At 41.7% G+C, this 144,179-nt stretch overlaps 1 protein-coding gene, 1 long non-coding RNA gene and 1 pseudogene across 4 annotated transcripts; 1 reads left to right on the top strand and 2 right to left on the bottom strand.

Moving 5' to 3' along the window:
- The first annotated feature begins 10,191 nt into the window (after positions 1-10,191).
- Positions 10,192-101,692, top strand: LOC308510837. Of its 2 annotated transcripts, XR_013995441.1 has the most exons (4): positions 10,242-10,385; positions 65,968-66,136; positions 99,125-99,368; positions 99,465-101,692. It is a non-coding gene; the product is annotated as an uncharacterized lncRNA (long non-coding RNA). The 2 variants fall into 2 exon arrangements; XR_013995440.1 differs by lacking the exon at positions 65,968-66,136 and having other exon boundaries at positions 10,192-10,385.
- Positions 15,576-16,519, bottom strand: LOC308510965 (small ribosomal subunit protein uS2-like; annotated as a pseudogene). The gene has a single exon. The product of its transcript is annotated as a small ribosomal subunit protein uS2-like (transcript).
- Positions 101,693-134,438: 32,746 nt separating the features above from the next.
- Positions 134,439-137,112, bottom strand: LOC308511380 (putative bromodomain-containing protein 10; the record flags this gene model as incomplete). Its single annotated transcript, XM_081081403.1, is given in 6 exon segments — positions 134,439-134,879; positions 134,881-135,063; positions 135,288-136,085; positions 136,089-136,132; positions 136,135-136,798; positions 136,801-137,112. Coding segments are annotated over 6 exon segments (2,442 nt in total).
- Positions 137,113-144,179: the final 7,067 nt, after the last annotated feature.

The raw sequence follows: 144,179 nt of genomic DNA on the forward strand, positions 1-144,179 counted from the left end.
CTGTCCTCATCCATAAGTGCACGATTTTTGTCCAGTCTCTTCCCGCACCTCCCACACCCCTTTCCCCCCCCAAGAATAGTCAGTCCATTCCCTTTCTATGTCCCTGATTCTATTATAATCACCAATTCATCCTGTTCATCAGATTATTTATTCACTTGATTCTTAGATTCACTTGTTGATAGATGCATACTTGTTGTTCATAATTTGTATCTTTACCTTTTTCTTCCTCTTCCTCTTCTTAAAGGATACCTTTCAGCATTTCATATAATCCTGGTTTGGTGGTGATGAACTCCTTTAGCTTTTCCTTATCTGTGAAGCTCTTTATCTGACCTTCAATTCTGAATGATAGCTTTGCTGGATAAAGTAATCTTGGTTGTAGGTTCTTGGTATTCATCACTTTGAATATTTCTTGCCACTCCCTTCTGGCCTGCAAAGTTTCTGTTGAGAAATCAGCTGACAGTCGTATGGGTACTCCCTTGTAGGTAACTGAGTTTCTTTCTCTTGCTGTTTTTAAGATTCTCTCTTTATCTTTTGCTCTTGGCATTTTAATTATGATGTGTCTTGGTGTGGTCCTCTTTGGATTCCTTTTCTTTGGGGTTCTCCGCGCTTCTTGGACCTGTGAGTCCATTTCTTTCACCAGGTGGGGGAAGTTTTCCGTCATTATTTCTTCAAATAGGTTTTCAATATCTTGCTCTCTCTCATCTTCTGGCACCCCTATAATTCTGATGTTGGTACGCTTGAAGCTGTCCCAGAGGCTCCTTACACTATCCTCGCATTTTTGGATTCTTTTTTCATTTTGCTTTTCCGGTTGGGTGTTTTTTGCTTCCTCGCATTTCAAATCATTGACTTGATTCTTGCGCTCCTCTGGTCTGCTGTCGGGAGTCTGTATAATATTCATTATTTCAGTCCGTGTATGCTTAATTTTTAGTTGGTTCCCCAATATAACATCGAGGGTCTCATTAGTTTTCTTGTAGATCTCATTAAGTTTATCGGCGGCTTCTAAACAGTTCTTGAGAGACCTTAAAAGTGTGGTTCTGAACTCTATATCTTCCATTGACAATTTTGTCCTGTTTCTTTGTCTCCGCATTTTGTTATGCTTCTTTGGTGCACCCCCTAGTGGTCTTTGTGCACAGTCTTATAGTTAAACCTTGTTTGTTGTAGCTAATACCAGGGAGGGTTTGACCTCCAGGCCAAGTGGCTATGAGAATCAGCTGTGTCTGCAGTGAGAGAACTTCTGTCCTCTAGGGAGGTGCTAATCTAGCCTTTGCCTGAGGCTATCCGGCAAATGCCTCTGTGCAGGGCTTGGGCGGGGCGGGTTGCACAGGATCAACAGGGTGGGCCTGAGAGAGTAGTTATGGCGGCTCTCAGTCCTGTCCCCAGGGGCTCTGACCCTCCGAGTCCCAGCACCCGCTGCAAATCTCGGAGAGAAAGCTGCATTCGCTCTGACCGAAGCCAGACAGTCCCGCTTCTCCCGTTTGAGTCTGGGTCCCTAAAGACTCGCTCGGATCTGGAGCTCAGAGTCTGCGACTCCCTCCCGATTGAAAACGCCAACCGCGCCCTCCGCCGCCAGCCCGTTCCGTGCACTCCACACCTCAGAACTTGACTTCAGCACTGCGCCTCCTCTGAGTGTCCGTATGCATTTCTCTTTCCTCCTAGTTGTAGGACTTCTACTCAGCCAGCGTTCCTGTGGTTCTGGGTGATGACCGTTCCGTTTTTTAGTTTGACTTTTGAAGTAGTTTTTCAAGGCAGCAAACTCCTGCGTTACCCTATGCCGCCATCTTGGTTCTCCTCTTCTGCCAGAAGTGTATTCACTTGATTTTTAGATTCACTTGTTGATAGATGTGTATTTGTTGTTCATAATTTGTATCTTTACCTTTTTCTTCTTCCTCCTCTTCTTAAAGGATACCTTTCAGCATTTCATATAAAACTGGTTTGGTGGTGATGAACTCCTTTAGCTTTTCCTTATCTGTGAAGCTCTTTATCTGACCTTCAATTCTGAATGATAGCTTTGCTGGATAAAGTAATCTTGGTTGTAGGTTCTTGGTATTCATCACTTTGAATATTTCTTGCCACTCCCTTCTGGCCTGCATAGTTTCTGTTGAGAAATCAGCTGACAGTCTTTTGGGTACTCCCCTGTAGGAAACTGACTGTCTTTCTCTTGCTGCTTTTAAGATTCTCTCTTTGTCTTTTGCTCTTGGCATTTTAATTATGATGTGTCTTGGTGTGGTCCTCTTTGGATTCCTTTTGTTTGGGGTTCTCTGTGCTTCCTGGGCTTGTAAGTCTCTTTCTTTCACCAGGTAGGGGAAGTTTTCTGTCATTATTTCTTCAAATAGATTTTCAATATCTTGCTCTCTCTCTTCTTCTGGCACCCCTATAATTCTGATGTTGGTACGCTTGAACCTGTCCCAGAGGATCCTTACACTATCTTCATATTTTTGGATTCTTTTTTCATTTTGCTCTTCCGGTTGGATGTTTCTTGCTTCTTCGTATTTCAAATCTTTGACTTGATTCTTGCAATCCTCTAGTCTGCTGTTGGAACTCTGCATAATATTCTTTATTTCTGTCAGTGCGTACTTAATTTCTAGTTTGTTCTTTTTCATAACCTTGAGGGTCTCACTAGATTTCTTGAGGGTCTCACTACATTTATCGGCAGTCTCACCAGTCTTTCTGAGGGTCTTACTAAATTTATCGGCAGTTTCTACAAAGTTCTTGAAAAACCTTAAAAGTGTGGTTTTGAACTCTATATCCAGTCATTTGCTTTCCTCCCTTTCTTTCATTTGTGACCTGTTTCTTTGTCTCCTCATTTTTTATTATTCCCTGTGTTGGAAGAGTGGCTTTGTGTGCTAGGTGTCCTATAGGGCCCAGTGGCTCAGCCTCCCCAATTACATGAGGTGGACACTCTTGGTGCACCCCTTTGTGAGCTTTGTGTACAGTCTTGTTGTAGTTAAGCCTTGATTGTTGTAGGTATCACTGGGAGGAATTGACCTCCAGGGCAACTGGCTGTGAGAGTCAGCTGTGTCTATGGTGAAAGAAGTTCTGTGCTGAAGACACTCTTAAGAGGCAAGACTTGCTTCAGTGGGGCTTTGGTACTCACTGAGTCTGCCCCCTGAGTGTATCCCTTATGGATCTGAGGAATTGTAATTGGATGGTCCCACTCTGACCACTGGGTACACTGGCTCTTGGATCTAAGGAGGTGCTAATTTAGCCTCTGCCTGAGGCTACTCAGCAGAAGCTACGAAGAGATCTGCAGATTCCCCTTCATTGTTTGGGGTTTGGAGGTGCCCAAATGAGGCCCAGCTGTGAAGCAATTCAAGCTGCTGTGGGGCCTTGGGCCTTGTTTTGGAAGTTCTGGGTCTGTGTGACCCAGCTGCAGTTTGTTAGGTAATTTTCAGATTGTAAAGGGCCAGGCCATTCATATGCAAAAGCCTCTGCTGCAGCTTGGTTGGGGCAGGGTCTCAGGGAATCAACATGGTGGAACAAGCAGCTATGGCTGATCCTCAGCCCTGCCCTAAGGGGCCCCGAGTCTCAGTGTCCCCGTAATGGGTAATCACTGCAAGCACCTTTGAGAGAAAGCCGCCCTCGAGTTCCGAGTTCTGCCTGCTGCCAGACAGTCCAGTTTCTCCCTGTATGAGTCTGGGTCCCCAGAGACTCTCCCAGAACTGGAGTTCAGAGCATTTGGGGGCTTGTGACTCCCTCCCAATTCAAAATGACAGCCGCATCCCCAGTTGTCAGCCCTTGCCGCATGGGCCTCCATACCTCCGCACTTCCCCACCTCCTCTGAGTCTCAGCGTGTCTCTCTCTCTCTTTCCAGTTGCAGAACTTCCACTCAGCCATCCTTCCTGTGGCTCTGCATGATGTCTGTTTTGTCCTTTAGTTGTATTTTTGAATTTGTTGTGGGAGGCAGCAATTTCCGTTGTTTACCTATGCCGCCATCTTGGTTTCTCCCACTTACCATTTATTCAAAGTATTTTGAAGTATGAGAAGAAACAAATCCCTAGGCAGTCGGTATATTCTACAAGCCAAGCGCACTTAAAATCACAAAGGAATTGATTTGACTAAGAAAAATAGTTAATAATTAATTCCACAATTATTTTTTATGTACATTAAAACAAAAACAGTATTTGGAGCCCATAATATTGCATATAAATTACTGCTCATAATGAAATGTACCTAGATTTTTTGATTAGTCTGAATCACTGTTTTTTAGAAAACAAAACAACCATCCAAGTAAATACCTATTATAATTTGAAAATGTAAATTACAGACCTGACTTCAAAGAAATTAAGAAAATAATATTTATCTCAAGTACTGTGTCTATCCATAAAGTGCAAACTAATATTTTCCTTTAATAACTAATAGCCATTACTTTATGTGTGATGTGTTAGATAACCTTAAAAGAATCACGGTTGAAAAAAAGTTTAAAATACTACCTAGTTTAATATTCAACACTACCATTCAGTTTTCTTTTTCTTTTTTTTTAAATTTATTGATTAAGGTTTTACATATGTGTCCTTATCCCCTCATTACCCCCCCCCCCATGACCTCACCACTCATGCCCTCACCCCCTTGGTGTCTGTGTCCATTGGTTAGGCTTATATGCATGCATACAAATCATTTGGTTGATCTCTCCCCCTTACCCTCACCCTCCCCTACCTTACCTCTGAAGTTTGACGGTCTGACCGATGCTTCTCTGTCTCTGGATCTGATTTTGTTCATCAGTTGATGTTGTTCATTATATTCCATAAATGAGTGAGATCATGTGATACTTATCTTTCTCTGACTGGCTTATTTTACTTAGCATAATGCTCTTCAGTTCCATCCATGCTGTTGCAAATGGTAAGAATTCCTTCTTTTTTTTACATCAGCGTAGTATTCCATTGTGTTGATGTACCACAGTTTTCTAATCCACTCATCTGCTGATGGGCACTTAGGATGTTTCCAAATCTTAGCTATTGTAAATTGTGCTGCTATGAACATAGGGGTACATATATCCTTTCTGATTGGTGTTTCTAGTTTCTTGGGATATATTCCTAGAAATGGGGATCACTGGGTCAAATGGAAGTTCCACTTTTAGTTTTTTGAGGAAACTGCATACTGTTCCCCACAGTGGCTGCACCAGTCTACATTCCCACCAGCAGTGCAAGAGGGTTCCTTTTTCTCCACATCCTTGCCAGCACTTGTCATTTGTTGATTTGTTGATGATAGCCATTCTGACAGGTGGGAGATGGTACTGCGTTGTTGTTTTGATTTCCATCTCTCGGATTATTTGTGACTTTGAGCATGTTTTCATATGTTTCTTGGCCTTCCTTCTGTCTTCTTTCAAAAAATATCTATTTAGGTCTGTTGCCCATTTTTTGATTGGGTTGTTTATCTTCCTTTGTGAAGTTGTATGAGTTCCCTGTAAATGTTAGAGATTAAACCCTTATCAGTGATAACATTAGCAAATATGTTCTCTCATGCAGTGAGTGGGCTTTCTTGTTTTGTTGATGGTTTCGTTTGCTGTGCAGCTTTTTATTTTGATGTAGTCCCATTTGTTTATTTTCTCTTTAGTTTCCAATGCCCTAGGAGCTGTATCGGTGAAGAAATTGCTTTGGCATATGTCTGAGATTTTGCTGCCTGTGATTCCTCTAGTATTTTTATGGTTTCCCATCTTATGTTTAGGTCCTTTATCCATTTTGAGTTTATTTTTGTGTATGGTGTAAGTTGGTGATCTAGTTTCATTTTTTTGCATGTATCAGTTCAATAAAATCTTTATTGAGAATATTATAGATGTCACCCTTTTTTCTCCCCATTACCGCCCCCCCCCCACCTGGTTCCTACCCTGCCCCAGGCCTTCACCACCCTATTGTCTGTGTTATAGGTAATGCATAAATGCATATGAGTTCTTTGGTTCATTGCTTCCCACCCCTCACCCCCTTCCCTCTGAGATTCTTCAGTATGTTCCATATTTCCATACCTCTCGTTCTATTTTATTCATCAGTTTACTTTGTTCATTAGATTCCTTGCTTGTTTATTTTGATTTTTAGATTCAATTGTTGAGAGATATGTATTTATTGCCATTTTATTATTCATATTTTTTATCTTTTTTTTTTCTTCTTCTTCATCTTCTTGAAGAATACCCTTCAACATTTCCTGTAATACTGGTTTGGTGGTAATGAACTCCTTTAGCTTTTACTTGCCTGTGAAGCTCTTTATCTGACCTTCAATTCTAAATGACAGCTTTCCTGGGTAGAGTAACCTTGGTCGTAGGTCCTTGCTATTCATCACCTTGAATATTTTTTGCCACTCTTTTCTGGCCTGCAAAGTTTCTGTTGAGAAATCAGCTGACAGTCATATGGGTGCTCCCTTGTAGGTATCTAACTGCTTTTCTCCTATTGTTTTTAATATTCTCTCTTTGGGCCCGGCTGGTGTTGCTCAGTGGTTGAGTGTTGACCCAGGAACCAAGAGGTCACCGGTTTGATTCCCACTGGGGGCACATGCCTGGGTTGTGGGCTTGTGGGTTTGATCCCTCCCCCTCCAGTAGGGGGTGTGCAGGAGGCAGCTGATTTATGATGTTTCTCATCAGTGTTTTTTATCTCTATCCCTCTCCCTCTCTCTAAAAATCAATAAAGACATATTTTTTAAAAAGCCCTAGTCAGTTTGGCTCAGTGGTTGGAGTGCCGGCCCATGGACAGAAGGGTCCCAGGTTTGATTCTGATCAATGGCACATAACTTGGTTGCAGGCTTGAGGGAGGCAACCAATGGATGTGTTTCTCTCACAATGATGTTTCTCTCAGTCTCTCAGTCCCTTCCACTCTAAAAATCAATGGGAAAAAATGTCCTCGGGTGAGGATTAAAAAAAAAAAGATTCTCTCTTTGTCTTTAACCTTTGTCATTTGAATTACGATGTGTCTTGGTGTGGGCCTCTTTGGGTTCATTTCGTTTGTGACTCTCTGCCCTTCCTGGATTTGTAAGTCTATTTTTTTTTCACCAGGTAGGGAAGTTTTCTGTCATTATTTTAAAAAGTATATTTTTATTGATTTCAGAGAGGAAGGGAGAGGCAGAGATAGAAACATTAATGATGAGAGAGAATCATTGATTGGCTGCCTCCTGCACACCCCCTACTAGGGATTGAGCCTGCAACCCAGGCATATGCCCTTGACTGGAATCGAACCCAGGACCCTTCAGTCTGTAGGCTGACAGGAGACAGTTTTCTTATTTTTGGAACAATTACTTATGAATGAGGAAAACTGGGCTATCATAGAGAATGAAATAAGTACTGACTGGACCAGTAGTCCAGGAAGCCAACAGGATCAGCCTTGAGGAGCAAATATTTTAGCCTGGCCACCAACCTCTGTCTCTGGTGTTTCTGCAGGCATTTTTCTTGGTTGGAATGAAAGCAGGCAAACTGGGGAAAATGTGAATGGGTAGAGGCAGGGATATAACTTTTTCACCTTGACTGTAAATTAATATAGAGAGCTTTTCTAAACTTATGTCTCTGGATCTAGCATTTTAAAATTTGAAACATCACTAAATAAAACCAGTGCATTAGGTTTCTTGTCCCCTGAAATTGACTAGGAGCTTCACACATCTATTGTTCTACTATTGCTTCCTGCCAGTCACTTATTTATATCATTTCCTTAAAATCCAAATGGTCATTTGTTCCAGAAAAAGTCCTGAGAGTAACCAGAAATAATACTACAATAGGGTTCACTAATTTCCCCCCACCTTTTCTATTTACCATTAAATTACTGCAGAGTTGTTATGTGCCTAGATCAAAGTAAATACATTTGTCATTCAACCAAGAGATATGCTACTGGATGGGAAAAGATGTTTGAAGCCATGATCCCCTGCAGTACTCGGAACTGATCCTTCATTTACCCTAGGTTGTCTGCTTGAATACCTCCTCTCTTAGGATGAGTTCTTCCTCAAAAGTTCTCAGTAGACTTCTGGTGTCTGCCCTACCAATTTCCAAGATGTGCACAGACAAGTCTAAACGCTAGGAAATGACACAATTTAAGCTAAGACTTCTTCATTTTACTACACACATTACTGATAAAACAGGTGGGTTCCATGTAGTGTTTTATACAAGAATGGCCATACATGAAGGCCCAACTGTCTACACAATTCTCTATCATTACATTATATTTGAGGATGAAAATGAAAAATAAGGAAAAAGTAATGATGTAAATGAATAGCATAAGAGGCATTTTATGCTGGGTTCTTGTAGAAAGTTAGAGATAACTTTAGAATGTAGAAACTGTATTTTTTTCTAAAGCGATTAGAAACTCTCAACTGTCTTTTCCCTAGCTATGCAGCACAAACTTCCCCTCACTAACTTTTTATACCATTTATACATAATAATTTACAAACAAATTTCAGCCTTTTTAAAAAAATATGTTTTTACTAATTTTAGAGAGAGGAAGACAGGGAGAGAAAGAGAGAGAGAGAGAGAAAAAAATCTATCAGTTGCCTCCTGCACACATCCCCAAAACCTGTGCCCTACCCCTCATTGAATCAGCAACCCTTCCATGCACAGGACAATGCTCAACCGACTGAGCCACACTAACCATGGTTCTTCTTCTTTTTTAAAAAATGTTTTTGGGGCTGGAAATGGAACTCCCATTTGACCCCGTGATCCCACTTCTAGGAATATATCCCAAGAAATCAGAAACACCAGTCAGAAAAAATATATGCACCCCTATGTTCATAGCAGCACAATTCACCATAGCTAAGATCTGGAAGCAGCCTAAGTGCCCATCAGTAGATGAATGGATTAGAAAACTGTGGTACATCTACACGATGGAATACTATGCTACTCTAAAAAGGAAGGAACTCTTACCATTTGCAACGGCATGGATGGAACTAGAGAGCATTATGCTAAGTGAAATAAGCCAATGAAGGAAAAATACCACATGATCTCACTCATTCATGGATAATAGAGACCATTATAAACTTTTGAACAATAATAGATACAGAGGCAGAGCTGCCTCAGATTGTCAAACTGAAGCGGGAAGACCGGGGAGGGTTGGGGGGCAGGAGGGAGGGGGGTAAGAGATCAACCTAAGGACTTGTATGCAAGCATATAAGCATAACCAATGGACATAAGACACTGGGGGATAGGGGAGGCTAGGGGACTGTCAAGGGCGGGGGGGAAAAAAAGGACACATATGTAATACCCTTTGTAATACTTTAAGCAATAAAAATAAAATAAAATAAAATAAAATGTTTAAAAAAAAAGAAATAAAGTGCTCAGCCAGTGCCTGGCACATAGTCAGACTGGCTCACGCTGTTAAAAAAAAAAAATGTTTTTGGGGCTGGCATCCAGATAGTGTATTTCCCTCATGGAGAGAGACCAAAAAAGATAAACGTCTTGTTAAATATAGATGGTTCTTAGAAGAGTCAGGACTTGAACTGAGTCTAAAAGAACAGGAAGGGATTTTATGCTGGAGAACAATATTCTAACACCTTTACAAAACCGCTTTCTATTGCAGAATCAAAAAAGGAACCAGCTTGTTTTGAATAAATTTTTGTCATTGACTTACAGTATGAAGTTAGACTCAAACCTTCCCTATTTCTGTCTTCAGTTTTCCCATCTTTTTAATTAGTTGGTTGAAGTAGACGGAAGTGAAAATAATTAGGTTCTTGGTGTTTTTTTTTCTCTCAAAAAAAATATGGTCCGCTTCTCGAATTTGCGTGTCATCCTTGCGCAGGGGCCATGCTAATCTTCTCTGTATTGTTCCAATTTTAGTGTATGTGCTGTCGAGGTGAGCACATGAGGTTCTTGTTTACTACAACGCTAGCTGTTGCAGTTTTTGGGAAATTGCTTCATTTCTCTGGACCTTAGTTTCAGTAGTAGACTTTTCTCATCTATAAAACAGAGAAAATCAGTCCTCAGCTTACCTTATAATGTTGAAATACTTTGGTGAAATAACAGAAATGCAGGTTTGTTATAAGATGCCGCACCCTTTCAGGTAAATGAAAGTTGAGAACAAGAGATAGCTAGAAATGTAGAAAGAAGAAAGGACTCAGGGCGAAGGTGAAAATATATTGGGGTTGTTAAAAGAAACGAAGGGAAAAGAAAATACGGAAGAACGAAGGAATTTCAAGGGAGATAAAGGCTGCGAGAGGAACTGCAAGCAGTCAGGAAAACTGGGGAAGGGGCCGCAGGGCTGCTGGGTCACGTTGCCGGCGGAGCCTTTTGGGTAGTGCACGGCGGTTGCGCGCGGGCGTATTTGGCTGTAACGCCCACCATAGGCTTTGTGGTTGTACCGCTCACGGCTTAAGACCCAAGATGGCGGCGTCCGCTCCGTGCAAAAATACGGCCTGCGTATCAGGTGTGGAAAGGCGGCCAAAGGACGAATTTACTGAGGAAAGTGGTGAAACTGGACAGTTTTTGTGTTGTGGTGAGTGCCGAACCTCAAATCGGTAGAAAAGCGGTCGTTAGCAAGGCTACACACTTCCGGATCATGTGGCCTATCTGAATGCGGGGGTGGGGGGGTGGGTGAGGAGGCGGCCTGTATTTCATTTTTCTTGCTAGTCTCTCTTCAGAATATCAGACAATAATTTCTCTCTCCTTAATCACCTTACCACCACTAACGAGGCTAGGTGGTTGCGGACACTAGCTTTTAGGAGGGATTTGGGGATGTTTTCCTCTTATCTTGCCTTGTTTAGATGGTTTTTGTTGATACCATGCCGCCCCCAAATGAAAGATTCTATCTCCCCACAGAGCGCTTTCAGGAGTAACCTAACCTGTTGGGCTTACCCGTCTTATTTCGTGTTCTTTATTGTGTGCAATCATAGTTTTGATAAACTAAACAGTTTGTAACATTCGTTATGTGCTAGATTACATTTTTTTTCCCTATGCCCTTTATAGATACTCCAGATGGGGACTTTTAAGCATATTAATACTTATCATTTGTTCTGGAAGCATCTCAGAGGTAGGGTGTGTGTGTGTGTGTGTGTGTGTGTGTGTGTGTGTGTGTGTATAAAGGTAATCTTTGGGGGGGAATTGCTATATTATTTTGTGGATTGTTGATTACTCAGTTTCCTGCGTTCAGATTTCTTGGTGAAAATAAACTTATGTTACACATAATATGTTTACTGTATGGAGAAGACAGTGAAAGATTACATCTAATCTGATGTTAAATGTTATGTGATTAAAATAAATTCCCGTTAAGAAGTGCCCTTATCTCACTTTTGTTGCTGGAGAGAGTATGACTTGCCTACAACCTTTTGAAAAAGTAACCTGGAAATGTGAAAGAGCCTGTCTGCACTTCATAAGCCAGATGAATGGGTTTGCTTGCTTTACTTCTTTCATAAAGATGTATACTCTAATAAATTGGCTTTACACAAGACAATCAAGGTCTCTCATATATATTCATTTATATGAAAAGACAAGGATTGAGGTTGGGGACAGCCCTTTCCCACTGACTCAGGGGGCTGTCCAGTAACACCTCTCTGGTGTCCCTAAGAGGTGCCTCTAACATGGTGATGGCGAACCTTTTGAGCTCGGTGTGTCAGCATTTTGAAAACCCTAACTTAACTCTGGTGCCATGTCACATATAGAAATTTTTTGATATTTGCAACCATAGTAAAACAAAGATTTATATTTTTGATATTTATTTTATATATTTAAATGCCATTTAACAAAGAAAAATCAACCAAAAAAATGAGTTTGCATGTCACCTCTGACACGTGTGTCAGAGGTTCGCCATCACTGCATTCTAATGCAATATTTAGGGAAATAAAAAACCGGAACCTAATAGTCTGACTTTTAATAATCTGTTCTACTAGGCCCTGGCCAAGCACTCAGTAAATTAGAATGTTGTTCTGCTATGCCAAGATATGCCATGGTTTTGGGTTTGATCTCCAGTCAGGGCACACACAAAAAACAATCAATGAATGCATAAATAAGTGGAACAGCAAATGGATGTGTATCTCCCTATTCCCCCCCCCCCTTCTCAAATCAATAAATAAAAATTTAAAAAGAAAAGGAAAAAAAAGAATCTATCCTGTGGGGATAGAAGTACCAATAAATTATTTATTATTATCCTATATAATAATACAGAAACATGGTAATTAGCCGTGCCTCCGCTACCCTTCCCATTGGCTAATCAGGGCAATAAGCAAATTAACTGCCAAACAAGATGGCGGCCAGCAGCCAGGCAGCTTGAAGCAAACAGGAGGCTTGCTTGCTTCAGTGACAGAGGAAGCTAACGTTCCCCGCCTGCCTTGCCGGCCTCTGAGCTTGCAGTTTAAGAAACATTGTTACAAATATAGAAGCTAAACAAAACCCCAGAAACCTGCTTTCAGCCAGCCGGGCTTCAGCCAGCAGGACCACAACATTGTTTCAATTATAGAACAAACGCAGATCCCTGCTTTCAGCCAGCCGGGATCTCAGAGCTGGAGTGAGCAGGACCGCAACAGTGTTACAATTATAGAACCCAAAATAACCAGATACCTGCTTTCAGCAGCCGAGGCCTCAGAGCTGGAGCCAAGCCTCAGAGCTAAAGCTGGCCCAGAATAAAAAAAAAAGAAAAAAAGGACAGGTTGGGAGCTTTAGTCACCCGCCAGCCTGAAAACAGCCCTCAGCCCCTCACCCAGACTGGCCAGGCACCCCAGTGGGGACCCCCACCCTGAAGGGTGTGTCACCAGCTGCAAACAGCCATCATCCCCTCATCCAGGCTGGCCAGGCACCCCTGTGGGGACCCCCACCCTGAAGGGGGTGTGACCAGCTGCAAACAGCCATCATCCTCTCATCCAGGCTGGCCAGGCACCCCAGTGGGGACCCCCACCCTGATCCAGGACACCCTTCAGGGCAAACCAGCCGGCCCCCACCCGTGCACCAGGTCTCTATCCTATATAGTAAAAGGGTAATATGCCTCCCAGCACTGGAATCAGCGGAGCAGCGAGGCCTCCCGGCACCGGGATCAGTGTGACAGGGGGCAGCGACCAAACCCCCTGATTGCCCTGCGGCTCTGTGTGTGACAGGGGGCGGGGCCACAACCTCCCTATCAGCCCTGCTCTGTTCGTGACAGGGGAAGATGCCCCAACCCCCTGATCAGCCCTGCTCTGTGCCTGATAGGGGTGGCATCACAACCTCCCTATCCGCTCTGCTCTGTGTGTGACAGGGTGCAGCGCCCCAACCACCCCCCCGCCCCACGGGCCCTGCTCTGTGTGTGATGGGGTAGAGCATAACCTCCCCATCAGCCCTGCCCTGAGTGTGACAGTGGCGGCGCCCCAACCCCCTGATTGGCCCTGCTCTGTGGGTCATAGAGGGCGGCGCCCCAACCCCCTGATCCGCCCTTCTCTGTGCGTGACAGGGGACAGTGCCCCAACTCCCCTATCGCCCGACTCTGTGAGTGACAGGCAGAGCTCCTCAACCCCCTGATCGGCCTTGCTCTGTGGGTGACAGGGGGGAGCTCCCCAACCCCCTGCTCTGTGCGTGACAGGGGGGAGCTCCCCAACCCCCTGATGGGCCCTGCTCTGTGTGTGACGGGGGGAACTCCTCAACCCCCTGATCGGCCCTGCTCTGTGCGTGACAGGGTACGGAGCCCCAACCCCCCTGATGGGCCCTGCTCTGTGCGTAACAGGGGGCAGTGCCCCAACCCCCTGATCGGCCCTGCTCTGTGCATGACGGGGTGGCGCCGCAACCTCCCTATCGACCCTGCCTTGAGTGTGACAGGGGACGGTGCCCCAACTCCCCAATCGGCCCTACCCTGAGCGTGACTGAGGGTGGCATCGCAACCTCCTGATCCGCCCTGCTCTGTGCATGACAGGGGGCAGTGCCCCAACTCCCCAATTGGCCCTGCTCTGAGCCCGACCAGGGGCTGCACCTAGGGATTGGGCCTGCCCTCTGCCACCCGGGAGCATGCCTAAGCCAGCAGGTCATTATCTCCCGAGGGCTCCCAGACTGCGAGAGGGCACAGGCCGGGCTGAGGGACCCCCTCTCCCCCCCCCCCCCCCCCGAGTGCACGTATTTTTGTGCACCGGGCCTCTAGTTTTTATAATAATAATAGAGAGAAACATCATTGATGAGAGAGAATCATCTGTTGGCTGCCTCCTGCATGCCTCACATTGGTGATCAAGCCTGAAACCCCTGCATGTGTCCCGACTGAGAATTGAACCTTGACCTCCCTGGTTCATAGGTTGACGTTCAGTCACTGAGCCATGCCGGTCTAGCAAAAGTACTAGTATATTAGAACATGAACAGGATGCCTTTGCAGCTTTGTTTTTGTGACAAGTAACTGTAAACAACCCATGTATTCATCAGTAGGAGAATGTTTTTTGTTTTTTTTTAATTTAAAATTTTTATTGTTTAAAGCAGTGGTCGCCAACCTGTGGTCTGTGAGGTCTGAAAGGTTGGTGACCGATGGTTTAAAGTATTACATGTGTCTCCTTTTTCCCAGATTGACCTCTCCCAAGCTCCCCAGCACATGCCCCAGCACATGCCCTCACCCCCTTACTGTCTGTGTCCATTGGTTATGCTTATATGCATGCATACAAGTCCTTTGGTTGATCTCTTACCCCCACTCCCCTGCCTTCCCTCTGAGGTTTAATGGCCTGTTTGATGCTTCTATGTCTCTGGATCTGTTTTTGTTCATCAGTTTATGTTTATTATATTCCACAAATGAGTGAGATCATGTGATATTTATCTTTCTCCAACTGCCTTATTTCACTCAGCATAATGCTCTCCAGTTCCATCCATGCTGTTGCAAATGGTAAGAATTCCTTCTTTTTTTACAGCAGGGTAGTATTCCATTGTGTAGATGTACCACAGTTTTTTAATCCACTCATCTGCTGATGGGCACTTAGCCTGATTCCAAATCTTAGCTATTGCAAATTGTGCTGCTATGAACATAGGGTTGCATATATCCTTTCTGATTGGTGTTTCTGATTTCTTGGGATATATTCCTAGAAGTGGGATCACTGGGTCAAATGGAAGTTCCATTTTTAATTTTTTTGAGGAAACTCCATACTGTTTTCCACAGTGGCTGCAGTAGGAAAATGTTTTAATAAATTGTCGGACATTTGTATTAGGACATTTTTCAACCGTGGAAACATTTACCTCTTTATACTCTTGAGCTGGCTAATGCTATAATGGATTGTCATGTGAGAAAAGCAAGTTGAGTAATAATTCATCTAGTGTGATCTTGTGCTTTTGGTTGTGGTAGTGGAGGTGAAACAATGTAAAATTAGCCATAACCGGTTTGGCTCAGTGGATAGAGTGTCGGCCTGCGGACTGAAAGGTCCCAGGTTCAATTCCGGTCAAGGGCATGTACCTTGGTTACAGGCACGTCCCCAGTAGGAAGTGTGCAGGAGGCAGCTGATCGATGTTTCTAACTCTCTATCTCTCTCCCTTCCTCTCTGTAAAAACTCAATAAAATATATTTAAAAAAAATAAAAAAATATAAAATTAGCTTTCTTTTCTTTGTCTTTTTTTGGGGGGCTTTCTTTATGTGTTATGAAATATTTAAGGAATATACAGACACCAACCAAACATCAAAAATAAAACATTACCATTATAGTTGAAGTTCTCTGTGTACCCATCCCTGATTGCATCTCTTCTCTCATCCCTAGAGGTAACAATTGTTTTAAACAGTGATTATTTTTCCTATGCATTTCTTTTTTTCCACTTTTAGAAACAATTTCTTTTCCATCAACCTTATTTCCATTCTGTTAAAAGTTTGTGGAAGAACAGTTTGAGACCACTCAGTGGTTGTTCCTACCCATTCAGTGGCCTGAGCAGTGGGGGCTGCAGACCAGTCTTCAGTGGCAGGCTGAGGGCTCCAGTCTTCAGTAGGAAACTGCTAAATAGGCAAGGAAGACACCTGCACCTTCAGACCAGTCTGCGATCTCAGGCTGAGCAGCAGTGAACTCTGAAGCTGGAGCAGTCCTTTCACCCTAAAATTCTTCCTTGGTCAAAAGCCTTTTCAGCAGCAGTCTGCTCTTTTCAATCTCTTCAGGGTCTCTGTAGAAGTTAAGATGAGACATGACCTCCCATGGGTGTTCATGGGAGATGGTGCCACGCATGTGCAGTACTTTCGGGCAAGCATTCACCACATCAGACCCACTGAGTAAGCCCTCGTGTTGCTAGGGATGGCAATGTCCTGTAACAGAGGAGAGTCTCTGTTACAAAGAGCAATGGTAGGCAGGTTAATATAAGATGCCTCTGTGAGAGGCTGGTGGTCAGCCCTGGGATCAGTAACCACCAGAAGTCTCAGTTCCTGAAAAGCTGCCTGGATCTGGTTAGTGAAGGTTCTAGGAGTAAGGTGGCCAGCAATAGGAGTAGCTCCAGTGGCAGCAGCAAACTTCAGCACAGCAGGGTTTTCAATGTCAACAGTGTCATGAGCTGCCAGCAGAAGCTTCTAGATTCTCTTCAGATTTATGATGCAGATGCCATCACTTTTACATTTGTAGATTTATACTACTCTTCCATTTGGAAGTCAAGGTTGGTGCCAACTAAATGGGTTCCTGTTGCGAGGAATTTGAGGACATCCTCCTCGTCCATTTGCTGGACATCAGGGGCTTCAGACATTGAAAGTTTCCCTTTACTAGTAAGTTATGTGGGAACCCAGAGCAACATTGTATGGGCCCTTCTCTGGGTAGCTCCTATGCATTTCTTAAATTTTTGTGACATGTGGACTTTTTCTAGCAGATGTTTTTTGTTTGTTTAGAATTTTTATTTATTGCTTTTTTGCAGGAGAGGGAAATACCGATTTGTTGTTCCACTTATTTATGCATTCACTGATTGATTCTTGTATGTGCCCCGACTGGTGATCTGACCTGCAACCCTGGTATATCGGGATGATATTCCAACCAACTGAGCTACCTGGCCAGGGCCTAGCACAGGGGTGGGCAATCTTTTTGACTCGAGGGCCACAATGGGTTCTTAAACTGGACCGGAGGGCCAGAGCAAAAGCATGGATGGAGTGTTAACACTGCTGCTGGTGAAGGAGCTGAGGGGAGAGCAAGAGAACCCTCCACTCTTTCGGCTCCGCGGGCCGGATAGAACAGCCGAATGGGCCGGATCCGGCCCGTGGGCCATAGTTTGCCCACGGCTGGCCTAGCATGTGTTATTTTTATATATATTTTTGAAGAGAAATTTTTAAAAAGTCAATTATAAAAGGTTATTTTTACCTAAATTACAGTAACAGGTCAATTGAAGTTTCTTGTTAATTGAGGGTAGAATCTATTTTTTTTAAAAGAAGGAAGTAAATCTTGGAAAGAAGTAGAGAAATTGGACCCTTTGTACATTGATGCTGAGATACATAATAGTACAGCAACTGTGGAAAATAGTTTAATGTTTTCTCTTTAAGTGAAGCTTAGAATTACCATACTTCCTTGCCAACACTTGTTATTTCCTGTTTTTGGTTTTTAGAACAATTACAACCATCCTAGTATGATTTAAGCATTATGTCATTGTGGTTTAGATTTGCATTTTCTGAATGACTGATTATTTTGGGTATCTTTTCAAGTACTTATTGGCCATTTGTGTATTTTCTTTCCAGAAATGTCTATTCAAGTACTTTGCCCATTTTTAAAATTGGGCAGCTCATTTTTTAAAAATGGGTTCTTTTTGTTGTTTTTGAGTTGTAAGAAGTCTTTATATATATATTTTGGATATAGACTTATCATATATATGTGATTTGCAATTTCCCCCCCATTCTGTAGGATTTTTTAATACTTTTTGATAATGTCCTTTGGTGTACAAATTTGAAGCCTAATGTATCTATTTTTTTCTTTTGTGGCTTGTGCTTTTGGTGTCATATATAAGAATTTCCTTTCCAAATCCAAGGTCTTGAAGATTTATCCCCAAGTATTCCTCTTAAGTGTCCTATGATCTTAGCTCTTACATTTATGTCATTGATCTGTTTTGAGTTAATTTCCTATATAATGCGAGGTCCAACTTCATTATTTTACATGTGCATAGACAGTTGTCCCAGCACCATTTTAAAAAAATATGTTTATATTGATTTATTTTAGTGAGAGGGATAGAGAGACAGAAACATCAATGAAAGAGAAACATCAAAGATCAGCTGCCTCCTGCATGTTCCCTATTGGGGGGATCAAGCCCTTACCTGGGGTATATGTTCTGACTGGGAATCGAACTGATGACCTCCTGGTTCATGGGTCCACACTCAACCACTGAGCCAAAACAGTCAGGCACCATTTTTTGAAGAGGCTTTATTTCTTTTTTTTTTTTAATTAAATCTTTATTGTTCAGATAATTACATTTGTTCCTCTTTTTCCCCCCCATAACTCCCCTCCTCCCAGTTCCCGCCCCACCCTCCGCCCTCACTCCCCACCCACTGTCCTCATCCATAGGTGCACGATTTTTGTCCAGTCTCTTCCCGCATCTCCCACACCCCTTTACCCCCCAAGAATAATCGGTCCATTCCCTTTCTATGTCCCTGATTCTATTATAATCACCAGTTCATTCTGTTCATCAGATTATTTATTCACTTGATTCTTAGATTCACTTGTTGATAGATGCATATTTGTTGTTCATAATTTGTATCTTTACCTTTTTCTTCTTCCTCCTCTTCTTAAAGGATACCTTTCAGCATTTCATATAATCCTGGTTTGGTGGTGATGAACTCCTTTAGCTTTTCCTTATCTGTGAAGTTCTTTATCTGACCTTCAATTCTGAATGATAGCTTTGCTGGATAAAGTAATCTTGGTTGTAGGTTCTTGGTATTCATCACTTTGAATATTTCTTGCCACTCCCTTCTGGCCTGCAAAGTTTCTGTTGAGAAATCAGCTGACAGTTGTATGGGTATTCCCTTGTAGGTAACTGAGTTTCTTTCTCTTGCTGTTTTTAAGATTCTCTCTTTATCTTTTGCTCTTGGCATTTTAATTATGATGTGCCTTGGTGTGGTCCTCTTTGGATTCCTTTTGTTTGGGGTTCTCCGCGCTTCTTGGACCTGTAAGTCCATTTCTTTCACCAGGTGAGGGAAGTTTTCTGTCATTATTTCTTCAAATAGGTTTTCAATATCTTGCTCTCTCTCATCTTCTGGCACCCCTATAATTCTGATGTTGGTACGCTTGAAGCTGTCCCAGAGGCTCCATACACTATGCTCGCATTTTTGAATTCTTTTTTCATTTTGCTTTTCCGGTTGGGTGTTTTTTGCTTCCTCGCATTTCAAATCATTGACTTGATTCTTGCGCTCCTCTGGTCTGCTGTCGGGAGTCTGTGTAATATTCGTTATTTCAGTCCGTGTATGCTTAATTTCTAGTTTGTTCCCCAATATAACATCGAGGGTCTCATTAGTTTTCTTGTAGATCTCATTAAGTTTATCGGCGGCTTCTAAACAGTTCTTGAGAGACCTTAAAAGTGTGGTTCTGAACTCTATATCTTCCATTGACAATTTTGTCCTGTTTCTTTGTCTCCGCATTTTGTTATGCTTCCTTGGTACACCCCCTAGTGGTCTTTGTGCGCAGTCTTATAGTTAAACCTTGATTGTTGTAGCTAATACCAGGGAGGGTTTGACCTCCAGGCCAAGTGGCTATGAGAATCAGCTGTGTCTGCAGTGAGAGAACTTCTGTCCTCTAGGGAGGTGCTAGTCTGCCGTTTGCCTGAGGCTATCTAGCAAATGCCTCTGTGCAGGGCTTGGGCGGGGCGGGGTCGCACAGGGTCAACAGGGTGGGCCTGAGAGAGCAGTTATGGCGGCTCTCAGTCCTGTCCCCAGGGGCTCTGAAGAGGCTTTATTTCTTATTGAATGGTCTTGGCACCCTTTTTGAAATCAATTGGCCAGAGATATATGAATTTATTTCTGGTCTTTCAGATTCACTTTATTTGTCTCTGTGTCTATCCTTATGCCAGTACCATACTGTTTTGATTACTATAGATTGTATGTCATAAGTTTTAAAACTGGGCAAAGTCAGTCCTCCAACTTTGTTCTTTTTCAAAATTGTTTTGGCTATATGGGGCCCCTTGCCATTACATATGAATTTTAGGTTCATCCTGTCCATTGCTTTTTATGTCATATAGAAAAGAAAGAAAAAGAGGAGTTATAAACCAAAAATATGATACTGGCTTTTTACATTTAGCTACGTAGTTACCTTTAACCATATTCTTTATTTCTTTTATGCTTTGAGTTACTGTCTGTTATCCTTCCATTTTAGCCTGAAGAACTCCCTTTGATAATCCTTTTTTAAAAAATGTATTTATTGATTGAGAGAAAGACATCAATTTGTTCCTCTGATTTGTGTATTGATTGATTGATTGATTGATTGTTGTATGTGCCCTAACCTGGGGTTGAACCCACAGCCTTGGTGTATTGGGATGACACTCTAACCAAGTGAGCTACCCGGCCAGGGCTATCTGAGAATGCCTTAATTTCTCCTTTCAGTTCTCTTTTGACATTTATTGAAATATAATTCACATACCATGCAATTTACCCATTTAAAGTGTACAATTCAGTGGTTTTTAGTATATGTGTAGGCATCACCACAGTCAATTTTCATCACCTCAAGATGTCCGTATTCGTTAGCTATAACCCCATACCTCCTTGAACCCCATCTACCCAGCTCTAAGCAACCACTAATTTACTTTTTTTTGTCTATAGATTTCCCAGTTATGAATATTTCATATGAATGGAATAATATAATAAAATGTGTTGTCTTTTGTGATTTTTTTTTAAAAAAATTAAATTCTTTCTTGTTTAAAGTATTACATATGTCTCCTTTTTCCCCCATTGACCTCTTCCTGGCTGTTCCCACCCCCCTGTCTTTTGTGATTGGCTTCTTTCACTTAGCACAATGCTTCAAGTTTCATCCTTGTTGTAGTATGGATATTTGAGATTTTGTTTATTTGTTCATCCATTAATGGACATTGGGATTGTTTCCATCTTGAGGTGATTAAGAATAATTCTGGGTGGGTGAAATAGTTGAATGTGATCAAGAGTTACAAACTTCCACTTAAAAGATAAATATGAGGATGTGGTGTACAGCATAGTGACTGTGGTCAACAATATTGTATTGCAAATTTGAAATTTGCTGAGGAAGTAAATCTTAAAATGTTTTCATCGAAGGAAAAAATGTGTTAACTTTGTATGGTGACAGATGGTAAATAGCCTTAGTGTGGTGATCACTTTGCAGTGTATGCAAATGTCCATTATGTTGTATACCTGAAACTAATATAATGTTGTATGTCAGTTATATTTCAATAAGAATGGTGGAGTATTACCACCCAGTCCACTCACCAGATAATGACATGAATTAGTCTATATAGTTTAGTTCCAATTAAAAAGGAGAATTCTGCTAAAACATTCATTACAATTTCTGTGTAGACATATTTTCATTTTTCTAGGTGTATACTTACGAGTGTTATTGATGGGTCATATGATAACGCTATGGTTAATTGTTTGAGAAACGCCAGACTCTTTCCCAAAGTGGCTGCACTATTTTGCACACACACCGGCAGTATGTGAGGGCTCAGATTGCCTACATTCTCACCAACATTTGTCATTATCTGACTATCCAATTCTAGCCATCCTAGTGGTGTAAAGTGCTATTTCATTGTGATCTCCTTTCCTACCAGGTTAGTGCCTGATGTTGCTCCATAGGGAGGTGCAATTTGAATATGCCTACAATCACCCTGGGGTGGAAGTGGTTTTGTTAGGGCTGTCTTTCTCTGATCACACCCAGCAGCCAAACTCCACTAACTGGAATTATTGTTTAATTGTTTTCCACAATACCCTGGGGTACTGAAAACTAATCCAGTCAAACTGCAGGTCCTTTGTGGATAAAGTTTATGAAATTAGTGATTGATGTTTTGACCCCAGAACTCCCAGTTGCCTTACTCCCTAGTTCTCTGCAAACTAATTGTCCTACAGTTTATGGTGTATTTTGAATCTTTTCCTAATTGCCTTTTCACTGAAAACTCATTCTCTTTTTCAGGGTTCTTTCACCATGCTCTTGCAAATGAAGTGAGTTCCTTTGGAAAGAGATTAGGAGCTCTTGATTTTAGTACAGCAGTGGGCAAACTACGGCCCGAAGCCGGCCCTTTGAAATGAATAAAACTAAAAAAAAAAAAGACCATACCCTTTTATGTAATTATGTTTACTTTGAATTTATATTAGTTCACACAAACACTCCATCCATGCTTTTGTTCCGGCCCTCAGGTCCAGTTTAAGAACCCATTGTGGCCCTCGAGTCAAAAAGTTTGCCCACCCCTGTTTTAGTATCTGCTTTCTTCCTGGTACAAAAGCTCTCAGCCTGGTCTCTGGTGGTAGGGATAGGAACAATGGCAAGTTTCTCTCTGAGTGACAGTTCTGCTCTCTTAGCTGAGTGTTTGGTGGAAGGGAAGGCATAGCCAACGATCTTTTCAGTTTGCCTTTCCTCACAACCCAGGAGCCCAGTCTTTTCCATTCACCACACTCAGTTAAAGTCTACATTCAATCAGTGGTGCTAGGTGGCAGAAGAGAACCTCTGCCTCTCAACCACAGTTGTCAAGGACTCAGCCCTAGCAAGAAGCAGCTGGGGGCTGGATGGGAAACTCTAATGCTCTGTTCCTCCTTGGAAGAAAGCTTTCTGAATAGGATCTGAGGGGGAGAGGGTGCCCTGTGTTCTTGGCTGCAGGAGTCTTTGAGTGGAATCTCCCCTTCCTTGAGTTAAGATGGGAGCTGGAGGGAGGGAGTAGACTTGGTTCAAATACTACTGACACACCTTTCTTACGAATTTTTGAAGCTGTTCTTGAATAGGTGTCTCTTCATTTGCTGCTTGTCCTTAGAACTGTTTCCAAAGGCTTTATAAAAGGTTGTTGTTAAAAATAATTTTTATCAGTTTCAGTAGGGAGCAGGTTACTTGAGCTTCTCACACTGTCATGCTGTAAGAGTTGATATCTTTATTTTGGAAAGATAGTTTTGTCACATACAGATTTGTTGGTTGACAGCTTTTTCCCTCTAGCACTTTTAATATGCTATTTCATTGCTTCTCCATTTTTTGGCTAAGATCAAATGTAAATATGTAATTTCACTACCTTCTAGCTTCTGTGGTTTCTCACAATGAGTTACTTTTGTTGCTTTTAAGATTCTCTTGTTTTCTTGGGTTTCAGGAATTTGATTATACTTCATCTCAGTGTGACTCTTGAATTTATTCTCTTTGGGGTTCATTGAATTTCTTAAGATATGTAGACTGGCCATTGTTTCTTCAATTATTCTTTATGGCCCGTTTTCTCCCTCCTTTTCTTCTGGACCTCTCATTTTGTATGTATTGGTACCCTTGATGCTTTCTACAGGTCTCTTAGGCTGTTTTCATTTGTCTTTATTTATTTTCTCTTTCCTTTTTTAAAAAAATACTTTTATTGTTTTTAAATATTTTTATTGATTTCAGAGAGGAAGGGAGAGGGAGAGATAGAAACATTAGTGATGAAAGAGAATTATTTATCGGCTATCTCCTACACACCCCACACTGGGGATTGAGCCCTCAACCAGGCATACGCCCTGACCAGGAATCAAACTGTGACCTCCTGGTTCATAGGTTGACACTCAACCACTGAGCAAAGCCGGTCAGGCTAGTTGTTTTCTCTTTCTACTCAGACTAAATAATTTTACCTATCTTCATGGTCATTTATTCTTTTACCTATTGAAGTTTTATGTTAACCCCTCTAAAATTCAGTGAAGTTTTTAGTTATTGTACTTTTCAGCTTTAGAAATTACATTTGACTAGAGGCCCCGTGCACGGTACACGGGTAGGGTCTCTAGGGATGGCCGGGGATCAGGGATGATCAGGTTCCCCACCTCCCCGCTTCCTCCTTCCCTCACCACCCACGCGACACCCACCACCCTGTGGTTTCCCCCACCTCCCCCTTTGCTCACTCCCTCAGCACCCTGGTGTGTGTCTCCCCCCGCCCCCCCCCCCCCCCCCCCCCGTCCCGGTGGTCAGTGCATGTCATAGTGATTGATCAAACTCCCGTTCTCCCAATTGAACTCCCGAGGGGACACTGCATATTAGCTTTTATATGTATAGATCCTATTTTTGTGATTTCTGTCTATTTAATTGATATTTGATATATATTGATACACTTTTCTACTTGTTTTCTTTAGATTTGCCTATGGTTTCTGTTAGCTCTTTGGCATATTTCTGACAGCTGAATTTTCTAATTAGTGTAATGTTTGGCTTCCTCAGGAACTCTGTTTATGTTTTTTTTTTTTTTCTTTCTGTGAATGAGCCATACATGTTTCTTTACATGCCTAATAATTTTTTTGTTAAAAAGTAACCATTTTGAATTTTTAATATGGTGGCTCTGGAAATCAGAATATTCCTCCTCCCCAAGGTTTGCTGTTGTTGCTTTCAGTGGCTGCAATCATTCACTTATTTAATGACTTCTAAACTATTTTTGCAAGGACTGTACTCCTTGTCATAGGTGGTTCCTAAAGTTTCCATTCCATTATTTCAGTTGTTGGTGAGTGACCTGGTAAGATTTCTTTAAGTGACAAAATGTACAGCCCCCTTTTTCACTAAGCACTGTCCTGATTGTAGTACATTTCTGATTAGATTCTAGAGTTGTGAAAAAGTTGATTCTTACAGTTTTTGCCAGCTTCATCATTTCTGTGGAGGGATGGATCCTAGGCACTTCCTAATCTACACCTTTTTTTTTAAAAGAAATTATTTTTTTTTTAAATTAAATCTTTATTGTTCAGATTATTACAGTTGTTCCTCTTTTTTCCCCCCATAGCTTCCCTCCACTCGGTTCCCACACCACCCTCTGCCCTTACCTCCCCCCCCCCCACTGTCCTCATCCATAGGTGTATGATTTTTGTCCAGTTTCTTCCCGCACCCCCACACCCCTTTCCCCCTCGAGAATAGTCAGTCCACTCCCTTTCTATGCCCCTGATTCTATTATGTTCACCAGTTTATTCTGTTCATTGGATTATTTATTCACTTGATTTTTAGATTCACTTGTTGATAGATGTTTATTTCTTGTTCATAATTTGTATCTTTACCTTTTTCTTCTTCTTCCTCTTCTTCTTTTTTTAAAAAAATATATTTTATTGACTTTTTACAGAGAGGAAGGGAGAGGGATAGAGAGTTAGAAGCATCGATGAGAAAGAAGCATTGATCATCTGCCTCATGCACATCCCCTACTGGGGATGTGCCCGCAACCAAGGTACATGCCCTTGACTGGAATCGAACCTGGGACCCTTCAGTTCCCAGGCCGACGCTCTATCCAGTGAGCCAAACCAGCCAGGCTTCTTCCTCTTCTTAAAGGATACCTTTCAGCATTTCATATAATACTGGTTTGGTGGTGATGAACTCCTTTAGCTTTTTCTTATCTGTGAAGCTCTTTATCTGACCTTCAATTCTGAATGATAGGTTTGTTGGATAAAGTAATCTTGGTTGTAGGCTCTTGCTATTCATCACTTTGAATATTTCTTTTTTTTTTTTATTATTAGTTAAGGTATTACAAATGTGTCCTCATCCCCCCGTTTAACCCCCAACCTCCCCCCGCTACACAAACTCATGTTCCCATCCCCCCGTTGTCCATGTCCATTGGTTTGGCTTATATACATGTATACAAGTCCTTCTGTTGATCTCTTCCCCTTACCCCCGCCCTCCCCTGCTTTCCTTCTGGGGATTGATAGCCTGATCGCTGTTTCTCAGTCTTTGGGTCTGTCCTTTTTCATCAGTCTATGTTGTTCTCTATAATCCACAAATGAGTGAGATCATGTGGTATTTATCTTTCTCTGACTGGCTTATTTCACTTAGCATAATGCTCTCCAGTCCATCCATGCTGTTGCAAAAGGCAAGAGTTCCTTTTTTTTTTTTTTACCGCAGCATAGTATTCCATTGTGTATATGTATCACAGTTTTCTAATCCACTCATCTGCTGATGGGCACTTAGGCTGTTTCCAAATCTTAGCTATGGTGAATTATGCTGCTATGAACATAGGGGTGCATATATCCTTTCTAATTGGCGTTTCTGGTTTCTTGGGATATATTCCTAGGAGTGGGATCACAGGGTCAAATGGGAGTTCCATTTTTAGTCTTCTGAGGTAGCTCCATACTGTTCTCCACAGTGGCTGCACCAGTCTGCATTCCCACCAGCAGTGCAGAAGGGTTCCTTTTTCTCCACATCCTCTCCAACACTTGTTGTTTGTTGATTTGTTGATGATAGCCATTCTGACAGGTGTGAGATGATACCGCATTGTCGTTTTGATTTGCATCTCTCGTATAATTAGTGACTTTGAGCAGGTTTTCATATGTCTTTCTGCCTTCTGTATGTCCTCTTTCGAAAAGTGTCTATCTAGGTCCGTTGCCCATTTTTTTATTGGATTGTTTATCTTCCTTTTGTTAAGTTTCATGAGATCCCTGTATATGTTGGAAATTAAACCCTTATCGGTGGTATCATTGGTAAATATGTTCTCCCATGTAGTGGGTCTTCTTGTTGTTTTTTTGATGGTTTCCTTTGCTATGCAAAAGCTTTTTATTTTGATGTAGTCCCATTTGTTTATTTTCTCTTTAGTTTCCATTGCCCTAGGAGCATTATCAGAGAAGAAATTTCTTCGGCATATGTTTGCGATTTCGCTGCCTGTGGATTCCTCTAGTATTTTTATGGTTTCCCGTCTTACGTTTAAGTCTTTTATCCATTTTGAGTTTATTTTTGTGTATGGTGTGAGTTGGTGGTCTAGTTTCATCCTTTTGCATGTATCTGTCCAATTTTCCCAACACCATTTATTGAAAAGACTGTCTTGACTCCATTGTGTGCTCTTGCCTCCTTTGTCGAATATTAATTGGGCATAGTGGTTTGGGTCGATTTCTGGGGTCTCTATTCTATTCCATTGATCTATATGTCTGTTCTTGTGCCAGTACCAAGCTGTTTTAAGAACAGTGGCTTTGTAATACAGTTTGATATCTGGTATTGAGATCCCACCTACTTTGTGTTTTCTCAGGATTGCTGCAGCTATTCGGGGTCTTTTTTTATTCCAGATGAATTTTTGGAACGTTCGTTCTAGATTTGTGAAATATGCCGTTGGTAATTTAATGGGGATTGCATTGAATCTATAAATTGCTTTGGGTAGTATGGACATTTTGATGATGTTGATTCTACCAATCCATGAACACGGTATATTCTTCGATCTGTTTATGTCTTCCTCTATCTCTTTTTTCAGTGTCCTGTAGTTTTCAGCATATAAGTCTTTTACCTCCTTAGTTAAGTTTATTCCTAGGTATTTTAATTTTTTTGGTGCAATGGTAAATGGGATTGCTTCTGTAGTTTCACTTTCTGTAAGTTCACTATTGGCGTAAAGAAATGCCATGGATTTCTTAGCATTAATTTTGTATCCTGCTACATTGCCGAATTCATTTATTAAGTCTAATAATTTTTTGATGGAGTCTTTAGGGTTCTGTATGTACAGTATCATGTCATCAGCAAATAAGGACAGTTTTACTTCTTCTTTTCCAATCTGGATGCCTTTTATTTCTTCTTCGTGTCTGATCGCAATGGCTAGTACTTCCAGTACTATGTTGAACAAGAGTGGTGAGAGGGGGCATCCCTGTCTTGTTCCTGTTTTTAGGGGGAATGGTTTTAGTTTTTGCCCATTGAGTATGATGTTGGCTGTGGGTTTGTCATATATGGCTTTTATTATGTTGAGGTATGATCCCTCAATTCCTATCTTGCTGAGAGTTTTTATCAAGAAAGGGTGTTGGATTTTGTCAAATGCTTTTTCCGCATCAATTGATATGACTATGTGGTTTTTCTCTCTCAATTTGTTTATGTGATGTATCACGTTTATTGATTTGCGGATATTGTACCATCCTTGCATCCCTGGGATAAATCCTACTTGGTCATGGTGTATGATCTTTTTGATGTACTGCTGGATCCGATTTGCTAGGATTTTGTTGAGGATTTTGGCATCTATGTTCATGAGGGATATTGGCCTATAATTCTCTTTCATTGTATTGTCTTTATCTGTTTTTGGGATTAGGGTGATGTTGGCTTCATAGAATGAGCTGGGAAGTATTCCTTCCTCTTGGATCTTTCGACATAGTCTGAGGAGGATAGGTTTTAGGTCTTCCTTGAATGTTTGGTAAAACTCCCCTGTGAAGCCATCTGGCCCCGGGCTTTTGTTTGCCGGAAGCTTTTTGATTACTCCTTCGATTTCCTCCATAGTTATTGGCCTATTGAGATTTTTAGATTCTTCCTGGTTAAGTTTTGGAAGGTTGTATTTATCTAGGAATATGTCCATTTCTTCCAGGTTGTCTAGTGTGTTGGAGTAGAGTTGTTCATAGTATTTTCTAACAATCCTTTGTATTTCTATGAGGTCTGTTATTTCTCCTCTTTCATTTCTGATTTTGTTTATTTGGGTCCTCTCTCTTTGTTTCTTGGTGAGCCTGGCTAGAGGTGTATCAATCTTGTTTATCCTTTGAAAGAACCAGCTCTTGGTTTTGTTGATCTTTTGTATTGTTTTTTTGGTCTCTATGTCGTTTATCTCCGCTCTGATCTTTGTTATTTCCTTCCTTCTGCTTACAGTGGGCTTTTTTAGTTGCTCTCTTTCTAATTCTTCGAGTTGTAGAGTTAGGTCATTTATTCTCATTGTTTCTTGTTTCTTGCAGTAGGCTTGTAGAGCTATGAACTTCCCTCTCAAGACTGCTTTTGCTGTGTCCCATAGGTTTTGGATTGTTGTGTTTTCATTGTCATTCATTGCCATGATGTTTTTTATTTCTTCTTTGATCTCACTGGTGACCCAGTCGTTTAATAGCATGCTATTTAGTCTCCATGTGTTTGATTTTTTTGGATTGTTTTTGTTGTAGTTGATTTCCAGTTTTATGCCTTTGTGGTCTGAGAAGATGCTTGATATGATTTCAATTTTCTTGAATTTGAAGAGACTTTGTCTGTGACCCAATATATGGTCTATCTTTGAAGATGACAAATGTGCACCTGAGGAGAATGTATATTCTGTGGCTTTGGGGTGAAATGTTCTGAAGATGTCAATTAATTCCATCTGATCTAGTGAGTCATTTAGGATTGATGTTTCTTTGCTGAGTTTCTGTTTAGAGGATTTGTCCAGTGGAGATAATGGGGTGTTAAGGTCCCCTACTATGATTGTATTGCTGTCAATCTCTCCCTTGATCTTCTCCAGAAGATTTCTTACGTATTTGGGTGCTCCTATATTGGGTGCATATATATTTACCAGAGTTATTTCTTCTTGTTGGACTGCTCCCTTTAGTATTATGAAGTGGCCTTCTTGATCTCTTTTTATGTCCTTCACTTTGAGATCTAATTTGTCAGATATAAGTATTGCTACCCCGGCTTTTTTTTTCACTTCCATTGGCCTGAAAAACCTTTTTCCATCCCTTCACCATCAGTCTGTGTGCATCTTTTTTTCTGAGGTGGGTTTCCTGTAGACAGCAGATATATGGGTCATGTTTTCTTATCCACTCATTTACCCTATGCCTTTTGACTGGGGAATTTAATCCATTTACATTTAAAGTTATTATTGATAGAAACTTGTTAGTCGCCATTTTTGTTCTTTACCGCTGCATTCCTTCTTTGTTTCCTGTTTTTTCTATTTACAGCAGACCCTTTAGCATTTCTTGCATTGCTGGTTTGGTTGTAATAAACTCCCGTAGACCATTTTTGTCTGTGAAGCTCCTGATTTGACCCTCAATTTTGATTGATAGCCTCGCTGGGTATAGTATTCTTGGATTCAGACCCTTCCTTTGCATGACTTTGTATATTTCATTCCATTCCCTTCTTGCCTGATGTGTTTCTGTTGAGAAATCGGTCGCTAGTCTGATGGGGGATCCTTTGTAGGTAACTTTCTGTCTCTCTCTGGCTGCTTTTAAGATTCTTGCTTTGTCGTTGGTGTTTGCCAATTTAATTATTATGTGCCTTGGTGCCGGTCTTTTCGGGTTCGTTTTGTTTGGGACTCTGTTAGCTTCTTGGATTTGTGTGAGTTTTTTCCTCCCTATATCAGGGAAATTTTCTGTTACTATTTTTTCAAACAGGTTTTCTATTCCTTGCTCAGTTTCCTCTCCTTCTGGCACCCCTATTATTCGGATGTTGTTTCGTTTAGCATTGTCCCAGAGTTCTCTTAGGCTCTCTTCCTGCTTCTTAATTTTTTTTTCTAGAAGCTGTTCTGTTTGGGTATTTTTTTCTACCTTGTCTTCTAGCTCGCTGATACGGTCCTCTGCTTCTTCTAGTCTACTGTTGATGCTTTCTATTGAGTTCTTTATGGCAGTGAAGTCGTTTTTCATTTCTTCTTGGTTTCTCTTCATTTCCTCTTGGTTCTTCTTCATTTCCTCTTGGTTCCCACACATATTGTTGAATTGGTCTTCCATTCTTTTCATCCACCTTATGGCCATTACTCTGAATTCTTTCTCTGACAGGTTGCTTGCCTCCATTGCCTCTATTTCGTTTACTTCCTTTTCTGATGATGCCTGTTTTTCTTTCATGTTTGGGTTGGTTCTTTGTTTCACCATGATTTCTCTTCTCAAGGTGTTTGGTTATGTAGATCTCTCTCTGTTGCACTGATTCAAAGGCACAAAATACAACACAACAAGGCACAACGTACAAGGCACTGAACTAAATGCATTCACGATATTAATAACCCCACATAAAGGTGACCCCCCCGAGCGAAGAGAATTAGGGGATAAAGAAGAAAAAAGAGAAAAATATTAGAGAGAAAAATAAAAAACAAAAAGGAGTGCCGAAATGAGATTGGGAAAAGGGAGAGAAAAAAAACACACAAAAAGACCAAAAAAAAAAACAACAAAAAACAACAACAACAAAAACAAAAAAAAAATTAAGAGAATGAAATAGAGGTGGGGAAGAGGCTATTTGTATGGGGAGAGCGAGGGATTGGAAATTAGATATATAAGTAGGGTGAAATTTAGACAGTGGGTAGAAAGAAGGAATAGGTAAAATCCAAAGCAGGAATAGGGTAAGAGAAACAGGACAACAAAAGGGGAAAAGTGAGGAAGAGAGTTTTGGCTTAAGGGTAAATGTGAGATAGAGAGAAATGATGCTAAAGGAACGATGAAAATAGAGTGTAGAACACTAATCCCAAAATAAAATAAAGAAAAATAAAAAAGAATAATAAAAAATAAAATGACCCTTGAAAAAATGGTAAAAGGATAGCAATAATACTGGTTAGAAAATGTAGTAATTAAAAAGGTAAAATCAGGTGATGAAAAAAAATAAAAAATAAATAAATAAATAAAATAGGTTCTTAATGAAATGGTGAAAAAAGAATTAAAAAAATATGTATATAAAAATATTCGGAAGTGAAGGTGCTTCAGATTTTCCACTCTTCTTTTTGGCACGCCTCAGTCCTGCCAGGCATTCAGGGGAGTGTTGAACTTCCCTGCGATACACTGTCCCTCCGTGCAGTAAACCACAGACTTGAATTTAAGGCAGGTTGTATTTTTTTACCAGACTGCCTTTATTTGTGATCGCAAAAGAGACAGTTCGTGGCTCTGCCTCTGGGTGGCAGTGTGTCTGGATTGACCTCCGAGGCTCTAAGACCTCTCTATCAGTAGGGTTTTGTCCTCTTTGGTATTTGGAACTGATTCGGGAAAGTCCACTGCCCAGAGCTGGTTCCTTGCCACTGTCCGCTGTTTCCCAGGCTCCCCAAAAAGAACTTTCCCCTACAGGCTCTGCGAATGACCCCAACTGGGGAATCCCATGCGCTGGGTTTAATAATCAAATGCACGGATCTAAAGGGAACTGTAACAAGAGCCTGATAGTTGTGCGAATTCGCAAGCCTCTACCTTCCAGGTCTGCGCACAGTCTCCGCGCGCAGTCTCCGCGCGCTCACTCGCCCCTGGCACCAAGCAGCCAGCAGATTGGCAAAGTCCAAGGCTGCTCCTTTACATCCAGTCCAGCTATGGGCTCATTTTTCACGTTCCCTTCTGCCAGCAGCCCTGTGGGGCCCCTTCCCCACTCGCGGGTCACGCTGGTCCCAAAGGCTGCGGACTCTGTGGGGCGCAGATTCCGCCCCGCGCGAGCGAGCTCGGTCCTCCCTCCAACCCGAACTGCAAACCGCACCTTTAGGGGATGTCCAACCTTTCCGTGAGAAGAAGCAGTGCTCGTCTGAGTTCACGCAGTCACGCTGCTTGAGATCCCTTGTTTCCAGGTTAGTAGCTGGTCTCTGGATGCTGGCAACAACCACCCAAGATGGCGCAGTCTCCGCTGCTTAGCTGGCGCACCAGGAGAGGCTTCAGCCGCAGTCTCCAACCGTCCTTTTTTTTCCCTGGGGGGTTCTCGGTCTTTCCTAGCTGCAGACAATCTCTCAGCTGAAAATCCTCTACCTATTCGGGCTGAATGTTACCCGTTTCAGCTGCTCACCCTTATCTGCTCCAGGACAAGGCACAGGACACGTCCGCTTATACCTCCGCCATTTTCCCAATGTCTCCACTTTGAATATTTCTTGCCACTCCCTTCTGCCCTGCATAGTTTCTGTTGAGAAATCAGCTGACAGTCGTATGGCTACTCCCCTGTAGGAAACTGACTGTCTTTCTCTTGCTGCTTTTAAGATTCTCTCTTTGTCTTTTGCTCTTGGCATTTTAATTATGATGTGTCTTGGTGTGGTCCTCTTTGGATTCCTTTTGTTTGGGGTTCTCTGCGCTTCCTGGACTTGTAAGTCTCTTTCTTTCACCACGTAGGGGAAGTTTTCTGTCATTATTTCTTCAAATAGGTTTTCAATATCTTTCTCTCTTCTCCTGGCACCCCTATAATTGGGATGTTGGTATGCTTGAAGTTGTCCCAGAGGCTCCTTACACTATCTTCATATTTTTGGATTCTTTTTTCTTTTTGTTTATCAGCTTGGGTGTTTTTTGCTTCCTATTTCAAATCTTTGACTTGATTCTTGCGATCCTGTAGTCTGCTGTTGGAACTCTGTATAGTATTCTTTATTTCAGTCAGTGTATGCTTAATTTCTAGTTGGTCCTTTTTCATAACCTCGAGGGTCTCACTAGATTTCTTGAGGGTCTCACTACATTTATTGGCGGTTTCTAGAAAATACTTGAAAAACCTTATAACCGTGGTTTTGAACTCTATATCCAGTCGTTTGCTTTCCTCCATTTCTGTCATTTGTGACCTGTTTCTTCGTCTCCGCATTTTTTATGCTTCCCTATGTTTAATTTTGTAAGTTGCCAAACTGTTTTTCAAAGTGGCTGTACCATTTTGCATTTTGACCAGCAATGAATGAGAGTTCCTGTTTCTCCTCATCAGCATTTGATGTTGTTAGTATTCTGGATTTAGGCTATTCTAATAGGTATAGGATGGAGGGATTTTTTATTAAGACATCAAAACATTTTTATTTTTATTAAAAAAATTTTTTTCAATTACAATTTATATTCAGTTCTATTTTTTACCAGTTTCAGGTATACAGCTTAGTAGTCAATCTACAAAGTGCTCCCCCTCATATCCCAAGAAGCTGGGCGGCACTATACATATTCATCGCAATGCCATTGATTGTATTCCCCATACTGTACTTTACAACCTCATGTCTATTATGCAATTACCCATGTGTACTTGCCCCCCCAACTCTGATTGATTGAGAGAGCAAAATCACTTACTAGTATGTGAGAGAAACATCGATTGGCTGCCTCTTGCCTGGGTCCTGACTGGGGATCTAAACCACTAATTGGCTATATGCTCTAACTGGGAATCGAACCTTCCACCTTTTGGTGTGTGGGACGACACTCCAACAAACTGAGCCTCACTGGCCAGGGTATGCATATGCACTTTTTATTTTTTTCAGAGAGAGGAAGGGAGAGAGGGATAGAAATGTCAATAATGAGAGAGAATCATTGATCAGCTGCCTCCTGCACGCCCTACACTGGGGATCGAACCCTGACTTCCTGGATTATAGGTCAGCACTCAACCACATCCACGCCAGTTAGGCCCATTTGTACTTTTTAATTCCTTCAACTTTTTCGTCCAGTCCCTCAAACCCCTCCCCTCGGTATATATGAGTTGTTTCAGTTTTGTTTGCTGGTTTATCCTGTGCTTTTGAAAAAAATATATTTTTATTGATTTTAGAGAGAAAGGGAGAGGGAGAAAGAGATAGAAATATCAATAGAATCGTTGGTCAGCTGCCTCCTGCACACCCTGCACTGAGGATTGAGCCTGCAACCCGGGCATGTGCCCTGACTGGGAATCCAACCCTGATCTTCTGGTTCATAGGTTGATGCTCAACCACTGAGCACACTGGCTGGGGCCCTGTGTCATCTGCGAATAATGACAGTTTTACTTCCTCCTTTTCAATTTGGGTGCCTTTTATCTCTTCTCTGATTGCTGTAGCTAGGACTTCCAGTAGTATGTTGAATAAGAGTGGTGAAAGCAGACATCCTTGCCTTATTCCTGTTCTTGAGGGAAATGCTTTTAGTTTTTGCCCATTGAGTTGTAAGTTTGTCATATATGGCCTTCATTATGTTGAGGTATGATCCCTTTATTCCCAGTGTACTGAGAGCTTTTGTCAAAAAAGGGTGCCTCCTGCACATGCCTTGACCAGAGCCTGGGCCAAGGAGGAGCCTGCAACTGAGGTACCTGTCCTTGACAGGAATCGAACCCAGGACCCTTTGGTCCACAGGCCGATGCTCTATCCACTGAGGCACTGGCTAGGGCCATGGCATATGATTTTTTTAATATATTGCTGGATCTGATTTGCTAATATTTTGTTGAGGATTTTAGCATCAGCTTTCATCAGGGATATGGGCCTGTAATTTTCTTTCTTTGTAGTGTCTTTCTCTGGTTTTGGAATTAGGATAATGCTGCCTTGATAAAAAGCTTGGAGGTGTTCCTTCCTCTTGAGCTTTTTGGAATAGTTTGAGTAGTATAGGTGTTAGTGCTTCTTTGAATGCTTGGTAAAACTCCCCTGTGAAGCCATTGGGACAGGGCTTTTGTTTGCTGGGAGTTTTTTGATCACTGCTTCAATTTCATCAGTTGTTATTGACCTACTCAGGTTTTCTGATTCTTCCTGATTGAGTGAAGATTGTATGTTTCTAGAAATTTGTCCATTTTGCCCAGGTTGTCCAGTTTGTTGGCATATAGTTGTTCATAGTATTTGCTTACAGTTATTTTTTTTTTATTTTTTGAATTTTTTTTTTAATTTTTAAATTTTTATTGATTTCAGAGAGGAAGGGAGAGGGGAGAGAGATGTAAAACATCAATGATGAGAGAAAATCATTGATTGACTGCCTCCTGTATATCCCCTACTGGGGATCGATTAAGCAACCCGGGCATGTGTTCTTGACCAGGAATCAAACCGTGACCTCCTGGTTTATGGGATGAGGTTCAAACACTGTGCCACGTTGGCTGGGCCATTTCATTCTTTTCTAAAGCTTAGTCATATTCTATTGTATATATGTACCACATATTTGTTATCCATTAATCTATTGATGGGCACATAGGTTGCTTCCATATCTTGGCTATTGTACAAAACGCTGCAGTGAATATAGGGGTGCATGTATTCTTTTGAATCAGTGTTTTGGATTTCTTCAGATAAATACCTAGAGGTGGAAATGCTGGGACATATGGTAGCTTTATTTTTTGAGGAACCGGCATACTGTTTTCCATAGTATCTTTTTTTTTTAATTGCTTAAAATATTACAAAGAATAGTACATATGTCCCCCCCTTCCCCCACTCCTTGACCTTCCCCCGGCCTCCCCTACCCCCCAGTGTCTTGTGTCCATTGGTTATGCTTATATGGATGCATACAAGTCCTTTGGTTGATCTCTTATCCTGCTCCCCCACTCCCACCCCAACCCTCCCCGGCCGTCCCGCTGTAGTTTGACAGTCTGTTCGATGCTGCTCTGCCTCTGTATCTATTTTTGTTCACCTGTTAATAATGGCCTTTATTATCCATAAATGAAGGAGATCATGTGGTATTTTTCTTTCATTGACTGGCTTATTTCACTCAGCATAATGTTCTTCAGTTCTATCCATGCTGTTGCAAATGGTAACAATTCCTTCTTTTTTACCGCAGCATAGTATTCCATTGTGTAGATGTACCACAGTTTTCTAATCCATTCATCCGTTGATGGGCACTTAGGCTGTTTCCAAATCTTAGCTATGGTAAATTGTGCTGCTATGAACATAGGAGTGCATATATCCTTTCTGATTGGTGTTTCTGGTTTCTTGGGATATATTCCTAGAAGTGGGATCACTGGGTCAAATGGGAGTTGCATTTTTAACTTTTTGAGGAAACTCCATACTGTCTTCCATAGTGGCTGCACCAGTCTGCATTCCCACCAGCAGTGCACGAGTGTTCCTTTTTCTCCGCATCCTCTCCAGTACTTGTCGTTTGTTGATTTGTTGATGATAGCCATTCTGACAGGTGTGAGATGGTACCTCATTGTTGTTTTGATTTGCATCTCTCGGATGATTAGTGACTTTGAGCATGTTTTCATATGTCTCTTGGCTTTCTGAATGTCCTCTTTTGAAAAGTGTCTATTTAGGTCCTTTGCCCATTTTTTGATTGGATTGTTTATCTTCCTTTTGTTAAGTTGTATGAGTTCCCTGTAAATGTTGGAGATTAAACCCTTATCGGAGAAATTATTGGCAAATGTGTTCTCCCATGCGGTGGGCTTTCTTGTTGTTTTGTTGATGGTTTCCTTTGCTGTGTAGAAGCTTTTTATTTCGATGTAGTCCCATTTGTTTATTTTCCCTTTAGGCCCATTGCCCTAGGAGCTGTATCGGTGACGATATTGTTTCAGCATATATCTGAGATTTTGCTGCCTGTGGATTCCTCTAATATTTTTATGGTTTCCCGTCTTATGCTTAATTCCTTCATCTATTTTGAGTTTATTTTTGTGTATAGTGTAAGTTCGTGGTCTAGTTTCTTTCTTTTTTTTTTTTTTGCATGTGTCTGACCAAATTTCCCAGCATCATTTATTGAAGAGACTGTCTTGACTCCATTGTATGTTCTTTCCTCCTTTGTCAAATATTAATTAAGCATATTGGTTTGGGTCAGTTTCTGGGATTCCTATTCTGTTCCATTGTTCTATATGTCTCTTCTTGTGCCAGTACCAGGCAGTTTTGAGAACAGTGGCTTTGTAATACATTTTTATATCTGGTATTGAGATCCCTCCTACTTTGTTCTTCTTTCTCAAGATAGCTGCAGCTATTGGTTTGTTTGTTTTTTATTCCAGATGAATTTTTGAGAGTTCTTTCTAGATCTGTGAAATATGTCGTTGGTATTTTAATGGGGAGTACATTGAATCTATAGATTGTTTTGGGTAGTATGGACATTTTAATGATGTTGATTCTACCATTCCATGAACATGGTATGTATGTTCTTCCATGTTTATGTCTTCCTCTCTCTCTCTTTTTTCAACGTCCTGTAGTTTTCTGAGGAGAGGTCTTTTACCTCCTTAGTTAAGTTTATTGCTAGGTATCTTATTTTTTTTAATGTGCAATGGTAAATGAGTTTTTTTTTTTAAATTTCTCTTTCTATAAGTTCACTATTGGTGTATAAAATTTCCATACATTTCTTGGCGTTAATTTTGTATCCTGCTACATTGCCGAATTCATTTATTAAGTCTTTAGGGGTTTGTATGTACAGTATCATGTCATCTGCAAATAATGACTATTTTATTTCTTCTTTTCCAATTTGGATGCCTTTTATTTCTTCGTCTTCTCTGATCACTTTTGCTAGCACTTCTAGTACTATGTTGAACACGAGTGGTGAAAGAAGGCATCCCTGTCTTGTTCCTGTTCTTAAGGGAAATGGTTTTAGTTTTTGCCCATTGAGTGTGATGTTGGCTGTAGGTTTGTCATATAAGGCTTTTATTATGTTGAGGTATGATCTTTCTATTCCCACTTTGCTAAGCGTTTTTATTAGAAAAGGGTGTTGGACTTTGTCAAGTGCCGTTCTGTATCAATCGATATGATTATGTGATTTTTATCTCTCAGTTTGTTTATGTGACGTATTACATTTATTGATTTTTGGATATTGTACCAGGCTTGCATCCCTGGAATAAATCCCACTTGGTCATGGTTTATGGTTTTTCTAATGTAATACTGGACCTGGTTTTCTAGAATTTTGTTGAGGATTTTAGCATCTCTGTTCAAGAGGGATATTTACCTGTAATTTTCTTTCTTTGTGGTGTCTTTATCTGGTTTTGGGATTAGGGTAATGCTGGTTTCATAAAACGAATTTGCAAGTGTGCCTACCTCTTGAATTTTTTGGAATAATCTGAGAAGGATTGGTTTTATTTCTTCTTTGAATGTTTGGTAAAACTCCCCTGTGAAGCCATCTGGTCCAGGGCTTTAGTTTGCTGGAAGCTTTTTGATAACTGTTTCAATTTCATCAGTAGTTATCAGCATATTCAGGTTTTCTGATCCTTCCTGATTGAGTTTTGGAAGCTTGCATTCTTCTAGGAATGTGTCAATTTTGTCGAGGTTGTCCAGTTTGTTGGAGTAGAGTTGTTTGTAGTATTTTCATACAATCCTTTGTATATCAGTAGGGTCAGTTGTTACTTCACCTCTTTCATTTCTGATTTTGTGTATTTGGGTCCTCTCTCTTTGTTTCTTCGTGAGTCTGGTGAGAGGTTCATCAATCTTGTTTATCCTTTCAAAGAACCAGCTCTTGGTTTCATTGACCTTTTGTATTGATTTTTTCGTGTCTGTGTCGTTTATTTCTGCTCTGATCTTTATAATTTCCTTCCTTCTGGATACTGTGGGCTTTTCTTGTTGCTCTCTTTCTAATTCTTTAAGTTGCAAGGTTAGATAGTTTATTACCAGTTTTTCTTGTTTTTTGAGGTAGGCCTGTAGAGCTATGATCTTTCCTCTCAGGGCTGCTTTCATTGTGTCCCATAGATTTGTATTATTGTGTTTTCATTGTCATTTGTTTCCAGGATGTTTTTTATTTCTTCTTTGCTCTCTTTGGTAACCCAATCATTGTTTAATAGCATGCTATTTAGCCTCCAAGTCTTTGATTTTTTTTCCATTGTTTTTATTGTAGTTGATTTCTAGTTTTCTGCTATTGTGATCTGAGAAGATGCTTGCTATGATTTATATCCTCTTGAATCTGAAGAGACATTGCCTGTGTCCTATGACTTTGCCTGTGGTTTATCTTTGAAAATGTACCATGTGCACTGGAAAAGAATGTATATTCTGTAGTTTTGGGCTGAAATATTCAGAAGATGTCAGTTAATTCCATCTGATCCTGGTGAGTCATTTAGGATTGCTCTTTCCTTGCTGATTTTTTGTTTAGAGGATTTATCCAGTGATGTCAGTAGGGTATTAAAGTCCCCTACTATGACTGTATTGCTATTGATCTCTCCCTTGATATCTTCCAGAAGTTGTTTTATGTATTTGGGTGCTCCTGTATTGGGTGCATATATGTTTACCAGAGTTATAACTTCTTGTTGAATTGCTCTTGCTCCCTTTAGTATTATGTAGTAGCCTTCCTTATCTCTTGTTATGGCCTTTACTTTAAGGTCTATGTTGTCAGATATAAGTATTGCAACCCCAGCTTTTTTCTCATTTCCATTTGCCTGAAAAATTTTTTTCCATCCCTTCACTCTCAGTCTGTGTGAATTCTTTGTTCTGAGGTGGGTCTCTTGCAGACAGCAAATATGTGGGTCATGTTTTCTTATCCATTCAGCTACCCTCTGTCTTTTGATTGGAGCATTTAATACATTTACGTTTAATGTTATTGATAAGTACTTATTTTTTGTCATTTTTATTCTTAATGTTTGTGTTTCTTCTTGCCTTTTTGTTTCTTCTTTTTACAGCAGTCCCTTTAGCATTTCTTGCATTGCTGGCTTGGTAGTAATAAACTCTCTTTCAACCCTTTTTTTCTGTGAAGCTCCTCATTACACCTTCAATTTTGACTGATAGCCTTTTTGGGTATAGTATTCTTGGATTCAGTCCCTTGCTTTGCATCACTTTGTATATTTCATTCTATTTCCTTCTGGCCTGGTGTGTTTCTATTGAGAAATCAGTTGATATTCTAATAGGAGATCCCTTGTAGGTAAACTTTTGTCTCTCTGTGGCAGCCTTTAAGATTCTTACTTTTTTGTTGGTTTTTTCCAATTTAATTATGTGTCCTGGTGTTGGTCTTTTGGGGTTCATCTTGTTTGGGATTCAGTATGCTTCTTGGAATTGTGTAGTTTTTCCTTGCCAATATCAGGGAAGTTTTCTGTCATTATTTTTTTCAAACAGGTTTTCTATTCCTTGGTTCTCTTCCTCTCCTTCTGGTACCTCTATTATGCAAATGTTGTCTTGTTTTCTGTTTTCCCAAAGCTCCCTTAGGCTCTCCTCCTGCTTTTTAAATCTTCTTTCCAGTTGCTGCTGTTTGTGTGTTTTTTCCTAACGTGTCTTCTAATTCACTGATGTGGTCCTCAGCCTCTTGTAGTCTACTGTTTAAGCCTTCCATTGTGTTCTTTATTGCAGCTATGTCGTTCTTCATTTCCTCTTGGTTCCTTTTCATGTTCGTGACATTCTCATTCAGCTCCTTATAATTCTCATTGAGTTGTGTGTATTTGTCATTGAGTTGTGTTTATTTGTCATCCAGCCGTTTGAGCATCCTTATAACCATTACTCTGAATTCTTTCTCTGATATGTTGGTAGCCTCAATTTCATTTAACTTCCTTTCTGGTGAATCCTCTTTTTCTTTCCTTTGGGGATTGCTTTTTTGTCTTCCCATGTTTTGCTGTAATGTTTTAATTGTAGATCCGATTGCCTTGCTACCCAGGTTCTTTTGGGGATGGTGCTACTGGTATGGCCTCTGAAGTCTCCTGGACTTGGTATTCTAGCATAGCTCCCTACTTGAGCTAGTTGGGTTCTCCTGATGTAGGCCTGTGAGCTGGAAAGGCTCAACTGTGGTGTCTAGAAGTCAGCAGCCGTAGGGGGGGGTGTCCCAATTTTTGCTATCTTGAGCCCTTGGTTCAAATGACGCATGCCTAGCGGGGACTCACTATGGCACCCAGGGTGGCTACGCTCAAGAGGCCTGCGCTCTCCTCCCTCACTCACATCCTCTCCCTCACCTCTGTCCTGCCAGCCGCCATCTTTTTTCCTCTCCTCTGTAACATTACATTTTTTAATTTTGGTGAAGTCCAGTATATGAGTTATTTTGTGTATGTAAACTTTCATCAACACTATACTGTTGTTGTTTTTTTATTAATCCTCACCAGAGGATATTTTTTCCATTGATTTTAAGATAGTGGAAGGGAGGATGGAGGGGGAAAGAGAAAGGAGAGAGAGAAAGAGAAAGAGAGAGAGATGGGAGAGAGACACATGATTGGTTGCCTCCCGTATGCACCCTGACTGGGCCTGGTGGTTGAACCTGGAAACCATGTGCATGCCTTTGACTGGGAATTGAACCCACAACCCTCAGGTCCACAGGCCGACACTCTATCCCCGGAGCCAATCTGGCCTGGGCAATGCTATACTGTCTCGATTGCTGTAGCATTAAAGCAAGTTTTAAAATATGGTAATGAAACACCTACGGCTTTGTTGTTTTTTAAAATTATTTTGGGTGTTCTGCATCCCTTAAATTTAGGATAAGCTTGCCATTTTCTATTAAAAAGAAAAATCCTGCTGGGATTTTGATAAGGATTGCATTGACTTTGTAGATCAGATTGGTGAGAGTTGTTTATATAATAACTAGAGGCCCGGTGCACAAAAACTTGTGCACTCTGGGGGGAATGGGGGGTCCCTCAGCCCGGCCTGTGCCCTCTCGCAGTCTGGGACCCCTCGGGAGATAACGACCTGCTGGCTTAGGCCTGCTCCCGGGTGGCAGAGGGCAGGCCCAATCCCTAGGTGCAGCCCCTCATTGGGCTCAGAGCAGGGCCGATTGGGGAGTTGGGGCGCCGCCCCCTGTCATTCACAGAGCAGGGCGGATTGGGAGGTTGCGATGCCACCCTCAGTCACTCTCAGGGTAGGGCCGATTGGGGTGTTGGGGCACCGCCCCCTGTCACACTCAGGGCAGGGCCGATGGGGAGGTTATGGCTCTACCCTGTCACACACAGAGCAGGGCCCGTGGGGGGCGGGGGTTGGGGCGCCGCACCCTGTCACACACAGAGCAGGGCTGATCAGGGGGTTGGGGCGCTGCACCCTGTCACACACAGAGCCGCAGGGCAGTCAGGGGGTTGGGGAACTCCCCCGTATCAGGCACAGAGCAGGGCTGATCAGGAGGTTCGGGCGCCTTCCCCTGTCACGAACAGAGCAGTGCGGATAGGGAGGTTGTGGCCCCGCCCCCTGTCACACACATAGCCGCAGGGCGATCAGGGTGTTTGGGCGCTGCCCCCTGTCACGCTAATCCCAGTGCCGGGAGGCCTCTTGGCTCCGCTGATTCCGGTGCTGGGAGGCATATTACCCTTTTACTATATAGGATAGAGACCTGGTGCACGGGTGGGGGCCGGCTGGTTTGCCCTGAAGGGTGTCCTGGATCAGGGTGGGGGTCCCCACTGGGGTGCCTGGCCAGCCTGGATGAGAGGATGATGGCTGTTTGCAGCTGGTCACACCCCCTTCAGGGTGGGGGTCCCCACAGAGGTGCCTGGCCAGCCTGGATGAGGGGATGATGGCTGTTTGCAGCTGGTGACACACCCTTCAGGGTGGGGGGTCCCCACTGGAGTGCCTGGCCAGTCTGGGTGAGGGACTGAGGGCTGTTTTCAGTCTGGCGGGTGACTTAAGCTCCCAACTGCTCCTTTCTTTCTTTTTTATTCTGGGTCAGCTTTAGCTCTGGCTCCAGCTCTGAGGCCTCTCCTGCTGAAAGCAGGTATCTGGTTTGTTTGGGTTCTATAATCGAAACAATGTATAACTCCAGCTCTGACATCCCGGCCGATTGAAAGCAGGTTTCTGGGGTTTTGTTTAGCTTCTATATTTGTTACAGTGTTTCAAACTGCAAGCTCAGAGGCCGGCAAGGCAGGCGGGGAACGTTGGAGTCCTCCGTCACTGAAGCAAGCAAGCCTCATGTTCGCTTCCAGCTGCCTGACTGCTGGCCGCCATCTTTGCTGGCAGTTAATTTGCATATCGCCCTGATTAGCCAACGGGAAGGGTAACGGTTGTATGCTAATTACCATGTTTCTCTTTTATTAGATAGGATATTGCATCTTCCAATCAGGAACATGGGTGTTTCAAGCATCTCCTTCAGTTTCTCTAAGCCAGTGATCGGCAAACTGGCTCGCGAGCTACATGTGGCTCTTTGGCCCCTTGAGTGTGGCTCTTCCACAAAATACCACATGCAGGTGCGCACGTACAGTGTGATTGAAACTTCGTGGCCCATGCGCAGAAGTCGGTATTTTGTGGAAGAGCCACACTCAAGGGGCCAAAGAGCCGCATGTGGCTCGCAACCCCAGTTTGCCGACCACTGCTCTAAGCAACACTTTGTAGTTTTTATTTTCTAGTTTGTGTGAGTTTTATTTTTTTAGTTTTTACTTTTCAGTTAAAGTTGACACTCGAGATTATTTTATACTACTAGCCCAGTGCATGAATTTGTGCACAGTGAAAGGAAATTAATTAGAAGAAACATTTTCATATCACTATTCGCCCTTTCTCTATAATAGAAATGTTAGCCAAATTCACCATCAACAATGACAGATCAAAACACATGCGTGCAATTGGCTCCAGGGAAAGCTTCATATGTATTGCTCATGCATTACTAAACTGAGCCTTTTATACATATACAATAAACTTGCTTAATTAGATCTGCTTTCTGACTTAGCTAAACTTTTTCCAGCCCAGTGAAGCACGCACCTTCTCTTTCAGGTAATTGTCAGCAACACAGCAGTAAATATCAACAGGAAGCAGATTATTATTGTACACCACACAGGGAGAACAAGGGTAAAATATTTAACTGCAGCAGTGTTTGAGTATATTCTGTGCAGTGAGAAAACTTGAAGTCATTTTCAGGGTCCACCATTTCTTCTTTTCTTTCGGGTCAAGTTTCTAAGCTTTGTAAATCTCTGTTTTCCGGCTAATGACAAGAAAATAGGATTCCATCGAGTCTCCTGTCTACCTCCTCCAGGACTTCTGTGAGGATCAAATGAGATGAAGTACGGGAAAATGCTTCACAGACATTTGGTTACAGTGTAAAATGTTTCCACTTGTGCCCTAACTGGTTTGGCTCAGTGGATAGAGCGTTGGCCTGCGACTGAAGGCTCCCAGATTTGATTCCGGTCAAGGGCATGTACCTTGGTTGCCAGCACATCCCCAGTAGGGGTTATACAGGAGGCAGTTTATCGATGTTTCTCTCTCATCGATGTTTCTAACTCTCTATCCCTCTCCCTTCCTCTCTGTAAAAAATCAATAAGATATATTTTTAAAAAAATGTTTCCACCTGTGTTCCTGGGCTGAAGAAACTGCAAGGAGGCTAGTTGTTACGGAGTGGAAGCTGGCCGTTGCTACGTGATGTCATTACACGGAGCCCACAGCGACCATTTTCAGGCTGTGCTGGGTTATGGCCCGCATTTTGTGCCATGGGGTCTTGGCAGTTGGCTGTGATTTGGGGGGGTATCGCTCTGGGGTGGTGTCGGGGCCTGTGTCCCACTTGGGGGAAGCCGAGTGTTGGTTTGTTGGCACCAGGTCTCTGGGACTGGCCAGTGTGCGTCATGACAGCTCCTGCATTAAGTGTCTGCCCTCTGGTGGTCAGTGCATGTCATAGCGACCAGTCAGAGGGTAGGAGGAATAGAGCATATTAGCCTTTTATATATATATAGCTTAGTTTCAGGTTCACAGTATAGTGGTCAGGCATCCATGTAATTCACCAAGTGTTCTCCCCAGTAGCTCCAGCACCATATATAGTTATTACAATAGTATTAACCACATTCTCTAATGCTGTATTTTATATTCCTTTGTTGATGTAAGAAACATCCAAACCTGTAGAGAATTTTTATGAGTTTACTTGTGCCAGACTGAGGACAACTGCTCGGAAGCAGAATCTCAACAGATTGAAAAAATGCTTTAGAGAATGGCAGTTTTGTAACTTATTTTATAAAATAGAATCAAAGGAGATGTAAGGAGGTTTACATGAAATCGTTTGGTGGTAGATTAAGGGGGTGGGAGAAAGCCAAGTGGAGAAATCCCTGGGATTGGATAAAAAGTAAAATGGAGAGACACATACATCTTTTACACTAATGAATATAGGATATTTAATATTCATAGCACATAGAGATGGGATGGGGGAACAAGTTAACAGTGATGGGGGTCTCAGAGTCTGTTTTTCTTGTGCTCTGGTTCAGAGGGCGTGCTCTGAAGGGTCAGGAAAAGGAGAGAGATTACTCTGACATTTCAAAAGCATGTTTTCTTAGATGCAAAAACACAATAGGTAGTCTCACTTACTATAAAGATTGATAAGGAAGTTGCAGGCCTAGGACATGACTACCCATCATGACCCACTTTTAGTTAGGAATTTTTATGTTCAGACCATTCTATGTGGTTACATTTGGTCTCTGAGTTTGTAGAACCTACCATGCTGGCCTCCCCTGAGCTTGTCAGCTTTAGTATATGGGCCCTTTTTTGTCCACACAAGTTAACTACTTTGTAACTACCAATTTGTACTAATTAATTCACTCTTTCACCCAGTTCCCCAAACCCCTTCCCAACTGACAACCATCAATTAGTTTGTTCTCTGTACCATTTTTAGTGAGCCCCTTGTGATTTTAATGTCCCTAGTATTTTTGGCAGCTAGAATTAAATAATTTAATTCTTAATTAGGCCTTTGTTCACATGCTAAAGTCCCTTCAGGCTCAACTTTTGTTCTTAGGAATGTAGTCATTAAGTTGCTGATGTCTCCTTCAGAAGGAGGGGTAACTTCTCCTTGTTAAGCAGGAGAATTTATGAGAATTTGTTTTATGGAAAGAATGTGTCTCTTTAAAGAAGCTGTGACCAGCTGCTTACACCAGGAAGTCTCCTAGTAATCAAGAAAATGATTAACTGCATACAGACTGAGTGCAGCCCAGCATAAAGCTCCTGCTATTTTCCCATCCTTTCTCCCCTTTAAAAACTCTTTTGCTTGCTCTGGAACTTTGGAGATGGTCTTTGGACATTAGTCTGCTTTCTTTCCAGTCTTCTGGCTTTCTGAATGAAGCAACTTTTCTTTTCTACCAAGCACTTGTCTCTCAGTATTGGTTTTCGATTGGTGAGCAGCTGAACTTGGGTTTTTTGTAACACTTTGAGTCTGTGTCAAGTTTTATTTGTCTCTTCTTTTGTTAAATTTATCTTTAAATGTTTTATTCTTTTTGATGCTACTCAGAATGCAATATTCTGAATTTCATTTTTGGATAGCTTATTGGTAGTTGTAGAAATACAATTGATTTGTGGGTTTTAATCCATGTATCCTATTACTTCCTCAACTTCTTTGTTAGTTGTAGTTTTGTTGGGGATTCCTTAGGATTTTCTGCATATAGGATCCTATTGTTACAGAATTTACCAGGCGACTGGAAAATACACAACGAGTACTCGGGGATTCAGGAAAAACCCTTTCTTTAAAGCAGCGCTGCTATCTCAGGGGATTCTAAGATCCAAAGCTTGAACAACCAGTACAATGAGATCACCCCTATATATATTTCTAAATTCTTTCCTTACTTCCGGGCTTTTGTGGTGGGCTTTCACAGCCTCTCCTGAGTCACTTAGAATGGGGAAGTTAGATTGTATCTAAATGCCTGGCCTGGGTGGCGCCAGCAACTCCCACTCTGGCCAAGATGCCAGATTCCCTGCCCGTGGCCCCTGCAAACTGGGAGCACCCAGGAAAACAGACTATTTCCTAAGGAAGGGGCAGTGACTTAATTATAGGCTAACAAAACTGTGCACTAGGACACCGGTCACTGGCACAGATTCAGATTGCTAGTCGTCCCCCCCCCCCCCCCCCCCCCCAGGTTGCCCCAGCAAGTAAGAATAATTTTACTTCTTTTCTAATTTCATTTACTCCCCCCACCCCCCTCCTTATTTACTGCCTAGGACACCTATAATTTTGAATAGAAGTAGTGAAAAGGTTTTACTCTTAGGCATTATTGTAGCTACAGGTTTTTGTTTTGTAGATTTCCTTTGTTAGGTTAAATGAGTTTCTTTTTATTCTTACTCTTAGGTTTTACGCCGCCGCAAGGAAAAAACCGTGAGTCCAAACAGAGACCAGATTAAACAGGCTTTATTGGGAGCACACGGGCGGGTTCACCGGCTCAGAGAGGGGAGCCGGAGAAGCCGCCCGTGTGCTCCCAATAAAGCCTGTTTAATCTGATCTCTGTTTGGACTCACGGTTTTTTCCTTGCGGCGGCGTAAAACCTAAGATTTGGTGCCGAAACCCGGGAGTGGGTCTCGGACTCGGACGATCCTCGCCCCGGTCTCCTCTTACGACCTGGGAAGCAGTGGGCAGCGGCAGCTCGCCCGGGCTAACTCCCAGACTCTGAGGTGCCGGGTCCGAGTCGATTGGCCGGTCCGGCTCACTTCCCCGGTTGGCCGCCCCGGACCTCGGCCTGGACTTCCTCGGACTCCATCTCCAGTAAGTCACACGGGAAACCTCCCTCCCTTCCTTCCTGCTCTCCGAGATCCGTCCGGAGCCTCTCGTCCTAAGTCGCGGCCGTGCCGAGAGAACTCCTCCGCCCTCAGAGGGCCACTGTCCGGTCTCTGAGGACAAAGGAGACGTCCTTGGTCCTCTTCAGACCCCAACCCAGAACTGGGACTCTGTACCAATCGGTGGGACGCCTCCCTTGGTGCTTTGTCTCTAATCTCGGGGAGCGGGAAACCCCTCAACTATGGGAGTCTCAGAGTCCAGGCCGGATCCTAAGACACCTCTAGGGTGTCTCCTTAAAAATTTTTCCAAATTGAGGTACACTCAGACACTCAAGGCCAAACGCTTAGTTTCTCTCTCACAACAACAATGGCCTCAATATCCTCTAGATAACCAGTCCCGCTGGCCCCCAACTGGCACCTTTGACTTTAATGTTCTAACAGACTTGGATAATTACTGCCGGCGCACGGGCAAAGATTCTGAGGTCCCCTACGTCCAGGCTTTTTGGGACATACGTTCCCGCCCCGACCTCTGTTCTCCCTGCTCAACCCGTACCTCATTGACCTCCTCCCCTCTCCTCCTCCTTACCGTCCCCCTGACGGAGCCGTTCGTCCCCCAACTTCTCCTGCCGTCCCCGAAACCCCCTCTGTCCCTTCTCCTCCCCCGGAATCCCCCGCTCAGGAACCCGAACCTCAACTATCCTCGCTCTCCTCTCCGGTTGCCTCTCATACCCGCTCACATTCTTCAACCCCGGCCCCTCTTTGCCCCTCCGCGAGGTGGCGGGGGCCGAAGGTCTGGTCCGGGTTCATGTCCCCTTCTCACTCCAAGATCTCTCCCAAATTGAGAGACGCCTAGGATCGTTCTCTGCTGATCCGACCTCATATATAAAAGAATTTCGATACTTAACTCAGACATATGATTTAACCTGGCATGATGTACATGTCATCCTTTCATCCTCCCTCACCCCGGATGAGCGCGAAGGTATCATCACCGCGGCTCGACACCAGGCTGACCGGGACCATGAAGTAGATCCCACTGTCCCCATAGGAGAGCAGGCTGTTCCCCGGGAGGATCCTTTATGGTTTACCAGACCGGGCAAGGCTCTAACATCCCTAATCGTAACACCCTGCTAAGATACCTCCTCAGAGGGAGGGATGCTGTCTCCAACAAAGTAGTAAACTATGATAAATTAAGAGAAATCACCCAACAAGCTGATGAAAACCCTGCCCTTTTTCTTAACCGCCTTCAAGAAGCCCTCATAAAATTCACCCGTCTTGACCCTAGCTCCTCCAACGGGGCTACTGTCCTGGCCTCACACTTTATTTCCCAATCTGCTCCCGATATCAGAAAGAAACTCAAAAAGGTTGAGGAGGGCCCTGAAACCCCCATACAGGATCTGGTAAAAATGGCCTTTAAAGTCTTTAATGCCCGGGAGGAGACGGCAGAAGCCGCCCGACAGGAGCGGCTCCGTGAGAAGGTATCCCTTCAGACTCAGGCTCTCGTGGCGGCTCTGCGGCTGGCAGGGGAACCGGGTCGGCGCCAGCCCTCAAAGGGTGGGTTCCGATCCCCACCAGGGGCATGCTTCAAATGTGGTAAAGAAGGCCACTGGGCCAAATCGTGCCCCCAGCCCCGACCGCCAACAAAGCCCTGTCCTCTGTGCAAACGCTCTGGGCACTGGAAGTCGGACTGTCCGACCCTGGCTCGGCCCTCTACATCTCCATGTGGGGAGCTTGAGAACCAGGTATACCCAGCAATGGAGCTCCTTGGGCTGGCGGACGAATGAAGTAGCCCTGGCTCCACGACTCCGGTGACCCTCGCCGAGCCCAGGGTAGTTCTCCAGGTAGCGGGTAAGTCTATCTCCTTTTTGGTAGACACGGGGGCTACCTACTCGGTCCTCCCCTCTCATTCGGGCCTTAGTATTCCTTCCCAGATCTCAGTTACGGGGATAGATGGGTCCCCCTCAACCCCCAGGCAAACAACTCCTTTAGCCTGCCAGTTCCAAGACCGCCTTTTTTCACACTCCTTCCTCATTATCCCAACTTGCCCTGTCCCCCTACTGGGGCGGGATATTTTAACTAAACTCCACGCATCCATAACCTTCTCCTCCTCGGACCACCCCCTCATAGCTGTTCTCCTGGACTATATATCTGACGCCCCCTCCCCTCCTTCACACCCTCTTCTACCCGAAGTAAACCCTGGGGTCTGGAATATTGAAACTCCCTCTGTGGCCAGGCATCATACACCAGCCCTTGTAAAACTGAAAATTCCTCATTCCTATCCTAACCGCCCCCAGTTCCCCATCTCTCGCACTCACCGGATGGGACTTAGCCCCATAATCACCAAGCTAAAAACCCAAGGGCTCCTCATTCCCATCAACTCCCCCTGTAACTCCCCCATCCTCCCAGTTAAAAAACCCAACGGGCAGTATAGACTGGTTATACAGAATGTTCTCTCCCGCCCCACAGCAAAACCTTCCTCTCTGCCTACCCTAATAAACACCACCTTCCACCTCCTCTCCAACCTGAACCCCTCCTTCTCGACCTCGTGCTGGATTTGCCTGTCCCTGACCCGAATTCTGGTTTCCGCAACCCCCCTCCCTAACACACTCATAAACAACCTTACTTTCGCCCCAGGCAGGCTTCAACGCACACTGTACAATATATCCCTCTTTGGCACTGAAGACATGACTTGCCTCGTCAACCATACCCAACAATTGACAACCATACCGTGCACCTCTAATACCTCGCTTCCCCCTGAAAATTTTTGCCCTCCACCGGGGATCTTCATCCTCTGCGGGACAACGGCCTATACATGTGTCCCCGAGAACCTTGAACAAGCCCCCTGTCTCTATGTCTTCCTGACACCAAATCTCTCTGTTAGAACTGAAGGCGAACTAGAATCATCTCTCGCCCCAGCCTTCCCTCACTCCAGGCAAGAGAGAGCAGCTCTTGTTCCCCTTCTTGTGGGGACAGGGGTCCTAACAGCCGTGGGAACCGGGGTCGGAGGGATTTCTTCCTCAGTACACTTCTATCACAAGCTCTCCACAGAATTCTCTGAAGACATAGCTCTCATAAGTGACTCCATTGAATCCTTACAAAGGCAGATAGACTCGCTGGCAGCTGTGGCTCTGCAAAACCGCAGGGCCCTTGATCTCCTCACCGCCGAGAAGGGAGCGACACAGAACATTCGGAGCCTCTTTATTCCCCCCAGCGCCCCTAGTCAGCAGGAAGCAGCCAGATGATCACGTCGTCCTCTTATCCCATCATAGAGAGTCCGGAATGTCTGGTATTCGCTGGCACCCTGCCCCAGGGCGAAAGGACCCCCTCCCTCTCTTGGGCCGGTGAGAAGCTGACCTGTCCACACTGACGTCTGAAAACCACCCCACCCCGGTGAAAAATTCCTGCCGGACAAACGGCTCCCGGAAAATGACCAAACCGCAGGACAGACCGCAGGTTTCACCTGACCCTGGAAAGCCCCGACTGCCACCAGTTTCGGCCAGCAACAATTACCTCAGAAAAGTATAAAACCTTGCCCCTGCCCAGGTTTGGCGCGGCTTCTCCGGCTCCCCTCTCTGAGCCGGTGAACCCGCCCATGTGCTCCCAATAAAGCCTGTTTAATCTGGTCTCTGTTTGGACTCACGGTTTTTTCCTTGCGGCGGCGTAAAACCTAAGACTTACCTTTTTGAAAGTTTAAAGTCTAGAATGTGCTTTAAATTTTCATGTTTATTGAGCTAATTATATAGTTTTACTTTTTAAATTCAATATATTGAACTACATTGATTGGTTTTTAAATTCTGAAATAGGACTACTTTTCTGGGGTAAACCCTGTTTTGTCAAGATAATTAGGTAGGGCTCTAGCTGGTTTTGCTCATTGGATAGAGCGTCGGCCTTCGTACTGAAGGGTCCTGGGTTCGATTCCCGTTAAGGTTGCAGTCTCGAATCCCAGTAGGGAGCGTGCAGGAGGCAGCCTATCAATGATTCTCTCTTATCATTGATGTTTCTATCTCTCCCTCTCTCTTCCTCTCTGAAATTAAAAAAAAAAAAAATAGATACGAGTTAGGAAGTTAGACATGAGCAGCTGGGGTTGGGCCTACCATGGGTTCCTGAACAACATTGCCTTAAGACCAACTCTCTATGGGTGGCCTAGCAGACTGCCAGCAGGGAGGTTCCTAGCCAGCTGGCTCTTGGAGGTTCTTTGCACAGGCTCAGAGGAAAATGACATGACCTCAATACCAATGTGACCTTATTAGGGCCTGGACTATTTATTAATAATAAAATTGGCATTTTGGTTTTAACACCCCCTCCACCTCAGGTCCCTCCTGGGCCCTTAGGTTTTTCTGTATACATTAGGGGTAAGGGGATGCCCAAAAAATATAGCTCCCGTCAATCATCCCTGAATGCAAATGAAAGGCTCCACTCAGAAAATCCCTCTTTTAAACCCAGAAGTTAGGGGCCATTCTCCCTCTCCCTCGCCCGCTCCCCCGCTCTCCCGCCATGCTCCCCTGATCCCCTACTCTCCCGTGTGCTCTACCTCCAAGGACCATGCCCATGACATTCCCTTAGGCACATATCCCCCAACCTCTAAGGGACCTCATGAGACTTGCAAACGGGGGAGAAAAGGGCAGTTGCAGCTCTTGCTGGGCTAACCCCCTGAACCTGTCTCCAAGGCCCTTTTTTGTCTGACTTTCCAGTGAGCTAATACAGCCCAGCCTTTGTCTCTCAACTGAAATATAAGTAGCCCAGTCATTTTGACTCTCTCTCTCTCTCTCTCCCTTTTGTCTGGTCTGTTCCTCATTTGGAATGTATCTTCCATAAACCCATTTTGCTTTACTTTCATTTTCGTTGACCTTAAAATCTTTTCTACTATGACAAAAAGAACCAAGGTCCTGTTAACATAAAAACATTCAAATCTGTAAAGAATTTTTGTGAGTTTATTTGAGCCAAACTGTCGACAATTGCCAGGAAGCAGAACCTCAATGGACTGAGATAATGCTCTGGAGAATGGCGGGTTACATCTTGATTTATACATTGCAATCAAAGGAAGGGACATAGGTGGGTCACATGAAATTCATTGGTGATAGACTAGAGAGGCGGGAAAAAGCAAAGTGGGGAAACCCCTGGGATTGGATAAAAAGTAAAATGATAGACACATACTTAGGTGGGTGCAGGAACAATTAACATGATAACAATGAAGGAATTTGTGGCATCTGTCCTGGTGCCCAGGCACATTAAGTTGTGCCCCAAGGGGTCCAAAAAAAGGGAAGTTAAAAATTAACCAGACACTTCAAGGGTATCCTATATAATAAAAAGCCTAATATGCAAATCAACTGAACTGCAGGACGACTGGTTGCTATGATGACCACCAGGGGGCAGATGCTCAATGCAGGAGCTGCCCCCAACTTGCAGGCCCCAGGCCAGCCATGGCAGGTACCAGCAGGGACACCGCCAGTCTCCCCGTAGAGGGAGTCAACCAGTGGTAGTGGCGGGGGCAGGGCCAGCAAGAGGGTGGCGCCAGGTCACCCAAGGCAGGTGCCAGCAGGGGCCCCCAGTGTCCCCACCGGTCCCCCCCTGATCGGCCCTCATCACCAGCTAGGCCTAGAGACCTTACCCATGCATGAATTTCATTCATCAGGCTTCTAGTCTATATAATAAAAGACTAAGCGACCATTACAGCGGAACGACCAGAACCATCGGTCGCTATGATATGCACTGAGTACCAGGGGGCAGACACTCAATGTGGGAGCTGCCCCCTGGTGGTCAGTGCACTCCCACAGGGGGAGCGCTGCTCAGCCAGAAGCTGGGCTCATGGCCGGCGAGTGCAGCCTCACCTACCTTCATGGCAGTGCTAAGGAGCAGTGAGCTGAGCGGTAAGGAGCCTGCTGCTAAGGAGCAGCAAGTCAAGTGGTAAGGATCAAGCAGGTGGGTGGTAAGGAAGGAGGGATCCTGGATTATGAGAGGGCTGTCCGCCTGCCGGCATGTGGACATCCCCTGAGTGGTCCCGGACTGCAAGAGGTTGCATGCCAGGCTGAGGGACCTCCCCCACCCCCCGCCTCCAGTGCAAGAATTTTGTGCACTGGGCCTCTAGTGTTATTATAGATACTAAAAGACAGATATACTCAGTTAAAGTAAAGGTTTACCTTGTCAGGGAAGATACTGGCCTAGGATGTAACTACCCAACATAATTCCTTTTAGTTAAAGTTTAATTTCAGACCATCTTTTGTGGTTACTTTAGGTCTCTGAGTCTGCAAGACTGCCATGCAGACCTTCCCTGACAATGGGGTAATATCAGGTTAGCGTTTGGCCACATTCATCCACAGTCCCAACTGGTAATAAAGACACATTACCCTATTCATACATTGTTGGATTGAATTTGCTAAGATTTTGTTAAGAATGGTTACATTTACTTTCATGAGGGAGATCAATTTGTACTTTTCTTACATCTTTGTGAGGTTTTATTACGATTGTGGCCTAATTCATTAAAATGAGGTGGAAAGTAATATCTCTTCAGTTTTCTGAAATAATATTTGCAGAATCCATATTATTTTATTCTTATACTAGTGGCCTGGTGCACAAAATTCATGCACATTAAAAGGGAATTAGAGGAAATATTTTAATATTGCTATTTGCCCTTTCTCTATAATAGAATTGTCAGAGATGAAAGAAAATTAGTAAAATGCATATGAAAATCTTCCTCCTGTCAGAGTCTGAGGCACACCACAGGACCCAGAGTCAAGTTCCCGCCCACTCATGTGCACCTCAAAATCACATGAGACCCAGACCCAGCCGGCCCCACCCCCGTTGGGCTAGATCCAGACCCGGTCGGTCCCACCCTTGTCAAGCCCCGCCTGGCAGGGTCGCAGCCTCAGGTTCCCTAGCCCAGCGCCAGGGCAGGGGTCACAGCCTGAAGTCCCCCAGCCCGGGCCGTGGTGGGTGGCGCTCCTTGAGGTTTCCCATCAAGCCCCGCTGGGAGGAGGGTGCAGCCTCAGGTCCCCCGTCAAGCCCTGCTGGATGGGGGGGGGGGGAGCATGGCCTGAGGTCCCCTGTTAAGCCCCAAGGGGGGGTGGTGTCGGAAGGGCACAGCCTCAGGTCCCTGCTGATTGCTTGTTAAGGCTCGTTATGGATTCTGGATGTCCTGGTTGGTGTTCCCTGCCTGTGGTCTAGGCTTCTTTCCTCTCCCAGGAAGCCTTCCTCACCCTTGGACTGCCACTCCCGAAAGCTAGGCCAGCTCCTCTCATAACCCCGCCCTTTCTACCAGTCTCAAGGTGGTTTCTGCCCTTTCATGTTTAAAAATCTCTTCAGCCAGTTTTCAGCTGACATTTTAGGGTGAATATTCCCCAATTTAGTACTAATTCCAGTTAGATTCTAGGAAGAAGTGGGAAAGATTGGCTTACTCCGTCACCATCTTCCAACGCCCCTTTTAAAGTGAATTTTAACCATAAATCAGTGGCCTTTAATGGATATTTTCAAGGTTGTATTGAGTGCTCTTTAAATGTTTGGTACAATTTACTTTTGCAGTCTATGCATTTGAACATTTATTTTGAGGGGGGTTTTTATTTACTGATTCAATTTTCTTGCTTAGATTTCCTATTTATGATTTAGTGTTGGTTAAGTGTTTCTTGGAATTTATCCATTTCATCAAAGTTATGTAATTTGTTGGTGTAGAACTGTTCATAGGAGTTTCATGTTTTGGGGGCTTTTTTTGTTTGTGTTTTTGGTTTTCATTGTCATGTCTCCTTTATCATTTTTAAGTGTAGTTATTTGATTCTTTTTTTTTTTTTTTTTGGCAAGCTAGAGGTCTCTCAAATTTTTTATTTTCAAATAAATAACTCTTTTCTAGCCACTGTGACTCAGTAGTTGAACGTTGACCTATGAACTAAGAGGTCACAGTACAATTCCCTCAGGGCACATGCCCAGGTTGTGGGCTCAGTCCCCGGTGGAGAGCATGCAGAAGGCAGCCAGTCAATGATTCTTTTTTTTTTTTTTTTTTGCTTAAAGTATTACAAAGGGTATTATTACATATGTCTCCTTTTTCCCCCCCCACCCTTGAAAATCCCCTGGCCTCCCCTACCCCACCAGTGTCTTATGTCCATTGGTTATGCTTATCCATGCATATAAGTCCTTCGGTTGATCTCTTACCCCTCCCCCCCCACCCCACTCCCACCCCCACTTCTGCCCCCCTACCCTCCCCGGCCTTCGCGCTGCAGTTTGACAGTCTGTTTGAGGCAGCTCTGCCTCTGTATCTATTTTTGTTCATAAGTTTATAATGGTCTTTATTATCCATGAATGAGTGAGATCATGTGGTATTTTTCCTTCATTGACTGGCTTATTTCACTTAGCATAATGCTCTCCAGTTCCATCCATGCTGTTGCAAATGGTAACAGTTCCTTCTTTTTTACAGCAGCATAGTATTCCATCGTGTAGACGTACCACAGTTTTCTAATCCATTCATCTACTGATGGGCACTTAGGCTATTTCCAGATCTTAGCTATAGTGAATTGTGCTGCTATGAACATAGGGGTGCATATATCCTTTCTGACTGGTGTTTCTGGCTTCTGGGGATATATTCCCAGAAGTGGGATCACAGGTCAAATGGGAGTTCCATTTTCAATTTTTTGAGGAAACTCCATACTGTCTTCCATACTGGCTGCACCAGTCTACATTCCCACCAGCAGTGCATGAGTGTTCCTTTTTCTCCACATCCTCTCCAGCACTTATCATTTGTTGATTTGTTGATGATAGCCATTCTGACAGGTGTCAGATGGTACCTCATTGTTGTTTTGATTTGCATCTCTAGGATGATTAGTGACTTTGAGCATGTTTTCATATGTCTCTTGGCTTTCTGAATGTCCTCTTTTGAAAGGTGTCTATTTAGGTCCTTTGCTCATTTTTTGATTGGAATGTTTATCTTCCTTTTGTTAAGTTGTATGAGTTCCCAATAAATTTTGGAGATTAGGCCCTTATCAGATATGACATTGGCAAATATGTTTTCCCAGGCAGTGGGCTTTCTTGTTGTTTTGTTGATGGTTTCTTTTGCTGTGCAGAAACTTTTTATTTTGATGTAGTCCCATTTGTTTATTTTCTCTTTAGTTTCCAATGCCCTAGGATCTGTATCGGTGAAGAAATTGCTTTGGCATATGTCTGAGATTTTGCTGCCTGTGATTCCTCTAGTATTTTTATGGTTTCCCATCTTATGTTTAAGTCCTTTATCCATTTTGAGTTTATTTTTGTGTATGGTGTAAGTTGGTGGTCTAGTTTCATTTTCTTGCATGTATCTGTCCAATTTTCCCAACACCATTTATTGAAGAGACTATATTGACTCCATTGTATGTTCTTGCCTCCTTTGTCAAATATTAATTGAGCATATTGGTTCAGGCCGATTTCTGGGCTCTCTATTGTATTCCATTGATCTATATGTCTGTTCTTATGCCAGTACGAGGCAGTTTTGAGAACAGTGGCTTTGTAATACATCTTGATATCTGGTATTGAGATCCCACCTACTTTGTTCTTTCTCAGGATCGCTGCAGCTATTCGGGATTTTTTTTTTTTAAATATATTTTATTGATTTTTTACAGAGAGGAAGGGAGAGCAATAGAGAGTTAGAAATATCGATGAGAGAGAAACATCCATCAGCTGCCTCCTGCACATCTCCTACTGGGGATATGCCTGCAACCCAGGTACATGCCCTTGACCGGAATTGAACCTGGGACCTTTCAGTCCGCAGGCCGACGCTCTATCCACTTAGCCAAACCGGTTTCGGCTCTTCGGGATCTTTTTTTTATTCCAGATGCATTTTTGGTCTGTGAAATATGCTGTTGGTATTTTAATGGGAAGTGCGTTGAATTTATAGATTGTTTTGGGCAGTATGGACATTTTAATGATGCTGATTCTATGAATCCAAGAACATGGTATGTTCTTCCATCTGTTTATATCTTCCTCTATCTCTTTTTTCAACGCCCTGTAGTTTTCTGAATAGAGGTCTTTTACCCCTTTAGTTAAGTTTATTTATAGGTAGCTTAATTTTTTTGGTGCGATGGTAAATGGAATTGTTTTTTTAGTCTCTCTTTCTGCAGGTTCACTATTGGTGTATAGAAATGCCATCGATTTCTTGGCGTTAATTTTGTATCCTGCTACATTGCTGAATTCATTTATTAAGTCTTATAGCTTTTTGATGGAGTCTCTAGGGTTTTTTATGTATAATATCATGTCATCTGCAAATAAGGACAGTTTTACTTCTTCTTTTCCAATTTGGATGCCTTTTATTTCTTCTTCTTGTCTAATTGCAATGGCTAACACTTCCAGTACTATGTCGAACAGGAGTGGTGAGAGTGGGCATCCCTGTCTTGTTCCTGTTCTTAGGGGAAACGGTGTTAGTTTTTGTCCATTGAGTATGATGTTGGCTGTGGGTTTGTCATATATGGCTTTTATTATGTTGAAGTATGATCCTTCTAGTCCTACCTTGCTGAGAGTTTTTATCAGAAATGGGTGTTGAATTTTTTCAAATGCTTTTTCTGCATCAATTGATATGGCTATGTGGTGTTTTTCTTTCAATTTGTTTATGTGATGTATCACGTTTATTGATTTGCGGATATTGTACCATCCTTGCATCCCTGGGATAAATCCTACTTGGTCATGGTGTATGATCTTTCTGATGTATTGCTGGATCTGATTTGCTAAGATTTTGTTGAGGATTTTGGCATCTATGTTCATGAGGGATATTGGCCTGTAATTCTCTTTCATTGTGTTGTCTTTACCTGGTTTTGGTATTAGGGTGATGCTGGCTTCATAGAATGAGCTTGGAAGTGTTCCTTCCTCTTGAATTTTTTGTAGTAGTCTAAGGAGGATAGGTTTTAGTTCTTCCTTGAATGTTTGGTAAAACTCCCCTGTGAAGCCATGTAGTCCTTGGCTTTTGTTTGCTGGAAATGATTCATCATCATCATTGATGCTTCCGTCACTCTCTTCCTTTCCATTCCTCTCTGAAATCAATAAAAATATATTTGAAAAAATAACTCTTCATTGTTTTTTTTTTCTTTTACTTTTCTCATCTTAATTTCATTTATTTCTCTTCTGTTCATTTTTCCCCCCTTCTTGCTTTTTTGGGACTTTGGATTTCTTCTTTTTCTGTTTCCTTGATGTGTAAAGTTAGGTTGTTTATTTGAGATCTTCATTTTTAATGTAGAAGTTTATTGCTTTAGACTTCTATTCAGAAATATTGTAGACATTCAATGAATAACCATCACTTAATTTACCTAAAAAAGCTTTAAAGTTTCAAGTTACCAGAAATATTTCGGAGATTATTTTTAACAATTATCACAATAGTTAACTGAAAAGGAAACTTTTTATCCTACTTATGTTTAATTTAGTTTTGCTAACAATTAAGGTTAGATTTCTTATGAAAATTTTATCATACTAAGTTATTTTTCTTCCCGACAAATTCTGTAACAGGGATAACATGAATTTATTTGACTTATAAATCCAGGTAGAATAAAAGTATTATTTAATGCTAATTATTCAAGAACAGTTGGATCGACTGTGTTTCTTGGATGTGGAATAAATTAAGGTTACCTGTGTGGGTATCTAAAGCTTTTACTCACTATTATTTGTGGAGAATCCACTTGAGATTTGTACAGGGTTTGACAAAAGTAGGTTTATAGTTGTGAGTATGTGAAACACAGAATTTATTCTTGTATTATTATTTATTAATTATTCTATTATTTTCCACTTGAAAAACTGTGAACCTGCTTTTGTTCCACCCTGTATTTGTCCTTAGCAAGGGAGCTTTGGAGCCATAGAAGCATATTTTGCTTCCAAAAATACCCTAATTTCCCTTTTTTTCCCCCTTCAGTCTTTGGAATTGTGGATGATAAAGATTAGGTGAGTTTGACCTGCTTCTAGAGCTGCATTTCTGGTTTCACAGAAGTTTGTAGGATAACATTTGATTTCAGAATTTGGGTTGAAACTTAAGAGACATTGCTAGTTGACCTACCTGTCTAACTACATAATCTTTAATTTGCTTTTTCTCCTCTGAGTATATAGTTTTATTTTAGCTTATGGAAGGGCTCAAACTAAAAAATCCTATCAGGTTGTAATAGTTTCCAATTTGGTAAAATTTCTGATCAAAAAGTTATTGAATCCTCCCAAATATATTATCTGGCTTCAACTGGAACAAACAGTAAATATTTATTACATTATTAAACAATTCAGTGGACCCAGTTCATCAGTTTGACATAATTTTAAAAAAAAACATAAAGACTTTAATAATTCCAATATTTGTAATCTTGTCAATCCTTACATTTCCATATTCTTTTAATCTAATTGTAGCCTGAGTCAGAGCTTCAGTGGTAGATTTTGTTATCACACTTCAGGAATTCCCATAACAAGGAGTTCTGAAAATTTTTCTTTCTATCTTCTGACCATTTTACTCACCTCTCAGTAAAAAGGCTCATTGAGAGGTCAAGTCAAGGGACCCTGGCCCTGTTATCAATCTTTAATTTGATTTAAGCAGCCTGACACTTTCATCAAGTGATTACTGGTTAAGTTGCACATTGCAATTGGTTCTTCCCAGTCTTTCCAATTTCTCTATACTGGGGTAAAGGAAGCAGACTTATTTGGGGGAGCAACCAGGGATCACCTTGGCCTATTCAGCCTTTGGTAGTGCTGTACGAAACCTTTGTTTTAACCTCATTGATGTCCATTTTATTTAGTCCTCTTTTTTTTCTAATTGGCAAACTACTCATAATAACCTTTGTAATTTTAAATTATAATTTCTTTGAAGACTGGCAGCAATTGGTAGGCCCCAAGCCGTAAATGAATTTTAGCCCACATTTCTGTCTGGCCATATTTTGGAGCTTCCAACCTGAGTTACCAAGCTGAGTTCTTAGTATACAAAATGTCTATGTTGTCCTTTAGTAAGATTTCACTGTTCTTTTTCTTTCATCTTTCTTGTTATATACAGGATAAATTTCCAATGTCCTGACTATTACAATATCTACAGCTATCTAAACCAGCCGTGGGCAAACTACGGCCTTCGGGCCGGATCCGGCCTGTTTGAAATGAATAAAACTAAAAAAAAAAAAAAAAGACCGTACCCTTTTATGTAATGATGTTTACTTTGAATTTATATTAGTTCACACAAACACTCCATCCATGCTTTTGTTCTGGCCCTCCGGTCCAGTTTAAGACCCATTGTGGCCCTGGAGTCAAAAAGTTTGCCCACCCCTGGTCTAAACGTAAATAGGAAGGAGTCTGAATGGACTTTGATTTTTGTTCTAATTTCTGTTCTTCCATCTGATTAGGAAAATCACTTTATTTTTATTCTAATTTATTGGGGTGACATTAGTTAATAAAATCATATAGATTTCAGGTATATAATTCTATAATACATCACCATTTATCCCCCCCTTTACTCTCTTCTATCTCCTGCCACCCCCCTTTCCCTCTGGCAGTCACCATACTGTTTTTTATGTCTATAAGGATCTCCACATGCATGAGAAGAGTCATAGACTCCAGATGAATTAGAGGGTCAGAGATAGAAAGAGGGATTGGATTGAGGTCATGCACCATGGATGCTTCAAAGGTTCATTGAAAGATGATAAGAACAGATTTTTAGTAAATAAAAGTTTTCCTTGCCATATAGTTGTGTTAAAAAGGTTATCACTAATAGTCTCTTATTATGGTCAAGGCCCCCTAATTCAGGTTATTCTAGGTAGTTAAAAGGAGAGGCGGATGCTTCTCTTGAGCCTGAAGCTAAAATTGCCTTTAGCTCTAAACAATCTGCATTCCACAGAAGCATGTCTTGGTGTGGCTTATTCTGAACCCCTGAAATAGTCTGCAACCCACCTATGAACTTTGATTCTTACTCTATATGGGGCTGGGTCCTTTAGGGTCCCATGGGATGTGTGCTCTGACAAGAGACACTTTCTACCTGACAGCTCATTCTTTGGGCTTCTCTAGTCCAGTGGTTTTTTTGTTTGTTGGGTTGTTTTTGTTTTTAGTGTTTCTGATCTCTTGGAGAGGGAACCCAAATTTTCTCAGGCCAAGGAATGATTTAATCACATGGAATGGATCTCTGGAGGCATCAGTGAAGTAGGAAGCACAGATTATTGAAAATCATTTGCCTGTAGCAACTGTGGTAAGGCAGATATGTGCTCATCAGCAAGTAATTGCTTTGAACCTCCATTTCCTTATGTGAAAAACGGGAATAATAATGATACCTATCTATCACATCTTGTTTTTGTGAAGATTTTAAAAAGCACATAATGCAGTGCTAAGAACTCAGTAACCTCAGTAAATATTTAATTTGTAGTATTGGGATTGCATTTTACCCTTAGACAACACTGCTGAAGTTTTCTTTGGTTCCGTTCCTCTTCCCATTCAACTATGCTTAATTTGTGTTAGAATTCATAAGCACCCCAGGGTCTCTTGATTCACCTTTGCATGTGGGGCAGGAGGAGGAAGCCTTTGTACTAGAAGTGGGTGAGTCTCAGGAGGCCTCTAATGCAAGGTGTGAGGGGAGGAAGTTGCCTGAGAAGGGCTGATAGGATGGGAAGGCTGGTCAAACTCAGAATGTTTTTTTCTCCCCTGTTTTCTCCTTTCCTTTCGGCTCTTTGAGCTTCCTTCCCCCCAACCCCCTCCTATGCTCTCCCTAAGTCCTGGGCCGGTAGGGGACATCTATTAAAGATTCCTGGTACATTTGTGGGGGCGAGGGCAAATTATTCCTTCTGGAGGTTTTTGTACTGCTGTTTGCTCTGAAAAAGAAGGTAGAAGTCAGTCCTGGGCCTCAAATGGGAATCGGATCCTGCCTCTTCTTAGGGACTACAAGAAGAAGCATATTTTTCAAAATACTTGGGCAAAAATGGGTGAGGGATAAGACTGTAGTCACTTCTGATGTGGCCGTTCAGCAGCCTGAAGTTCTTTCTTTTTTTTTTTTTTAAATATATTTTATTGATTTTTTACAGAGAGGAAGGGAGAGAGATAGAGAGTTAGAAACATCGATGAGAGAGAAACATCGATCAGCTGCCTCCTGCACATCTCCTACTGGGGATATGCCTGCAGCCCAGGTACATGCCCTTGACCGGAATCGAACCTGGGACCTTTCAGTCCGCAGGCCGACGCTCTATCCACTGAGCCAAACCGGTTTCGGCGTGAAGTTATTTCTTAATACAGACAGGGACCTCTGGGAATGGCTTCAGCCTGTGTCCTCATCCACATCACCATGCTTCAGTCTGTTTCTTTCCCACTGTGAGCTTTCCATTTTGGCTGATACTGAATGAAGACACTAGGTAAAGCTGAAAATGAGATTATAAAAGCAATATAATCCTCTTAAACACTGGAAAGAGAGGGAGGGAAGGGATAAAAATTGCACTCTTTTCCCTATACTGTGTTACCCCAAGATTTGCCCAATCATAGAGGCATTCACATAAACATACACACCCTCAAATAGCATTTACACATAGGCACCAATACACACATGCATACAGCAGAGTCAAGAAATAAGTAAGTAGAAAGGGGACAGTGGCCCAATGGGGGTTTCTCCAGAGCCATTTTTCTAGACCTGAAGAGAGAGAAAGTGAAGGAGCAATGGAGTTGAAGAGGAGAGACACTATCAACTGGAATGATGCCTTTGCCTTTGCTCAGGAAGATGACACATATCCCGCCCCTTCCTTTCCATTATTCTTCCACCTTCTGTCTCATAGTATATTCCTCTCCTCCTATCCCAGTTATGGTCTCCAGGGACTTTGCTGCAGCCTCCCCTTTCACACAGGAGGTAGTTCTGTAGTGAAACCCTAAAATCTTGTGTCCATAACTTATTCCAGTAAACCCCTCAACACCTTCTGGTTTGATGGAGTCTCAGAATTCAATGATTTCTGAAGTTCAGGCATGAACTATAAGAGGATGCAGATGTAGTTGTTGAATAAATGGTATATGTTCTCTGGGTTTCCTTTGAAATCTGTAGGTGATGGGATTGATGACTAAATGGGAGATAACTGGCAGGGCCAGAGAGGTGATGTGGAGACAAGGACAGAGACATCTCTGATGAGCAGGTCATATCCATTTGTAAACAAGCCCAGCATCAAGGAAGACAGTGTGACACCCTTAAAGTTTCAGATAAAGGCACTGGCTTTTGTTCTCCTGAACCTGACTCAGATCCTGGCTCTGATAAAGGATCTCCTATGCCTGGTGATGGGAGGAGTAGGAGTTCTGAATGTAGATTTGAATCATGAGAATGAAGAGAGCCAAGAAGTACACAGCCAGGCACTGTTTTTCCTCAGAGAACTGGACACACTGAAGGAGTCAGCATAGTCTCGGCAGTTCCAATCCATGATTGGAAAGAAACCAAGAGCCACACAGATGAATTTAACTCTTTATTATGTCTAACTTGTGCCCTAGCTGGTTTGGCTCAGTGGATAGAGTGTCGGTCTGCAAACTAAAGGGTCCTGGGTTTGATTCCACTCAAGGGCACATGCCCACCAGGTTGCTGGCTTCATCCCTAGAAATGGGCATGCAGGAGGCAGCTGATAGATGATTCTCTCTCATCATTGATGTTTCTATCTCTCTCCTCCCTCTCTGAAATCAATAAAAATATAGTTATATATATACACACACACACTGAGTGGCCAGATTATTATGACCACCTTACGTTTGTAGGCAGATTAGCTATAATTTCGCACTGAAGTTGCTAGAGGGCCAGACCATTATAAATAGGGAAGTAGGTTGTTTACCATGATAGTAGAAGGGATTTTTTTTTTCTGAAGATATGGGTAAACAATGCTATTTAACAGCCTTTGAACATGGGATTTATATACACTGAGTGACCTGATTATTATGACCACCCCATCAGTACTTTGATGGGCCACCTTTTGCCTTCAGTACTGTGGTGATTCTTCTTGGCATTGACTCCATGAGGTACTGAAAGGTGATGTGAGGAATCTGACACCATGCCTGATGAATAGCACTGTCCAGTTCTGTGAGATTTTTTTTTTTCCCCATGTGATATTTTTTTTAATGTTTTCTGTTGTTTTTTTTCTTCCTTTTTTCTTCTTTTTTTTTGCCCCCTTGACATTCCCCCGGCCTCCCCTACCCCCCAGTGTCTTGTGTCCTTTGGTTATGCTTATATGCATGTATACAAGTCCTTCAGTTGATCTCTTACCACCCCACGGCCCCCCCCCCCTGTGCCCCCCAACCCTCCTGGGCCTTCCTGCTGTAGTTTGACAGTCTCTTCGATGCTGCTCTGCCTCTGTATCTATTTTTGTTCACCTGTTAATAATGGTCTTATTATCCATAAATGAGTGAGATCATGCTATTTTTCTTTCATTGACTTTATCCATTTTGAGTTTATTTTTGTGTATGGTGTAAGTTGGTGGTCTAGTTTCATTTTTTTGCATGTATCTGTCCAATTTTCTCAACACCATTTATTGAAGAGACTGTCTTGACTCCATTGTATGTTCTTGCCTCCTTTGTCAAATATTAATTGAGCATATTGGTTTGGGCCGATTTCTAGGTTCTCTATTCTATTCCATTGATCTATATGTCTGTTCTTATGCCAGTACCAGGCAGTTTTGAGAACAGTGGCTTTGTAATACAGCTTGATATCTGATATTGAGATCCCACCTACTTTGTTCTTCTTTCTCAGGATCACTGGAGCTATTCGGGGTCTTTTTTATTCCAGATGAATTTTTGGAGAGTTCGTTCTAGATCTGTGAAGTATGCTGTTGGTATTTTAATGGGAAGTGCGTTGAATTTATAGATTGTTTTGGGTAGTATGGACATTTTAATGATGCTGATTCTATGAATCCATGAACATGGTATGTTCTTCCATCTGTTTATGTCTTTCTCTATCTCTTTTTTCAGTGTCCTGTAGTTTTTCGCTTGTAAGTCTTTTACCTCCTTATTAAATTTATTCCTAGGTATCTTAATTATTTTGGTCTGATGGTAAATGGGATTGCTTTTTTAGTCTCTCTTTCTGTAAGTTCACTTTTGGTGTATAGAAATGCCATAGATTTCTTAGCGTTAATTTTGTATCCTGCTACAGTGCTGAATTCATTTATTAAGTCTAATAGTTTTTCGATGGAGTCTTTAGGGTTTTTTATGTACAATATGTCATCTGCAAATAAGGACAGTTTTACTTCTTCTTTTCCAATTTTGATGCCTTTTATTTCTTCTTCTTATCTAATCGCAATGGCTAATACTTCCCAGTACTATGTTGAACAGGAATGGTGAGAGTGGGCATTCCTGTCTGCTGGAGACCAAGATCAACAGTAATTGATATAAATGTGAGGAGTCTGGCAGAAGGCTGATCAGAACTCCTTTTGATATTCACAGGGTGAATATCTACATTTTATTACCTGCTGCTGACTCAATGGCCTAAAGCAAACTCCCTAAAGACCTGGCAATCTTACTGTTTGCTAAACATTACCATTGATATGTCTGTTTGCATTTCTAAAGGCAATTGTGTATTCTAGCTAATAAAAGCAGCTGGGAAAAGAGCAACAGGGAGAACTTGACTTCTTTAGTTGGGTTATTCTCTGGTTCCCCCGGTAATTATAAAAATTAATATTCCGTCTTGTGTATCATTTGCGCGTCAGCCCTCCCTCCAAGTCTTGAACCCGCAAAAACCATGCTGGAGGTGGACTCTCACTATTGGCTTCCGAAACAAGGAACTTGAAGGGAAAGGATTCGCCAGAGCGGTAACATATCATCGGACCTGGTGGTGGAAGTTTAACTGCGTGCAAAACTCACGTCAGCTGCAGATCTGTAAGTGCTCGAGTGATTTCTTTTGTTTCAACCAGATCAAAATGGGGCAGAATTTGTCGAGAGAGGAGAGACTTTCCTATAGACTTCTGACTTGCTTATTAAAGGATAAGGGAGTTGCAGTTTCAGAAGATCTTGTTTTACAGTTTCTAAAGTTTATTATAGAATATAATCCATGGTTTTCTGATGAGGGTACATTGGATGTTGAATGTTGGGAATGGGTAGGTCAGAACTTGAAAGAAGCTCAACAGCAGGGAAAAAAATTGCCCCCAAATTGTTTCTCCTTGTGGGAAATGGTATTGCATTTGCTAGAGCCTTTCAAAAAAGAAAGACCTCCTCCCGTTGCCCCCTCCACTCCTAAAGAGAAGCAGAAAGATAAATTGGAGGAGTGGCCTTCATATCCTGATTCTGATACATTTAAATCGCCACTAACAGAATCACCTATGCAAAAAGCCATCAGAAAAGGATTAAAGGACATGACAGTAGAAGACAGACTTGCTTTTCCTATTATACAGGTAGCTAATCCACAATTCCCAAATCAAATAATAAGACAGCATGAAAGATTTGGCTTTAAAATGATAAAGGCCTTGCGTGATAGTGTAATACAGAATGGTGCAAATGCTCCATTTACTGGAGAAATGATAACTAATATTTCTGAAGCATTCCTAGCTCCTTATGATTGGTATTCTCTAGCCCGTGCAACTCTGGATGGAGGAGATTATTTGCTCTGGAAAGGAGAATTTTTAGAGAAATGTCAAGAGCAATCTTCTTCAAATCTCAGGCCCATAACTTTTGAGATGGTTGCAGGACAGGGACAATTTAGTGATGTTCAAAATCAGCTCCAATACGTCCAGCAGGCGTATTAGGAAATTAGACTTTGTGGACGAAAAGCCTGGTGGACTTTACCAGCAAAAGGGGAACCTGAAAAAGCCTTTAGTAAGTGCATGCAGGGTCTCACTGAGTCATTCTCTGATTTTGTAGCTCGCCTCACTCGAGCAGTGAGAAGGCAGATTCAACATGAGAGAGCAGGAGATATTTTGACTCAGCAATTAGCTTATGAAAATGCAAATACTGATTGTAAGAAATGTTTAATGCCTCTAAGAAAAAATAGTACCGATTCTGAATGATAGCTTTGCTGGATAAAGTAATCTTGGTTGTAGGTTCTTGCTATTCATCACTTTGAATATTTCTTGCCACTCTCTTCTGGCCTGCATGGTTTCTGTTGAGAAATCACCTGACAGTCATATGGGTACTCCCTTGTAGGTAACTGACTTTCTTTCTCTTGCTGCTTTTTTTTTTTTTTTTTTTTTTTTTCAGTTGATCAGCAGCCTAGCCAGGATCTCCAGCCAAGTTCTGGTCTCGATCTCCAGAGAGGTTCTGCTGTTTATTATTTTGTTACATCCGTATTTATACCAGTTGATTTTAATCCTGTCAATTTCTATTACAAAGGTTAGGGCGTTTCTTATCTCCATTCCAGGGAGTAAAGATTATGTAGCTTAAGCATGATTGTTTGTAGTTAAAGTGATTAACTACCCGCCTGGCACTTAGTTAAGGAGTTTCATCCCCTCGCTGACTTCAGGGAAAAATTCCTACCTGGGGAAACAACCTTTCTCGGAGAGGTGACCTTGGTTAAAACACACAGCACTAAGGGGAGCAAACATATTAAGAACAGTATGCTATATACGCCAGGTCCCTTGAAACATATGCTGTGCAGATGTTTCTTTCCTCCAGCGACTGTGTCAAGCAGCAAGGATGGACCGGCTTCCGGCAAATTCCCCCTTTTTTATTTTTTAAATGATCACGCATGCAAATCAGTGGCCACCTCTCAGATTGGGCCATTTAAGTCTTGGAAGAAGAGTGGCAAGCAATGATAGTGAGCATAGCTATAAACATAGTGGATGGAGCCCCATTCCTGTAGAAGGTTGCCAGCCTCTTCAGTCAAGGGATTTCAGCTGTCCTCAAGTTGTTGGTTTGATTGTCTTTGTTGGTCTGGCTAGCGGGCGGCGTCACTGGCGACAGGCTTCCCGAAGCATCAGCAAGTTGAAGGGCTGCATCAAAGGGTCCATCAGGGCCGTGGTTGATGGTGGTGTCGATGTCCGAGGAGGAGTAAGCTGTGCCCTCTGGATCCAGCTGATATGGAAAATGGAGGGTAGTAGAAAAAGAAGAGAAAGCAAAAGAACTACACGGCATGGAAGTGTTTAGAAAAAAGAGGGAGAAGAAAGGGAAGAAGGCAGCATCCTGACACAGCCCTTTCCTTCAGCTTCCCCTTTCCCTGTGGTCCCAGGTAGAAATGGGAAATAAGTCCTGTTACAGTGAGAGGGCAGCTGCTGTCAGCCAGTCTCTGTCTTTACCTGGGTCCCGATCTGAGCTGGGCATGGGAAGCAGGAAGCAGCCATGGGGACAGGAGACCTTCCTCAGAAGGGGCGAGTGTTCAAGCCCCTGAACCATTGGGGGGGTGAGGATCTGTGCCCCACCTCTCTTGAACCCCAAGTTCTCTCCTACTGGCCCCCGACTGTGCCTGTCTTAGGTTGCCCCACACTGTGGGGTCTCACCCGTCTTTGACTACCAGCCATCTCTGGGCCAAGTCGGGTGATGTGAGGTTCAGTTCTGTCTCCTTGGTAGCCTATGTCCCTCTGGCCTCCATGCCCAGCAACTGCCTTTGGATTCCCTCGCCTGCTGGTGGGGCTCTGGCATTGATCATAGGGAACTCAGGTTTCTTCTCTAGAGAGGGCCCAGCTTATGCCATTGGGCCAGAGACAGATCCATGGCACCAGCCACCATGAGGCTTCAACCTCAGCATGAACAGAGAGCTCAGGCAACAGCTATGGGCAATTGGATTGTAAAAAGAGGGTCCCTCTTGGCACAAGGGTAAAAGGTGCCAATACAGGACAAAGGAGAGTCCTGGAACAGGGCTTTCTCAGCCCAGGATGTCAGGCTCTTGGCACAAGACAACTCCATGTATGGGGCATATACCAAACACCCCTAGTCACGGCATAAAAGGGAGGTGCCCTTCCTGGAACAGTAGGGTAGGGAGATTCTAGAAAAGGCTGTGTTCAGGAAAGAAGGAGAAAGGCCAAAGAACCAGCAAACAAGTAGTTAGATTTTTAAAAAAGGAAAAAGGAAAGGAGATGTGGGGCAAAGCTGGGACATGTGGAAAGACAAAAAGGAGGCACATGTGATCCTCCCAATGGACAGATTGTTCCAGCTCAGGGCTGCACATCTGCTGCAGACGGGCACTGGTCAGGTGTGCTATGATGAGGCAGAGATGGCGGGCGGTGAGACATAAGGTCGGACTAGACGGTCTGGAATCCACACAGGTGAGTCTGCGTCCTGTGGAAATATACAAGCATATCCTCTCCCCCAGGTTAAAAGTACATCAGGTCCCTTCCAGGCTCCTGTAAGCAAGTCTCTCCATTTGACGAGGGCTTTAGGTTTAGTTAGATCAGGGTTCCAATGCCTGTACATTGGGGAATTTCCCTCAGAATCTACGTTTAGTATATTAATTACAAATTGAGCATGTTGTAGAACATGATGAGGAGAGGAATATTTAAACTCATTTTCTTGTAATTTTTTAATTTGTGTTTTTAAAGTTTGGTGAGCCCTTTCTACTATTGCTTGGCCTTGAGGATTGTAGGGTATTCCTATAGTATGTGCGATGCCGAATGTAGAGCATAAGTTTTTAAAAGCTCTAGAGGTATAGGCAGGCCCATTGTCAGTTTTAAGTGCCCTTGGTATTCCTAGGTAGGAAAAGCATTGGAATAGATGTTGACTTACATCTTTAAAGGCTTCTCCTGTACGTGCAGAAGCAAGGATAACATGAGAAAAGGTATCAATACAAACATGCACATAGCAAAGTTTGCCAAAAGATGGGACATGAGTAATATCCATCTGCCATAAGTCACAGGGTCTAAGTCCTCTTGGATTAACTCCAGTAGCAGGGCTAGGAAAATGAGTAGGACAATGGCCGCAGTCACGCACAATACTTCGAGCATCTTCTCTAGATATGCGATAATATAGACGGAGAGCAGAAGCATTTTGATGGTGAATGGCATGAGACCGCCGGGCTTCTTCTAGAGCTGTACAAACTACTGGGCGAGTTAGTAAATCCGCCTGATAATTTCCTTCGCTTAAGGGTCCTGGTAGGCAGGAATGAGCTCTAATATGTCCAATATAGGAAGCCTTTTCTCGTTTGTGAATGCAAGTTTGTAGCTGAGTTAACAAAGAGAAAATGGCTGTTCTTCCTTGTGGGAGAGAGGCGGTCTCAATATGAGGAAATAATTTAACTATATATTGAGAGTCAGTGTACAAGTTAAAGGGAACCTGTTGCAATTGTTCAAAAGCATAAATGACTGCCAAAAGCTCTGTTCTCTGAGCTGACGTCTCTAGAGTTTGTTGAACATGGGTTATTGAGTCAATGATTGTTACTGCCCTACCATTAGAGGAACCATCTGTGAATACTAAGGAGGCAGGAGGTGATAATGGTTCTTTTGAACATTTAATAGGAAATATAAACGGATGTAGGGAGAGAAATTGCAATATAGATGATCTTGGCAAATGATGTAAAATTTGTCCTGGGAAGTTACCTATAGCTATTTGCCACTCTTCTTCAAATTGTAATAGTGTGTCTAATTGTTCTCTTTTATAAGGTATTATTATCTCAGTAACTTCTCTTCCAAAGAGTTCGATACTTCGTCGTCTACCTTTGATAATGAGAGTGGCCACTAGGGAGGGATAGGGTGGTACAATCTTCCTAGGAGTGACAGGTAAATGTATCCATTCTAATGGTCCTTCCTGCCACAAGCATCCTGTAGGAGTATATTTAGTGGCTAGAATAATTAAGGCCCAAGATTTGGAATAATCTAGATACTGTAGTTGCTGTTTATTGATGGCCTGTTCTATTTTTGCTATAGCCTTTTCTCCTTCTACAGTTAATTGTCGGGGAGACTTAGGGTTAGAATCTCCCTTTAAAATGTCAAATAGAGGTTTTAAGTCGAGAGTGGTTATTTTTAGATATGGCCTGACCCAGTTGATATCACCTAATAGTTTCTGATAATCATTCAATGTGTTTAAATGATCTTTTCTTAATTGTAGAGGCTGATGGGTGATAGTAGAGGTATGTAATATTCTGCCTAAGTATGAAAAAGAAGGTTCAGTCTGAATCTTTTCTGGGGCTATTTTTAGACCATGTTCTTCTAAAGCAAGGATGGTCTGAGTAAGAATTTCCTGTAAAGTAGCCCGATCTTTATGAGCTAGTAAAATATCATCCATATAATGAATAAGATATAGATCTGAAAATTTCTTTCTAATAACTTGCAATGCCTGATCTACAAACTTTTGACATAATGTAGGACTATTTTTCATCCCTTGTGGGAGAACCTTCCATTGGTATCTCTGATAAGGCTGTTTAAAGTTTTCTGATGGTATGCTGAATGCGAATCTTTGACAATCAGCTGGGTGAAGAGGTATAGTGAAAAAACAATCCTGTAAGTCAATAACAACAACACAATACTCCTGTGGAATTGCCACAGGGGAGGGCAATCCAGGTTGTAAGGAGCCCATATCTTCCATGGTGGCATTTATGGCTCTTAGATCTTGCAAAAGTCTCCACTTGCCTGATTTCTTTCTTATTACAAATATGGGTGTGTTCCAGGGACTATTTGATGGCTCTATATGTCCCTCTGCTAATTGCTGATCAATTAATTCTCGGGCTGCTGATATTTTCTCAGATGTTAAGGGCCATTGCTCAACCCATACTGGTTGTGACGATTTCCAGACTATGGGATCAGCAGTCCTAAGGGCAATGGCCCCAATTACAGATCCTGTCGAGGAGTGTGAGGTATTACTTTCCTTTCCTAATCCCTTTCCTGGATTAAATCTCGTGTCTAGCATCTGTGATGTTACTCTATCACTGGGGCTATATAATACAACTCCCATTTGAGACAAGATATCTCTTCCCCATAATGTAAAGGGGATAGTCGTAATTACATAGGGACAGAATGTTCCTGAATGTTGATCTTCATCAGTCCAAGTTAGAATCTGAGAACTCTTTTTTACATTAGATGCCTTGCCTAGTCCTACTAGGGAAGTGGAGGTGGTGTGCGTGGGCCATGAAGAGGGCCAATCCTTCTCTGCTATGCAGGAAACATCTGCTCCTGTATCCAATAGACCTTCAATTGGTTTTCCCTGAATTTGTAAAATTTTTGTAGGTCTAGTAGCATGGATTTCTTGTATCCAAAATGCTGCATCACTAGATCCAAAGCCTCCGGCCCCTCTAGCTTCCTGGGTAACAGCTGTCCCTATTTTATGTATTGGTAACAGGATTAATTGGGCAATTCTCTGGTTGGGCTGAATCTGTATAGTTGTGGTGGGTGGGGAAAGTAAAATCTGTATTTCTCCTGTGTAGTCTGCATCAACAACTCCTGGGATGACTAAGATCCCCTGTAACGAGGTGGAGCTCCGTCCTAATATTAAACCTACAGTTCCCTCAGGCAGTGGCCCAGACACTCCTGTAGGAATGGCTGCTACTGGCGAGTCTGGGGTTAGTACTGCATGGGTGGTTGAGTGGAGGTCCAATCCTGCACTGCCTGGGGTTGCCCTGAAGAGGTCACTGACTGATCGAAATTTGCAAAGGGGTTGAAGGTTGATGCCCCTATTATTGCAGGGGCCTGGGGCTGGCCCCTTCTCAAGTTTCCCGATTGAGGTGATGGGATATAACCTCCTTGGGAGCTATTTGTAGAGTTTAAAGGCCGACCATTTCTATGGTATTTTGATCTACATTCCTTTGCCCAATGGAATCCTTTCTGACATTGGGGACAAACGGTTTTTGGAGGATTAATATTATTCCCTAATGTATTTCCAGGCTGTCGAGGAGCTTGCCATCTGGCCTGAGTATTATTATTATTTTTATTTGGGCATTCTCTGCTAAAGTGCCCAGATAAGCCACAAGAGTAGCAGTTCATATTTCTCTTATTACCTGTAGTATTGCTGGCTTGTCCTATAGCCTATACATATTGAGGGTATGTCTCCCCTTTGAGAGCTGCAGCTATAGCTACACCCTGTATAAATGCTGGACTTACATCAGCACACTGTTTTATAAAATCATTTATAGTTCCTGTTCTGCGAATCGGCCTTAATAAAGCCTGACAGGTATTATTAGCATTTTCAAAAGCCAGTTGTTTGATTAGGATATCGGCTGCCTCTTTGTTATTGATTACTCTCTTGACTGCCTGCATGAGGCGAGAAAGGAAATCCTGATATGGTTCCTCGACCTTCTGTTTAACCTTTGTAAGGGTGGTTGATTTTCCTGCTGTATAAGGTAGGGATTTCCAGGCACTTACTGCACAACTGGTTACTTTGGTAAGTGCCTCTGTGGGCATATTCATTTGCTCCTCAGCCGTGTTAAAATCACCTTCTCCTAATATCATGTCTAGGGTTATTCCTTTTCTGGTTTTTCCGCTAGTGGCTACAGCTTTCTTAGCAAGATCTTCATATTCAGTTTTCCATAATAAGTAATCGCCTCCTGAGAGACAGGATTTACAAACCTGTGACCAATCATAAGGAGTCATCCATTTACTGGCTAGGGTTTCTACCAAGGTTTGTGTATAAGGAGCTAGAGGTCCATATTCAGAGCAGGCCAATTTTAATTCTTTAAGTACTTTGTAAGGTATAGGCTCCAAGGTGGGGTTTCTATTCCCACCAGACTCATTCTCATATGTAACTGGGAAGCAGAGTGAGAATTCAAGATCTCCATTAGCTTCAGCTTCTCTTATCGCCCTTTGAAATTTAGACATGGAGCTCATAGGAGCCACAGGACCTGGTTTAGGCTTCCTTTCTAATTTGGGGAGCCTGTTTTGAATGGGAGGGCCACTCTCCTCTCTACTGACTGGAAAGGACCAATGGTCATGTTTATGATATTTATTCTCCTCCCGATCAGTAGGCATAGCTAAATTGCTTTTAGATTGAACTGAAGACAATGATGATGTATCCTCTCTGGGTGGAGCCGAGGGACTATTTAAATTTTGAGAAAGTTCAACGGTTTTTGCTTCTGGTGCCAAGGTGTCACAGATTGAATCCCAGAGGGAAAAGAAACATGGCAGGACCTTCTCAGATTCATGGTGTTTCTTTAATTGCTTTCCTACTTCAACCCAAGTTTTTAAATTAACAGTTCCATCCTCTGGAAGCCATTGACATACTTCTTCTATAAAACTTTCTGTCTCACTGGGAGTAACCTCAACTCCAATTCTGCTAGTAAGCATATGCGTTAAAATATTAATACAGAGTCTTTTTTCTTTAGACTCAGTATGACCCATCTTGTCAATCTAAGTTCTGTACTAACTACCCGCTTACCCTACTTATCCTCTATAGGGGGGGTCTGAAGTACCCTACTGTGCAGTCCTATCCGTCCCAAGTACGGGGGTACTTACCTAAGGGAACCCTGTTCGGGCGCCAGATACCGGGGTCCAACCCCAGCAGGTCCAGGGGTCCCCAAAGGTGTGGACGGAGTCGGCGAAGAAGGAATGACACGGAGACAGCGTTCAGTTGATCAGCAGCCTAGCCAGGATCTCCAGCCAAGTTCTGGTCTCGATCTCCAGAGAGGTTCTGCTCTCTTGCTGCTTTTAAGATTCTTTCTTTGTCTTTTGCTCTTGGCATTTTAATTATGATGTGTCTTGGTGTGGTCCTCTTTGGATTCCTTTTGTTTGGGGTTCTCTGTGCTTCCTGGACTTGTAAGTCTATTTCTTTGACCAGGTAGGGGAAGTTTTCTGTCATTATTTCTTCAAATAGGTTTTCAATATCTTGCCCTCTCTCTTCTTCTGGTACCCCTATAATTCTGATATTGGTACGCTTGAAGTTGTCCCAGAGGCTCCTTACACTATCTTCATTTTTGGAATCTTTTTGCTTTTTCAGTTGGGTATTTTTTGTTTCTTCGTATTTCAAATCTTTGACTTGATTCTTGGGATCCTCTTGTCTGCTGTTGGATCATTGTATATTATTCTTTATTTCAGTCAGTGTATGCTTAATTTCTAGTTGGTCTTTTTTCATATCCCCCAGGGTCTCACTAAATTTATCGGCAGTTTCCATAAAATTCTTGAAAAACCATATAAACGTGGTTTTGAACTCTATATCCAGTCATTTGCTTTCCTCCATTTCTGTCATTTGTGACCTGTTTCTTTGTCTCCACATTTTTTATGCTTCCCTGTGTTGGTAGAGTGGTTTTGTGTGTTAGGTATCCTGTAGGGCCCAGTGGCTCAGCCTCCCCAGTTACCTGAGGTGGACACTCTTGGTGCACCCCCTTGTGGGCTTTGTGCACAGTCTTGTTGTAGTTATGCCTTGATTGTTGTAGGATCACTTGGAGGAATTGACCTCCAGGCCAATCAGTGAGAATCAGCTGTGTCTGCAGTGGGAGAACTTCTGTGCTGAAGACACCCTTTTGGGGCAAGACTTGCTTCAGTGGGGCTTTGGTGCTCACAGAGTCTGCACCCTGAATGTGTCCCTTATGGATCTGAGGAGTTGTAATCTGGATGGTCCCCCTCTGACCACTGGGTACACTGGCTCTTGGATCTAAGGAAGTGCTAATTTAGCCTCTGCCTGAGGTTACCCAGCAGGAGCTACGAAGAGAACTGCAGATTCCCCTTCCTTTTTTGGAGTTTGGAGGTGCCCTGATGAGGCCCAGCTGTGAAGCAATGCAAGCTGCTGTGGGGCGTTGGGCCTTCTCTTGGAAGTTCTGGGTCTGTCTGGCCCAGCTGCAATTTGTTAGGTAATTTTCAGGTTGCAAAGGGCCAGGGCATTCATATGCAATAGCCTCTGCCCCAGCCTGGGTGGGGCGGGGTCTCAGGGAATCAAAGGGCGGAGCAAGCAGCTATGGCTGGTCCTCAGCCCTGCCCTAAGGGGCCACACGTCTCAGTGTCCCGATAACTGCTGCAAGCACCTCTGAGGGAAAGCCGCCCTCAAGTTCCGAGTTCTGCCTGCTGCCAGACAGTCCAGTTTCTCCCTGTATGAGTCCTGGGTCCCCAGAGACTTCCCGGAACCAGAGTTCAGAGCAGTTGGGAGCTTGTGACTCCCTCCTGATTCAAAAAGACAGCCGCGTCCTCAAGTGCCAGCCCCTTTCCGTGCACACCTCCGTACCTCTACACTTTACTTCCACAGCTCCTCTGGCTCTCAGTGTGCTCTTCTCTTTCCTTCTAGTTGTAGAATTTCCACTCAGCCAGCCTTCCTGTGGTTCTGGATGATGTCCGTTTTGTCTTTTCGTTGTATTTTTGAAGTTGTTGTGCGAGGCAACAATTTCCTGGTGTTTACCTATGCCGCCATCTTAGTTTCCTCCCAAGCAAACTCTATATTCCTAATCTTTGTATTTTCTGTTAATTACATGTTCTTGTTGCTTCCTTTCCTTTCCCCCTTATTTTGCCAGAATGACCCAGTTTTCTTTGGTCTGTTTCTTTTCCTATAATGATGTAAAGTTATATGCTCTTTTTCTGTTTTGCAAGAGTATATTTATCAATTTTATTAGTTACTAGAGACCCAGTGCACAAAATTTGTGCACTCGGGGGGGGGGTTTGTTCCTCAGTCCCACCTGTGCCCTCTCAAAGTCTGGGAGTCCTTGGGAGATGTTTGACAGCGGAGGTGGGAGAGGCTTCCACCACTGCTGCTGTGCTCACCAGCCATGAGCCTGGCTTCTGGCTGAGTGGCACTCCCCCTGTGGGAGTGCACTGACCACGAGGCAGCAGCTCCTGCATTGAGTGTCTGCCCCCTGTTGATCAGTGCATGTCATAGCGACTGGTCATTCTGCTGTTTGGTCGATTTGCATATTACCCTTTATTATATAGGATACCTCTTTAAAAAAATCCAAGGCATCAATGGTAGCAATGAAGAGATAACACTAATGTTGGAGGAGAGTAATGAAATTGATATTTTCACACATTATTGGTGGGAATGTAAATTTTTATCCTGTGTTTCTAAGTGTTTATAGCGAAGGAATGAGGAAAGTAGCCCTGATTACATGGTTTAAGCCAGGGAGAGCCTGGGGATGTGGTCAATTTCATCCAAGCTGCAAAACTAAAGGATGAAATTTCCAAGTGAAAAATGAGGTATTAATAGTGAGAAAGGATAAAAATAGATGCTGTCACAACAACCAATATCCTCTATAATTGTCATTGTAATATTGTTTATATCTGAGAAAATGTGAATCAATGTAAATGTGCATTAATAGGGAACTGGGTAAATAGACGATGGAACATCTACACTCTTCCAACTCTCTATATAATCTTGGGTGAGTTATATAACCTCTCAATTCTGATTTCCTTATTATAAAATGGAAAAAATAAGAGCACCTGTATCAATCATAAAGTTATAGTAAGGCTTAAATAAATTAACTTATAATAGAGTCCTTAAAATAGTGTCTGGTACATGATAAGTACACAATAAATTTTATTTATCATTATTGTTTTATTATTCAGCTTTTAAAAACAATATTATGGTGCTGGAGAGGGGGAATAGAAAAAAGTGGTTAAAAGGCACAAACTTGCAGTTATAAAATAAATATGTACTATGAATGTAATGTACAGCATGGTGACTATAGCTAACACTGTTGTATGATGTATAAGAAGTTGTTAAAAAAAAAAAAATAGTACCATTACAGAAATGATTCGAGCATGTTAAAATGTAGGGTCAGGCATTTTTCAGGCAATCTTACTAGCTGCCGCAATTACAACACGAAACAAATTATGTTCAATTGTGGACAAAAAGGACATTTTAAAAAGGAATGTAAGCAACCAAAAAATGATGCTCAGGGAGAAGGCATAAACATTCTGCCTCCCAACTCAGGTAATGCAGGTCTATGTCCCAGATGTAAAAAGGGGAGTCATTGGGCCAATCAATGTAGATCTAAATTTCATAGAAATGGCCAGCCATTAAATCAAGACATAGGAAATGGCCAGCTGCAGGGAAACGACCTGAGAGGCTCCCCACAACCCCCTTATTAAGTAAGGGGAAGTTCTACCCTGCCAGAACCACAATAGATTCCCTCCTTCAAGTCACTCCAGAAAGAAATGCTAACTTTGATCTTAATAGCACAATAACAATCACCCTGATCCCCAATATGGCTAGTCAAGCTGTTCCTACAGGAATTTGGGGACCTGTGCCACCAGGAATATCAGGTTTTGTCCTAGGAAAGAGTGAAAATATGCTAAAAGGACTAACTGTTTTTCCTGGACTCATAGATTCAGAATATAAGGGATAAATCAAAGTAATTCTAGAATGCAAACATATTATGCAAATTATTCCGGGACAAAAACTTGCTCAGCTTTTGCTTTTACCTTATATTCAGCAAGGTGAAGTTATAAATAGGAAGAGAAGGACACAAGGATTTGGAAGCTCAGATATATATTGGATACAGGAAATTAGCAAGACACGTCCTATGATTAATCTAAAAATAGAAGGAAAAATGTTTAAAGGTCTAGTAAACACTGGAGCTGATATTAGTGTCATCAGTCAAGAATTCTGGCCTCCAAGTTGGTCCATTGTAGAAGCTATGGGCTCTGTCATGGGTGTTGGAATTCCTGATAACACGCAACGCAGCGCTGCAGTGTTGAAGTGGAAAGATGAGGAAGGACAAACAGGATGGTTTCAGCCTTATATCGTCCCTGGAATTGCAGTCAACTTATGGGGAAGAGACATTTTAGAAGGTTTACAAGCTTGTATTATTACTGGCTAAAGACAACAGTTAGTAACTCAGGATTTCAAGCTGATCAAGGTGTAGGAAAAGATAACCAGGAGATTAAAGAACCCATTCAGGCCAAAGAAAACACAGGAAAACAAGAATTAGAATATCAGCCTTTTTAGGAGTGGTCATTGCTCAATCTCCTCACCCCCTTGCTGAGCCTATGGAAAGATAATAGGCCTATATGGGCGGATCAGTGGCCATTAATCAAGGAGAAATTAAATCAAATATGAAAAGACTGCCTTAAAACCTTAAATGACTTTCAAAAGTTGTTAGAGGACATTAATTGGTTAAGACCTTATCTAAAAATCTCTACAGGAGAAATGACAAATTTATTTAATATACTTAGAGGTGACTCTAATCTTTCCTCACCCCAATGTATTTACCTTCCCCTTACTGGGAAGCAATTAGAAATGTTATTTCAGACTGATTTAAATTGGCAAATTGGACTGAGTGGATATTCAGGTCTTAATTGTCACCTACTAAAAGACAAATTATTACAATTTTTGTATTATACTCCTATTATTATAACAAAAAATACTAGTCAGGAACCTATTCCTGAAGCATTAACTGTTTTTACTGATGGATCATCAAATGGCAAAGCTGCTTATCATACAATGAATTTAGACCGAGTCATCCAAACTAGTCATACTTCTGTACAAAGAATTGAGTTAGAAGCTATTAAGGCTGCATTACAAGAATTGCAGGAACCTCTTAATATCATCTCGGATTCTTTTTACACTGCAGGTTTATTGAATAGAATTGAAACTGCTCGTTTAAAATGGCTTAGTGACCAAAGTTTGTTTTTACTATTTAAACAAGTTCAGCGGATTGTACAACAAAGACAATATCCTTTCTATATTACTCACATAAAGGCTCACATTTTATTACCCGGCCCTTTGGCAAAAGGAAATGTACATGCTGATCAATTGGTAGCTTTATTAAAAGAGGCCTCAGAATCTCATCAGCTTTTTCATCAGCCTGCCAAAATGTTGTCTAAACAATTCTTAATCTCTTGCCAGCAGGCAAAACAGATTCTCAGAGAATGTCCCACTTGTGTGTTACATCTACCTCAAGGGCCTAATACAGGAGTCAACCCTAGAGGTTTGCTAAGGGACCATATCTGGCAAATGGATGTAACACATTATATGTCCTTTGGATGCCTTGGGGCATTGCATGTCTCTGTAGACACCTTTTCAAAAGTCCTTTGGGCTACTGCATCTACAGGGGAGACGGCAAAACAGGTTATTAATCATTGCTTGGCTGCTTTTGCCATCATGGTAATTCCAAAAATTATTAAAATTGATAATGGGCCTGCTTACACAAGCTGTCATTTCTAGCAATTTTGTAAAAAGTGGAAAATTCAGCACATTACAGGAATACCGTATAATTCCCAAGGACAGGCTATTATTGAACGACTGCTTCAGTGGCTAAAATCCCAACTTGAAAGACAAAAAGGGGGGATAATGATGTAGAAATCACCTGTGGGAAGGCTGCACCAAGCCTTAATTACCTTAAATTTTTTCACTTGTGATGCTGATGGCAAGACACCCATGGAGTTACACTGGTGTCAAAATAAAACAAAGGAAAATGGTCTAGTTAAATGGAAAGATCTTGAATCTGGCTTATGGAAGGGACACGATCCATTATTAACCTTTGGTTGAGGGTATGCTTGTATATATCCAGAAAATTTCCCTAAACCTGTGTGGATTCCTGCCAGAAATATTAAACTGCAACATGGATCTAAGAGCGGAACTAGCCAGACTAATGAGGACCTTGTGCCTGGAGCCACACCATGCAGCTGTAGACAATCGGCTACCCCAGCCACAAACAGCAGCTTCAGGCAACACACTGAAGATAAGGAGTGGAAGAAGAACACAGCGGACAATGAACAGCCCAGAGATGACTTGGGGAGTGATAAAGAAGACTGTCCAGTAAGCTGAACGAATTTGTGAAGAGACCAGTACTCCAAGAACGCCTGAAAATGTCTTTCTTGCCATGCTGGCAATAACCAGCTGTGCGGTAATGTATAATTACCCGGGTGTCCTCACCCTGCTTCCCTGTTTTATATGACACAAGAATCAAACAACTGCTCCTTTGCATGTAGAATTAAAGCTGGGTAGCATCACACCAAAGGAAGGGGAAGCGAAAACCTAGTTAATTACTATCACTGCTTCTAGGAGAGGTTAAGAAAATTTAACATTACTAAGACACCCCCCCCCCCCTTAAGCCATTATGTGAAAAATCTTATGAATGGCACCTACTAGCAGCAAACTTGAGAACAGTTTTTTTCCTTTGTGGATTGAAGCCCCTATGGGTCTGCATATAGTAATAATCAATGAAAATCAGCTACTGCAATTGCACCAGTAAAATGATATAGTTTAATATAATAACTTCAATGAAAAATCACCTTCTTGGTGCTTAAAGTAAAAACAACACCACCCTTGATATTTTAAAATTACAGCAGCATACTGTATAATTATCCCAGGCAAACTGAAAAATCTAATTCCTTAGATACCTAGCAACAATTTAAAGAAAGAATTTGCTCCTTTACTTTTGCCTTTTAGCATAACCACTATTACCTGTCTCATTCTTGTTCTTATTGCTTTAATTTTAGTCTTCAGATGCGGAATAAAAATCTTAAAAGAGTTGAAACTCTGCAAGTGATATATCAACCTCTATTAAGAATTTAAAGGAGGGGGAAATGCTGGAGACCAAGATCAAAAGTAATTGATATAAATATGAGGAGTCTGGCAGAAGGCTGACCAGGACTCCTTTTAATATTCACAGAGTAAATATCTACATTTTATTACCTGCTGCTGACTCAATGGCCTAAAGCAAACTCCCCAAAGACCTGTCAATCTTACTGTTTGCTAAACATTACCATTGATATGTCTGTTTGCATTCCTAAAGGCAATTGTGTATCCTAGCTAATAAAAGCAGCTGGGAAAGGAGCAATAGGGAGAACTTGACTTTTTTTTTTTTTTAATATATTTTTAAATATATTTTATTGATTTTTTACAGAGAGGAAGAGAGAGAGATAGAGAGTTAGAAACATCGATGAGAGAGAAACATCGATCAGCTGCCTCCTGCACATCCCCCACTGGGGAAGTGCCCACAACCCAGGTACATGCCCTTGACCGAAATCGAAACCGGGACCCCTCAGTCCGCAGGCCAACGCTCTATCCACTGAGCCAAACCAGTTTCGGTTTCGGCGAAAACTTGACTTCTTTAGTTGAGTTATTCTCTGGTTCTCCTGGTAATTATAAAAATTAATATTCCGTCTTGTGTATATTTGCGCGTCAGCCCTCCTCCCTCCAAGTCTTTGAACCCGTGAAAACCACACTGGCCGTGGACTCTCGCACCTGTCTTGTTCCTGTTCTTAAGGGAAATGGTTTTAGTTTTTGCCCATTGAGTATGATGTTGGCTGTGGGTTTGTCATATATGGCTTTTATTATGTTGAGGTATGATCCTTCTAGTCCCACCTTGCTGAGAGTTTTTATCAACAAGGCGTGTTGGATTTTGTCAAATGCTTTTTCTGTGTCAATTGATGTCGAGTAACACTCCCTCCACGTTCTGCGTGGAGTAGGGTTCGGTATCTGAAACAGGAACCGCACAACAAATGAGAGAAAAAGACACTAGATAATTTTGCAATATTGGGGGACCAGGCGGGCAAGTCCCGAAGGACTTCCACCTATGCTCAGGCCGCTCCAATCTTTTATTGATCTGAGGTAGCCCTTAGGGTAAGGAGGTTTCAATGACACACAGATCAGCAGACAATTTCCAGGAATAGACAAAGTATCTGATTAGCTCATCAATAGAATTCCGGGAGTAGGCAGAGTATCTGAATAACAATAATCAACAAGGATCTACATAAGTATCTAAGGAATTAAGTGAACTAAGGTGGGGATGCTTCAACTATTATTACCTAAATTAACTGGGTGGTGCACAGTTCTGACCTTTGCTAGGACTTCAAAGGTTACTAGCTTTTGGGGGTCTCTGTCTAAACTCAGCTAGTGAAGACAATGAATGGACTCCAGCAAATTGATATGACTGTGTGTGTTTTTTTCATTCTATTTGTTTATGTGATGTATCACGTTTATTGATTTTCGGATATTGTACCATCCTTGCATCCCTGGGATAAATCCTACTTGTTCATGGTGTGTGATCTTTCTGATGTACTGCTGGATCCTATTTGCTAGAATTTTGTTGAGGATTTTGGCATCTATGTTCATGAGGGATATTGGCCTGTAATTCTCTTTCATTGTGTTGTCTTTACCTGGTTTTGGTATTAGGGTGATACCAAATCTGGTTTCATAGAATGAGCTTGGAAGTGTTGCTTCCTCTTGAATTTTTTGGAATAGTCTGAGGAGAATACGTTTTAGTTCTTCCTTGAATGTTTGGTAAAACTTTCCTGTGAAGCCGTCTGGCCCCGAGCTTTTGTTTGCCAGAAGCTTTTTGATAACTGCTTCAATTTCTTACATAGTTATTGGCCTACTGAGATTTTTAGATTCTTACTGAATGAGTTTTGGAAGGTTGTAGTTTTCTAGGAATATGTCCATTTCTCCCAGGTTGTGTAGTTTGTTGGAGTAGAGTTGTTCATAGTATTTTTTAACAGTCATTTGTATTTCTGTGGGGTCTGTTGTTATTTTGCCTCTATCAGTTCTGATTTTGTTTATTTGGGTCCTCTCCCTTTACTTCTTGGTGAGCCTGGCTAGAGGTTCATCCATCTGGTTTATCCTTTCAAAGGACCAGCTCTTGGTTTCATTGATCTGATGTATTGTTTTTTTGGTCTCTATGTCATTTATTTCTGCTCTGATCTTTATTAGCACCTTCCTTCTGCACACTCTGAGCTTTTCTTGTTGCTCTCTTTCTAATTCTTTGAGCTGTAGATTTAGATGATTTACTACCATTTTTTCTTGTTTTTTGAGGTAGGCCTGTAGAGCTATAAACTTCCCTCTCAGGACTGCTTTCATTGTGTCTCATAGGTTTTGGATTGTTGTGTTTTCATTGTCATTAGTTTCCAGGATGTTTTTTTTGTTTGTTTTTTATTTTATTTTATTAAATCTTTATTGTTCAGATTATTACATTTGTTCCTCTTTTTTTCCCCCATAGCTCCCCTCCACCCAGTTCCCACCCCACCCTATGCCCTTACCCCCCCACTGTCCTCATCCATACGTGCACAATTTTTGTCCAGTCTCTTCCCGCATCTCCCACACCCCTCTCCCCCCAAAAATAGTGAGTCCATTCCCTTTCTATGTCCCTGATTCTATTATAATCACCAGTTCATTCTGTTCATCAGATTATTCACTTGATTCTTAGATTCACTTGTTGATAGATGCATATTTGTTGTTCATAATTTGTATCTTTATCTTTTTCTTCTTCTTCCACTTCTTAAAGGATACCTTTCAGCATTTCATATAATACTGGTTTGGTAGTGATGCACTCCTTTAGCTTTTCCTTATCTGTGAAGCTCTTTATCTGACCTTCAATTCTGAATGATAGCTTTGCTGGATAAAGTAATCTTGGTTGTAGGTTCTTGGTATTCATCACTTTGAATATTTCTTGCCACTACCTTCTGGCCTGCAAAGTTTCTGTTGAGAAATCAGCTGACAGTCATATGGGTATTCCCTTGTAGGTAACTGAGTTTCTTTCTCTTGCTGCGTTTAAGATTCTTTCTTTGTCTTTTGCTCTTGGCATTTTAATTATGATGTGTCTTGATGTGGTCCTCTTTGGATTCCTTTTGTTTGGGGTTCTCTGCGCTTCCTGGACTTGTAAGTCTATTTCTTTCGCCAGGTAGGGGAAGTTTTCTGTCATTATTTCTTCAAATAGGTTTTCAATATCTTGGTCTCTCTCATCTTCTGGCACCCCTATAATTCTGATGTTTATACACTTGAAGCTGTCCCAGAGGCTCCGTACACTATCTTCGTATTTTCGGATTCTTTTTTCATTTTGCTTTCCTGGTTGTGTCTTTTTTGCTTCTTCGCATTTCAAATCTTTGCCTTGATTCTTGCGCTCCTCTGGTCTGCTGTTGGGAGTCTGTATAATATTCATTATTTCAGTCCGTGTATGCTTAATTTCTAGTTGGTTCTTTATCATAACATCGAGGGTCTCATTAGATTTCTTGTAGATCTCAATAACTTTATCAGCGGCTTCTAGACAGTTCTTGAGAGACCTTAAAAGTGTGGTTCTGAACTCAATATCCTCCATTGACAGTTTTGTCCTGTTTCTTTCTCTCCACATTTTTTATGCTTTCTTGTTGCACCCCCTAGTGGTCTTTGTGCGCAGTCTTGTTGCAGTTAAGCCTTGATTTTTGTAGTTAATACTTTGGGGATTTGACCTCCAGGCCAACTGGCTGTGAGAATCAGCTGTGTCTGCAGTGGGAAAACTTCTGTCTTCTAGGGAGGTGCTAATCTAGCCTTTGCCTGAGGCTCTCTGGCAAATGGCTCTGTGCAGGGCTTGGGCGGTGCAGGTCACACGGGATTAACAGGGTGGGTGGAGGGAGCAGTTATTGCTGCTCTCAGTCCCGTCCCCAGAGGCTCTGCCTCTCAGAGTCCCAGCAACCGCTGCAAACCTCGGAGAGAAAGCTGCCCACGCGTTCCGACCGATGCCAGACAGTCCCGCTTCTCCCGTTTGAGTCTGGGTCCCTAGAGACTCACCCAGAACTGGAGCTCAGAATCTGAGACTCCCTTCCGATTGAAAACGACAACCGCGCCCTCAGCTACCAGCCCGCTCCGCGCATACCTCTGCACCTTTGTATTTTCCGCACTGCGCCTCCTCTGAGTCTCGTATGCTGTTCTCTTTCCTTCTAGTTGAAGAATTTCCCCTCAGCCAGTCTTCCTGTGGTTCTGGGCGATGTCCGTTCCGTCTTTTAGTTGTATTTTTGAAGTGGTTTTTCGAGGCAGCTAACTCCGGTGTTTACCTATGCCGCCATCTTGGTTTCTCCCAGGATGTTTTTAATTTCTTCTTTGATTTCATTGGTAACCCAATCATTATTTAATAACATGTTAGTCAGCTGCCAAGTGTTTGAGTGTTTTGGATTGTTTTTATTGTAGTTTATTTCTAATATTATGCCATTGTTGTCTGAAAAGATGCTTGGTATGATTTCAATCTTCTTGAATTTGGGGAGACTTTGTGACCCAATATGTGGTCTATTTTTGAAAATGTCCTATGTGCACTTGAGACGAACGTATATTTCGTGGCTTTGGGGTGAAATGTTCTGAAGATGTCAATTAAGTCCATCTGATCTAGTGAGTCATTTAGGATTGCTGTTTCTTTGCTGATTTTTTGTCTAGAGGATTTATCCAGTGATGTTAGTGGTGTATTAAAGTCCCCTGCTATGACTGTATTGTTGTCGATCTCTCCCTTGATATCTTCCAGGAGTTTTTTTATGTATTTGGGTGCTCCTACATTGGGTGCATATATATTTATCAGGGTTATATCCTCTTGTTGTATCAATCCCTTTAGTATTATGAGGTGGCCTTGCTTATCTCTTGTTATGGCCTTCATTTCGAGGTCTATTTTGTCCGATATAAGTATTGCTACCCCAGCTTTTTTTTATTTTCATTTGCCTGAAAGGTATTTTTCCATCCCTTCATTTTCAGTCTGTGTGAGTCCCTTCTTCTGAGGTGGGTCTCTTGTAGACAGCATATATATGGGTCATATTTTTTTATCCAGTCAGCCACTCGATGTCTTTTGATTGGAGCATTTAGTCCATTTACGTTTAAAGTTATTTGTTTTCTTTTCTTTAATTGTTTTATTGCTTAAAGTATTACAAAGAGTATTATATATGTCTCCTTTTTTTTTTCTCGCGTTGACCCTCCCCTAGCGTCCCATGCCCCCCAGTGTCTTGTGTCCATTGGTTATGCTCGTATGCATGCATACAAGTCCTTCGGTTGATCTCTTACCCCCCCCTCTCACCCCCAACCCTCCCCAACCTTCCCGCTGTATTTTAAAGTTGTTATTGAAAGGTACTTGTTTGTAGCCATTTTTATATTTTGTGCCGGTTTTCTTTCTTAGCTTTTTATTTCTTCTTTTTACAGCAGTCCCTTTAGCATTTCTTGCATTGCTGGCTTGATGGTGATAAACCCCCTTAGCCTTTTTTTTTTTCTTTGTCTGTGAAGCTTCTTATTTCTCCAATTTTGATTGATAGCCTTGCTCGATAGAGTATGCTTGGATTCAGTCCCTTGCTTTGCATCACTTTGTAAATTTCCGTCCATTCTTTTCTGGCCTTATCTTTTCTGTTGAGAAATCATTTTATAATCTAATGGGAGATCCCTTGTATGTAACTTTCCGTTTCTCTCTCACAGCCTTTAAGATTCTCTCTTTGTCCTGAACATTTGCCATGATAATTATGACGTGTCTTAGTGTGGGTCTTTTCAGGTTCATCTTGTTTGGGACTCTCTGTTTTGTGTGACTTTTTTCTTCCCCACCACAGGGAAGTTTTCTGACATCATTTCTTCAAATAGGTTTTCTCACCCTTGTTCCTCTTCCTATTGTTCTGGCACCCCTGTTATTCGTATGTTGCTTCGTTTCATGTTGGTTCATAGCTCCCTTAGGCTCTCCTCCTGTCTATTAATTTTTTTCTCCATTTGTAGTTCAGTTTGGGTGTGTTTTGTTTCTCTGTCTTCTAAATTGCTAATTCGGTCCTCCGCTTCTCCTAGTCTACTGTTGAAACTTTCCATGGTGTTTTTTATTCCAGCTATATCACTCTTCATTTCTTTTTGATTCTTACATAAGTTGTTGACTTTTTCCTCCATCCGGTTTATGCACTCTAGGACCCTTATTCTGAATTATTTTTTCTGACATATTGCATGCCTCTGATTCACTTAGCCGCTTTTCTGGCGATTGTTCCTTTTCTTTCCTTTGGTGGTTTCTTTGTCTATCCATTTTTGGTCTCACCGACTGATCTAGATGTCGAATCATGCAGGGGCTGCTCCTTGGGTGGCAGTGGTTCCTCGGCCTGCAGTTGCTCCTCAAGTGGTCGCGGTAGTGGCTTCTCCTCAGTTGGCAGCGGCTCCTCTGTTGGGTGTGTTCGCAGCAGTGGTGTCTCCTCTGGCTGGTAGCTGAGGCTGCTCCCACAGCTGCTGTTCCTTGAACAGGGGTAGGCTGATCACGAGGCTGTTGCTCTACAGGTGGGAGCAGACTGAGCGCGGCTGCTGCTCCTTGGACAGGAGCAGGATGTTCACATGGCTTCTGCTTCTCGGATGGGCCCGGAGTACTCATGTGGCTGCTGCTCCTTGGATTGGGGCTGGCTGCATGCTGCTGCTGTTGCTCAGATGGGACGGGCTGCTTGTGTGGCTGCCAGTCTTCGAACAGGGGCAGGTTTCTTACGGGGCTACTGCTCCTCATACTGGTGTTGGCTACTCGTGCAGTTGCTGCTGCTCAGATGGGGAACAGGCTGCTTGTGTGGCTGCTGCTCCTCGGGTGGGAATGAGCTGCACGTGTGGCTGCTGCTCCTCAGATGGGGCGTGATGCTCACCCAGCTGCTACTCGTCAGACAGGTGCAGACTGCGTGTGGCTCCTGCTCCTTGGACCAGTGTGGGCTGCACAGGGTTGCTGCTCCTCAGATGTAGATGTTTTGCTCGTGTGGCTGCTGCTCCTCAGACTGGGGGAGGCTGCTCAGGTGACTGCTGCTCCTTTAATGGGAGCGGGCTGCTCATGGAGATGCTGTTCCTCGTATGGGTATGAGCTGCTCACACCGCTGCTGCTCCTCATATAGGGGCAGGCTGCTTGTGTAGCTGCTGCTCCTTGGATAGGGGCAGGTTGCTCGCACACCTACTGCTCCTCAGACAGGAGGAGGGTGTGGGATGCGCAGCTTCTGCTCCTTGGATGGGGGTGGGCTGTTTGGTGGTGCCGCTCCTCAATCGTGGGCAGGCTGCTTGTGCAGCTGCTGCTCCTCCGACGTGGCAGGCTGCTCACGTGGTTGCTGCTCCTCAGTCGAGGGAGCGAGCCATTCACACAGCTGACAGCTGCTGCTCCTTGGACAGGGGCAGGCCATGTGAGACTTATGCTCTTAGGCCTGGGGAAGGCTGCTCGCGGGGCTGCTGTTCCTTGGACAGGAGAAGTCTGCTCATGTGTCTGCTGCTTGTGTGGTTGCAGTGCCCCGGGCTAAGGCGTTGGGCCAGTTAGAGGGGAACATGCTTCAGAACTCACAGGAGCCTGCACCCAGTGTGGTTGGAGACTCGTTGAACATGGGGCCACAGCCAAAGTAGCAGGTCCCTGTCAGTGGTGTCCTAGGTGTTATCTGAGGGTACCCTAGGTGGTGGTTAGGCCTGGCTCCCAGTTACAGCAGCTCTCCCCTTAAAAACGCTAGGTTTCTGAGGATGAGCCAACCTCCTGGAGCTGCTTACATGGTAGTAAAGGCTGCCTAGTTAGGCGAACCAGTTTAGCCTCATCCCGAAGGTCCTGCAGGATTTATCTGTGCCTCACTCACACACACACACACACACACACACACACACACATCCCACATGTCCACACACTCCTCTTTTGGTCCCTCACTGACTTACGCTCTCTCCCTCATTGCCGCCTTCTTCCTGCCTCTGTAGTTTGATCTGAGTTGTTATTGACCCATTTGTGGATGCAGTTTACTCTCCAGGTGTCTGGTTATGAGGCTCACTCTCTAGCACCTGGCCAGACAGGATAAAATTCACCTCGACAAGACACAACACAAAGGGACCAAAGCATAAATGTACTCACAGCAATTATAACCCTACTATAAGTGACCACCTGAGAAAAGAGAATTAGGGTCAAGAAAATAGAACATAAATGATATAGAAGAGAGCGAAAAAGATAACAGAGGAAAGAAAAAGGAAGAAAAGGAGATTATATGTATATGGGGGGGAAATACAGTACCAATACATGAACAAACAAAATAAACAAACAAAATAATAAAATTAAAAAATAGAACAAATAGAAATAAAAAAAAATACAAACACCAACCCCCCAGCAAAGAGGGTGGGGGCAGAATCTGTAGATGCTGAGCTTATATATAGAAGATAAGGTTAAGACTTGGAAGAATATGGGGAGGAGCTCAGTTCAGTATAGAGGAAGTAGAAAGGGAATGGGTGGATAAGAGGAAAGAAAACGAGAAAGAATTGATTTCAAAAATAGTATAAAAATAGCAAATAAAAATAGAGTGATGGAAAATAATGTGAAAAGAAATAGAGAATAAAGCAACAAACAAAAACAGGAAAATGAAGAAAAAAGAGATAACAAAGTAATAAAAAATAAAATAAAATGAAATAAAATAAAATAAAAATGAAAAAGTGAAGTGTTCCTTTGGCTGGCTTAAGATCCCAGTCTTCTGTACTGTAGTGTTTCTTTCGATTGCTGTGACTAAAAGTCTCTCTTTAGTCCAGCCCCTTTGTGCTCTCAGGGACTATTTAGGGTTTTTGTTTTGTTTTGTTTTGTTTTTAATCCTTTTACCATTCAGTGTGGAATCTGGGTGTGGCTGTATTAGTTGCCTGGATACTGGAGAAAGGGGCTATCTCTTTAGCACAAAATGGCTTCCCAGGTCCCAGGCTCAGGCATGACTCAGCACCAAACTCGCTGACACTTCTCCTGGATCCCCCTCTTTCCCCAGATTCCACAATTCCGCACCTTCTCCCATGCTCCAGCCACGGGTAAGTGTCTATATCTGAAAGGTCCTATGAACTAGGCTCTATGAAGAAAGGCACAAGCCGCAGAGCTTGGAGAGGCTGCACCTCTGCGCACTCCTCTCTGCTGGCACTCTTCAGCCTTTACTGACTGTGGACCCAGATCTAGAATCCCCTGCGAGGGGGGAAAGGTTGCACCTCTGCATGCTCTTCTGCTGGCACTCCTCAGCCTTTCCTGATTGTGGACCCAGATCTAGAATCCCCTACCGACCAGCAGTTCTGCATACCTTCTTTCCACTGCGCCCGTCCCAAGCCGTTGCTGTGTGGGTTCCCTCTGATCCCCAGGGCCCAGAATTCTGGCCAATTATCCTTCCCAGAGCCTTGATTTTACCTTTCTTCAGGAGTCCTCTGCCATTCCCGGCTGCAAACTGTCTCCCAGCTGAATCTCTTTCGGGCTGGATTTTACTCGTTTCAGCTGCTCACCCTATCTGCTCCGGGACAAGGCCCGGGACATGTCCATCTATACCGCTGCCATTTTCGATCCCCTCCAGTTCTGTGAGATTTGATGGTTGTAGAACCAGCTGCCTGATGGCTCTTTTAACTTTGTCCCACAGTTTCTCAATTGGATTTAGATCTGGTGATTGTGGGGGCCACCTAAGCAAGGTAAAGTCTCCCTCATGTTCTTGAAACCACTGCTGCACAATATGAGCACTGTGGCATGGCGCATTGTCTTGTTGGAAAAGCCATCTCCATTGGGATACGCCATCAACATGATAGGATGAACTTGATCAGCAATGATACTTAGGTATGTTGTGCTATTCAGACGTCATTCCACACAAATTAAAGGGCCCAAATCATGCCAGGAAAACATGCCCCAAACCATTACACTACCCCCACCAGCTTGAAGGGTTGTACTCATGCATGTGGGGTGCATGCTTTCATGCTATTTCTGCCAAATTCTCACTCTGCCATCTGCATGATGCAACTGGAAATGTGATTCATCAGACCACATGACTTTTTTCCAATTCTCTACTCTCCAATCCTTGTGTTCCTGTGCGAATTGGAGACATTTTATCTTGGTAACTGCAGACAGCAAAGGTGTTCGAACAGGCCTTCGGCTTCCGTATCCCATATGATGCAGTGTATGGTTAATTTGCCTACAAACGTCAGGTGGTCATAATAATCTGGCCACTCAGTGTGTGTGTGTGTGTATCCCATGTTCAAAGGCTGTTAAATAGCATTGTTTACCCAGATCTTCAGAAAAAAAATCACTTCTACTGTCGTGGTAAACAACCTACCTATTTTTAATGGTCTGGCCCTCTAGCAACTTCAGTGCGAAATCATAGCTACTTTGCCTACAAACGTCAGGTGGTCATAATAATCTGGCCACTCAGACTGTGTGTGTGTGTGTGTGTGTGTGTAGCCTAAGTTGTGAGGCATGGTGTGAGTCACTTGGTAGGTAAAGGAATTTTGCAGAGATACGTAGAGGTCAACAGTGATGGCCAGGATCCCAGAAGATGAGGAGAAAATTATCTGTTAGAAGCATACTCTGCAGCCACTGTGGAAGACAATATGGAGTTTCCTCAAAAAGTTAAAAATGGAATTCCCATTTGACCCAGTGATCCCACTTCTAGGAATATATCCCAAGAAACCAGAAACACCAATCAGATAGGGTATATGCACCCCTATGTTCATAGCAGCACAATTTACCATAGCTAAGATTTGGAAACAACCTAAGTGCCCATCAGCAGATGAGTGGATTAAAAAACTGTGGTACATCTATACAATGGAATAATATGCAACTCTAAAAAAGAGGGAACTTTTACCATTTGCAACAGCATGGATGGAACTGGAGAGCATTATGCTAAGCGAAATAAGCCAGTCGGAGAAAGATAAATGTCACACAATCTTACTCATATGTGGGATATAATGACCAACATAATTTGATGAATAAAAATAGATCCAGAGACAACTGGCAAGGGAGGTGTGTGTGTGGGGGGGGGGGGGGGTTAGAGAGCAACTAAAGGACTTGTATGCATGCATATAGCATAACCAATGGACACAGACATTGGGGCAGTTGGGGTTTGTCCAGGGTGGGAATGGCTGAGGGGGTGGGGGGAGGTGGATTAGTCGGGGGAAAAAGGAGATATGTAAAACTTTAGATAGTAAATAAATGGAAAAAAATAACAATCATATTCACCATAGCCAGCATTGACAGCTGACTCTGGATGTGGATGTAGTCTCTTGAGAACTTAATAATCATCAGCACAATTCCTCCCAGGAAGTCATCAGTATCAAGATTTTTAATAAGGGGGAAAGTGGGAGAGTACAGAGCAGTTAAAAAGCACAATGCAGTCAGTACCAGGGCATTTTCAACCTTGTACATCTCACCTGATCATTTTTACAAACTATCCTGGCTCTGAGCTCCAGAGCACTGCAGTGTAGGAAAGGAATTAGGAGAATATCATAGTATTGTTGTATTACTGCTGCAAGTTGCTTAATAACAGTGAAGGGGAAAGGTGATGGCCTTTCCATATTGGGTGGGATTGGGGTGAGGAAAAGTGGATAATAGACAGGAGGTGGGATCAAGAGAGAAGGGGATGGAAAGATACAAGTCATTATAGAGCATGACCTGGCTATACTAGAGGTGCTCAGAGCAGGATGGCTGAGTTATCACTCTCTTGCTGTGCCTCCCAGGTTTTCAGTCTCTGCTATCTCCATTTGTGTCAGGTCTTTCAAAAACAGGGCTTTCTGTTCCCTAGTCCCAAATATATATATTTATGTATGTATCTTAGGGTACAGCTATCTCTGCACACTCTTGGGCACAACAGGGAGTGCCAGGTCTTGACACTATTTTGTTTTATGTCTTGCCCTTAATGAAACATTAGAAAAACTGATGCCACGATTGCAGCAAAAGCCCCTATGTAGGGTTTCTGTGGGAAACTGATACAGGGTTAAGCCTCGGACTGACCTGCTGGCAAAGTCACAAACAAGTCCTAGCTTAGAGAGCACAATCCTCTTAGCATAATTAGGCTTGACCTTATAACACTCCCTAGATCTTATCTGGGAATCTAATGGGCTGAGGAAGTGCAGGAAGTATAACCATGGTGTAAACAAGTGAAACTCACAAGAAAAGTGTAACTTTGGTAACCACTGCCTTGTTTACTGCTCACTATAAAAAGCTTGGTGAGGCCTGAGCACAGTGGAAGTCCTTCCTCTTGCTGGGTTAGACTTGGAGAACTTCAATTTAAAAAGAAATCTTTTTCTTTTACACTAAGTAACCTACAGGGTTACTTCCTGGATGTTGACTGATAGTGCCGCAAGGCCATGTATTACAAGTCAAAATCATTAAACATTTATTGTGACTGTACTTTCAGATTTGGTATTTTAACAGCAAATCATTAGAGTATCCTATAAATATTAGTGGAAAATATTTCAAAATTTTAAAATTTCTCCTTTTCATTAAATTTAAGATAATATGTTTAAACAGCATTCCCTTTTGGCGTATTCGCATATACAGAGGGATCATGGGAAGCCTTCGGTAACCTTTTTTAGAAGAATTTTACTTTACTAGGATTCAATTGCTTACAAAGATACTGGCTTCTTATAGTAGGTACAGTTAGTAAATTTAGTAAAATTTTATGTCTGATTCACGAGGTGCAAATGCTGTTCCACCTGCAGCCTAATTTAAAATGCAGCGGCAAGGAGCTTTTGCTATTTTAAATTACATCTTAAAATTCTGCTGCATTTTAAGAAATATCCAACAAAATAACTTGTTTTGCCCTTTCTTAGAGGCAAAAACTTAAAATATATTAATTTATATTTGATAAAGCCTTCCATGTGATTTCAAGTATATTAAATTGGCTTTATTAAAAAATCTTTTAAGAAGAGAAAATACACTTTTGAAAACATTCCAGGGCCCATGAAATGTCCCAAAGTCACTCCTTGGTTATAGTTTTGAAATCCAACTTGAAAGACCATCAAATATATATGTGTATATATGATTTAAAGATTATATACCTTTTATAATTATTAAGAGATATCAATTAAATTAAAACTGATCTTAGCATATAAAAATTTTGGTTGGGATCACAGAATTTACCCTCTTTTTTCAATCAGACAAATGTTGAAATTTTACTATAATTATATGATTTCTCCCAATTTATTTAACCAGAACTTTAAATTCTTAGCTGGCAAGTTAAATATTTAGCATTTCTCAATCAATAACATTTTTAAGAATAAACTTCAAAAATGCAAGACATAATCAACCAACAGATTTAATTCTGTCCTCTAGATTTTTCATGAGGCAGATTTAGCAATTTAGCAAACTCCCAAAGCCCTAGGCTGCCATTGCTCCCAAGGATGGGAAACTGGGAAGCAAGCCTGTCTTTAGAAGTTGCCACTGGCAGGAAATTTTTGGTCTACCTGCTTGTTCTGTTGGGGGACGGGAGGCTAGCCCTTCCTCCATTAGAAATTGCTTTGGGAAGCCAGCCTTAATTAAAGAGCGTCGCTGTCTTTTACCTGGGCTACTTAGATTTTTATAATTAATATAGTTCAATAATTCTTGAGATTCAAATCCAAATTATTATTTTAAGGTATACTCTTTAGCAAATTTTTATAACAGAGACAATTTTACTGAATTTCTTTTTCGGCCTTGAAGTTAACTTTTTAACACCCTTCATTAGCATTTAAAAACTGTTCTTTATTATGGAAATATACCAATCTTGTTGCTAGGATCTAGCCAGCATCTTTTTTCCCTTGGGTAAAATTTGCCATTTTTCTTGGGAAATAATCAGTCTTGGGTTTTATTCTGTACATTTGGAAAGAGATTTCAGCTCAAAACTCTATCTAAATGTCCAAAATCGGACGATGCGCGCCTTAGTTCCAAACCAGTTTCTCTTTACACGTGCACAGAAATCCCAGACGCATTTTTTTAAATTTTGTAAAACTTTTCAATCACGAGAAGAGTTTAATTTAGAATACTTGGGGAGGAGGCATCCATATTGGATCGCCATGTGCTCCCTTCTTTGCTTTCCCCACATCCTGCTTTGGGGGAAGTTTCAGCAAATGACTCAGATGGCATATTTTTCCCAAAGTCATGCTTAATAGAAAAAGACATTTTAAATTTTTTCCTTTTTCGCTTTCCAAAGTTATGGCTAGCACCCAAGGTTATCTTGGCCAAACTTTGCACTTCCCGACATGTTCTCCGGTAATTTTTAAACAATACATTAAGTAATCTCATTGCGGGAGAGCTTATAACTCTGCCCTCTCCTGCCACCTTTGAATCTCTCCACACCAGAGGTGGATTCGGTAGCGGAATTTCATTTCTTATTACAGATTTTAGATTCCAAATACAAATTAAGATTTTAATTTGAACAAGAAACCACATTAAGATGACCATGGCACTCTTTTTTCTTTCAGCCTGATTTAAAAAAGTACCTTTTAATATTCCAATTTCTTTATAATTTGGCCTTTTAGCACAGGTGATTCTATTAACGGAGAAGTAAACATTTCAGGATTAGGACATGGAGGTGGAGGGAGCCATGAAAGCCATTCCTCCCATTTTTTCTTTTCTTTCTGCTCCTCCTTAGGAGCGGAGGGTGCAAGGGGAGGAGATTTATCCTCCTTGGCCTCTCTTAAAGGCTCTAGTAAATGAAATACTGTGTTTCACAAGGAAAAACAGTTTTTGGAGGCAAGTTTTTCCCTGCTGCTGACCTTTTTTCAAGTTCTAACTTTTTTGCAAGCATTCAATATCTAATGTACCTTTTTCAAGAAAACAAAAGTTATGTTCCATAACAACATGCAAAAACTGTAAGAGATTACCTTCTGAAACTTTTAACTCCTTAAACATGCAACTCAAAAGTCTATAATAAAGTTTCTTACTTTTTTTTTTTTTTTTAAAGCCCAATCTACTTTTTTAAAGCCGAATCCTGCCCCATTAGCCTGGTTGAGAAAACGTTCCCACACCGCCTACAGCTCTGGACTACTGTAGCTGATTGTGGCCGTTTGTGTGCGGTGAAATAACCCCTCACCTTTACGGTGAATTTTCCTACCTTTACGGTGAATTCTTTGTTCCTCACTTTGCCTTCACTTCCAGAGCCCCACGTTAGGCGCCAGATGTCGTAAGTGTTCCCCTCCACGTCCTGCGTGGTTCAGGGTTCGGGTCTGGAACAGGAGCCGCACAACAAATGAAATAGAAAAGACACGAGAATAATTTGGGAATATTGGGGGACCAGGCGAGAGAGTCCAACTCAAGAGGAAGGACTTCCACTGTGCTCAGGCCTCACCAAGCTTTTTATAGTGAGCAGTAAACAAGGCAGTGGTTACCAAAGTTACACTTTTCTTGTGAGTTTCACTTGTTTACACCATGGTTATACTTCCTGCACTTCCTCAGCCCATTAGATTCCCAGATAAGATCTAGGGAGTGTTATAAGGTCAAGCCTAATTATGCTAAGAGGATTGTGCTCTCTAAGCTAGGACTTGTTTGTGACTTTGCCAGCAGGTCAGTCCGAGGCTTAACCCTATATCAGTTTCCCACAGGTTTCTAAGGAATTTTGACAGTAAAGCCGAGAGCATCACAGTTTGCTGTTCCCACTTGCAATACCTCTCCTAACTACCCCCCAATTCCTCTTTCACCATCTTCTCCCACCCCCACTTGGCAGCTCTCACTATTTCTTTGGCCTTCTCCTCCTGTTATTTCCCCTCCCCCAAGCCTCTATCTCACCTGGATCCCAATCATTTTACCTTTCTGCTCATCTCCCTTCATGCCCCATCATTCTCCCTCTCAGACCCAATCACTGCCCCAACTCCTCCTCAGGCTACTTCTCTGCTCCTCACTTGTGTTCTTCCTCCTAAATGGTTCTAGAATCCAGTTTACCTCTCCTCAGGTTAACTTCCCTCTGCGGCCCCTTGCCCACCAGGAACCCGCCTCTCACTACCTCTCTAACTGGATCTTTCTCGATGCTGTAACCCCATCCATCCACCATTCCATTGCTATTCCTCAGGCTATATCTTCGCCAAGTTCCTGCTGAGATCCCAGGTTGCACTCTCTCCAGCACTGGCTGGCACTACTTCTTGGCTCTGATTCCCTATCTCCATTTATACTCTCAACCACCATTAGCCTCATCCTGATTTGCACCCACTTGAAACTCCACTTGTAATATTTCTCTGCTCTAGCCCTCCCTCCAGTTCTTGCTCATGTTTTCTCTTAGGTCTTTGTTCAGACCTCTCTGCAGCCTGTCGAGAGCTTTGCTCAGATTCAGGTTACACTACCTTTCTCTACTCACTCTCTACCTGCTCTGAATCCCCTGCCCCCACTCAAACTACCTTTCCAATTGCTTACTCACTCTAAATCCCTCATGTGATTTGGAACCCAGAACCCCAATTGCCTGACTCAGGTCAAGAGAACAATTCCCATCAGCTGTGACGATCAAAGACTTAGAGATCCAGGTAGATTTTTTTTCTTCAAGCATTGTGTAGGTTGTAGTATTTTTTCTCATTGATCCAAATACAGCATGAAGTATTAGCAATGATGCATGACTAACCAAGAAATCTGGAGTAATGAAACTGTCACTACTCATGTCAAGGTGAGACTAATTTCTATATAGGGCAGAAGTGATGTTAATAATTTCTACCAAAATTAGTAATAAGTTTCAAACAGTTGGTTCTATTTGTATGATTCCCATCAGTGGGAAAACTACTCTGACTATTCACATAAACAATGAGTAATTTCTCCAGGTGGTGTGCCTGAATAATCACAGGTGGCCTCATTTTGGAGATCACATCTGAGTCAGAATTTCAGCCTTGCCCATTTATAGAATTACGGTCTCTGTGTACAGAGAAGTCTCAGAATACTGTTTGTAAGGTGGATAAAGTGTTAATCTGGAACAAAGAGGACCAAATGACCTAGCTGCAAAGAAACGTAATGTCTGTTAGAAGCATTATATCTATCTATTTTATTATTTAAACAACAACAAAAAAATAAAACAATGAATTCCATTAATTATTTCAGGTGGCAAGTATTTGGAACATTGTCCTACAAAGATTATTGGATTCAAACTCAGAATTTCCAGGAGGTGATCACTAGTACTAATAATTGTGTTGTTTTTCTGTGGGACACATGCAAAGTCACAGGTTATCTGTTTAAGGACATTTGCTATGTAGCAAGTGTAAATACTATTGGTTGTAATTACTTATGGTCTCATTTGATGACAGTGAAATTGCCCATAGGTTTTTTGTTTGATTGTTTGCTTTTTGTTTTTGTGTTTTTAAATCATGGGTATCATGTCCAGTGATAGGTAAAACTGAGGGTAGTGGCTCCTATTTGGTACAATTTAATGGCAGTTATAAAGACAAAGAAAGAAGAAAAGTCACAGTTAGGAGTGAATGACTACCATGGGTCTATAGAAAATTAGAAGAATGATTACAAGCAAGTAGATGAAAAATAAAACAGGAATTAGAAAGGGATCTTGTTCTGACTCTTGGGAGGCAAGCTGTTCATTGTCCATGTTGTCTGTTTCTGAACATTTGCTGCTTCTGGTAGATTTCTGAGAATCCTAGGTTTGACATTATGTATTAGAGGAGCTTTCCATTAGGAATTCTGATTTTATTCTTTAGTTGTGAGAAATGAATATAAGGATTGACTCCCTGGAGTTTCACTTTTGTGTTTATTTTTAACAGTATGTGAAAAGATCTCTTCTATCAAGGCTCAGGAACAGTTTCTCTCTAGAGAGTGATGTCATCGAAATGTTTGTATAGGAGTTTTATACCATCTTTCTACTCCCACCCCCCCCCCCCCAAAAGAACACCAGTTTTGATAATTAAGCATGGATAAGAGGGCCAGTGTGGAAGTCCAGGAGTCTAGCAGAGAAATTCCAGCACACTGCTAGAGCAAAAACTCTTGAGATTGAACTCACTGAAGAAGGTAAGAGAAACAGTTTAATCTCCTCAAATCACCCCTTCCCCAAGGTGGCACAGGTGAGTTAAGAGAGACCTTCTTAATCTATGATTTCTTCCACAGGAAAAAATGGAAGAGCATGAGTGGGTGCCTGGCTTCCCAGATGTGCCGTATGCTGCCAAAGAGGAGCATTTCCTTCTTACCCCATGCAGAATACTGAGTAAAGGATATGACTCATTGGCCAGCAAATAACTGCAATAGCAGCTACGGCTGGAAAAGCATGGAACAATATCAAAGAGATGTAGATCCTACTAACTGCTTCATAAACTCATCAGTCTGCCCACAAACTGCTGGGGATGACTCATCAATGGACACCCCCACATTGGTCCACAGGTACCCCAACACACATCTCCCCAACACATACCTCGAACCCAGAGATATTTTCCTGTCGCACCTTTGCAGGTGGTGTCTGTGAGCCTTTGTAGAAGGTTAGTGGGCACACGCAGTAAGAAGGCCTGACAGTGGGATTGGGAAAAAGCACACAAACTTTGAGTTTTCTACATTCACCTACAGAAGGCAAATGGGAGGTTGTCAGTACCCAGCCTGGCTTTGCAGAATTTAGAAAAGTGTTAAAATCTCGAGTCCCCCCTACCGTCAGCAGGAAACAGGAATTGTGGGACAGGTGTATCCATAGGAAAAGGTCAGAGAAAGTCTCAAAATCCCTAACAGGGCAGATGGAAGGCATTTGTCTCCCAAAGCCAGTCAGTAAAAACTGAAGTAGGTGATGCCTCTTTAGATGTGAAGACGGTAATGCAAGGATTCAAAAAACAAGAAAAATCAAAGAAACATGACTCCAAAAAAAGAAAACAATTGTCCAGGAACCAGCTCCAAATAAATGGAGATCTGTGATTTGCTTGATACAGAATTCAAAATAGTTGTTTTAAGGGAGGTCACTAAAGTACAAGAAAGGGGAAGGTTGGGAGGAACCAAGATGGCAACATAGGTAAACACCGGAGTTTGCTGCCTCGAACAACCACTTCAAAAATACAACTAAAAGACGGAACGGACATCATCCAGAACCACAGGAAGGCTGGCTGAGTGGAAGTTCTACAACTAGGAGGAAAGAGTAAAACATACCGAGACTCAGAGGAGGCGCAGTGCTGAAGTAAAATACTAAGGTGTGGAGTGCATGTGGAGCAGGCTGGCGGCTGAGGGCGTGGTTGTTGTTTTTAATCAGGAGGGAGTCTCAGACTCTGAGCTCCAGCTCTGGGTGAGTCTCTAGGGACCCAGACTCATACGGGAGAAGCGGGACTGTCTGGCATCGCTCAGAACCCTAGGGCACCTTTCTCTCCATGGGGCTTGCAGCAATTACTGGGACACTGAGAAGCAGAGCCTCTGAGGGCAAGACTGAGAGCAGCCATAATTGCTAACCCCGCCCTGGTGATCCTGTGGGACCCGCCCTACCCAAGCCCTGCAGGGAGACTTTTGCTGGATAGCCTCAGGCAAAGGCTAGATTAGCACCTCCCTAGAGATCCAGGAGCCAGGAAGCACAGAGTCAGAGTGGTACCATCCAGTTTGCAGCTCTGTGGAACCATAAAAGACACACTCAGGGGGAAGACTCAGTGAGCACCAAAGCCCCATTGAAGCAAGTCTAGCCCCAGAGGAGTGTCCTCAGCACAGAAGTTCTCCCACTGCAGACACAGCTGATTCTCACAGCCAATTGGCCTGGAGGTCAATTCCTCCCAGTGATAACTACAAAAATCAAGGCTTAATTACAACAAGACTGTGCACAAAGCCCACAAGGGGGTGCACCAAGAGTGTCTACCTCAGATAATTGGGACACTTAGCACAGAAAGGAACTCTATTGACACAGCGAAGCATAAGAAATGCGGAGACATACATAAGACACTGGGGGATAAGGGAGGCTAGGGGACTGTCTAGGGCGGGGGGGAAAAAATGGACACATATGTAATACCCTTTGTAATACTTTAAGCATTAAAAAAAAAAAATGCCGAGACAAAGAAACAGGACACAAGCGACAGAATTGGAGGAAAGCAAACTGCTGGATATAGAGTTCAAAACCACACTTTTAAGGTCTTTAAAGAACTGTCTAGAAGCCGCCGATAAACTTAATAAGGCCCTCGAAAAGACTGGTGAGACCGCCGATAAATGTAATGAGATCCTCAGGAAATCTAATGAGACCCTCGATGTTGTGATAAAGCACCAACTAGAAATTAAGCATACACTGAGTGAAATAAAGAACATTATACAGACTCCCAACAACAGACCAGAGGATCGCAAGAATCAAGTCAAAGATTTGAAATACGAAGAAACAAAAAACACCCAACCGGAAAAGCAAAATGAAAAGAGAATCCAAAAATACGAAGATAGTGTAAGGAGCCTCTGGGACAGCTTCAAGCGTACCAACATCCGAATTATAGGGGTGCCAGAAGAAGAGAGAGAGCAAGATATTGAAAACCTATTTGAAGAAATAATGACAGAATACTTCCCCTACCTGGTCAAGAAATAGACTTACAAGTCCAGGAAGCGCAGAGAACCCCAAACAAAAGGAATCCAAAGAGGACCACACCAAGACACATCATAATTAAAATGCCAAGAGCAAAAGACAAAGCGAGAATCCTAAAAGCAGCAAGAGAAAGAAAATCAGTTACCTACAAGGGAGTACCCATACGACTGTAAGCTGATTTCTCAACAGAAACTTTGCAGGCCAGAAGGGAGTGGCAAGAAATATTCAAAGTGATGAATACCAAGAACCTACAACCAAGACTATTTATCCAGCAAAGCTATCATTCAGAACTGAAGGCCAGATAAGAGCTTCACAGATAAGGAAAACCTAAAGGAGTTCATCACCACCAAACCAGTATTATATGAAATGCTGAAAGGTATCCTTTAAGAAGAGGAAGAAGAAGAAAAAGGTAAAGATACAAATTATGAACAACAAATACACATCTATTAACAAGTGAATCTAAAAATCAAGGGAATAAATAATCTGATGAACAGTATGAACTGGCGATTATAATAGAATCAGGGACATAGAAAGGGAATGGACTATTCTTGTGGGGGGGAAAGGGGTGTGGGGTGAGGGAAGAGATTGGACAATAATCGTGCACCTATTGATGAGGACAGTGGGTGGGGAGTGAGGGTGGGGTGGGAACTGGGTGGAGGGGAGTTATGGTGGGAAAAAAGAGTAACTAATGTAATAATCTGAACAATAAAGATTTACTTAAAAAATAATTAAAAAAATAAAGTACAAGAAAACATACAAAGTTAAGTTGATGAAATCAGGCAAACAATACATTAACTTTAATAGACAGAAATCGTTAAGAAAAACAAAAAAATTCTGGATCTTCAGAATACAATTAATAAAATGAAAATAAAAATCAGTAGAGACCATCAACAAAAGACTGGTTCAAGCAGAAGAAAGAATCTGTGAAACAGAAGACAGATCATTTGAAATTATCCAGTCAGATGGGAGGACAAAGTAAAAGAATGCAAAGAGGTAACAAAAGCCTACATAGTTACTTCCCCTACAATTTCATCACAAATCAATCTTTCCTAATATGCATCTTTTAAAATTTGTCTAAAATAAAAGACAGAGAATTTTAAATGAAACAAGAAGAGAAAAATAAACTCACTTACAGGAGAATGCCTATAAGGCTATCATTCAATTTCTTAGCAAAAATCTTGCAGCCCAGGAGACAGTAGAATGATATACACAAATCGCTGAAAGGAAAATCTGTCAACCAAGAATACTTTACCTGGCCAAAGATGTCCTTTAGAAATCAAAGAGTAATAAAGACATTTCCTGATAAACGAAAGCTTAGTGAGTTCATCACCACTAGACCTGCCTTATTTCTTATGCTTAAAGGAATTCCCCAAGAAGAAATAAAAGGGCACTAATTATACTACTAACCACGGTAATCAAAACAGCCTCATCCTGGCACAAGAACAGGTATATAGTTCAGTGGAACAGAACAGAGAACCCAGAAATCAACACAAGCCATTACGTTCAAGTAATATTTGACAAAGGAGGCAAGAGCATACAATGGCATCAAGACAGTCTCTTCAATAAATGTGTTGGGAAAATTGCATAGATACATGCCAAAAAATGAAACTAGACCACCAAATTACACCATACATAAGAATAAACTGAAAATGCATAACATACTTAAATGTAAGTCGTGAAACCATTAGAATTCTAGAAGAAACCATTGGAGGCAAAATCTCAGCCATGTCTCATAAAAACATGCAGGGATAAAAAGAAATGTGCTATAAAGCCATTAAGAAACAAGGTGTTAATTTAAACTCATATTGATAAGTGAAAGAAGCCAGTCTGTTCATTTATTTTATGAATTAGAATATAGTTTATCTTGAATATATCAAGATATCAAGGTTATCTAGAATATTTCATGTACAATTGCAAGCAATATACATTTTGCTGTTGGGTATAGTGTTCTGCAAATGTCAGTTATGACAAGTTGATTCTAATGTTGTTTAGATCTATTAACTTTCTACCTGATTGTTCCATTAAATCGTAAGAGTATTGAAATTTCCAAATATAACCATGGAATTGTCTGTGTCTTCTTACATTTCTGTCAGTTTTTGCTTCAGGTATTGTAGGAATTGTTAGGTCTTGTAGGCAAATTGCCCTCTTTATTATTATGTAATGTTCTTCTTTATCCTTCTTCTGAAGTCTACTTTTTTATATTAATATAGCCATCCCAACTTTCTTTTGATTAGTGTTTGTATTATATACTTTATCTGTCTTTTTATTTATAGTTATTTTCTGGTATAAAGAATATAGTTGGATCTCAAGGAAGATTTGAATACCATTTAATTTTATATTTTACACGACTATACAAGCTATCTATTTTTTTTTTTCTTGAGTCAGCTATGTTAAGTTATATTTTTTCTTAGAATTTGTCTCTTTCCTCTAAATTTTCAATCCTATAGACATGAATTCTTCATACCGGTTCTCTAATCTTTTTAATCTTTATATTCTCTTTTTGTTCCCCTTTTCTTTAATATTATTTCTATGTATCTTTTTTTTATGTTGATGCATCTGCCAAATGTTTGTCCATTTTGTAGTTTTGTAAGAGGAATAAATGTGGGGTTTTGTTGAATTTTATTGTATCTTTGTTGTCTATTTCATGAATTGATACCTTTACCTCTAATACCTCCTTCCTTCTACTTTTGTTTTCCCCCCTACTGCCCCTATTTATTCTTAGCTTGGATATTTAGCTTATTAAAGCTGTAAAGTTTTCTCAAAGCATGCTTTTCCATATCTCACAGGTTTTTATATGTAATATTTTCTTTATTATTAAATTTAAGTATTTTAAGATGTACCTCATGATTTCTTCTTTGATTCATATTTGGAAATGTGCTTGTTTTTTGTTTTTTTTTTATAGAAATGTGTTTTCAAAGGAAAAAAACTTTGAATTATGAAGTATAGGTAGATGTTTTATATACCTTCTTTATTAATATATAACTTAATTTCAGTGAGGTAAGACAGCATGAATTCTCTAATACCAATTCTTTAAATTTGTAAATAATTTTATATGGTCTAAAGCAGAATCAATTTTGTTACTAACTGTTCCAAATGAACTTCAAACGAGTTATGTTTTCTGTATTTCTTCAAAGCAGAAGTGTGTATGTCTCCATGTACATTTGGCAAAGCTTGTAAGTTGTGTTGTTTAAAACTTCTGTATGCTATTGATTTGTATATTACTTCTCAATCATTAAAAAGACCTGTTGAATTCTTTCACTCCCTTGGTGGTGGTTTTTTTTTTTTTTTTTTTCAGTTTCTCTGTGGACATAATAGCAATTGATGCTTTTGTATATTTTGAGACTATTTTTAAGTGTATATGAATTATTTTATAACATTTTCATGGAGGTGACATCCCATCATGTTTGCCGTACCTTATTGATTAGAAGCAAGATATAGATTCTACCCACATTTAAGGGGATATTACACAGTGTGTGGACCATGAACGATCCTTCTTTGAGATCTACCCTTAGAGTCTTATTTCCACAAAAAACATTAGTTATTATTAAACACCTCCTAGATAATATAAGTGGCTTAGATCACTTTAACTGCCTATATACTCATCCCAACTTCTATTGTCATGTATTTGACAAAGTAGACTTCATCAAATTTAAAACTTCTGGGCTGAAAAAGGCATTGTTGATACCAAAAAAAAGCTACCAGTTGGTAGGATCATTTCCAAATAATATATCTGATAACATCAAGAATATTTCTAGCCTGGCCATCATGGCTCAGTGGTTCAGCATCGACCTATGAACCAGGAGGTCATGGTTCGATTTCCGGTCAGGGAAAATGCCCAAGTAGCAGGCTTGATCCCCAGTTTGGGGCATGCAGGAAGCAGCCAAACAGTGATTCTCTCTCATCACTGATGTTTCTATTTCTCCCTTTCCCTTCCTCTAGTCCCTGACCGGGTAGTTCAGTTGGTTAGAACATTATCCTGCTATGCCAAGATTGCAGGTTTGATTCCTAGCCAGAGCACATAGAAGAATCTACCAATGAATGCATAAATGTGTCTAACAACAAATCTCTCTTTCTTTCTGAAATCAATCAAAAAAGATTTTTTTAAAGAATATTTCTAGGAAAAACCAAGATGACGGCATAGGTAAACACCGGAGTTTGCTGCCTAACAACCACTTCAAAAATACAACTGAAAGGCGGAACGGACATCATCCAGAACCACAGGAAGGCTGGCTGAGTGAAAATTCTACAACTAGGAGGAAAGAAAAGCTTACCGAGACTCAGAGGAGGCGCAGTACGGAAGTAAAATACTAAGGTGCGGAGGTACATGCAGAGCGGACTGGCGGCTGAGGGCGCGGTTGTTGTTTTCAATCCGGAGGGAGTCTCAGGCTCTGAGCTCCAGTTCCGGGCGAGTTTCTAGGGACCCAGACTCATACAGGAGAAGCGGGACTGTCTGGCATTGGTCGGAACTTGAGGTCAGCTTTCTCTTCGAGGGGCTTACAGCGATTACTGGGACATTGAGAAGCAGAGCTTCTGAGGGCAGGACTGAGAGCAGCCATAACTGCTAGCCCCACCCTGTTGATCCCATGGGACCTGCCCCGCCCAAGCCCTGCAGGGAGGCTTTTGCTGGATAGCCTCTGGCAAAGGCTAGATTAGCACCTCCCTAGAGATCCAGGAGCCAGGAAACCCAGAGGTCAGAGTGGTACCATCCAGTTTGCAACTCTGTAGAACCATAAAGGACACACTCAGGGGGCAGACTCAGTGAGCACCAAAGCCCCATTGAAGCAAGTCTTGCCCCGGAGGGGTGTCTCCAGCACAGAAGTTCTCCCGCTGCAGACACAGCTGATTTTCACAGCCAATTGGCCTGGAGGTCAATTCCTCCCAGTGATACCTACAACAATCAAGGCTTAACTACAACAAGACTGTGCACAAAGCCCACAAGGGGGTGCACCAAGAGTGTCCTCCTCAGGTAATTGGGGAGGCTGAACCACTGGGCCCTAGAGGACACTCAGCACAGAAAACCACTTTATCAACACACGGAAGCTTAACAAATGTGGAAACAACGAAACAGTTCACAAATGACAGAAATGGAGGAAAGCAAACTACTGGATATAGAGTTCAAAACCACACTTTTAAGGTTTTTCAAGAATTTTCTAGAAACTGCCTATAAATTTAATGAGATCTATAAGAAATCTAATGACACCCTCGAGGTGGTGATAAAGGACCAACTAGAAATTAAGCATACACTGACTGAAATAAAGAATATTATACAGACTCCAAACAGCAGAATAGAGGATTGCAAGAATCAAATCAACGATTTGAAATATGAAGAAGCAAAAAACACCCAACCAGAAAAGCAAAATGAAAAAAGTATCCAAAAATATGAAGATAGTGTAAGGAGCCTCTGGGACAGCTTCAAGCGTACCAACATCCGAATTATAGGGGTGCCAGAAGAAGAGAGAGAACAAGATATTGAAAACCTATTTGAAGAAATAATGACAGAAAACTTCCCCTACCTGGTGAAAGAAAGAGACTTACAAGTCCAGGAAGCGCAGAGAACCCCAAACAAAAGGAATCCAAAGAGGACCACACCAAGACACATCATAATTAAAATGCCAAGAGCAAAAGACAAAGAGAGAATCTTAAAAGCAGCAAGAGAAAGAAACTCAGTTACCTACAAGGGAATACCCATACGACTGTCAGCTGATTTCTCAACAGAAACTTTGCAAGCCAGATGGGAGTGGCAAGAAATATTCAAAGTGATGAATGCCAAGAACCTACAACCAAGATTACATTATCCAGCAAAGCTATCATTCAGAATTGAAGGTCAGATAAAGAGCTTCACAGATAAGGAAAACCTAAAGGAGTTCATCACCACCAAACCAGTATTATATGAAATGCTGAAAGGTATCCTTTAAGAAGAGGAAGAAGAAGAAAAAGGTAAAGATACAAATTATGAACAACAAATACACATCTATCAACAAGTGAATCTGAAAATCAAGTGAATAATCTGATGAACAGAGTAAACTGGTGAATATAAGAGAGTCAGGGGCATAGAAAGGGAGTGGACTGACTATTCTTGGGGGGGAAAGGGGTGAGGAGGATGCAGGGAGAGACTGGACAAAAATCGTGCACCTATAGATGAGGACAGTGGGTGGGGAGTGAGGGAGGAGGGTGGGGTGGGAACCGGGTGGAGGGGAGTTATTGGGCGGGGGGGGGGGGAGGAACAAATGTAATAATCTGAACAATAAAGATTTAATTAATAAACAAAAAGTATTTCTAAACACTCAACAGTAAGGAAAGCCAGCAACCAAAAGATTTTAATAGATAATTCACTAAAGAAGATGTTCACATGGCACAGAAGAATGTGAAAAGGTGCTTAAACTTATGTGCCATTAGGGAATTGCAAATTAGGACCATTATGAGATATTACTATACATCTAGTAGAATGACTAGTAAAAGTCTAAAATACCGATATGAATATCAAATACTGGTGAAAATATGGAGCAACTGGAACTCATATGTGTGGTGGGAATGCAAAATGATACAGAAGCTTTGGAAAAGTATGATACTTGTTTCTTCTCCAAAGCATTTGCCCTATAGAAATAAACATTTATGTTCACACAAAACCAGTACCTGAAAGTTTATAGAATGAATTTTATTCAGAATCACCAAAAGTGGGAAGTTTTTACATATCCATCAATTAGCAAATGGATAAAAACCAGTGGTACATCCATACAATGAAGTACATTGATATATATGGATGAACTGTTGATTCACATAACCACATAGAGAGCCTAAATGCATTTTGCTAAGTGAAGGAAGCCAGACCAAAAAGTCTACATATTGCATGATTCCATTCATATGACCGCTGGAAATGGCAAAACCATATGAATGGAGAACAAATAAGTGGTTTCCATGGCTTGGAAATTGGATTTACAATAAAAAGAGTATTTCAGAGAAATCAGTGATAAAACTGTTCTGTATGGTTTTAGAGTGGAAGAATACATGACTTTATACTTGTCAAAACCCATGACCTATATACCATAAAGTCAATTTTCTGTATGTAACTTGGAAATAAAAGTCTCTCTGCCCTGGCCAGTTTTCTCAGTGGTTATAGTGTCAGCCCGCAGACCAAAGGGTCTTGGGTTTGATTCTGGTCAAGGGCACATACTTTGGTTGCAGGTTCAATCCTCAGCCCAGTCGGTGCACGTTCAGAAGGCAACCAATTGATTTTTCTCAGTCACATCAATGTTTCTCTCTCTCCTGCCCCCTTCCACACTGAAAATCAATAGGGAAAAATATCCTTGGGGAAGGATTAAGAAGAAAAAATAAAAAAAACCTCTAAAACCGCCTATTAAGTGAGCAGAGATTTATAAAAACAAGAAGCTTTGCTTTAATGTGTAGAGAACTATGCACATTTATATATCATTGATGGGAAATAATTTGTATAACAGTATTGAGAACAATTCATCAATACCTTTCAAGTGCCTCTCATCATTCAAACTCGGTAATTCCAATTCTAATTTATTCAAAATAAATAGAGATGCATGTAAAGATTAATATACTGTGGTCTTCATTACATTTTTAAAATTAAATCTTTATTGCTGAAAGTATTACATATTGATACTGGAAACAGTGAGCAAGAATTCTTTCCAGGGTTGTGTCTCACAGAATTAAAGAATGAAGCCATTGGACCAGGCGGAGGAGTTCAACAAGGCAGGAGTTTATTGCAAACAAACCCAGGCTCCCTGGTCAGGTAGGGAATTCAAATGGTTGACCCCGAAGTATTCTGCTCTTCCCCTTATATCTGCTAAAGGCCCGCTCTTTGTCTATCTGTGCCGCTCTCTGATTGGTTCCTGGCCTTTTTGCAACGTTTTATTTTGCATTTGCAAGAAAAACATATTTGTTTCAAAACACCCTTTTTTTCCTGCTATCCATCTTGTTTTTCTGCAAAACATTTTATGGTTTCACCTAGCTCCATGATTCCTCCTTCTTTCGTCCCTTACCCTGTCTACCTAATTCTGCTTTAACTCCTTTCAATATGTCCCCTTATTTTTCCACATTGACCCCTTCTAACCCGCCTACCATAGGCCTCCACCACCCTATTATCTGTGTCCATGATTATGCATATGTGCATACAAGTTCCTTGGTTGATCTCTTCCCACCCACCCCTGCCTTCCCTCTGAGATTCCACAGTCTGTTCCATGCTTCCATGTTTCTGGATCTGTTTTGTTCATCAGTTTATTTTGTTCATTAGATTCCACATATGAGTGAGACTAACCTACCCCAGGATGGTGTGGAATACAGCACATTCATCTGTCACCCAGCCGCCATCCTGGTTCCAAGGCTGCATCTCTCCACTGGACTGATGAGAAGGTTGTCAATGTTTTGCTCCTGGGCCTACTTCCAGCTGTATGTTTGAATCCTTCTTCTGCGACGGACTACTCCCTGGCTGCGGTCCTCTCTCTATATAGTCACTGGGGCCTTGGACAAGTTGTTACTATGTTCAAAAGGATGCATTGCAGAAATCTTCCAAGGCAGGCCTCTTGGCACTCTCGGTTTTCACCTTTGCTGGGCTTTGTTATTTCAACCATCACAATGTGGACATCTGCAAAGCTGTTGCCATGCTGTGGAAGCTCTGACCTTGACTTACTACCTTAAAAATTGATTGTACACCTCTTTGCCTCTGCTTTGTCATGCCATTCATCTCACAATAAGGAGGAAATAACAGATAAGTCCACTGGTGAGATAAATCTCTTCTCCTAATCATCTGGCTAGTTTTAGAATTTAATCTGTAAAGAAAAGGTTTGAGAGGAATTGTATCCAAAAAATTGTGAGACAGAGTCCTACATTACGGCGAGTGAATGAGGTTGTCCTCCAGCTTCTCAAGACTCACAATATAACTGAACATTATATATGAGCTTTTGCATTATAATTTACCGAACTCTTAAAGGGAATTCTGCTTTATTACTATCAATACCTAATCAAACTGCTATATTTGTCCTAGGAGTTAAGGAGAAAGGAAAAACTATTAATTCATAAGTAAAGACTGCAGAAACTTATGCATCACTTAATGTTTGAAAACTTTCCCCCGTTATTTAGTTGATACCAGTCACCGATGGTTATATGTCTTTGGGAAACTTAAAGTTAGGAAATGCTCATATTTCACATTACTAATTTCTAAAGCCTGGATAAAAGAGCCTGGAGAACTTCTGAATATAGAGAAGTTCCATGCAGGGAAGAGGTACCCTTGTAGAGGTATCAAAATATTAGATGTTCTAAACTGAGACTTAACTCCTCAAATACGTTCATTTTACTTGTCCCAAAATAATATCCACAAATATAAAACTTTAAATAACAAATTGTTATTTTTCCCACTGTGAGAATCTTTAATGTGAAATGTATTCTGTGAAAATAAAGTTTTTTTAAAAAATATAAAATAATAAAAGTGGAAAATGTCACTAGGACTCCTAATATGGGATTGCTTTTAACCCATATGATTTCTATACTTGTATGTCAGATGTCCCGAGACAAGTCTTAATCTTCATAACCAATTCAGAAGGGAGCACTGGGTTTGAGCAATCCCTCCTACAGGTATTTCATAATCAGTTGAGACATTAGGAGTAAATCTTGGGACTGGGATCCATAGGGTTGTTGGCCTTCGCTACAGCTTCAGTGGCTGCCATGAGTTCAGATGGTAGTGTATCTCAGGCTGATTAACTATGCAGGTAACTATGACAAATTCAACCTCAACCTTAGCATTCATGCCTCTCTGGGTCTTAAGATATTGGAGGAAGGAAGTGCAAATTAAAGAGTGACTTCCAATGGCATATACACGGGGCAGAATAGTGCCAGTGGAATGAGAAAGTCATGGTTTTTGTTTGCTTTTTATCAATGATATCTTAGTCATGGGGCTGAGGGAAAAAGAATATGAGTGCAGGGATAGAGGTTACATTTAAATCAACTTTGTTCCTTCCTTGAAGGTCCTTTGTTGCCGAAACCCAAACATCGCTAGTAGCCTGTATTCCAGCATTGGGACATAGCAATTTTTTGTTGTTAATCCTCACCCAAGGATATTTTTCAATTGATTTTTAGAGAGAGTGGAAGGAAGGGGGAGATACACAGAGAGAGCTGGGCCAGGGATCGAGCCTGCAATCGAGGTATGTGCCCTTGGCCAGAATTGAACCCGGAACCCTTCACTCCAAGGGCTGATGCTCTATCCATTGAGCCAAACTAACTAGGGCAGGACCCAGTAATTTTTAACTATTGGAGGTCAAACAGGGCAAGTATGCTATCTTTTAGCAATTACTCTTTTTTAAAAAATATATATATTTTATTGATTTTTTACAGAGAGGAAGAGAGAGAGAGAGAGAGTTAGAAACATCAATGAGAGAGAAACATCGATCAGCTGCCTCCCGCACATCTCCCACTGGGGATGTGCCCGCAACCCAGGTACATGCCCTTGACCGGAATATATGAACCTGGGACCTTTCAATCCGCAGGCCGATGCTCTATCCACTGAGCCAAACTGGTTTCGGCTAGCAATTACTCTTTTAAAAAATATGTTTTTATTGATTTCAGACGGGAAGAGGAGGAGAGGAACATCAATGACTTGAGAGAATCATCGATCTGCTGCCTCCTGCACACCTCTGACGGGATTGAGCCTGCAATCTGGGCAGGTCCCCTGGACAGGGCTAGGCATTACTTTTTTTCTGTGAATGTGGGGTGCTCATTATCGGAAGTAACAGTTCATATACACACTGTATGTACAGGAAAGGGAAAGAAGCCAAGAGGGCTAAGCATGCTATTGAAAAGAGCAACATGTGAGGTTGAATCAGACCTGGCGAGACTGAGACGGCCTTGGTCAGGTTGAACCGGCCCCGGTGAGGTTGAAACGGCCCTGGTGAGGTCGAGACAGCCCCTCTGAGGTCTAGACGGCCCCGGTGAGGTTGAAACGGCCCTGGTGAGGTTGAATAGGCCCCGGTGAGGTTGAATAGGCCCCGGTGAGGCTGAAACGGCCCTGGCGAAGCTGAGACGGCCCCGGTGAGGTTGAATCGGCCCCGGTGAGGTTGCGACGGCTCCAGTGAGGTTGAGATGGTCCCGGTGAGGTCGGGACGGCCCCAGTGAGGTTGAGACGGCTCCTGTGAGGCTGAGACAGCTCTTGTGAGGCCGAAACGGCCCCGGTGAGGCTGAATCAGCCCTGGTGAAGCTGAGACGGCCCTGATGAGGTTGAGACGGCCCCGGTGAGGTTGCGACGGCCCCGGTGAGGTTGCGACGGCCCCGGTGAGGTTGCGACGGCACTTGTGAGGCTGGGACGGCCCCTGTGAGGCTGAGATGGCCCCTGTGAGACTGAGATGGCCCCTGGGAAGCTGAGAAAAATACCACATGTACTCACTCATTTATGGATAATAAGGACCATTATAGACCAATGAACAAAAATGGATACAGAGGCAGACCAGCATTGAGCAGACTGTCAAACTACTCTGGGAAGCCTGGGGAGGGTTGGGGGGGTAGGAGATCAACCGAAGGACTTGTATGCGTGCATATGAGGATAACCAATGGACACAAGACACTGGGGGATGGGGGAGGCTGGGGAATGTCAAGGGGGCGGGAGGAGACATGTGTAATACTCTTTGTAATACTTTAAGAAATAAAAAAAGAAAACAGAAACGTGTGGGCTGAGTCTCAGGAGAGGGATCCCTCTGTTATTGAATCATGCTTTGTGAAGCTGAGATGAAGAGAGGCTCTAGTTATTCTCTGATTCTTTTCTTTGTTGTTGTTTCCTCTCAAATGAAGTCTTCCAACAGCTCTTCCTAAGGAATAAAGCAGCCCCCACAGGAGGGGATGGGCTGTCCACTTTAACAGAGGAGCTCTAAAACTTTATTGGAATATTGGCTCATTTGAAGACTATAATAGAAGAAAAATGACTGCATGTGATGTCAGAGGGTTCACAGATACTCTCTTCTAAACTTTATCTTCCAAGTCCTAAAGGCCATCAATTTCCAGCCCACCTTCCCAACAGCACTGGAAGGATCTACAATACGGCTACTAAACTGGATGTACCCTGACCAATGACTTTTGCAAAGTGGCTCTTATTCACCCATTGATGTGTGTTTTATTTTTTTTTAATTTGTTTTGTTTTGTCTATCTTAAAACCTCAATTAGATAATGGGACTGTGTCATCTAATAACTCAATATGTGTTTTGAAAGCACTGTGCTTGGATTTTACCTCAACTTAGTTGCACAGAAGCCAAAGTACATTATGGAACACAGCCAACAAAAGCTTGTACCATGTAATGAAGTAAGGTGAAGGTCAAGGAAAAAACGTCAGTCTTAAAGAAGTCCCTTTATGCCACTTCAAGCTGACCACTCTGCTGTTCTTTCAAAGAATTAGGAAATCGAGGAGAACCAAGATGGCAGCATAAGGTATAGACCTGTATGTGCTGCCTCCCACAACAACATTGAAACTACCAACTATAAGACAAAATAGCTATCATCCAGAACCATGGGAAAGCTGGCCCAGTGGAAGTTCTACAACTGGAAGGAAAGAAAGAAGTACATTGAGACTGAGTAGGAGGTGCAGAGGCGCCAAGAACAGAGGTTCAGAGGCGCGCGCCAGGCAGGCTTTATGTAAATATCCCATTAATTCCTTACTTTCCCCACATGCCTTCACCAAAATCCTTGCAAAAAGTTATTATTACCCCCATTTCACAGTGGAGGAAACCAAGTCCCAGAGAGGTGAAAAATCATTCTCAAACCACATTGGTTAAGTGTCAGAGCAGATTTGAGCCCAAGCTATCTAGTTCCCAGGCCCAAATTCTCAGTGTACTGCTTTGTGGTCCTGTTCTGGAATTTCTTTCCCAACCTTCCTCCTATTGTCTTCCAGGATGGGTAGTTACACATGGTCCACTGAAAATGCATAAAGCTTCTTAAATAAATTCTCCCATTGAAAGTCATTCTTTGAATCCCCAGGGTCACCACTCTGAACATTAAGTGGAAAATTTCCCCAAGAATATTGTGTTTATATACCTTTGAGAAAAGAGAAGATAACACGATATGTTTATATTTTTAATTATTTACTATATGCTTTACTTGGAGGTGTAGCCATAAACATTTTTAAATCCCTAAGTAAAATAAAGAATTGGTGTACTTCTGTTTAAAAATATATATACTTTGAGTCAGTGGGGGAGAAAGTGGGACATATGTAATACCATACTTTTAACAATAAAGACACACACACACACACACACACACACACACACACACACACACTGAGTGGCCAGATTATTATGAACACCTGACATTTGTAGACAAATTAACTATAATTTCCCACTGAAGTTGCTAGAGGGCCAGATCATTATAAACGTCTGAATCGCACAACATACCTAAGTATCGTTGCTGATCAAGTTCATCCTATCATGTTGATGGCGTATCCCAATGGAGATGTCTTCTTCCAACAAGACAATGCACCATGCCACGATGCTCATATTGTGCAGGAGTGGTTTCAAGAACATGAGGGAGACTTTACCTTGCTTAGGTGACCCCACAATTACCAGATCTCAATCCAATTGAGCATTTGTGGGACGAAGTTAAAAGAGCCATCAGAACTGGACAGTGCTATTCATCATGGTGTCAGATTCCTTGCATCACCTTTTAACATCTCGTGGAGTCAATGCCAAGAAGTATTGCCACAGTATTGAAGGCAAAAGGTGGTGCAACGAAGTACTGATGGGGTGGTCATAATAATATGGCCACTCAGTGTGTGTGTGTGTGTGTGTGTGTGTGTGTGTGTGTGTACATGTACATATACACATATACATGTATATGTATGTATATATGTATACACACACTTTGGCCCTAGCCAGTTTGGCTCAGTGATTAGAGCATCAGCCTGTGGCCTGAAGGGTCCTGGGTTCGATTCTGGTCAAGGCACATACCTCCATTGCAGGCTCCTTCCCAGCCCAGGCCCTGGGTGAGGCGCATGCAGGAGGCAACTAATTGATGTGTTTCTCTCACATCAATTTGTCTCCCTGTCTTTCCCTCTCTCTTCCTCTCTCTAAAAATAAATGGAAAAATACCATCAGGTGAGGATTAAATACACACACACACACACACACACATACACACACACACACACACTTGCTACTTTGGTTGAAAGTGCAGTGAGAATAGTCCTGCTACTGATGAAAAGGTCCAGGATTGGTAATACTATAAGAGATCTGGAGCTGTTCAGGTGTCTTCCTGAGCATCAACATTTCATATATGGCTGTCCCCCAAAAGAAACTTACATTATTTGTGCAGCCAAGCCCTGGTCTAGAAGGAAACAGTAGCAGCACTCATCTAAAGAACATGAGAAGATCTTTCATCAAGGCCAGAGGAATATACATTTGCCAAAGTCCAAAAGCCATGATTTTCCCCTTTCACCACCATAATTTTCCCATAAGTTTTTATAACCTCTTGTTTAACCTCTTGTCCCTTCTCCATTCCCACATCCTTAGATCATGTATCATTTTAACTACTACTGTAGCCCTCTAACTGATCCCCCTGTCCAGATTTGAAAATCTTCCAGAATATACTCCATACTACTGCCAGTGACTATCAAGAGCATTCCCTTCTTAAAGTGCTCAAGAAATCCACATTTCATGACATACTACTGGTGTATACGAATCCAGTCCTAGCATATACTTCCAATCTAATTTCAGTTAATCATTCTATTTCCTATCTCCATGCCTTTGCTTAGAATGTCTTCCACTCTGTTTTCTCTTTGGTCAACCTTTACCTCTTTTAAGAATCAACTTAAGCATTAATTCCTCCAACGTATAGCATCTCTGGACTCAGTCAAATGGTTACTTTTCTGAACCCCTAAGTATCTTGTACATGCTGCCATTGTGGATAAACATATACAGTTGTAATTAATTTGTACATGTCAAACTCTCGTACTAGACTGAGAAGTCCTTGAAGACAGGAACTGTTGTCTAATTTGTCTCCATATCCCCATCACCCAACACAGTGCCTGGCAGCTCAAAAGGCAGCAGAGAGGAGAAACTGAAGATATAGGAGAGAGAGAAATGAAGCAATATGTGTGAGATAATACAAATATTCTGAATAAGGTGAAGCTGTAGAATAATCCATTTCAGCTCAATATTGCAAAGAAGTATGGAAAGAAGAGCCAAGCTGACTCATGATAGAGTTCCTCCATCACTAAGGGTAATTATCAGAGGCTAAAAGACCATTTGATTGGTGTAATATGAAAATACCTGATTAGAGGAAGGAACATTTCTAAGCACATTCTATGAAGCCAGCATCACCCTAATACCAAAACCAGATAAAAACAACACAATGAAAGAGAATTATAGGCCAATATCCCTCATGAACATAGATGCCAAAATCCTCAACAAAATTCTAGCAAATCGGATCCAGCAGTACATCAGAAAGATCATACACCATGACCAAGTGGGATTTATCCTGGGGATGCAAGGATGGTACAATATCCCCAAATCAATAAACGTGATACATCACATAAGCAAATTGAGAGATAAAAATCACATAGTCATATCAACTGATACAGAAACAGCATTTGACAAAATCCAACACCCCTTCTTGATAAAAACTCTCAGCAAGGTGGGATTTGAAGGATCATACCTCAACATAATAGAAGCCATATATGACAAACCCAAAGCCAACATCGTACTCAATGGGCAAAAGCTAAAACCATTTCCCCTAAGAACAGGAACAAGACAGGGATGCCTACTCTCACGACTCCTGTTCAACATAGTACTGGAAGTACTAGCCATTGCGATTAGACAAGAAGAAATAAAAGGCATCCAAATTGGAAAAGAAGAAGTAAAACTGCCCTAATTCCCAGATGGCATGATACTGTACATAGAAAACCCTAAAGACTCCATCAAAAAATTATGAGACTTAATAAATGAATTCGGCAATGTAGCAGGATACAAAATTAATGCCAAGAAATCTATGGCATTTCTCTACACCAATAATGAACTTACTGAAAGAGAGACTAAAAAAGCAATCACATTTACCATTGCACCAAAAAAATTAAGATACCTAGGAATAAACTTGACTAAGGAGGTAAAAGACCTATACGTGGAAAACTACAGGACACTGAAAAAGGAGATGGAGGAAGACATAAACAGATGAAAGAACATACCGTCTTCATGGATTGGTAGAATCAACATCATCAAGATGTCCATACTACCCAAAGCAATCTATAGATTCAATGCACTCGCCCATTAAAATACCAATGGCATATTTCACAGACCTAGAACAAACTTTCCAAAAATTCATCTGGAATAAAAAATGACCCTGAATAGCTGTAGCAATCCTGAGGGAGAAAAACAAAGTAGGTGGGATCTCTATACCAGATATCAAGCTATATTATAAAGTCACTGTTCTCAAAACTGCCTGACACTGGCACAAGAAGAGAAATATAGATCAATGGAATAGAATAAAGAACCCAGAAATTGACCCAAACCACTATGCTCAATTAATATTTGACAAAGGAGGCATGAACATACAATGGAGTCAAGACAGCCTCTTCAATAAATGGTGTTGGGTAAATTAGACAGATACATGCAAAAAAAGAAATGAAATTAGACCACCAACTTACACCATACACAAAAATAAACTCAAAATGGATAAAGGACTTAAACATAAGATGGGAAACCATAAAAATACTAGAGGAATCCACAGGCAGCAAAATCTCAGACATATGCTGAAGCAATTTCTTCACTGATACTGCTCCTAGGGCAATGGAAATTAAAGAGAAAATAAACAAATGGGACTACATCAAAATAAAAAGCTTCTGCACAACAAAGCAAACTATCAACAAAACAACAAGAAAGCCCACTGCATGGGAGAACATATTTGCAAATTTTATCACTGATAAGGGTTTAATCCCCAACATTTACAGGGAACTCATACAACTTAACAAAAGGACAATAACCCAATCAAAAAATCTGCAATAGACTTAAATAGATACTTTTCGAAAGAAGATAGAAGAAAGGCTAAAAGACATATGAAAACATGTTCAAAGTCACTAATCACCTGAAAGATGCAAATCAGAACGATGATGGGGTACCATCTCACACCTGTCAGAATGGCTATCATCAACAAATCAACAAATGACAAGTTCTGGAGAGGATGCGGAGAAAAAGGAACCCTTCTGCACTGCTGGTGGCAATGCAGACTGGTGCAGCCAATGTGGAGGACAACATGGAGTTTCCTCAAAAAACTAATAATGGAACTCCCATTTGACCCAGTGATCCCACTTCTAGGAATATATCCCAAGAAACTGGAAACACCAATTGGAAAGGATATATGTACCCCTATGTTCATAGCAGCACAATTTATCATAGCTAAGATTTGGAATCAGCCTAAGTGCCCATCAGCAGATGAGTGGATTAAAAAACAGTGGTACATCTACACAGTGGAATACTATGGTACAGTAAAAAAGAAGTTCTTACCATTTGCAACGGCATGGATGGAACTGGAGAGCATTATGCTAAGTGAAATAAGCCAGTCAGAGAAAGATAAATACCACATGATCTCACTGATTTGTGGAATATAATGAACAACATAAACTGATGAACAAAAACAGATCCAGAGACAGAGAAGCATTGATCAGATGCTCAAACCTCAGAGGGAAGGTAGGGGAGGGTGGGGGTAAGGGGGAGAGATCAACCAAAGGACTTATATGCAAGCATATAGGCCTAACCAATGGACACAGACATCAGGGGGATGAGGGCATGAGTGGGGGGAGATAGGGGGTAATGGGTGGATAAGGACACTTATGTAATAATCAATAAAAAAATTATAAAATAAAATGACTTGATTAAGGGTCAAATTAAAATGAGCTATTTTAAATATGAAAGTTTCTAAGCTCCTGAGAACCTTGAGGTCCTAAATGTAAAACCTATATCATAATTTAGAGAGCCAATACTCTGAGACTGTGTCACAGACTTTTGACGCAATGGTAGCTCCCAGAGTTGTGGGTAAAGACAGGCCTCATTCCCATTCATACAAAATTGAATGCAAGTTTAACAACATAACCCTTTCTCTGGTAGCGTGCTTCTCAGATAAACCTTGAAGCTGGTGCAGGAAATATTTAAAATGCTTTCAAGGTAACCAAGAAGGCCCTCAGGACCCAAAATAACTTTTTAATAAAAATAATGCTTTTGGAAAGTATTACATATCTCCCCTTCCTCCCCACCCCCATTGACTCCCTCCAGCCTGGTCCTGCCCCCCACCCCAGGCCTTCACCACCCCATTGTCTGCAGCCATGGGCCATGCATATACAACAAGGTTCTTTGCTGATTACTTCCCACCCATGCACCCTCCCCCCATTGCCTCCGAGACTTTGCACTTGTGGATTCACACCATTCATCAGTTAATTTTGTTACTTAGATTCCACATATAAGTGAGATCATGTGATACTTGTCTCTCTGACTGACTTATTTCACTTAGCATGATACTTTCCAAGTCCCTCCATGCTATCTCAAAGGGTAATAGATTCTTCTTTTACTGCTGCATACTATTCCATGGTATAAATGTACCATAGCTTTTTGTCCACTCATCTATTGATGGGCACTGGGACTGTTTCCAGATCTTGGCTATTGTAAATTGTGCTGCTATGAACATAGGGATGCATATATTCCTTCTGATTGTGTTTTGAGTTTCTTAGGATTTATTCCTAGAAGTCAGATCACTGGGTCAAATGGGAGTTCCATTTTCAATTTCTTGAGGAAACTATACTGTTTTTCCGTAATGGCTGCAGCAGTCTGCATTCCCACCAGCAGTGTACTAGGGTTCCCTTTTCTCCACATCCTCGCCAGCACTTGTCATTTGTTTATTTGTTGATGGTAGCCATTCTGAAAGGTGTGAAGTGATAACTCATTGTCATTTTGATTTGCATCTCTCTGATTATCAGTGACTTTGAGCCTTTTTTCATATGTCTCTTGACCATCTATATGTCCGCTTTGGAGAAGTGTCTATTTAGGTTCTTTGTCCATTTTTTAATTGGATTTTCTTCTTTTTGTTAAGTTGTATGAGTTCCCTGTAAATGTTGGAGATTAAACCGTTATCAGTGGTAACATTTGCAAATATGTTCTCCCATACATTGGGTTCCTTTTTATTTTGTTGATGGGTTCTTTTGCTGTGCAGAAGTTTTTTTTATTTTGATGTAGTAACATTTATTTTCTCCTTAGTTTCCTTTGCCCTAGGAAATTTATCCATAAAAATGCTGCTGCAAGAGATGTCTGAGATTTTGCTGCCTATGGTTTCTTCTAGGATTTTTATGGTTTCACAAATTACATTTAAGTATTTTGTCCATTTTGTGTTTATTCTTGTGTATGGTGTAAGTTGGTGGTCTAGTTTCATTTTTTTTTAAATCTATTTTATTGATTTTTTACAGAGAGGAAGGGAGAGAGATAGAGAGCTAGAAACATCGATGAGAGAGAAACATCGATCAGCTGCCTCCTGCACATCTCCTACTGCGGATGTGCCCGCAACCCAGGTACATGCCCTTGACCGGAACTGAACCTGGGACCTTTCAGTCCGCAGGCTGATGCTCTATCCACTGAGCCAAACCGGTTTCGGCTAGTTTCATTTTTTTTTTTTTGCATAGATTTGTCCAAATTTTGCAACCCCATTTATTGAAGAGATTGTGTTGACTCCATTGTATGCTCTTGCCTCCTTTGTCAAATATTAAGTGTAATGCCATGGGTGGATTTATGGGGTCTCTGTTCTGTTCCATTGATCTATATTCCTGTTTTTGTGCCAATACCAAGCCGTTTTGATTATGGTGGCTTTGTAATATAACTTCAAATCTGGTATTGTTATTCCTCCAACTTTGTTTTTCTTTCTCAAGATTGCTACAGCTATTCAGGGTCTTGTTTGATTCCATATAAATTTTTGGAGTGTGTGTTCTAGATCTGTGAACTATGCTGTTGGTATTTTAATGGGATTGCATTGAATCTCTGGGTCGGCTTGGGTAGTATGGACATTTTAATGATGTTGATGCCACCAATCCATGAACACAGTATATTCCTCCACTTGTTTATATTTTATTCTACCTCTTTTTTCAACAACCTATAGATTTTCAAGTATAGGTCCTTTGCCTCCTTGATTAAGCTTATTCCTAATAATCTTAATTTGTTTGTTGCAATGGTAAATGGGATTGTTTGTTTAGTTTCTCTTTGTGATAAGTCATTAGTGGTGTATAAAAAAGCCATCAATTTTGGGGTGTTGAATTTGTATCCTGCTACATTGCCAAACTCATTTATTATATCTAGTAGTATTTTTGTGCAGCCTTTAGGGTTTTCTATGTACAATATCATGTCATCTGTGAAAAATGGGTTTTACTTCCTCCTCTCCAATTTGGATGCCTTTTATTTCTTCTTGTCTGATCACTGTGGCTAGGACTTTCAGTAGTATGTTGAATAAGAGTGGTGAAAGCAGGCCCAACCGGAGTGGCTCAGTGGTTGACGTCAACCTATAAACCAGGAGGTCACGGTTCGATTCTTGGTCAGGGGACATGCTTAGGTTGCGGGCTCAATCCCAGTGTGGGGTGTGCAAGAGGCAATCAATGATTCTGTCTCATCATTGATGTTTCCATCTCTCTCCCTCATCCTTCCTCTCTGAAATCAATAAGAATATATTAAAAAATAATAAAAGAGTGGTGAAAGTGGACATGTGTCCTGACCAGGAATCAAACTGTGACCTCCTGGTTCATAGGTCTACGGTCAACTACCAAGCCATGCAGGCCAGGCTAAAGTCACTTTTCAGGTAAGATGTTAATTTAAATACCAAAGCAACCATGAAATAAATAACTCAAAAAACACAGTAAAAGAAACAATAGAATTAAAATGGAACAAAAATATTCACCACAAAAGAAGGCAATTTATAGAAGAACAGAGAAAGAAAAAGACATGACACATTGAAAGCAAATAAAAAACAACATGCATCAGTCCTACCGTACCAGTAACTACATTAGACATAAATTTTTTAAAATCCAAAGGAAGAGTTTTATGAAACATTTTAAAAATGCAAACCTGCCTGGGCTCAGTGGTTGAGCAGTGACCTGTCAACCAGGAGGTTACGGTTTGATTCCTGGTCAGGGCATATGCCCAGGTTGCAAGCTTGATCCCCTGTGTGGGGTGTGCAGGAGGCAGCTGATCAATGATTCTCATCATTGATATTTGTATCTCTCCCTCCTTTCCCTTCCTCTCTGAAATCAATAAAAATATTGTTTTGCAAAATATAAACCTTCCTATATGCTATCTACAAGACACAATTTTGATCAAAGACAAAGTTTGCAAGTAAAAGTTAGAAAAAAGGTACTAGCATACCAGTGAAAACAGTAATCAAAATAGAGAAAGTAGATACAAAATAGAATTAAGAAAATATTGTGAGTAAAGAAAAATTAGGGTATTTTATTATAATTAGAGGATCAATCTATCAGGAAAATATAAGAATTATACACATATATGCACCTAACAACAGAGCACCAAAAATGAGAAAAAAATTAACATCATCATATCAATTGATGCAGAAAAACATTCCACAAAAAACCAACTCCCTTTTTTTTATATAACATCTTTAAGCAAAATGGAAATAGAGGAATAATACCTCAACATAATAAGGCCATATATGACAAACCTATAGCCAACATCATACTAGTCAAAAACTGAAACCATTTCCCCTTAGAACAGGAACAAGACAGGGATTCCCACTTTCACCAGTCTTGTTCAGCATAGTACTAAAAGTCCTAGCCATAGTGATCAGACAAGAAGAAGGAAGAAAAGGCATCCAAATGGTAAAGGAGGAAGTAAAACTCATTGTTCACAGATGACATGATATTGTACATAAAAAAACCCTAAAGACTCCACCAAAAAACTTACTTTTAATAAATTTGGCAAGGTGTCAGGATACAAAATTAACACTCAGAAATTGATGGCATTTTTATAAACCAATCCCATTTATCACAGCAACAAAAAAAAAGATAGCCAGTAATAAACTTATCAAGAAGGTAAAAGACTTGTGCTGGGAAAACTACAGGATATTGGGAAAAAAAAGATAGTGGAAGATATAAACAAATGGAAGAAATATCGTGCTCATTGATTGGTAGAATCAACATCATTAAATGTCCATACTACTCAAAGCAATGTATACATTCAATGCAATCCCTATTAAAATACCAGTGGCATATTTCACAGATCTAGAACAAACAGTCCAAAAATTTATCTGGAACCAAAACAGACCCCGAATAGCCCCAGAAATCTTGATAAAAAAGAACAAAGTTGGAGTAATCACAATACCAGATATCAAGTTATAGTATAAAGCCACTGTACTCAAAACAGCCTGGTACTGCCACAAGAACAGACATATAGATCAATCGAACAGAGAACCCAGAAATTGACCCAAGCCATTATGCTCATTTAATATTTGACAAAAGAGGCAAGAGCATATGATGGAGTCAAGACAATCTCTTTAATAAATGGTGTTGGGAAAATTGGACAGGTACATGCAAAGATATGAAACTAGACCACGAACTTAACACCATACGCAAGAATAAACTCAAAATGGACAAAAGATAAATGTAAGATGTGAAACCATAAAAATCCTAGAAAAAACCATTAGCAGCAAAACCTCAGACAGCTCTCATAGCAGTATGTTTACCGATACATCTCTGAGGGCAAAAGAAACTAGGAAAAAAATATAAACAAATTGAACTACACAAAACAAAAGGGTTCTCCATAGGAAAAGAAACCAAGAAAATGAAAGAGAGAGCACTGCATGGGAGAACATATTTGCCTAAGATACATCTGATAAGGAATTAATATCCAAACTATATAAGGAACTCATACAACTTAAATAAAAAAGACGAACAATCCAATTAAAAAGCAAGCGAAGGACCTAATAGACACTTCTTCAAAGTGGACATACAGATGGCCAAGAGACATATGAAAAAATGTTCAAAGTCACTAATTATCTGAGAGATGCAAATCAAAACAACCATGAGATATCACCTCACACCTGTCAAGAATGGATATCGGATTCTCACAGCCAGTTGGCCTGGAGGTCAAATCACCCCCAGTATTTCCTACAACAATGAAGGCTTAACTACAACAAGACTGTGCACAAAAACCACTAGGGGGTGCACCAAGAAAGCATAAAAAATGCGGAGACAAAGAAACAGGACAAAACTGTCAATGGAGGATATTGAGTTCAGAACCACACTTTTAAGGTCTCTCAAGAACTGTCTAGAAGCCGCTGATAAAGTTATTGAGATCCTCAAGAAATCTAATGAGACCCTCGATGTTGTGATAAAGAACCAACTAGAAATTAAGCATACACGGACTGAAATAACAAATATTATACAGACTCCCAACAGCAGACCAGAGGAGCGCAAGAATCAAGGCAAAGATTTGAAGTGCGAAGAAGCAAAAAACACCCAACTGGAAAAGCAAAATGAAAAAGAATCCAAAAATACGAAGATAGTGTAAGGAGACTCTGGGACAGCTTCAAGCGTACCAACATCAGAATTATAAGGGTGCCAGAAGAAGAGAGAGAGCAAGATATTGAAAACCTATTTGAAGAAATAATGACAGAAAAGTTCCCCTACCTGGTGAAAGGAATAGACTTACAAGTCCAGGAAGCACAGAGAACTCCAAACAAAAGGAATCCAAAGAGGACCACACCAGGACACATCATAATTAAAATGCCAAGAGCAAAAGACAAAGAGAGAATCTTAAAAGCAGCAAGAGAAAGAAACTCAGTTACCTACAAGGGAATACCCATACGACTGTCAGCTGATTTCTCAACAGAAACTTTGCAAGCCAGAAGGGAGTGGCAAGAAATATTCAAAGTGATGAATGCCAAGAATCTACAACCAAGATTACTTTATCCAGCAAAGCTATCGTTCAGAATTGAAGGTCAGATAAAGAACTTCACAGATAAGGAAAAGCTAAAGGAGTTCATCACCACCAAACCAGTATTATATGAAGTGCTGAAAGGTATCCTTTAAGAAGAGGAAGAAGAAGAAAAAGGTAAAGATACTAATTATGAACAACAAATACACATCTATCAACAAGTGAATCTAAGAATCAAGTGAATAAATAATCTGATGAACAGAATGAACTGGTGATTATAATAGAATCAGGGACATAGAAATGGAATGGTCTCACTATTCTTGGGGGGGAAAGGGGTGTGGGAGATGCGGGAAGAGACTGGACAAAATTGTGCACCTAGGGATGAGGACAGTGGGGGCGTAAGGGCAGAGGGTGGGGTGGGAACTGGGTGGAGGGGAGCTATGGGGGGAAAAAAGAGGAACAAATGTAATAATCTGAACAATAAAGATTTACTAAAAAAAAAAAAAGAATGGATATCATCAACAAATCAACAAAAGACAAGTGTTGGCAAGGATGTGGAAAAAAGGGAACCCTAGTACACTGCTGGTGGGAATGCAGACTGGAGCAGCCACTGTGGAAAACAGTATGGAGTTTCCTGGAAAAAAAAAAATTGGAACTCGCATTTGAACTAGTGATCCCACTTCCACATATATATCCGAAGAAATCAGAAACACCAATCAAAAAGAATATATGCATCCCCATGTTCATAGAAGCACAATTTACAATAGCTAAGATTTGGAAACTACCCATGTGCACATCAGTAAATGAGTGGATAAAAATGCCGTGGTACATTTACACAATGGAATACTATTCAGCTATAAAAAAGAAAGAACTCTTAACATTTGCAACTGCATTGGTGGACCTGGAGAGTATTATGCTGAGCAACACAAGGCAGTCAGAGAAACATAAGTATCACATGATCTCACTTATATGTGGAGTCTAATGAACAAAGTAAGCTGATGAACAAAATAGATTCAGAAACATGGAAGCACGAAACAATCTGTCAAACCTCAGAGGGAAGGCAGGGGAAGGTTCTTGGGTGGATGGGAAGACCTAAACCAAAGAAGTTGCATGCATTTATGCATAATCCATGGACACTGATAGGTGGTGAAGTACTAGGGAGGGAGTCAGGGGCAGGCTAGAAGAAGTCACTAGGGGGAAAAAAAGGGATATATGTAATATGTTCAACAATAATAACTAGAGAGAAAAAAAGTATATGTATTTTCCCTAATACCAAGAGCAACTCAAAGAATATTGCTCTTGCCAATACTATACAGGAGATTTTAGTCGGGTAATTAGGTAGGAAAAAGAAATAAATATCAATGAGTTTGAAAAGAAGTACAATAATCTGTATTTATAGGACATGTAATTTTATACATGAAATGCCTAAGTACCCTACCAAAAAAATACACCCTAATATTACAATTATTAGAAAAAGTAGAAGGAATTCTAATGAACTAGGAAAGGTTGGGAGAAACCAAGATGGCGGCATAGGTAAACACCGGAAATTGCTGCCTTGCACAACCACTTCAAAAATACAGCTAAAAGACAAAACAGACATCATCCAGAACCACAGGAAGGCTGGCTGCTTGGAAATTCTACAACTAGAAGGAAAGAGAAAAGCACACTGAGACTCAGAGGAGGTGCAGAAGTAAAGTGCAGAGGTATGGAGACGCACGCCGAAACGGCTGGCAATTGAGGACGCGGCGCACATGGAGAGGGCTGGCAGTTGAGGACGTGGCACACATGGAGAGAGCTGAAAACTGAGGACACAGTTGTCTTTTTCAACTGGGAGGGAGTCTCAAGCTCCTGACTGCTCTGAACTGCAGTTTCAGGTGAGTCTCTGGGGACCCAGACTCATACAGGGAGAAACTGGACTGTCTGGCATCGGGCAGAACTCAAGGGTGGCTTTCTCTCAGTGGTGCTGGCAGTGATTACTGGGACACTGAGACTAGGGGCGTCTTAGGGTTGGACTGGGGAGCAGCCATAGCTGCTTGCTCCGCCCTGTTGATCCCCTGAGACCCCGCCCCCACCCGAGCTGTGCGCAGAGGCTATTGCATATGAAAGGCCTGGCCCTTTGCACCCTGAAAATTACCTAACAAACTGCAGTTGAATCAGAGAGACCCAGAACATGCAAAAGAAGGTCCAAGGCCCCACAGCAGCTTGCATTGCTTCACAGCTGGGCCTCATCTGAGCACCTCCAAACCCCAAACAAAGAAGAAGAATCTCTCCATAGCTCCTGCTGGGTAGCCTCAGGCAGAGGCTAAATTAGCACCTCCTTGGAGATCCAAGAGCCAGTGTACCCAGTGGTCAGAGTGAGACCATCCAGATTACAACTCCTCAGATCCATAAGGGACACACTCAGGGGGCAGACTCAGTGAGTACCAAAGCCCCACTGAAGCAAGTCTTGCCCCAGAAGGGTGTCTCCAGCACAGAAGCTCTCCCAATGTAGACACAGCTGATTCTCACAGCCAGTTGGCCTGGAGGTCAATTCCTCCCAGTGATACCTACAACAATCAAGGCTTAACTACAACAAGACTGTGCACAAAGCCCACAAGGGGGTGCACCAAGAGTGTCCACCTCAGGTAATTGGGGAGGCTGAGTCACTGGGCCCTATAGGACACCTAGCACAGAAAGCCACTCTATCAACACAGGGAAGCATAAAAAATGCAGAGACAAAAAAACAGGTCACAAATGACAGAAATGGAGATAAGCAAACTACTGGATATAGAGTTCAAAACCACACTTTTAAGGTTTTTCAAGAATTTTCTAGAAACCGCCAATAAATTTAGTGAGACCCTTAAGAAATCTAGTAAGACCCTCGAGGTTATGAAAAAGGACCAAGTAGAAATTAAGCATACACTGACTGAAATAAAGGATATTATGCAGGGTTCCAACAGTAGACTAGAGGATCGCAAGAATCAAGTCAAAGATTTGAAATACGAAGAAGCAAAAATCACCCAACTGGAAAAACAAAAAGAAAAAAGAATCCAAAAATATGAAGATAGTGTAAGGAGCCTCTGGGACAACTTCAAGCATACCAACATCCGAATTATGGGGGTGCCAGAAGAAGAGAGAGAGCAAGATATTGAAAACCTATTTGAAGAAATAATGACAGAAAACTTCTCCTACCTGCTGAAAGAAATAGACTTAGAAGTCCAGGAAGTGCAGAGAACCCCAAACAAAAGGAATCCAAAGAGGACCACACCAAGACACATCATAATTAAAATGCCAAGAGCAAAAGACAAAGAGAATCTTAAAAGCAGCAAGAGAAAAACAATCAGTTACCTACAAGGGACTACTCATACGACTGTCAGCTGATTCTCAACAGAAACTATGCAGGCCAGAAGGGAGTGGCAAGAAAAATTCAAAGTGATGAATAGCAAGAACCTACAACCAAGATTACTTTACCCAACAAAGCTATCATTCAGAATTAAAGGTCAGATAAAGAGCTTCACAGATAAGGAAAAGCTAAAGGAGTTCATCACCACCAAACCAGTTTTATTTGAAATGCTGAAAGGTATCCTTTAAGAAGAGGAAGAAGAAGAAAAAGGTAAAGATACAAATTATGAACAACAAATACACATCTATCAACAAGTGAATCTAAAAATCAAGTGAATAAATAATCTGATGAATAGAATAAACTGGTGAATATAAGAGAGTCAGGGGCATAGAAAGGGAGTGGACTGACTACTCTTGGGGGAGGAAGGGGTGTGGAGGGTGTGGAAAGAGACTGGACAAAAATTGTACACCTATGGATCAGAACAGTGGGTGGCGAATGTAAGGGCAGAGGGTGGGGTGGGAATTGAGTGGAGGGGAGCTATGGGGGTGGGGGAAGAGGACAACTGTAATAAGCTTAACAATAAAGATTTAATTTAAAAAAAAGAAAGGTTGGAAGATAATAGAAAAATAATTTTATTTCTATATACTAGCAGCAATCAATTGAAAATGAAATTAAAGGAATAATTCTTTCAGTATATGAGAAATAATAAAATTTTGGAATAAAATTTTAAGAAGAAATACAAGATTTTTTACACTGAAAATTATAGGGTTGAAGGAAATTAATAAAAAATAAATGAATGCAAAAAACACCCTATGTTAATGGACTGGAAGAATTAATAGTTTGCCAGGGCTGACCAGCAGCTCCTGAGCGACTGATAAACAGATTACTCAGACATAGTTTGTGCAATAGAAGGCGAAGGGGCCCCTGTCTTTAGTAGCCATGGCAGCCTCTATTGCCTGCCTTTATTGGAATTTTTTTTTTTAACATATTTTATTGATTTTTTACAGAGAGGAAGGGAGAGAGATAGAGAGTTAGAAACATCGATGAGAGAGAAACATCGATCAGCTGCCTCCTGCACACCCCCTACTGGGGATGTGCCCGCAACCCAGGTACATGCCCTTGACCGGAATCGAACCTGGGACCTTTCAGTCCGCAGGCCGACGCTCTATCCACTGAGCCAAACCGGTTTCGGCAGATTTTTATTTTTTTAAAAATATATTTTATTGATTTTTTTCCAGAGAGGAAGGGAGAGGGATAGATAGTTAGAAACATCGATGAGAGAGAAACATTGATCAGCTGCCTCCTGCACACTCCCCGCTGTGGATGTCCCCGAAACCAAGGTACATGCCCTTGACCGGAATCAAACCCAGGACCCTTGAGTCCAAAGCCCGATGCTCTATCCACTGAGCCAAACCAGTTAGGACCTGAATTTTTATCTTTAGATACAATCAGTAGGGTGAATAATCTTGGGAGGGCACATACATTGTCCTCTAGGCAAGTTCATCCAGGGATTAAGCATAAGAATTCCAGTAAACACCCAGGTGTCTATACATGCACAAGCTTGTTTGGAAAGGTCAAGGAATAATTAGGGGCACTGCCTTTGACACTCCCCTAAGTCTCCCCTAAGTTGGAATTCTGATAAACAGGGCAGGCGGCCTTGCACTCACTTCCCTTTTATCAGAATGTCCTTACAACTTTCCAATCAAGTCTCTTGTGCTCCCCAATATCCCCCCCTTTTTTGTTTTGCTGAATGTAGAAGACAGAGGGAGGTGGTGAACTTTCTACTTTAGAATGTCAGGGTCCGTGATGCGCGTTTACTGCTCCAGTTCAGATTTTACAGACTATAAGACAAAAAAAAAAAAAAAAGAGCAATGTTTAGTTATCTGGGGTACGTGGGGTGTGAATACGCTCCAATAATTGCTCAGCCTCTGCCATCAGCTTCTTCATCATTCCCCAGGTTATTCCGGGGGCCGTTTGGGTCCAGGGAAGGTGCAACGTTCGGTGCTGCTGAGTCCCCAAGCCTAAATTCTTCATTTCGGGAAGAGGATCCATCCCGTGCCATGCCATGATAGGGTTTAATCCAGTGAGCTAGAACCCACAGTGGCCCTGTGCGGGTAGAAATACAACATACCCTCTCCCATGCTAATAATTTATTGGGTCCCATCCAGTTATTAGTGTCCACATCTTGCCACAAGACCCGTGGTGTCTGAGGTGGGGTTATTGAGGGTTGAAAATGATCATTCAGATTCAAAAAATTAAGGGTAAAGAATGCTATAGATAGTAGTATAGCCAGGTCCTTGAGTCCCATATTTCCCCTTTTTTTGTTTTACTAGCATACCCTTCAGGGTAGCATGGGCACATTCAACAATGGCCTGACCTTGTGGATTGTAAGGGATTCCCATGGAATGCAGGATGGACCAAGTTCTGCAAAAAGCGGTGAAGCCATGGCTGCTATAAGCAGGCTCAATTTCAGGTGTGTTTTTTTTTCAGTTTTTCTTTTTATTTTAAGAAAAACTATTTTAAATATAATAATGTTACATGCAATAAACCTTAATATTTCAAAAAAATTATTTTAAATTTGATAATGTTACATGCAATAAACACCAATCATTCAAGAAAAATCTTACATATAATATTACATACAATAAACATTAATATTTCAAGAATAAAAGGATTTTAAGTATAGTAACATTACCAAAACTGTACTAACATAGTATGATATCACAAAAGTTGTAGGAAAAATTAAAAATGTACAAATAACAGGATTACTTCTGTTATATTCTAGTATATATATTTTTTCCCTCTGGCTCTATTTTTTTTTTCATCAGTTTATGTTGTTCATTATATTCCACAAATGAGTGAGATGAGATCATATGATATTTATCTTTCTCCGCTGGGTTATTTCTCTTACCTGCATGATGCTTTTGAAGTCTATTTTGTCAGATATGAGTATTGCTACTCCAGCTTTTTTTTTTTCTTTTCCATTTGCATGGAAATTTTTTTCCATCCCTTCACTTTCATCCTGTGTATGTCTTTTGTCTTGAGGTGGGTCTCTTGTAGACAGCATATAGTTGGGTCATGATTTTGTATCCATTCAGCTACCCTACACCTTTTTTTAAAAAACTGAACTGCTGTCATAAATATATATATATATATATATATATATATATATATATATATACATATATATATATATACATTACATTACATTTTATTGATTTTTTACAGAAAGGAAGGGAGAGGGATAGAGAGTTAGAAACATCGACGAGAGAGAAACATCGATCAGCTGCCTCCTACACACTCCCCACTGGGGATGTGCCCACAACCAAGGTACATGCCCTTGACCATAATGGAACCTAGGACCCTTGAGACTGTAGGCTGATGCTCTATCCACTGCAACAAACTGGTTAGGGCTACCCTACACCTTTTGATTGACGCACTTAATCCATTTACAAGTAGGGTCATTACTGAGAGGTACTTATTTATAGCCATTTTAATTCTGTACGGCTAGGTTTCTCTCTCTGTTTCTTCTCACCAATCCCTTAAAGCAATCCCTTTAGCATTTCTTTTTTATTATTATTAAATCTTTATTGTTCAGCTTATTACAGTTGTCCTCTTCCCCACCCCCATAGCTCCCCTCCACTCGATTCCCACCCCACCCTCTGCCCTTACCCCCGCCACCCACTGTTCTGATCCATAGGTGTACAATTTTTGTCCAGTCTCTTCCCACACCCTCCACACCCCTTTCTCCCCCAAGAATAGTCAGTCCACTCCCTTTCTATGCCCCTGACTCTATTATATTCACCAGTTTATTCTGTTCATCAGATTATTTATTCACTTGATTTTTAGATTCACTTGTTGATAGATGTGTATTTGTTGTTCATAATTTGTATCTTTACCTTTTTCTTCTTCTTCCTCTTCTTAAAGGATACCTTTCAGCATTTCATATAAAATTGGTTTGGTGGTGATGAACTCCTTTAGCTTTTTCTTATCTGTGAAGCTCTTTATCTGACCTTTAATTCTGAATGATAGCTTTGTTGGGTAAAGTAATCTTGGTTGTAGGTTCTTGCTATTCATCACTTTGAATTTTTCTTGCCACTCCCTTCTGGCCTGCATAGTTTCTGTTGAGAAATCAGCTGACAGTCGTATGAGTAGTCCCTTGTAGGTAACTGATTGTTTTTCTCTTGCTGCTTTTAAGATTCTCTTTGTCTTTTGCTCTTGGCATTTTAATTATGATGTGTCTTGGTGTGGTCCTCTTTGGATTCCTTTTGTTTGGGGTTCTCTGCACTTCCTGGACTTCTAAGTCTATTTCTTTCAGCAGATAGGAGAAGTTTTCTGTCATTATTTCTTCAAATAGGTTTTCAATATCTTGCTCTCTCTCTTCTTCTGGCACCCCCATAATTCGGATGTTGGTATGCTTGAAGTTGTCCCAGAGGCTCCTTACACTATCTTCATATTTTTGGATTCTTTTTTCCTTTTGTTTTTCCGGTTGGGTGATTTTTGCTTCTTCGTATTTCAAATCTTTGACTTGATTTTTGTGATCCTCTAGTCTGCTGTTGGAACTTTGTATAATATTCTTTATTTCAGTCAGTGTATGCTTAATTTCTAGTTGGTCCTTTTCCATATCCTAGAGGTTTTCACTAGATTTCTTGAGAGTCTCACTATATGTATCAGCGGTTTCACTAGACTTATTGAGGGTCTTACTAAATTTATCGGTGGTTTCTAGAAAATTCTTTTTTTTTGTACACCTATGTGCATAACAATTTATTCATAATAGCTAACAACATGAAAATTGTTACCTAAGGAAAATGTGATAAATGCAAACAATGGAATATTATTCAGCCTTCAAAAGGAGGAAAATTCTGACATATGCTGCAACACGAATGAGCCTTGAGAACATTATTCTATAAGCAAGTCACAAAAAGACAAATATTGTATATTATATAAAAACTTATAGTAGTCAAAATTATAGAGACAAAATATAGAATGGTCATTACCAGGGGCTAGGGAGCAGGGAAAATGCAGAGTTAATAGGTATAGAGTTTCAGTTCTTGAGATGGTTGGATAATAGTAACAAAACATTATTAATGTATTTAAATCACTGAACTGCACACTTAATCCTGGTTAAGATGGTAAATTTTGTGCATTTTACCACAATAAAGAAAAAGAATGTAAGGCACAGAGAAAGGGTTTTGTTAACATTATTTTTTCAGGGCTTGGGAAGTCTCTTGTACATAGGAGACACTCAAAATAGCTGCTAAATTATAAATCAATAAAAACTACTAAATATTCTAGGACATCTTCTCATAAGTCCTAAATTCAGAGCCCTAAAGTAAATAAAACAAATTATAAAACTTGAGTTACCTGTTTCTTTGAAAAGCTTTCATTAATTTTGGTTCCCATGGCAGCAGTTCATTTAAAAGACGTATCAATGTACTATGCAATTCTTTTACAGCTTGCCTCCGATGATACCATTTACCCGATTTTTTTCTACTGTTTTCCAGATCTTTGAGTTCATTCTCGATTTTTGTGATTAAGGCCCCGAGTTCATCAAGATTAGTGCAAATAAGCTGAAATTCTGGTACAGTAGGTAACTTTGTGATAGTTTTCCTCTTCTTTGTGATTGCTTTTTTAGATATGAATTTTTTTCCAGATTTGTGCTTCTTGTGTTTTGCCTTCGTTTTGATGATCAATAACTTATTCTGGATCTCAGGTTTGTAAGACTTGAATGCAAGAGAATGAAGACATTCACGCTTTCTCTGTATGTTTTCATTCAAAGCATCTTTTAATTTCTTCTTTTTTCTTTTTCTTCTTTTTTGCCCTCATTTTAGTTAGCTTGAGTTTCTTGTTGCTCTGCAATGACTGCTTTAATGAAATATCCCTTACAACTTTGGGGCAGCTAATTTCTGCATGATCATTGTGACTTCCATTTACATGTATTTGGCAAGATTTCAGAGCATTTTCTTTTAATGGACTGTGTTTAGGCTTTACTCTAGAACAGGGGCGGGCAAACTTTTTGACTCGAGGGCCACAACGGGTTTTTAAACTGGACCGGAGGCCCAGAACAAAAGCATGGATGGAGTGTTTGTGTGAACTAATATAAATTCAAAGTAAACCTCATTACATAAAAGGGTACGGTCTTTTTTTTTTTTTTAGTTTTATTCATTTCAAACGGTCCAAATCCGGCCCGTGGGCCGTAGTTTGCCCACGGCTGCTCTAGAAGCTTCACCATATCTTTCGTGATTTTCTATAAACCTTATTTCACCTGGACTAAGAGGCTCTCCAAAGCCAGTAACTTCACCTGGACTTCCTGGTTTCTCTAAATTTTCTTTACAGCAATCAGTTTTCTTAATTTCGCAGGATCTGCGAATTCTAATTTCACAGTTGGATTTCACTTCCATTTCAACAGAGATGTCATGATTATCCAAGTTCATTTTAGCTAGGCAGCAAGTTGGATCCAAGTTAAATTCTTTCTCTTTTTTGAAGGCAGAGGGCAGGCCTTCTCTACCACACCTATGTTCTCCATTACTTGTACTAAAATAGTCACACTTCAATTTCTCCAGTTTAATCCCAGGTACTCTTTGTATTTTAATGGGTGGAATTGGAAATTCTGGGGCCTGAAAAGGTCTCTGCTTGTAAATCCGTACATCTGCACCACAGAACTGTGGGAAATGTACATAAGCATTCTCCAAATAATCATAACCAAGTATAACTTCCCTGCATTCATGAATAGGCTGTCCAAGTACAGCATCTTGAACTTCTTTTTGTGTTTCATACATAAAGTCACAAAGACCCTTAAGCAACCACACTTTTTGGTGGAAAGGTAGTTCGTGAAAAGGTTTTTCTTCCAATGGATTAACTTCTCCAAGAACTTTAAAAAACTGAGGACACAACCCAAGTTTCTCAGGACAGTTATTGGGATTTTCAGTCTGCCCTACAGCAGTGTACCACTGGTGTACTTTCTGTCTCAGTGCTGCCTCCCAGGTCCTATAAGGCAAAGTAGGTCTTTAATGTAAGGTAGTTCTGCGATGAGGAGGACTTAATAGAAAAGTAAAAAAGCATTACACTGAGGCATCAGAAGACAACATTCCAATTCGTAGAAGACTATTTCTGGCAAGTTTAGAATTTGCTGGATTAAGCAAAGGAAATGCCCAATAGCTGGAATTTCCCACATGGTTTCCATACATTTTGGAGCTGCTTGAGCTAGAAGTCTTCTTTCCCATTCTTCTATTTCCTTTTGACTAGCTTCTTCTGCTTCTTTTCTCTCCTGTTCCCGAAGCCTTTTTTCTTCTTTTGCTCTCAGCTGTTCTTCCTGTCTCAAAACTTGAACCATTATAGATTCAAAAACTCCACTTGTCAAGCCCGCCAAACTTTGTGGTGTTGACCGACTCCTTGTTGAAGTACATGCAGTTCCCTTCTCATCCTCCAATCCATAATAGCCTCTAGATGTAACTGCTATTGTTGTCTTTTCTGTCAAGTGCCGAGAGAGTAATGCCAACTTCTGCTCCAGCATCATCTCCAGCTTCTGGCCCTGCCTGGAGACCCAGTGGTCCACTCCGTGCAGGCGGTAGCGCGTTTCCAGCATCGACCTGAAGTCCGCCACGAACTCGGTGATGCCCCCGTACTGGCCGCTGCTGAACTTCTCCATCTTCAGCAGACACAGGCCCTGCCCGGGATGCTGCGGGAGGGAGCGACTGCTCAGGCCGCCGCCGCCGCCGCCTCCTCCTCCTCCTCTCCGGCGGCAAAGCCCCCCAAAGGCTGCAGGAAGCGGGCAGTGAGGCCGCGGTGCTTCTCCTGCAGGAACTCGCCCAGGATGCAGTAGCCCTGCTGCAGCTCGCAGCTCAACTCCTGCTCCTTGCAGCCACTGCACCGGACTACCATCGCCGCCGCCGCCTCCAGGCCGTCCGCGTCTTCCCGCGAGGAGGCACCCCTCCATTGGGCCGGCCCTGAGGCCGGGGCCACCGCTGCCACCTCCTCCTCGTCCTCCTCCTCGACTGCGGGCGGCGGCCTCTCCTCCTCCTCGGCCAGCTCCATCTCCCGCGGCGTCTTGGGCGCGCTCACGCCCCCAGCAGGCCCAGGTTGGGCGATGCGGGGCGGCTGCTCGAGGCGCCGGGGGACGCGTGAGCGCGGGCCACCTCCTCAGGGCGCCGCTGCACCGCGCAGCCCCAGCCACATCTGGCCTCGCTCTCCTCCGCAGCCGTCTGGGCTCGCTGCCAGCGGGGCGGGGTTACATGGCGCGGGGGATGGGGGAGAGAAGAGGAGAGCCTAGGTGCCCTCCTCTCCCCTCTCCCTGGCGGCAGCGGATGCGGCCCTCGCCGGCCTCACCCCTCCGAGCCCGGCCTGCTCTTCACCTGCTGGCCCAGTCGGGCCGCTGGGGCCTCGGCACCCCACCCCCTCCCGGGCCAGCAAGGGATCTGGAAGGGGGCAAGGACGAAGTGTGGGTCCTCTCGACTCCCAGAGAGGGCCGCAGCTCGGGCTCCTCTTCCTCCTCCTCTCCCTCACACCCCTCCCGCCCCTCTCTACCTGCCGGAGGCTGGGCAAGGAGAAGGCAGCCCAGCGACCAAGCTGGACAACAACTGTCAGTTAGAAGCCCCGATGGGCTGGTTGGCGCTAGGGGGGTGGTGAGGAGGAAGGGGAGGGGCAGAGAGAAGAGCTAGAAAAACTCTTGAAAAACCTTATAACCATGGTTTTGAACTCCGTATCCAGTAGTTTGCTTTCCTCCATTTCTGTCATTTGTGACTTGTTTCTTTGTCTCCGCATTTTTTCTGCTTCCCTGTGTTCATAGAGTGGCTTTCTGTGCTAGGTGTCCTGTAGGGCCCAGTGGCTCAGCCTCCCCAATTACCTGAGGTGAACACTCTTGGTGCACCCCTTTGTGGGCTTTGTTCAGTCTTGTTGTAGTTAAGCCTTGATTGTTGTGTCTGCAGTGGGAGAACTTCTGTGCTGGAGACACCCTTCTGGGGCAAGACTTGCTTCACTGGGGCTTTGGTGCTCACTGAGTCTGCCCCTTGAGTGTGTCCCTTATGGATCTGAGGAGTTGTAACCTGGATGGTCTCACTCTGAGCACTGGGTACACTGGCTCTTGGATCTCTAAGGAGGTGCTAATTTAGCCTCTGCCTGAGGCTACCCAGCAGGAGCTATGGAGAGATCTGCAGATTCCTCTTCTTTGTTTGGGGTTTGGAGGTGCCCAGATGAGGCCTAGCTCCGCACTTTAATTCCGCACCGCCTCTGAGTCTCAGTGTGCTTTTCTCTTTCCTTCTAGTTGTAGAATTTCCACGCAGCCAGCCTTCCTGTGGTTCTGGATGATGTCCGTTTTGTCTTTTAGTTGTATTTTTGAAGTGGTTGTGCGAGGCAGCAGTTTCTGGTGTTTACCTATGCTGCCATCTTGGTTTCTCTCCCTTTAGCATTCCTTATAACACTGACTTGGTGGGTGATGAACTCCTTTAGCCTTTCTTCCTTCCTTCCTTCCTTCCTTCCTTCCTTCCTTCCTTCCTTCCTTTCTTTTTTGGTTTGGGAAGCTCTTTATTTGACTGTCTATTTGAATGATAGCCTTGCTGGATATAGTAATCTTGGTCTCAGATCCTTGCTTTCCATTACCTTGAGTACTTCATGCCATTCCCTTCTGGCTTGTAGAGTTTCTCATGAGAAATCAAGTGTCAGCCTTATGGGAACTCCTTTGTAGGTAACAGTTTTCTTTTCACTTACTGCCTTTAAGATTCTCTCTTTGTCTTTAATTTTTGGTATTTTAATTATGATGTGTCTGGGAGTGGGTCTGTTTGGGTTCTTCTTGATTGGGGTTCTCTGTGCCCCCCTAAACTTGTGTGACTTTTTCCTTTACCAACTTAGGGAAGTTTTCTACCATTATTTCTTCAAAAACTTCTATTCCTTTCTCCCTTTCTGCCTCTTCTGACACACCTGCTATTCTAATATTGTTACATTTCATATTGTCCCACAATTCCCTTATGCTGTCCTGTTTTTTAATTGTTTCTTCCTTTTGGTTCTCTAATTGAGTGATATTTTCAACTCTGTCTTCTAATTCACTGATTTGATCCTCAGCTTCCCCTAATCTGCTGTGTATTCCTTCCAATGTGTTCTTTGTGTTATGTCATTCTTTATCTCAGACTGTTCTTTTTTTCATAGTTACTATACCCTTTTTCATACTGTTTAGCATTTTTAACATCATTACTCTGAACTCTGTTTCAGATAAAGTTCTTATCTCTGCTTCATTGATCTCTTCTGGAGAATTTGCTAGTTCTTTCATTGGGGGTTGTTTTTTTTGTTTCCTCATTTTGGTTGTCTGGGTTTGTATCTATGTTTTAGGTAGATCCTCTATACCTCTCTATCTCTAATGCAGAACAGTGTTAAAGGCTGTTTCTGACTAATTGGATCAGGCAAAGACTCAAAGCCTCCAGACACCACCTCTGTCTACAGAGGCTAATTGCTACTTTTAATCTCTTAAAGGCCTCAGGGCAAGGTGTTTTCTAATAGGGTGTGTAGATTGTCTTTCCCCCCAAGCAAGGCAGATGTCTGTGTGGGAAAGATGTCCTCTGCTGTGTGAGGGAATGACTCAGCCCAGGAAACTTGGGGTGTCTGCCTTCTGAGCTCTATCCCCTTAGTCCCCAGTCCTGGGTTCTGCTGTCAAAGCTCCAGTCCACTTCATCCTCCGTCTGCCAGAGCACAAGGTGGGTGGCTCCACAGGGGATTTTTGTGCATTGGCCCTTTTAGAAGGTGCCAGAACTTTCAGCTGCCACTTCCTGGCAGGCAGCACCCCACTGCTTTCCACAGCTAGATGTTATGTGGATACCCTCCTCAGTTGGTGCTCTCTGCTGGGGAGCCTAGCTTCAGGATTAGATCCCAGAGTTCTCATTGGCATGCCCAAACAGCTGAGATATCTCTCCAGGACTTCAGTTGCTGTCTGTGGATACCTGGCCAGCCCTTTCATACCTCTGCCCCTCCTAACAGTCTTTTTCTTTAAATATATTTAAAATATGTTTTATTGATTTTCTACAAAGAGGAAGAGAGAGGGATAGAGAGTTAGAAACATCGATGAGAGAGAAACATCAATCAGCTGTCTCCTGCACACCCCCTAATGGGGATGTGCCCACAGCCAAGGTACATGCCCTTGACTGGAATTGAACCTAGGACCCTTCAGTTCACAGGCCAACGCTCTATCCACTGAGCCAAACCAGTTAGGGCTCCTACCAGTCTTTATGTGGTCTCCATCTTCAGTCCTTGGGTGTCAGGGTTCTCTCCTGTGAGTTTTCCATTGATTATTCAGGCAGCCTTTCTGTATTTCAGTTGTAATTCCAGCTTGTTCCTGGGAGCATGTCTGTGCAGCATCCTCCTACTCTGTCGCCAGTTGTAATCTCCTCAATTTCAGTTTTTATCTTGGTTAATATAGCTATGTTGTAATGTACCCCGCGATTCACACAAGGACGCCTCAAGAAGTCGAATTAAAGAGCCACATTTATTGCAAATCTGGGACTATGAGGGGGCATTTCACTCTCCCAGATCTCATAGTGCCCTCCCCAGCCCCAACACCAGATTTATATAGGCAAAGATCACAAAGGTATTGATTACATCCCAGGGTTTGGAATGAGGAACCTGGTTTGCAAAAAGCAGTTTACAGAAGCAGAAGCAATTTACTTAAGCATGTTATCTAAATTATAGTTTTGGGTCTCCAGATCACTGAATTGACAGAAACACATTGTCTAGAGCACTGGGGTCTTGGGATAATTGTGCTGTCCTTCCCAGGTAAAGTAAAATGTGCTTTCTAAGACCAGTATGACCACAACCAATGGGATATTCACATTATAATCAATAGGGTATTAAATTGAATGGGCTGATTTATATAATTCAGAAAATTAAAATAACTTTTCTATTGTTAAACAAAGCAAATAAGTACAGAAGCCAAACAGCAGGTTTAAAGTTAAACTATAGTTTCTACCTGAGATGATTGCTACCATACTTCAGCTATAATTGGAAACAGGTCTTATTGAATTCATCCAAAGAAATGTTGCCACTTATTAAGAATTGCCAAATACTGGAGGGACAGGTGGGGAGAGAAATACATAATTTACCAAATTGCTTTAAAAATGCTTCCTTATATCTGAAAAACAAAAAGTTTAAGAATCAACAATACCTGCAAATGACGTGGAATCTTGTCCTTTCTGCAAAACACAATATTCCAGAATAAAAATTAGAGCTATAAATGAAAGCATAATATAGTTATTATTTGGCAAAGCTTCCCATGTACCTTAAGCAGAAAATTTTTCTTCATGAGAGAGAAAACAAATACTTGAAGCATTCCAGGGCCTATTGGGATGATCTAAAGCCAATTCTAGGTCAAGAAAAAGTTTCTTAAAATCCAAACACTGGAAGGATTTTTCAATTTATTTTACCAAAAGATAAATACAAACATAGGCTATGAAACTTCAGTTCCCATGATTAAGAGATGGCTTTTTTGTTAAGAAATACCTGATTAATATGAAATATAACCATTTTAATAATTTATAGAACTTTTGTTTCCTGGATAGAAAAACAAGAAAGATCTTATCTCTATTAACAGACTAGTTTATTCTCTAACTTCATTTGTCCTTGGGTATGGTCAGAAAATGGCACTAATTGTATTTCTGCTATCAGTCTCCCTGGTATGTTGATATAAGCTATTTACCATCTAGTTATACCCTCTAGTTAGGGAGGCAAAATGCAAATCATTGACTCTTAAGTGTCCTTGGTTGAGGGAAGATAGGATTTACTAGATGGCTCCAAATTGCTATTTAGCCATCTCAGTTTCCCTATTCCATTTGTCCTGGCTTACTGGCCTGCGTCATTTATATAATTTCCTTTCAACATTTCTCTTTACAAAATTCTACAATTTTCACAAACTTCTACAACTTCCACAAATCTTTCTCCAGAAACCTTACAACTTTCAGAAATAACCAGCTCTAGAAACCACTTTTTTCCCTCAAAATGCATCTTCATGCCTCATGCTTTCCATTATATCAGTGGTTCTCAACCTTCCTAATGCCACGACCCTTTAATACAGTTCCTCATGTTGTGGTGACCCCCAACCATAAAATTATTTTCATTGCTACTTCATAACTGTAATTTTGCTACTGTTATGAATCGTAATGTAAATATCTGATATGCAGGATGTATTTTCATTGCTACAAATTGAACATAATTAAAGCATAATGATTAATCACAAAAACAATATGTAATTATATATGTGTTTTCCGATGGGCTTAGGCGACCCCTGTGAAAGGGTTGTTCGACCCCCAAAGGGGTCGCGACCCACAGGTTGAGACCGCTGCATTACACCAAAACCATAATCTCTTTCCCATTAGTTAGAAACCTTAATTTTTAGGTGGTATGTAAGTAATTAACATTCCTCAGATTAGCAATACATTCACATTTCAAGATATATTTCAATTAAAATACAAGACATTCATTAACAGATTCAAATCCCACCTCTAGATTCCCCATAAGAGGCAAATTCTCATTAATATTTCAGTATCCTTTTATTTCAAAATGCCTAGTTAATAACTTTTACTATTTAATTAAGTAAACTCCAAAGTTTTAAGTTACCAAAGACTTTGGAAAACTATGTTTAGGCATATATAATATGCCTATGAAATATAACCATTTTAAGCATATACCCTTCATTTTAGTTATATTTATTTTTGCCTTAACAACTTTGAGATTTTAAAGTCAATTATTATTACCCAAGGCATTCTTGTGGCAAATTTTGTAACAGGGATAACTCACTTGCCTTCAGTGGCTTAATGTTAAAGTACTATTTTATTTTTTACAAAAATGGGAGTGGCCCCCATTGCTATTTCTGCAGCCTGCTAGAGGGCACTTCTACAGGTCTAATCCTCCTAGGAAAAAGACTTGGGGGTTTAAATGTTTATTTCCCATATTTTTTCATTCTGAGCCTTCCCACACGGAAGACAGATGATTGGGGGCCTTAGGTATTACAGGGATTATAGACCCTACTTCAGGAAGAGTGGGTGGTGGTAAATCCTCCTGGTGTTCTGTAGGCTTTTGATCCTCAATATGAAGTGGGCAAAGTGCAGCTCAAACAAGAGCCCATATAATTAAAGATGACAAAGGCACTCGTTTTCCCTGAGCCTGATTTCTCTTTAAATTCCTGCCTACCACCCTGACCGGTTTGGCTCAGTGGATAGAGCGTCGGCCTGTGGACCAAAGGGTCCTAGGTTCGATTCTGGTCAAGGGCATGTACCTTGGTTGCGGGCACATCCCCAGTGGGGGCTGTGCAGGAGGCAGCTGATCGATGTTTCTTGCTCATGGATGTTTCTAATTCTCCATCCCTCTCCCTTCCTCTCTGTAAAAAATCAATAAAATATATTTTTAAAAAATAAAAAAATAAAAATTCCTCTCTACCTGTTCCCAGAGATCAACATCTAATGTTCCATCATCAGGGAACCAAGGATTATAAATTATAGGCACCACTTGCATTTCATGACTTTTTAAATAACAGAGATGTTACTTGGTGGATAGTTGCTGTCCTATTGTGAAACCTTGGTTGAAAAACAATTCCCTTGAACTTTGAAATCCCATGCGGGCTCCAATGACTTACTGCACGGTTACTTTCGTTTTCTTCCTCCTCATTTTTGAGGGTTCTGCCTAATCTCGTTGCGTTCCTTGGTCCTCCTCACATGGGGCATCACCTTTCCGGGGCTGTCCAGCAGCCCCTGAATGACAGATGAAGACATTACTCAGACACAGTTTGACTGTGCAAGAGAGGGCTAAGGGCTTTTGTAGCCAGGGGCAGTCTCTATTGCATGCCTCTTTAGGCCTTTATTGGAATTTTTATCTTTAGATACAATCAGTAGGGTGAGTAAACCTGGGAGGACACATACATTGTCCTCTAGGCAAGGTCATCCAGGAATTAAGCATAAGGATTCCAGCAAACACCCAGGGGACTGCATATGCACAGGCTTGTTTGGAAAGGTCAAAGAAAAATTAGGGGCGCCACCTTCGACACTCCCCTAAGTCTCCCCTAGGTCAGAATGCTGATAAACAGGGCAGGCAGCCTTCCACACACTTCCCTTTTATCAGAATGTACTCCTTACAAC

The sequence above is a fragment of the Myotis nattereri genome (assembly GCF_964212035.1).
Source record: "Myotis nattereri genome assembly, chromosome: X".
NCBI classification, from domain to species: Eukaryota; Metazoa; Chordata; class Mammalia; order Chiroptera; family Vespertilionidae; genus Myotis; species Myotis nattereri.